The following is a 138,516-nucleotide window of genomic DNA, read 5'->3' on the forward strand; positions in this document are numbered from 1 at the left end:
GCAAGCACCTTCACGCCACATTATTCCGTAATTTAATGTTTTATACTAAAAAAAATTATTAAATAAACAGTTTAAATTTAATTGAGTGTTTTATTGAAGTCTATCCTTTAAAAAACTGAACCATCATATACGATTGAGCGACGGCACGCAACATAACAATTAAATCTACAAAATGTAAAAATGTTCAATAAAAGTAATTAAAATTACATGTTACTATTATTTACAAGATTAAATACTTACCAGAGGTACAACATTTTTCTCAATTAATATTTAAATTATTTTCTATTGTTTCATTTATTAAGGTTTCTAGTGTTAATAATTTTTTCGATACATAATTGTCAAGAGAATCTTTTCAATTTTCAATTTTTTTTCTTTTGTTAGCTTTAATTCAAAGTTTTATGGCACCATCCCATTACATCCAATACAAATGGTATACGAAGTATGATTCGAAACCCTTTTATCATTAAAATCAATGAGGTACCTGATAATAACCAGGAAGATTTGATAGAGTTACAAAACGATCGAAACTGTAAGGATACATTTGAATCTGGCATGAATATCGAAGAGTTTTGGTGTAAAAAGCGATTGCGTACCCTAAACTTCGAGAAATCACATTAAGATATTTAGTCATGTTTTCGACATCTTATTTGTGTGAATAAGGATTTTCTGGACTACTCTACATTAAAAATAAACAGAAAAATCGGTTGGACCCCACTAAAGACTTGCGTGTAGCTTTGATCAGTATCAACCCAAGAATATCTGTTAGTGAACGAAATGCAAGCACAAAAATCGCATTAAATTGTTTTTATGATTTTTGTAATTTACCTTAAATAACTATAATAATGTAATGTAAATTTTTTTAGAATATAAGTTTGTATTAAATTTTTAATTATTTTTAACTTTAATAAAAAAAAATCAATTATAAGCATTATTAAAAGCCTCTTATAAAGAAATTATAAATTCTTGTTAATGAGCAAAAAAAAAGGTCTTCCTAGTTTACGTAGAATTGAGATGGTCCGCGACCTATTAAATATTGTCGAAGTGGTCCGTGGTGGTAAAAAGGTTGGGAAACACTGCTCTAGGATCATTTAACGAGGCCCTCACAACCTCTTTCTTTTCTATCGCTCATAACAAATGCAAAGCTCTCATTTTTACTAGACGCTGATTTAATCACTGCCCAGACATAATAATTAACAACATTATAATTCCATTCGTCACTAATTACACCTACTTAGGCTTAAATCTAGATTTCAAGCTCAGATGGTCGCCACACCTTAATGACCTTACCAAATTTAGCGCACACTGGTCTAACTTTCTTAGATCTGTGGCAAACGCTTGGTGGGAATCTCATCCTACTTCTTTATTAATCATTTATACATCGGTAATTCGATCTAAACTAGATTACGGTAGCTTTTTTTTTTGGCTCATCTGCCCAATCTCATTGTTCCAAACTCAATAAATTACAAATTTCATTTATCAGATCCATCCTTGGTGCCCTTAAATTAACTGCATCTCCCGTTCTTGAAGTCGAAGCAGTCTGTCAACCTCTAAATATTAGGTCTAAATGGCTAGCTGGCAAGTTTCTCCTCAAAAACTTGTCAAAACATTATCCCAATATGTATAATACTTTCATAGATATATTTTTTGTTTGACGCTATGTAAGCATATCCGTTCCAGTCCTCGTCTCCGTCGCACATTTCTTAATGCCATTTCGTAATTACATTCTCAACTCTAATAGTTTTCTCCTCTATAAAACCAACTTTTCTTCTCTACTGCTTTCCCCTAAAATTTATCACAACAAAAATTTCCTTAGTCATTCAATAGACTTTCTCAAAACCTCTTCCCCTATCTTTGTTAATGGTATTTTCCAAGACTACTCGTATATTCAGAAAACGTTTCCACTCTTCATATTAATATACACTGACGGTTCGGTTTCACCGACATCTGCTGGTTATTCTTTCTTTATTCCAGATTTACTCATCTCTTTCACAAACAATCTTCTACCAACACAGCATCATTCTATACAGCAGAATGCTTTGCTATTATCGAATCACTCAAACTCATCTACAATCCAACAAAATCCTAATTGCTACTGATTCTCTCTCTTGCCTACAATCTCTCTCGTCTAATGTATTCAAATCACTACCTAACTCTCTAATCCTTCAAATTAGAATTTATTTATCCTCTTTTAATGAAATGGGATTTGAAATCCAATTTCTTTGGATTCCAGGGCACACAGGTATTATTGATAATGAAACTGCTGATTCTTTAGTTAAAAATACATCGTTAATCCAACTTCCACCCTTCAATCTCTATTCCCTGGTCTGACTTTTGTCCTAAACTCTAAACTTATGTCTACCGTCTTTGGTTCGACTTTTAAAATAGTCTTCCACAACATTTTGTCACTTAGTATAGATTTCTAAATCCCACTATTCCTTCCAAGCCATGGTTTCATAATTTAAAATTATCCCGCAAAATAATTATTTCATTTTCCCATCTTCACTTCGGTCACACTCTTCTCCCTTCAAATGCCTTTAAATTATCGCTTAACGACTCACCTCTCTGTATTTTTGCTCACGCTCCAATTATTTGCAATATTAATCATATCCGCTTCCACTGTCCTACCTTGTCAGCGGAGCGCTTACTTCTTTTTTCAGTGCTTCACTCCCTTAACATTCCCCTCGATTATCACCACATACTTTCTTCTAAATCTCCCCTGACCATCATTTCAACAATATCTTTTATTTTAAATTCCGGGCTATTTATATAAACCCGAGTTATATTTAATTGTCGAGACTAATTGTTAACGCAAAGTTTCAATATAAAAAAAATAAAAAAAAAAATAGTAGATTGATTTCCAAATCCTGTGAAGAAAATGAACTAAACATTAAATCACTTTTACTTCGCTCAGAATTACGTTGGCTTTCTAGAGGAAAATGCCTGTTCAAAATATTTCAACTTCGTCATGAAGTCTTAAAATTTTTTAACAACAAAAATTCCGATTTGAAAAAATATTTTTGTGACAGTAAAAGGTTAATAAGGTTGGCATATTTAGTAGATATTTTTACCATGCTTAATAATTTAAATTTGTTAATGCAAGGTAAACATTTTGACATTTTTGGCCAATCAAAAAAAATTGCTTCGTTCAAAAAAAAAAAAAAAAATTATTATTTACAAATACAAAGTAGAAAAGGGAAATATTGATATGTTTTTTGTACTTAGTGAGTTTCTAGAAGACGACTCATTGAATGTCATTGATAACAAAACAATTATTTCATTGCATTTAAATCAAATACAAATTGTATTAAGTAGTTATTTTCCAAAAGATATTCGTGACGATTTCCAATGGATTGAAAATCCTTTCACTATTTCTATTGAAGAGTTGAATTTCAATACGCTTCTTAAAATAGATTATCAAACTTTCTTGTTATAAATTGTATGAAAATAAATTAAATAATGAAGCTTTTATACATTTTTGGTGTACAGTATATAATGAATATCCAGAACTTTCAACTAATGCGATAAAAAAAAACTATTACTTTTCTCTATCACTTATTTATGCGAAAAAGGAGTTGGCCAATATTCAGGGCCGGCACTACTTTTTGCAAGGCTCTAAGCAAAACTTATTTTACCAATAACGATAGTCACCTGTAGACCTGTAGGCCGTAATTAAATACGATAATATGTAATCAGACTCGGTGACAGCTGCATGCCATATCGGGTAATAACTAAATTTAAAAAATATATAAATTTATTTATTTCTTAAATTCATTTTAGAAATGCAATAAGATAAATTTTCTAGGTATCCCGGTTTTCATACCGTGCGGCGTGCCATACGGGTCGTCGTTGGTACATTCTTGATATATATTATATACTATATAATATTATATAATAAAATATTGTTTTGTTATATGCCAATGGATTTCTCAAGAAATTGCACTTGCCAGCTGATCCACGCGTTTCGTGTTTTATTTTATGAGATTTCCATACAAAATATTTTTAAATTTAAATTTTAAGCGCGAGGCCCTTGATGGCGAGAGGCACTAGACAAATGCCCCGTTTTGCCTCCCCTTAACGCTGGCCCTGCCAATATTAAAAAAAACAAAGAAATAGATTAGATATCACACATGACATGCGCATCAGTTTATCTGAAATTTTATCCTAGTGGGAAATATGCAAAATATGCAGAATCACCAGTCACTAAAATCAGCAATAAATTATGCAATTTTCATATTATAGGTACTAATTTTTTGTGTTTTTTAATAATTTTTTCATAATTTATTTTATTATTCAGTATTGTATATTATAAAAATTCAACAATAAAATTCATTATAATAAAAATATTATTTATGTCATACTTGATTTTTTTTAACAGGGGGTCGCGTACCCAATAAAGATTAAATTTATGGGTCGCCATTAAAAAAGTTTGGGAAACACTGCTGTAGACTGTCTATTACGGTGTAGAAAAGAATATTCTATACGTCGTGTGGTCTAGTCATTTTCCCCATAAAACCTAAGTCGTTTGCAACGTTCTGTAATATACATTAGATACAGTGACGCTGCTAGTTTTCGAGGCCCTGGGAAAAATAAATGTTGGGTCTTATAATTTATATTAATAAAATATTTTATGTTCAGTTAAATTAGAACTGCGGGGCATTAATTATAATTTAAAGCGTGGGGCCCTGGGCAACTGCCCCTATTGCCCACTTCCTCGCGCCATCCCTGATTAGATATGTTCACAGAAAAAGATAACGTTTAAATGAACGTCCGTTCATGAATAAGAAATTAGAATAAATTATTTAAAACCTAAGAAGACTTAAGTTTCTTATATATGTAGCTAGTTCCGGCCCTAGGGGGGGGGGCAAGCGGTGCAACTGCACCGGGCCCCGCGCTTATATGGGGCCACAGGAGTATATTTATGGAGGGACTAAGGGGTCATCAGCCCCCCTCCCCGAAATCCAGGAATTGTTTATTAAGTCTGCTTATTATGTCCTGTCAGATGTAAATCGTAAAAGTTCAATATAATTTTATGAAGAATTATTAGTAACAACGAACAAGTTATAATATAAAGGGTCTGACGATTATGATCGTAGCGATTATACCATTGAGATCGATACATTGTGCTTAATTTTGACGTACGGTACTGCTGCATTATCGTAATTTCGATTTCTTTTACCTAGAATTGATTCACTGATATACACGTGTTGTGGCGTCTCAATCACCGTACAATTTTTACACGAACCCCTATGAGCTAAAAAATTTCCGAGAAGTGACAGCGACGACCGATAACACTATCACGGTGATCGGTTTACGTCGTATAGTTGTTACTTATTTTCGCTATTATAGGTAAATTTTGTATAATCATTTTCTAACTTTTGTTTTTAATAGGCTGAATTGGGGAATTTCAGTTGGAGAAAATACCACAGCCTCCCTCAAAAAAAAAAAAATATCTAAATACACCATTGGGGCCCCACAATTTATATATTACGATTATTACTTTATTTGTAAATAAAAATAATATAGTTCCAGTACGCAAATCGCCACCCGCGTGGTCGTGTGGTCTTCTCAGTAATCAGGTTGTTATCGATGAAAATTAATATGTTACCAATTACGCATAGCTTTGAAGTATTATACGCGGATGCACTTGTAAAATTGTTTATCGTCGACGACAGTTCGAAATACAGTTATAGTATATATTTAGTTATATAATAATACGAAAAAACATAGATTTATATAAACAATAAATTAATATATTTGTATGGGGCCCTGCAAAATTTTGCACCGGGCCCCGAAAACCGTGCACTGGTTGTACAGATTACACCACCGACATTACAACGGCCAGCTATCACCAGGACCAATACATAAATACATCGGCTGTAGAGCGTCGTTTTTCGAATCATCATTGTTTATAATTGCAGCCGATACGTTGCGCATTTTTTGTACAATTTCTATTTTTTGCGTGTGCCATTCAAATTTGTATTGAAGAAAAATTAGTTTCACCCCCTTCCCCATGACCACAAATCAAATACGCCCTTGCGCAAGTTGAGCACTGTTTATACTAATTTAGTTTATAAGTGGTACTAATGAAATTAAATACTTCTATACTGTCTCACAATATAAGTAGGTACTAGATACCTGTATGGGCCAGGCCTTAAAATTTAAATCCCGGTCGAACCGGGCTTTTTTAAACAAAACATAAACCCCGGGTCGGGCTTTTAAATGTTTACATTTTTAAATTAAATTACATTTTAGTGATTAAACATTTATTAGGGCCGAACCAGATTATGAAAAATATCTTTGAGGCTTTAGGCCTGTTTCACAGCCGAACGTTCATAACTGGCGTTTTTCAACTTATTTAGTTTAAGTGCATACGCGGCAATAGCAAAAATCCATACGTTCCCTCGATAGTTCAACGAGTTTAAACTTAAATTATGTACTCTTAATTCGAAAACGTCCTGGACGATACGCGCGGCTGTGAAACGGGTTTTCTACGTCAGCATAATATCCGAACTGGGCCAGGTCTAACATTTTTAGTCCGTGCAGACTAAAATATAGTGTGGATAATTATATCGGTCGTCCGACCAAGATAAGATTATATAAGTATGTAGTATATTTATGATGATTCGAAAAATAACGTTCATATACATACATAATAATAAATACAATTTAAAATAATTATCATCAATATTATAAAAATTTGAAAATTTAAGTTTAAAAATTAATAAAATTAACAAGATTCTTGAAAATCTATACACATGCAATTATATGCATGATGTTCAAAATATGTAAATGCAAATGCAAAAAAATGGTTCTATTTAATCGAAAATAGGCCATACCATGTACAAACTAATTAATTTGGACTTAAGAAAAAAACATGAAAATACATATAAATCCTAGCCCTAGTTATCACTTATCACTTTACTAGTGTAAAAACTAAAAATTAAAGAGAATCTCCCCACATTCCATTATATTTCATTAACATAAAAGTATTTATTCAAGAATATTGAATTATAACACTGTGGGTCCATTGTTCATGAAAACTATATAGGTACTTAAACGATTTTGTAACATTCTTTTTTTTACATTTTTTATGTTTTTTTCTTATTCTGTGTATGAACCTATATTTTAAATTTTCCATTTTTTAGTGGTTGATTGTTAGTTCATATTATTCAATGATGTTACAAAATTAGCTAAGTGCAATTTTTTCAACAAAAGTTTAAAAAAAAATTAGCATATGCAGATTAGATAAAACTTGAAGAAACTAACAATATTGTTGCGCTTATGCACTTACAATATTGTTATAATTCACTAAACAATTTGAAAGCTGAGATAATTTACTGTTTGGGAAAAATTGAATAGGATTTCATTGATGATATTAAACATTGATATTATTTAATATTAAAGTATTGATATAAATTAATTCATTAATTTATGATTGAAGATTTAATTTGTGTTCTTAGTAACCATAATTTATAAGTTAACATTTAGTATAGTTTATTGCTTATAAGTAAACTTCTATGTATGTAGTCTTAACTTGTAATAATAATGGTGTAATTGATTATGATTATAATATAAATAGTAAGAGCTAAATTATTATCAAGTAGCCTAATTATAACTTTAAAAATTAATTAAGTTCTAATCTAAATATATAATTTTTTGAGTTAAATTATACTCGAATTTGATTTATTTTTCAAAAACAAAATAAATTTTTTTTTCCTTTGACCTTCAGAAATACCTCTTACCTATAAGTCAGATAAGACATAATATCGGTACTCATATAAATACCAAAATACCTACATTAGAAATGATAATCCAATAAATGATAATATACATAAAAACTATATCATTATTATAATAAAAAAAAAAAATACTTATATTTGACATTCTATAATAGTATAATATAATGTAATTAAGTATACTGTATAATTTCAATACAAATGATAAAAAGCAATAAATAAATCAGTACTTAACTATCTAGTGAACTGTCAAGTGTTTTAGTGATAATTATAAAAATATTATTAACTTCAATTTGGGAAAGTCTTATTAAAAATAATTGAAATTATCAGCATATTAAAAACATGTTGATATTACAAAAATATTAAATTTTTTAATTAATTAATTATTTCTGATAACAACTGAGTAGTTTTAATATTGTGACTACAGTTTGTCAATAGTATAAATACTTGATGATTAGATTGTAATTACTATTATAATAATTGTAATTTCACAATGAAACTATTAGGTACCATTGTCCGTCTGACCCACCCGGGTACCTGGTAATCACTGGGGACTCTTTAGATTTATTCTTAAAATAGAGGCCCAACCAGGGATGGAACAGTAGTTAGAGACATGGGCGCCCTGAAGGAGTGGCAAGACAGGGCATTAGGGCATTTTTCCCCTTGGAAAAAATTAATTGAACAGTTAATAACAAGGTTTGCAATTGAACAACTGCAAAGACTTCAGTTTTTATTTAATAACAACTAGAGTGTGTATAATTCTGGCATATTTTATTGTTTGCTAAGAATATATTTTTTAATATACTTTTTGGTGTTTGATTTAATTATGCCCTCCCCCCATTGATAAATTTCCTGTGGATGCCCATGGTTAGAGTACTGTGGGTCAGGCTCTTTCAAGAGACCACTTATTAGAGCTGAAAATAGATTATTAATGTATTGTAATCATATTATGATAAATTGTAATCACATATTTGTTTTTTAAGTTTATTTATAATTATCATTGTAAATATTTATCTTATTTTATAAAATCTTATATGGGGTCTGGCATAGAGATGTTTTATTCTACTATACAATTAAACCAGTAACATCATACTAAAATTTAAGATAGCAGCTATCATCAAAAATCAAAATTATAGATTTAGTTAATACTAAAAAGTAAATTATCTTGTGCCAGTAACCACTAGCCACTACTTTATATTTTATGATTGTGGTTCAAATGTTCATACAAGTTCAACAAGTCAACTCAAGCTATATAATTTGAATATCATAGCTGAATTGAATTTCTTAGGTTTAAAGCAGCTTTGCAATTGATGCCCCTCAAAAATATCACTATTAAAGCAAATTGGGATAAAGGTCTTAGGGTTATTGATGATGAAATGGCACAATAGTGTTATTTAAACATAAAATATTTATAGTCTTATCTTATAAAGATGGGGAAAATATATTCTTTACTCTTTGGGAAAATCACATTGTTTTGATACCTTTAACAGAAATAAAATTGTATTATGTTCAATAATTCCAAGATGCCATATACTAACTGACAAAAAATAATGGCAAATAAGTCATAGCTCACAGAACAATAATCAATACTTGAGATTCACACTAGAACGTTATTTGGGCCATTTACTAGACTTATTTAAACTGTGACTCAGTTAGAGAGACACAAATCTTGTTCTTTTACTACTTATATTGCAGTTTTATAATAATAATTATAATAAATTCAATAAATTAATTGATTTTATAAGCTTTACCAAAATTTAATAATAAGAGTAGGAAACATTATGAATTATTTTCAAGGCTAATTTTAAGAAATTTAGTCATAATATTTTTAATATAATTAAATAGCATTTATATACATAAACAAATTGAATGATTAAAATACATTAATAAAACAATTAAGAATTTCTTTAAAATACATAATTCACACTGTTATTTACAATAATAATTTCTAAATGTAGTTATCATATATATATATATATATATATATATATATATGATAAAGATAAATATTAATTATATTTTTAAATTGAATAATTGAATACAAATAATTATTTTATTTCAACTAATATTGTATATATAAAATCATAATACTTAAAATACAAAAAGGTAATATAGAATAATCCACTAGGAATTTAAAGTTAATTTTACTATTATTAAATGTAAACTAAGAGATCAGTTAATATTTGGAAACTTGAGTAACATAGACATTTATAGCCATGGGTACCATGCAGGATCCATACGACACAAATTGTCAACTGATGAAGCTGCACTTACTATTGTGCTTACTTTATTATCAGTACCATCAAAATTTGCCAAACTATTTAGTCTATGCATTATAGAATTAACTGCTTTAGTAACCATACTGATGATAATATCACCAGATATTTCATCTCTATCATTCGAAAGTTCATCTTCTAATTTCTGTAAAATATTTTAAAATTGTTATACACATAAATAAAAATACATAAAAAATTATATTGTCTTACTTTTTTGTAAGATGTGATCATTTCATCTCTTAGTATTGCTCTAAGAATAGCTTGAACTTTATTATTGGGTTGATTAAAACATCGAGCTGTAGCCATTATACTAGCAGTAAGAGGACCAGTTTTACCAATATCAGTCATTAATTCAACAAAATTGGGTGTAAGTCTAAAAGGAACTGGACGATTGGAAACTAATTCACCTGAAATGGATATTAAATTAATTTTATTAAACAGAATATCTTCTTCTTCTCCCTCGCTTTTCTCCCAACTATTTGCAATCAGCTTTCTTTGTCTCATTTTCTACATCCCCTACGCATGTACCAACAGCCCATATATCATTCTCAATCATATTCAACCATCTCTTTTTTGGTCTTCCTCTCTTCTTCCTTTCCCTTCGATGTTCATTTTTATAACTACTCTTACTGCTTTTGTTTCCTTTCTCCTCATCACATGTCCAAACTATCTTGGTTTCTTTTCTCTTATCTAGTGCAATATCAACGTTACACCAATACTACTTTTCACATATCTGTTCCTTCTATTGTAACATTATATTTTCACTTGTCACTGCACTCACCCATTTATTTATGCATTCTCATTTCCGCGCAACACTCATACTCTGTTCTATTTTCCTATCAACTGCCTAACACTCTGAACCATATAGCATAGTTGGTCTCACTACAATTTATCTTTCAGTCTTATTGGAATTCTCTTATTATATAAAAAACGCCTGATGTTTCTCTCAATTTCATCCAATCTTAATCCTATGTTTTATATTCATGCCAAAGGAAAATATAAATAAACAGAATATAATAAGTCAAAATTACCTTTTTTATCATCAACATCAAATTTAAAATATGAAGCATTCAGTAAACCAGAATCTTGATGTATATACATCATATCTGGATTAAGTCGAGTAAGATGTAACACATATTCAGCCAAACACGATAAGGATAATTGAAGAGTTAGCTAAATATATTTTTATAAAATCATAATATAAATATACAGAAAAATAACTAAAAATTAAAATACATAAAACATAATTATTTTTAAGATATATATTGTTCTCACCATTTTTCTAAATGTCCAATAATCTGTAGGTGAAGCATATGTAAGAGTTGCCCAATTTTTTAATGTATCACTAGGACAATAATTTTTTTGTATTTCTAAAAATACATCCAAAAGCATTTGAATATTTGCTTGAGTTCCTTGATTCTAAAAAAATAAATAAGTCGTTTTATAATTATTATTTTGAATGAACTATTATCAATTACTTGAATATTAGCTAAACGTTGGTAGTAATGCTCTATACAATCATCATATGGTTGAGATATACTCATTGACTTGAAAATATCAAGCAATGATAAAGATGAAGGATTATCTTCTACGAGTCGTTGTTGAGGGGATACAGCAACAACTCTGGGTACTGTATAATATAAAAACCTACGGGAAGTTTCCTATAGAAATAAATAAAAATATACTTCTTTAATAAAATATATTTTTTACTTATTAAATAATTAATTAGTATACTTTTTGCTTTGTCAAGTAATGATTTAACATCCTTAATAGCTGTAGAACTCGTTCTTCACGTCTAGTATCACCTAAACCAGCATCATGCATTACCAAATAAGAATACAATTTACCATTATGACCACGCATAACTAATCTTCTGGCTGATGTGTTATGTTTTTCCACTATTTGAACTCTTGGCATAAAACGAGCAATTTTTACATAGTAATGTGAATGCTAAAACAATTATTATTTTATTAATTATTATATTATGATTATTTTTGTATTGAATAATAAATTTAAAATAAACTATTAAGAACATAGATCAGTTGTGCCTAGAATAAATTTTAGTAGAACTCAAATATATCAATAGCATTCAGTAATCTAATTGGGTGAGCTTTTATTATTACTTGAAATTACTTATTGTTATAGTGTAAACAAATAACACTAAATACAAGCATATGATATGGGATAGTAAAACAAAATCACTCTTGATATTTAGTCTCTTTAACATTATTATTTATTACTAAGGAACTGTGTATAAATATAATTTTTCACTAAATAATGAATTGGTTATCCTGCCCCCTGATCATATCAGGATATAAGATAATTTACATAATACAACAACCAAACTAATATTATATTATTATAACTTTAACTTTTCTTTAATGTTATAATAGAAAATATAAAATCATGTATTTTAATATTTTATTCCACAATAAACTATTTTAACAAATAAAGCAATCATTAATATTTCATTAAATCTGTAATAATGATACCATTTAATCTATATGAAACAATTTACTTAATAATTTGCATGCATTGTATCAACGAGGTACGGTTTTTTTTCTTTTTTGTATTAAACATAATTTAATTTATACTCTTAAATTAAAATATTGTACCTTCGGAAGTAAAAATTCTCCTGGAATTTCAATTTCAGCAGTTTGAAGACTGAAATTACTAAGGAATCTACATTTTTCTTCAATTAAAAAAGATCTGTAAAAGGAAAGTAATTAAAAATTCACAAATTGCATTTTTTTTTTTTTTTACAAATATTACTTTGGTAAAAGCCTAATTTTAGTTTCTAATATTTTTATCCATTTTTTCATTTTTGAAATCATATTATGCAATTTCATTGCTCCAGGTAGAGTAAAATCAAAATCAATAGAAAACTGTTGTTTCATTTTTTGAAAAACTGGATCTTGTATGGTTGTTTGAGCTCGTTTAGCTAAGCTCTCAGATCCTGAACCTGGAAATGATCCTTTAGTTGATATAGCGGCACTATTAGCAGCCATATTACTTGCTAACAATTCTGAAAATTAATTGTATATTGTATAAAATGGAGATACATATTATATTTCATGTATACATTTTTTTCAAATATCATTACCTATTCCAATTCCAAAGGTTGACACCAATTTTTTAATGAAATTCAATGTGTGAGGTGTTATTTGGGCATCTGCAACTGAACCTCGACTGTCAAAAGCAATGTTATAACATTTTGCTAACCCAAGACGAAGTTGTCTCAATACTTCTTCATACCAATTTTCTCTGAACCAAACCATCTAAAATGTATGCATACAATTTATGTTTTAGGAGGCTGAAGGGCAACTTTTATGTGTAATCATGTTTACTTTTACTTTTTTTAATAATAATATAAAATTTACTTATTTTATAAACGATATAGATTATAAATAAAAATAATTACAAACAAAAGTTTATTTATTAAAAGACTAATAAAATAATTTTTCTTTTAATGTAATATGAGGTATACAATATCAATATTAGTTCATTAAATAGTTTATAATCAATACTTTACCTGATCCACTATGCCTTCTAAAGTTAATACAATTGTTGGATGAACTTCACGTTGTTGATGCATTACTTTAGAAAAACGAACCATTGCTGGTGTTGCACGTAAAGAAGAATCAGTTAATCCTGTACTTTGTGTAGATGTAGAATCTGTAAATAACTCTATTAGTTTTCTACAATTAAATATTATTAATTATTACTTTGTGTAGTATCATTAGTTTGGGATTGCTTATTGGCTGCAGCTAATAATTCAGAATTTTTACAGCGCTCTCTGTATTCAATCTTATGAGTGAAATATAGTGTTCTGGTAGGAAAATACACGGCTTGTGGATATAATCTTCCAACCTAAGAGTTATATCAATTATAAATTATAATATGTTTATTTTTTTAATTTGAATATTCAATACTTGTATCAATAAATTTTGTAATAAAGAACCACCATCGCTTGCCAATGTAGTTAATAATTGCGGTACCCAAGGTAACCATAATGCAGGTGGAACTCCATTGAAATGAGTATCAACAGTACTCAGCAATGAATATTCTTTATCGTCATAAGTTAATAACCACAAAACTTTCGCTAAATATTTTCGGTATTTCGACTCGTTTTGTTGACGGCAAGCTTGAAGGAAACATATTATTGCAGCAACACCGGTTTGCATTGTCTGATTTGGATAACTTTTAGTAAAGTATTCTTCCATATATTCTCCCCAAAGAGCCCAAGCTTTCACCATAGAATCATGTAACTGAACAGCTGCTGAAAAAGCTTTGTGTGCTTCTTCAGATTTACCTTTATTGTTAATAAAATAAAATATAGGTTAAAACAATCATATTAATATTATATACTACATATTATACATAAATTAATAATATACCAATTTGTCCAAGTAGCATTCCCTTTAATGCATAAAACTCAGCAGTCATTTCACTTTGAAAAAATTTTAAATTTGTCCTTTCAATAGCTTCTAAGCACTAAAATAACAAACAATTAATAATACATTATTCATATTATGAGCTTACTTAGTATTAGAGTAATAGTTACATCTTGTATTTCATGTTTATTAGATGATATAGATGCCATTTGCATGTAACATTTTACTTGTTGCCTAATTTTATGAAAACAATCAACCACAGGTACATTAGGAATCGTATACAAACGAGATAATGTTTGAAGACAAACTCCAGTTAAATTGTGTTTACGACTAACTTTTCCAAAGTGAATTATAGCCTAAATTAAAATAAAATGATTTATCGGAACTTATAATAATTAATATGATATGATATGCGCATACTTGAGCAGAAGCATGAACACCTAATACAGCATTAGTAGATTGTTCAGGCCGTGAACAATATTCGATAACAAATTGATAATGATGTTGTCTCCATACGAATACATCACTCCAATGACTTAAGTCATCAGCTACAACTGGTAAACGATTTTTCCAGGTTTTTAAGATAGCTTTCATATTATGTAATGAGTTATTTGTATCTTTTTCTTGCAAACCTTGATGAATCTGAGCAGCCTCTGACAATTCCATTATCTAAAAAAATAAAAATAGGAGATATTTTTCTTAGTATTTTTGTATGATAATTATATAATATTCAAGGATCAACAGTTTATATTTAATATTCATAGTAAAATTGTTTTTAAATTGCTTTATTTAGTATCAATATTATATTTTGTAAGACTTGTGACAAAATTAGATTTTGAACAATAACAAAAAAAAAAATAGAATTTTCATGGAGACCACATATGTTCAGTTTTAACTGTCAATTATAATTGGTATCCTTTGTGTCCATACTAGTAATGGGTCGAACTGTTCGAATCTCGAACTGAACCGAACTATCAAGCATCTTTTACTGTTCGAAAATCGAACTTGAAAATATTTGTCGAACCAGATTTACTGTTCACGATAGTTTGAAAACCAAATATTTGTACAATTCTTCAAAAGTTATTTTTAAAATTTTTTTTATAAAAATTGATAATGATTATTTAGAAATAATTAGACTATTGGCGATAGAAAGTGATAATCTTTAAAGGGCACGTTATGCATTATTCATAATAATGTTATATTTCCAATCGCATGTTACACATGTCACACATTTCCCCACTGTGCGCCCCTTAAATTTATAATACTTTAAACGCCTTAGGGCACTAGTCCCATTTGGTCTTTTTGGGACGGCTATGGTTAAGAATGATCAGTGAAAAGTGACAGTTAAAGCTGATCGTGTATAACCAGCATTACTAAATCAACCATCTTTAGACATATAAACAGATCTATTCATCCTCTTTCATTCGGAAACGTATTATTTTTACGAGAGCAATGGTACGTCAATTTCAAGTTTAAATGACCAATACAGCAATATCATTCATTCATCTTTGTATCCCATCCGACGGTAGAGCTTCACTCAAGGTTTTGAAAAATGAATACAAGATTTTTCATACAATTTTCATGGTAGCAAAAAAAAAGTATTAGAAAATTTAATTTTAACGAATATTAAAATATACGATATTATTAGTTATTTGGGTGTTTTTCTATAAAATATATTAATCGTTGCGATTCAATACATTTTAAATTTAAATTAATAAATTTACTAAGTATTTATATATATTAGCATTTTGAATACATTTCATAGTTTCATTTTGAAAACAAGTGTAATTTTGAATATACATCTTAATTAATATTTTCTTTGATACTAGTATTATTTTATTTATTTTTAAAACTATTATCTCATTCGCAATTGTAACAATTTATTATTTACGCATTATAATTGTAATTTTATATTTTACAGTTTATATTTTGTTACGAAATCCGTCAAATCTATATTATGTGAATTATAGCTATTATATTATCCAAAATAGGCAGAAAATTGATTGATAAATAAAATATAAATACCTACCATAAGATGTGGATAATAATCAAGAATAGAAAGTCAACAATTATTTAAAAATAAAATACAAATTATCATTTCCGGACTAGATATTATATATTTTAAGTATTGGTATCAGCATTGGTTTTATAATATACTATTATAAGTATATTATAAAATCAATGGTATCAATGACGTATTTATATGCATGCACTATAAACACAATATATTTTGTTATTAATTATGAAGAAAAATGGTTTAAAATTTCAGAAATTATGTTTTAGTAATTTAATACAATTTTAGCATACCTACCTACCTAATTAATATATATTTTAATTATTTAGGGCGGCAATTTTTCACGGCCCAAGACGGGAAACATTTAAATACGCTCTTGATTGGTATGATATGGTACATGATGTAGATTATTTACATTGTGGTGATTGTTTAATGCAAAGATTCCCAACCAGGGTGCTGCGGCACCCTAGGGTACCGCGAACTTAAATTTAGGATGCCGCAAAAATATTTGAAATATATATTTATTTTTAAACGCCTTTATGAAAAATATAGCACTGTGAGTAATAAAACAGATTATATTCTATGTTTGTAGTATAAAACCTATTGTGTACAATTAATTTGATAAATACAATATAATTTAATTTTCATACTGATTCGATTGCTATAGATTTGATGTGAACTGTTTTAAAGTTGTTTACGGTGAAATACTTGTGACTTTATCTTATCTTTATTGTTTATTAATGCTAAATAAAACCGAAGTTACTAAATATAAATTTAAATATATGATATATTACTATTGCGTATTCAGTATAAACTATAGAGTATAGGGCATAGACTATAGGGTGCCTCCAAATTTTTAGAAAATAATAAAGGGTGCTGTGAGTCAAAAAAGGTTGGGAACCTCTAGTTTAATGTGAAACATAATTGTATAATTTAATATTTACACTTACAAGTCCGTAAATATAATTAGAGCCTTGAAAATTAATTATTACTGTTGTCTACTATCTATAATGTTCAGAGAACAATAATGGATTACAGATAGTGAATGTATAATCTAACATGGAATAATTTATATTTTATTATGTGACATGGTAAATATTTTAAACATTGATATAAAAATGGGAGGGGGGGGGGTTCAGCAAATTTATGTATATTTAATCTTATCACTATCATTTTGACTACTATTAGTATTGATCTTGGTATTTTTAAATCTGGTTGATATTAGTTTTTTTGACTCAGATAATAAAAAATAATAATAATAATAATAACAATTTAGGAACTAATATAGGAACATAAATATTAGAATATTTACTGTCCAATCAATTAGGTATACTAAAAATAGTTTTATTATAAAAACTTGCACAATATATTATGACATTGTGCTAATAAATGTATACAATGGGATACTAAGAACATGTATATTTCAGTGCATTTAAAAGAAATGAAAATGAACAAAACGTTTCATAAATTGTAAAATACTACCATGACGACTAGAATAAAAACGACTAAAAACCCCTTAGTCGAGCCAATATAAAATACATATTATTTTATATAATACAAATCTGTCATGAAATCATAGAAGCACCAGAACACAGTTTATATATAATGGACTAATGGGCGTAGCACTCGTGCATGAAAGAATGTTCGTACATGTTAGGCATACATGGCACGGTGATGTATAATAATCTGAAGTATATAGCATAAATAACATAATTGAGGTTATGTTTATAGATTATTTAAACGTATTTTTTCTTATCTTACATTTTTGTATAACTGATAAGTTTCAAGTGTTAGTGAAATTAAGTTGACAATAAATACTTTATTCCGCAATACTCAGTCAACCAGTTCGTTTAATAAGTAATTAATCTGACAGACGGTTTTTTCAAAAGCTAACAGTAACAAATTATGTTCAATAAATGACTATAAATAATAAATTAAAAGATAAAATGAAAATAATTTTAATATATATGAAAAGAAAAGTATTATTATATTGGATATTAAGATTTTGTTTAATCAGTATTATATTAGTAATTGGAATTATAGCATATATTATTTTATTTCCAACAATCATTGACATAAGCTCAAATGATATTCCAAATTATTTAGTCAAGACTAGTGCAGATGAATATACACTCCTAGGTAAAAGTTCATGTTCAATAGCTGAAATTAATGATGAAAAAAGACTAATAAATGTACAAAAAGTGGTGAGTAACAAACAATTAGATAATTTTAAGCAAAATATATCATTAGGAGGAGAATGGATGCCAACAAATTGTATTTCTCAACATCATACTGCAATCATAGTATGTTATCGTAATCGAACTGAGCAACTTCAAACCTTTTTATATCATATGCATTCATTTTTACAAAAACAAAATTTACACTACCAAATATATGTAATAGAACAAACATTTAATGCTGAATTTAATCGTGGAAAATTATTCAATGTTGGCTACCGAGAAGTTACAATGCGTTCTTTTGCAGGATGTTTTATTTTTCATGATGTTGATTTAATCCCAGAAAATATAAATAATATATATGGTTGTTCTAGTTGTCCAAGACATATGAGTACTAGTATAAATGTTTTCAATTATAAATTACCTTATTACACTATATTTGGTGGTGCTATTGCAATGACCATGCAACAATTTCATGACATCAATGGTTTTTCAAATATGTTTTATGGATGGGGAGGCGAAGATGATGATATGTTTAACAGAGTTTATCATAGTGGTTATAGAATTTGTCGATATCCACCATATATATCAAGGTATACAATGTTAACACATGATAAAGAGACACCAAATGAAAATAGAATGAAATATTTGAGAAATGGTCCAAAACGATTTAAAACTGATGGAGTTAATTCTGTTACTTATAACTTGATCAAATATGAGCAATTACCATTATATACAAGAATATTAGTTAATATTTAAACAAAATTAAGTAGTACTGAAATTTAAAAGATCAACCAAATGGAAGAAATCACTGAAGAGCCAAGACATCACCAAAAGTTAATGTAAGAGTTGTTACCATATTAGGCATACATTTTGATATTAAAAACATATTTTAAATTTAATTTACTACTTTGTTTATTTGCCTAATTCAAATAATTGTTCCTGTGTTAACTATACTCTAAGTTATTTTCTATTTATACAAAATCTTAATTATTTTATGAAGAACAATCTATTTTATGAATTGTATATATAAATCCTAAATTAATTGCAAATTAAGTGAGAATAGTGTCATTTTATAATCAGGGTGAGATTAAAATTATAAATACTGCTGGTATAATTAGGTATTTATATTTAAATTTGTAATTTGCATTGTAAATTATAATCAGAATTTAGCATTTATTATTTCCCAACTTTGTGTAAATATTTATATATATAATAAAAAATTTATTTAATTTTAAATTTGATTAGTATCATCTATCATCAAAATTGAGATGATTATTATTTAGAAAAAAAAAGGTTTTTCTTTAATTTCTCAATGAAAATTCTTATTGAGATATATATATTGAGTTATTTTGTTATAATTAATTTTCCATATCATACCTGTTGAGAAGCTTGAAGATATGGCAAATGTATATGTGAAACAATATGTGGTAATCTCCTCCATTCTCTAATTACGTGTATACTAGCCATTTCTACATTTCGAGTAACATATGGTAAATTTGGTTCATCAGGATGACAAATCGCTAAAAATCCTCTGTATAAATACATCTATTAAAAAAATACATGTTAATAATACTAATTATTGATACTTATACTTGTACATTAGGTTAAAGATTGTACAGTTGAATTTTTTTATACCTTCCATAAAAATTCTTTAGGACATGTATTATCAACACAACTTAATGCTTCACTCATAACATGCCAATCGGGTATACGCCAAGCACTATCTAGTATTAAAAATGGATTTAGATGGCCATTAAGTTTTGAGTATTCAAGTAAAATGTCCCACTGATTGAGTTCTTTTGAACATCTATGAAATAAAAAATGTACAGAAATTAATAGATTTTACAGTTCTGGAGATTATATATTCACCTTATCCATTGCGATTCCCATAAACGAGCTTCACTTAGAATCATGACTGATGCAGGTGAACTGGAAAATTCACTTTGATATTTTTCAATTAAAGCCTCATATGTAGATAATGCCTGTTCAAATAATCCTTGTTGTTCTAATGCAAGAGCAACTTTGGTCTCACGATATTGAGCATGTTTTTGCCATAAACCAGCCCACATATCTTCTTCTTTAAGTTGTTTATACATTTCTGCTAATGTATCAATCACATCCTAAAAATTGATATTTTTAGAAAACCCAAAATTAAAGAATTAAAATATATTTTAAAAACATACTCTCTGAGGAGATATTTCAGGTTCAAATTCATAACAATCTTGTTTAGACACTTCAAAATTATTATCGATCATCATTTTTTCTAATGACAAAGTAACACGATGCCATAAATTATGAGATTTACCAATATACAACATGACACTTGGCTTAAAATGGATTCTTGGTTGACATTGAAATAATGCTTCAAAGAATGTTGAAATAACACTCGGATGAACATCTCTCTGAACAACATGTATACCACTTACAATAAATTGGTTTATTTCAGGCAACAATATCTAAAAACAACATATTTATTATTGTAACAAAATCAATTAAATTATAAAATAACTATAATTTATAATTATTATGAATATTTACAGTCTTTTGTGTTGAATTTAATGATTCCCATATAGCAGGAAACAAAACAAGCCATATTTTTTCAGCTAAATTTGAATCCATATGACAAAGTTGAGCAATGGCTGAACAAATGTTTCCAAGTTTCATTGTTTTAAGATTATCCATAAATTTGATGTGTCTGGTAATTAATGGTTCCAATTTACCACCCTCAACAACTTCAATATTATCAGTTACCATTTGATCAGTATCCATTGCATATTCTGATTTAACTGTAATATCTTCATTAATATTCAGGATTTCTTCCTTGAATGAAGAATCACAATTATTAACTAATTCTCTAATTGTTGGTAATTTTGATGATGTGGAGGAACTTGAATCTTTTAGAGTTACTGGTAAATCTATAAATATATAAAAATAATTAGTAAATATTTTTATTTTTTGTTTTTTTTGCTAAAAAAATATTTGGTCTAACTACAGAACTTGAGAGAGACATAATGAAGAGACTAGTATAGATGAATTGTTTTTATACATTTTTTACAGCTATCTATCTATGTTAGTAGGTATTTAATGCATATAATATTGTGCATTGCTCGAGAAAAACTAAATCACCGTTGTGTAAAAATTGATCAGCCACTTTCCCACCGAAGAAAATAGTTACGACACTGCAATATATATGTATATTTAAAAAATCCATTCTGAGTGAAGGAAGGCAGGTGAATCTAAAGGCTTGAGTTTACATTACCATATTAGAATATATACTAAATAATTTCATTATCAGGTTGGTTAAAGCATCAATTTTATAAAAAATAAAATTGTATTTTATGTATACTATTTGAATTTTAAATTCATTCATTTAATATTAACACTTAACATTATAACTGTAATGTAAAATAATACTAATTTAAAAAGTATCCAATTAATATTTCAAATCCCTACCGATCCCTAAAAATTTGATCAACATACAATATAAAACCTATTAAAAATTTAAAATATTTATAAATGATTATAAAAAGACTTAAAAAAAAGTCAAAATCATTTGAAAATCATGCAATCTAGAAAATGGTGATATTAACATTCAAGTCTCTACGATTATGATTTTTTGTGTTATGACAAACATTTTATAGATTTGATTAAAAACCGTAAATGTTGTTACTATTTTTGTAATATATCATCAGTTATTTTAAATTATTTGGAAAATTCAAAAGATAATCTTATGAAAGTACCAACTAGACAAAGGTTGTTAATCCCTCCTTTTGATGATTGAAACAATCCATCTGGTTAGTTAAAACCGTGTAGACAGAGACAAAATATAAACAAATATGGTAAAAATGGTGACTAAAACATTTCTTACTTCACTTAAAATCTAAGAGTCATACAGTTAAATTTATAAAATATATAAAATGATGAAATACATTAGAAATTCTTACTTGGGTCAACTGTCGCTAATATTAATTCTATGCATTGTTTTATCCAGTAATGTGTCATCATTGGCTCCCAGTTTTGGGAACTCACTATGTACAATAAACGTTCTGGTAATCTAGTATTAATTTGTTGGTTAAATAAAGTGAAAAATTTTTCACGAACAGCTGGTTGCGAACATCGCAATCCACTTAAGAATGCTGCTTCTAATTTATGCCCAAGTTCTGAATTACGTAGCTCTTCATCCCTGAATTAAGAATTTAAATTTTAATTGCTGTATTATTTTATTAAATTTGTATTTACAATTATTGTGACATGATCATCTTTACTTTAAGTAAGAAACAATAAGCTAATAAAAAAAAAAATTACCTATAAATATGTATAATAGTATCTAAATATTGAGCATTTAGATCGGGAAACTTTTTTTCAATATGCTGCATGATTTTTACTAGCAGTATTGATTTTTCACGTAAATTAGGTCCATCATTTGAAGTAGTACGCATCCATTCTTCTAACATCTAAAATGTTTAAGAGTGTAAGATTTAATTTTTTAATTTCATAAAGTAAATAGATCACTTAATACTTAAAATTGAATGATAAAAATATTTTAATAAATATAAAAAAAAAAAAAATTAAAAAAATATGCAACATTAAAATATGAGTTTTATAGAAAATGGAGAACATATTATATCAGAAAAATCGTAAAATTTTGTTCAATTCAATTTTATTAAAAATGCTTTCAGAAAATAATACAGAAATTATTTTTATCAATAGTGCAGAAATCAATTATAAAGTTAGAAAGATATTAAGAAAACCATTACAGCTGTAATAAACAATAAATTAAATAAACTATAGAAGGATGATTCCTTAAATAAAAATAACAAAAAAATACTTAGTGAAATAATTTTACTTTCACACACAATATGACTTTTTTTTTTTAGAGCTTTTATGAAATATTTAGCTCGACAATTACAAATTATACACCTTAATCTAGTATAGGAGATCTACATATTATCTAGTAGTACAAACATGATATAATAAAACAAAATTTAAGAATATAATAAAAGATAGAAAAATGTATACAATAAATTAGCAAAAAACAATTATATGTTAAAGCCAGCATTCTGAATAAATGAGATAATTAAATTTACAGCCAATTCAGATTTAGGGTTGAGGATGGAGAAGAGGTCAAGTTGAATTTTTAAAGAATTAAAAGAGGAAAATAGATTAATACGTTGTGAGACGAGTGATGGACAGTCAAAAAGTAGATTTGAAAGGTCACAAATGCTTTCCTCCATATGCAACATGCAAAGAGAAAAATCGTTTAAGTTAAGTTTAAAAGCGTGAGAAGGTAAGAAGTAATGACCTATGCGTAACCGGTTGAACTTGACAATAGAAGTTCTGGGTAAAGTTAAATTATTCAACAATTGAAACTATCGAAACAAGGAATAAAAGAAAAATAAGGACTTATAAAATTAGAGGACATTTTAGCTAAAGAATCAGAGTACTTGTTGTCATTGATTCCCACATGGTTGGGAACCCAGAGAAACTGAATATTAAAGTTTGATTGGCTGAGGCTAAAAAGAATAGATTTAATACGAAGGACTAAAGAAGAAATGTGAGAAGTAAAAGAGAAGGTTATTGAGTGATTAAAGAACGGACAATGCATCTGAAGCGATTAAAAACCTTTTATTTGAGAAGGTCGAGATCATATTTAGTGCTTCTATAATCGCGAAGCACTCTGCCGTAAAATAAGAGGAAGAATAAGGTAGATTACTAGTAAAAGAAATGTTTAATTTGGGAATATAAAAGGAGTAGCTAGCCGACAAAGGTGAAACGGAACCATCAGTATAAACCATCGTAAAATCATGAAAATTACTTTCAATAAAATCCGCAAAAAGATCATTTATTACCGAAGGAGAGAAGGATTTTAAATCTTAAGTGGAGAAGCCTGGGAAAAGGTTGGCTACGTGTACCGTCGTGGAATGCAGAAGGGCTTCATAGCTTATCTCATACACGGGATGTTTCGTATGAGTTATAATATATTGATGGAAGGGGGAAATGGAATTTGCAGTCAAAGAAAAAATGGGAAGAAATTTAGAGACATAATGCCAAGTTAAATATAATGAATAGTAGGTATCAAAAATAGCACAGTTAGCGAGGGATAAAGATTTAAGAAGAAACTTACCTGCGACCCATCAACTCCTAATGTTAAAAGGAGAGCACAAAGATTCAACCTCTATTTCTGATAGGGGAGTTGATCTAACGTAACCCATGATATTCCTTATACAAGAGGTTTGAACTTTGTTTAATTTTTTCCAATTTGAGCACGATGCAGAACCAAAAAGAAAACATCTATAATCCAGTTTGGATCGTATAATGGATTTTTAAATCAATAAAAGAGCAGTAGGATGAGAACCCCACTATGTACCGGTAACTGCTCTAAGGAAATTAGTCCAACGAGAACCAAAAGAGACGAGTGAAGTAATATGAGGTAACCATCTCAACTTTGTGTCAAAAATAATACCTAAATAGGTAGCATGGACAGAAAAAGATATACGCATACCGTTAAGATAAATGTTAGGAGGATCTAAATATCTGCGTCTGGTAAAGATTACAGACTTACATTTATCATAGGCGACTGAAAAAGATAATTCGTTGAAAATATTATTTAATTCTAAAAGCACCTGATTTAGGGATACTATGGCCAAATCTAGAAATTTATTAAAAGAAAAAACAACGATATCGTCTGCATAAATAAGACATTTGTAGCCGAGAACGGATAGGTGATTAGCAACGAAACTAATATAAATATTAAATAATATCGGACTGAGATAACTACCCTGAGGAAGACTGGAGAAAGTAGTACGTGAACATTTATTGCCAAAAAGAGAAGTGAAAGAAAGAAATCTATGTGAGAACAAAGAAAAAATGATATTGAAAAAGGAGAGGGGAATATTCTGGGAGAAAAGTTTGGAGACTAAGGTAGGGATATTGACTGAGTCATACGCGCCGCGAATATTTACGAAGGTGGCGACTAAGAATTCCTTATCATTAAATGAGTGGTAAGTATTACTAATAAATGTCGAAAGACACTCCATAGTACCCATACCTTTCCTAAAAGCAAATAAGTTGGATGGTAAGATTGAATTGTACTCTACCCACCAGTCAAGTCGAGTTTTGAGTACGTATTCGATTTGGGAATAGGAATAACCTTATAAAATCTCTAAGATTGTGGAACTAGACCAGTTGATATAATATTATTCAATACTTTAAGAAGAAAAAGAAGAGCGCAAGAAGGTAAATGATTCAGCATTAAAGGAGAGATTTAATCGTGACCTTGAGCTGGTGAACGCCTTGAAAAAATAGTATCGTTTAGTTGCGATAATGTGAATGGATTAGTTAGAACTTGAGGAAACGGAACCTGAGGATAGAAGAGAGGGAGGGCTTCAACGGCAGTAGGGACATAACAAGGAGCAAATTTCGAGCAAAAATCGTGAAACCAGTCATCATTAATAGAATGACGAGATAGAGAAACACATGTTTTATAACATTTTGCAGTCGACCAGAGAACGTGGACTGGGGTAGTGGAGCTCAAACCAGAACAAAATCTTGTTCAGGCCTCTCTTTTGGCATTTTTCAAAATATGTGTTGTGGCTGCACAACAACTCTGATATTTAAAAAGGTCACTGATCTAACCGAATCGGCGAAACGTCTTAAATAATTGAGACCTATTTTTAACCGCCTCCGTGCATGAAGAATTCCACCAAAACGGAGAGGAAAGATACTTTTTGTAATTGCTTTTCCTTATAGGAATCTTTGGCCACGTTGTCAACAATATTTGTAAAAGTAGAATAAAAATTATCAGGAGAAATATCTATAGGTAAGGAGGAGATTGAGTTAGGGAAAAAGAAGGCCAGTCAGATTTATTGAAGTCGAGAGAATTCCGAGAGTCAGCCCTAACAGTTGGATTATCGCCGGTTATGTTTGAATTACGGAGATTAATTTGGTTAGCCATAGAGATCAGAATAGGAATATGGTCAGTACCATGTGACTCGTCGAGAGTGGACCAAGAAACAGTCCAGATGAGGTCAGGCGAACAAAAAGACAAGCCAATGGCGGAATCCGAAAACCCCGGTCGCTTTATATGAGTGAGACTACCATTATTAAGTATACAAAGCCCGAGGAAACAAATATTATCATACATGATATTACCGTGGCGGGAAAACGAATGATGCCCCAGGCAGGATGGAAGGCGTTAAAATCGTCACCAAGGATAGAATTACTTCGAACTAGTCTAAAAATAGAGACCCAAACAATGGGAGGAATATTAGAATCACTAGGGATGTAACAAGACCAAATTTCTGTAGGCAAAGACAAATTAGGTAAAAAACCTCAGCACCGACAATATCTATTCTAAAGTTGGAAAAAGTTTTGCGGGTGTTTCCATCAATCGAGATAAACCTCGACCTCAGAGAGTTATGAACTAAAACTGCTGCGCCACCATAGCCATCTTGACGATCAGATCTAAGGAAAGAAAAGTCAGGGATATTAAATAAGCGAGTCGGTAATAACCATGTCTCCGAAAGGAGAGCTATAGAGCATTTGTTGTAGGAAAGTAAATATTGTAAAGTGGGAAGACGAGCTATCAAACTTCTAACATTCCACTGAAGAATATTAGTGGTATTGACTGGATTTAAAGCACTATTGATGGTTGCCAGAGTATAAAGATAAACTATTTATTGCTCGGATTGGAAATGAGGAGTAGTGAATGAAGAAAGGATTCGATTAAGGATTGGAGAGTGGAGGGGGAAAAAGGAGAGGAAAGCGTAGGTGAATTTATAAGAGCATCTGCTAAAATATTAGATAAAGTATGAATCCAAAATAAATCGTTACTCTTATTACTATCGATCTGTCCCTGCTCTATACATTGCTTTAAATAACTACCATTGGGAGAGGAATAATACGTCGAACAGGGAGAAAGAAGGGAATCGATTTTTGAGAGAAGAAATGCGAACTTTAGGCTTAAGTTTCTTAGAGTTAAAGAAATTATGATTTTCATTTATAGGTAGGTTCAGAAAGTCCTCTGATTGAGAATAGAATTTAGTTGACATATAATTAGAAATAGGAGGCTGACTATTAACTTTATCAGAATATTTAAAAACCGAAGTGTAACAATTATTCTTCTTAAATATTAATGCATCTTGATACGAGATATTTTCACTAGCCATTTTAAATTCTTTCTGTGCTAACCATTCTTGACAACTACGATCTGTAGCCACATGGGGCCTTTAACAATATTAACAAGAAGGATCGGAAGTTTGAGTGGTGGGACACTTGGCGATAGAATGCTTGGTGATACTACAATGGCTGCATCTAGGATCACTGCGATAATATTTTTGAGTACGCCCAAATCGTAAACAACGATTACATTGTACCGGGGAGCGAACACTCGAGTTAACTTCAAATAACATATTGAACACCAATATTTGTTGAGGCAATTTGGAGGTTACAAACTTATATTCGACAATGCGCGTGGGTACCATAACACCGTCCTTGTTGACTGAAATACGTCTACAGCTTTCGATTGGAAAAGGCGAACCGTACGCCTTCCCGAAACTCGCATTCAGAAATATCGTTATCGAGTTTGATCACACCAAAAGAATACAAGACACTTGTAGGAATAGAGGCTACAAACCCATATTCGCTAAGAGACGCAGATTTTAAACATGAATTAGCATTAATAATTGAATCAAAGGTAATCTTGATTGTATTAAAGCCAGCGGGTTTAATATTATTAATGCCGATAAAATTAGTGGAGAACAATTTGGCCGCCTTTACTGGATGCCAGCGACCCAGGTTTTTATTTACATTAATACATTCGACGAGAATCGAAATAGAACCGTGATAGTCTGATGGAAAGGTGCGTTGATTATTCTGTAACATGTTTTGAATAATATTGGAAATAATAGAATCCATATCAGTAGAAATATTAGTGGAAGAAAGATTATTTTACGATACGGTGAAGTTTAAATTGCTGGTCATATCTGATGACGTACCGGTTGTAGATAAAGAATTGTCGTAATTGAAAGCAGAATTAGACGTAACTAAAATTGGTGTATTATCCACGATATGTTGGAACTCAGGAGAAGGCGGATTAGACGTAGAATTATTAACTTACGGGCATTTTTCCTACTAATTGCAGTCGTGAAGTCAGCGTCAGGTCCACGGGATGATATTTTAGGAGTTTTCATTTTTGATGGTGCAGGTAATTTATCCGCGCGTGAACCGCCGCCCGAAGACACTAACAATCAACAGGTTTGAAGTACACCGTGATATCGATAACAAAAAATACGACTGTACACTATGACTGCTGAGCCGATACTAACAATATGACTTATTTGGGATATTTTTTTAATTTTGGCGATTTGCAACATACTAATGACGGGTTTTTTATTACCTTTATGGTTTAAAGTAATCTATTTTATTAATAGTAAACCTACTTCAGGATCCTAACAAACGGTATGGAAATGTTTATATTAAATAGTTAATTAACTGATTAAAAATAGACATAATACGATACAAAACTTATTTTTAAAGTTACTTTAAAAAAAACTTGCACTTTGATTCTAAATGTATTAATTTGTTTAATTGCTTCAATTCTTATTTAATTTGATAATTTTGAATTATACCTTTTCTAATATTAGAACATTAAAGAATAATACAAGGGTAAATACTTACTAAATGCTAAATTACTAAATGCTTACTTTTAAAATTGTTTTCATAATTCTTGCATCATTAGTTTTTTCAATCAATCCAACAAGGATGGTTCCAATGAATGTCTTTCGAGTTTCAATATGCATATTGCCAACTCTATTTTTCATTAAATCTAGACTTTGAATAACTAGTTCACTTATTCCCATTGAAGATTCTGTATTTGTAGATTGTGGCTGTTCACGACATACTTTTTGCAATACATGAACAAAACGAGAAGACAAATTATCGATAAAAGCTGCATTATTGGCACTGGCTGCTTTTAACATAATGACACATGTCAAAAAACGATTATAATTTTGTGATATATTTTTTTCAAAATTATTTAAACTTTCATCAATTAACTGAAATATACAAATAATTGTTAATTTTTTACTACTAGATAATGTATAATTCAATAGCATACCACATTTATTAAAATATATAATTCTTCGAGTTCATTGAGGTATGGTTTAATCATAGGAAAAGTAAAAATTAAACGTGTAAGAAATGTATGAGCCATCCTTCCAATCTAAAATAACAATTTCATAATGATTTATATTATTATTATTATTATTATTTTATTTGTTGATAAAAATATTTTAATTACCTTCATATTTGTAGTACTTATACATTCATACAAAGATTTTTGAAGTGGTTTAATAGTATTTAAAAGTTGATCTTTTGGTAAAGTAGTTAAAAAAAATGCTAAAAGATCAAATGCTGATGCAATATTTGCAACAGCAATAGCAGTGGCAGGATTATTACCAGCGGGTTCTAAATTTGATACAGTACAAAATACTTTTTCCATCCAAGCTAATTTTAACATATCAATGCATCTTGACATTATAGCTTCTGATTTTAAAGCAGTTCTTAATAATGCAACACAACGCTTTGATAAGAGTTCTGCCATACCTCCAGCAATGCCATCATTTACCTAAAATTACAATATATAAATAAGTGTTTTATAAGTAACATATGCAATAAAATAATTTAAAAACAGACCTGGCAAGCAATTTTGGCTAGAAAATTGAAAACAACACCAAAATCGTTTTTATTAATAGGTTTATCTTTGTCTATATCATCTGATTGTATAGGAACTGATGGTTCAAGTTTAATTTTTTTTACAATTTCTTCAGTGAAATTCTAAAAAATATACAATTTTTGAATAAAATTAGAATACAACTAGTTATAAAATTAATAAAAGTGTATTTATTAAATATATAGCATTCATTTGAAATTTAAAAATGAATGTATATATATATTGTAGTTTATACCAGTGGTTTTCAACCAGTATGCCGTAAGTGCCCTTGAAATATGCTATGATAATTCTATAAATTGTTTTATAAGTACGTATTTATCAGTATTATTATCAATATTATTTATTGTAAGTATGCCTGTCGCAGAAATTTCGATTGATCAATCGTATTAATGTATTTCATAATAATTAACCCTCCCTCTAATAAGAGTAGATTGTAAACAATGTAAGTATGTATGTATATATATACACATCTATAAAAGAATATATATATATATACATATATAAAAATATATACATACACATATAAAATACAGTTCACATATTATATGGATTGGTGTGCCGCAAACATTTTGTTGGAGATGAAGTGTGCTGCATTGTTAAAAGTTGTTGAACATTGGTTTATATTAATAATAGTAAAATAGTTATATGTAAATTTATTTAACAAAATATTTTATTTTTTATAGTTAATACTTGTGCAAAAATAATTTATGAAGATGTAGGGAGTAGAATAATATAAAATATGAATGATAAAAATATTATTTAATTAAAAAAAAGAATATAATTAAAGAATGAAATAAAAATACTATAAAATTCAAACAAAATAAATTATGATTTGTGATGTAGGAAAATTAAAGCAGTAAATAATTTAAAAAATTATAAAAAAGAATAGTAAGATACTGAAACATTATATATAATTATGAATGAACAAATATATCTAAATATTGTAAACTTAAAAAAGTATCTCAAACACTTCAAAAATATGTACTATGCATTATCATAATAATTTACCTCTGTTGCGTTTTCATCTCTAATTCGTTGTAATTCCCATTTTATAATAACTTCAGCCATTTCTACAGCTAATTTTTTATGTTCAAATGTAGCTGAAGACATAAAACCTAATCTTTGCATTGCATTTAACATATGCTGAATTAGTCTATGTCTAATTGGGTAATATACCTAAAAACAATTATTAGATATTTATTAAAATATAATATGAAAATTCTTTTTTTTTTTAGGTATGAATTATTAAAAACTTATATTTATTCAATACTTTAAAACATAGAGTATGTAATGAATAATTTAAATAATTAGAAAAAATTGTATCTTAACATAAATTTTTTTAAAATTTTACGAGTTTGCAAAATAAATTGTTTTATTATATTGAAAATCATTATTAGATGTATTAGTTATTTAATCACTTATAATCTAAAATTATTATAATAAACTAAAAATTACATTGTAATGTCTGACCACCAAGTGCAATACATGAAATAATTGTTGCATTAAATGTGCTTCTTCAACAATAATTTTTTTAGTACATTGACATAATAATTTATTTCCATTGTTCATACGAATAGATAATGCTGGTGTTATTAAATCTAAAGCTTGTCGAACAACATTTCTTACTTCAACATGATATGCTTTAAGTAGTTCATGAAATACTATAAAATTCACAATTATTTATGAGTAATATTTGTTTTTAAATTATAATTTTTTCAAATACCTTGTAAAATGATTCGACTGTTAACATGATATGAAGCAACTATGTATGACAATAACAAATGACCACTGTATCGAGCTGTTGGATCAACACAAGTCTTTTCTAATAAACATGGCCAAGCATAACTCATTACTCGTTTTAAATTTTCACATAGTCCATCTGGACTAAATGTACTATCTTTATTAACAGGGAAATCATTGACTAACATACATCCAAGTTGCAATAGATGTATACGTATACTATCTTCACCAATTTCTTGTGGAACTTCATGAACAATTAACTAAAGATAATTATATTAATTTTAATTTTTAACTTAAATGTGTAAAATATTTTAAATATTTTAGTATTGTTAGATTTAATTTAATACCTGATATATATATGATGTAACTATATTTCCAGCTGAATCTGATGGATCAGATGTACCATAAATTAAAATTTGTTGTTCATTCTTTTCATAACTAGCCGAAACAGATGGTAGAATAATATACTGCAAGATTTTGGATTTAAAATGATTACTCATATTATTATCTTGAAATATTTCTACAAAACGAAAGAATGCTAAACGTTTCCACCGAGGAGAAAATGTTTTTGCAACTATATCTTCTAAATAGACACGCAAAAACTAAAAATATAAAAGTGATTTAGATAATTAAACCTGCACTTCATAATACTATAAACATTTTTACTGTTTGGAAATAAAAATTAATTTTTGTATTGACTTACCTGAAAATCAGATATGAATCTAAAACAGAATGCCTTTATTAAATGAAATAGTAAATCTACTTGATTGGGATTATGAATAAAATACTGAAGTAACACTTTTGCCAACATTTTTGGTTCATTCCAGTGAGAAAATTCAAGATACCCAGGGTTCAAGAAATGTTCCTTAAATAAATATATTATTATATTATTTTAATTTAATATAATAGTAATTAACTTTACCTGATAATTATCAGATGCCCAAAGTTCAGATAATGATATAATTAGATCTGTTTGGTTAGAAATCCATTTTTTATCTAATCTTACAATAGCATGGATAATTTTTACAGTTTCATATTCAATGATTTTAGTAGGATCTAAACAAATTTAATAAATAACTTTTTCTTAGATAAGGATAGTTAAGAAATAGATTCATGATTATAGTTATTGGGTAGATGTTACCTGAATGAGAAGATGTAATTAATTCATTAAGTCTTCGTCCACTGCCCTGAAGAGCTTCTCGAATTGTTTGGCATTTGTCATTGGTTATCATCATATGTAAATATTTAATCCAATTAGGTTCCTATAAACAACAAGATTATTCAATATAATTATTTATTTGTACTGAAATAATAATAATACATTTCAATGTCTTAAATATTTGAGAAACAAATAACTGACCTTTATATGATTATCTTGAAGAAACAGTTGTACAATTTGAGTTGGATATTTAAGTAAGCATCCCAAAAGTGGTGTGTGAAATGGAGACAATATGCTTACTTGAAGGTTTTTTTCACTATCCAAGACTAGCCTACAAAGTGACTCTATGTGCCTATAATTGGCAACAGGTAATTGTCTGTACATTTCGATAATAATAACCATTATTGATTCATAGTTTCCAGTCTTAGAAATACCTAATTAAAATTTACACAATTTGGTTAAAGTCTCAACAATTATTTTTATGAAAAAAGACTAAGAATACAAAACTTTGTAGCAAAATATTTTTTATTTATAAGTTACCTTTTTTCATTTGAATTAAAACTTCAAACATTTTTTTCATTATTTCCATCAAATGGGTGCAAAACATATCACTAAAACTAGTAGGAAATAGTTGAACCAAGTACCATAAACGTCTTGTACCACTTAATGTTAAGTTTCTATAGTCCCCTAAATCACCTAATTGTTTTTTCATTAGTTCATGTACCTAAATAAATAATTTAAGTTAATACAATATAAACAAAAAAATCATTACTAATTATTACAATTATCAAACTCATTATATTCAATTTAATATATTTGGTAAAATTTAATTAATTTATATAATACATTTATGTATTTAATAGTTAAGCAATTTCTAATAAAATGCTCTAATTTAATACAAATTGAATTTTAATATTTATAATAAATTTTAACTTTATTTAATTTGTTCTGAATAAATAATTAATAATTGGCATATATTTTCGAGAATTAGCACTTTTTATTTGCTTACCATTGGCATATCAATTTGTGAAGTTGAAACAAATTTCCTCAAACATTGAAATGCTGTTTCTTGTAGATCTGGATTATTTTTGTCTAAAGCACCATATAAAGCATGAAATATTCTACTTTTTACTTCTGGTTGAGGAATATAATAACATGCAGCAAGAGCTCTCATCCCAGCTTGACGTAATAATAACATTTGTCCTGGGTTCATTGTTTTGTATCCAGGTAATTTGGACATGGCTGAATCACTGGCTTCACATAAATTTGATACTTCATGATAAAATAAGTTGTGTTCTTTTATATTTAAATCTGAAGGAGAAAAGTTTATATATAAAATCATTTACACATACTTATTTAACATATACAAAACAGATTTGTAATAAAATAGAACTAAGATTTTATAGTATTTACTAATTCTTATAGGATAACGACAAAAATAGTAGAATGAGCTACAAATTTGTTGTATACACAAGAGATTCAAAATACAAAATTGTATGTAATAAATAGCAAAAATATACATAGTAATTATACATTACCAAAGATGTACTTTATATTCACAATTCTTTATTTCATTGGTTAATTTTTAAAACTATTAAATTAAAAATAAAATTATTTATCATTATTTAATAGTTGTCTTATTAATATTATTTAAGTACAAAAACAATTTATTTTCGGTGAGTTTCTATTCCAAGATAATTATATGCAATTTATTGTTTATGTGAAAAAAATTGATTTGTATTTATATTTTGAATCTTAATTAAAATTCTAAAATCTACAATGTAATCTAATTTTTGAACATAATTTATAATATATATGTATTAATTGGTATCATACTTAAAATATTGAACTAATGGATGATTGATAATTTACGAGTATTATCTATAGTTAAGTTTAATAGAAATTGTGAAACTAAAAATTTAATAAGAACAAATAAATATTACCAATTGTAAATAATCGAGGCAACAAAGAAGTACAAAATGTGTTTCCTTCCATCATTCCAATTTGAGCTTTAAATCCCTGATGACGTAACAAATGCTTTCTCAAAGGTATAATTTCTGACAAACCTTCTTTATGAGGTTCCATTACTTGAGTTACCGTAATGCCTTGCGCTGATGCTATCACACCCAATAAATGTGTGGACTATACAGAGAAAAGTAAATAAAATAACTAAGAATTTATATTACTATTATATATGCAATACATACATGATTTCTAAGCAAATCATTAGGGCTTGTAACTTGACGAATGAGTTCATATGTTACTTCGTGTATAGCTTTTTTCTGTAAAGCTTGAAGCTGAGAACCTGAGTTTTGATCTAATGGGGATGAAGCTTTTCTCAACATATTTTCTAAATTTTTTTTTGCTTCATCTAAAACACCATTTGAAACCTACAAGGAAACAACAAAGAATAATGTTTAATTAAATACGGAATGTGTATAAACTATATATCTTATATAACATACATCTCCAGATAAATCCATGATGACAAAAAGCTGAGCCTTTACAAATAAATATAAATGTTCAAAAACCCATTGAGAAGACATACTACTATAAAAAAATTGTATGGCATAACATCCTCCAAATTTAGTATACCAAGCACGATCATAGCATAAAGCACATAACTTATCAACCATGTATTCCATATATGGTAATTGGCAGGCCTATAAAATGTCCTAGTATAAAATAATTTCAAATAATCACAAAAAATAATAATATTATTATACTCTTTCTTTGGATCCCATAATAATTGTTGCTGTATTCAAAATAATAGTTAGTGCCAGTCTTGCAGGTTTTAAGAGTTCTTTTTCTTGATAGCTCATAACAGTTGCCATTGAATCAATCAATACAAGTGGATCCATACCAAAGGAACACTTTTCATTTTTTTCACTATTTACTAATGGTCCAGCTTGTTGAGAAACAGCTACCATAGTATAACGCATGACAACATCTAGCAGTGTTCCAAGAGCTGTGTCTCTAAGTTCTTTAACAGCGGCACTAACAAAAATGCCTATCAAAAATAAATAAATCAACTATAATTGTAATACCAGTCAAAATGCATTATTGAATTAAAATAAAAAATAACAATAAAATATTTACCATTCAAGGCCATAACGTAGGTGTTTCTTACAACTGGATCAGGATATTTGTAAACAGTTGATTGAAAGTTAGATATTTTACCTTCTTTGAAACTGTAATATTACAATTTAATAATTAAATAAACTTTAATAAAATTATCTAAAATCATTAATATTATTTCCTTACCTAGGATGAGAAAAAAATTTCATCAATACTGATTTATCATCATCTGATAAAACAGATGCTGCTAGAAATGATTTAATTACTTCCCAACATTTTTTACGATAATAAGGATCAGTTGACGACTTTAGTGATTCTGCAGCGGTTTCAATTGCCTATACAAATAAATAAATTATAAATAAATTAATTCTTCAATTTTTTAATACTTATACTAACCATATCAACATTAAATGTAACTGGTTCGGTATGTTCAATAAATTTAATGATAATAGCAGGTTTTTTGGATTGCCTATGCATTGAATAATCAAGCCGTTGAGGTTCAGTCATCATCTTACGATTACCACCACCAAATTTACCTAGAACTCTAAAAAACAAAAAATACATTTAATACATTTATGGAAAAATTATTGCTTGATAAAAATATATTTTCATTTTAAATTTGCCTTTTTCTTGAATTTATAATTTTAAACTGGTCGTACTTTACAAATATAATAATACTCCTAGATAAGAATTTTTTATTTATATATTTATTTAAATATTAATTTACAAGCATTAACTATTTACTAATTTTTTATTTTTATTATTTTATTATATAATAATAGATACAAAAAAATATATCTTAATAAATAACTATTTATTCATATAAGTTAATAAAATCTGTTATTAACTAACAATAAATTAAAAATTATAATTTATTTTAAAATTAATTTCATTTCCCACTGTAAATTCCCAAATAAATAACTTTAATTACACATTACCTAAATGCAACAGGATAAACATTGTCATTTGTGTTGTGTAATGATCGCCACAAAGCTTGCATTAAGTCTGCCCTTACTGGTTGAATATGTTCATAAAGAAAATCAGTTTGTAGATTATCAACACATAATTCTAATGTTCTAAGACCCTGTAAAATAAATAATAATGAATAATAATGTTTTTCATTACAATTAAAAAAAATAAATAAATAAAAAAAAATTAAAAAAAATATTTCTAAAATTTAGATATTAAATATATTAACCTGAATAATTAATGATGGAGAACCATTTAAGGCTGAAACTAATGGATCCATAAGAAGAGGCAAATGGGGCAAAAGTGAACTTAAACGAACAGGTACAGTAAGACATAATTCCACAAATAAATCTTTCATATCTTGTTTATGTAAACCAGATTGAAGACTATTTAAGCTTTTTAATAAATTTGGTAAAAGAGGTAAAAACTCTTGATAAAGAACTCCATGTGCTCCTCCTCCAATGCAACGAAACAATGGACGTAAAAGTAAAAAATAATAATATGGATCCTTGGCAGTTAAAGCTAGTTTCATTGAGCTGGAAATTATTTATATATTAAATACAAATTTTATTCATACCATTAAATCAAAATATTTTCTATGACTTACCTATTTACAATTTGATTAAGGTATGGTTGAAGTGTTTGTTCACTTTCAATTGAATATTGATTAACGGTATCAAAAACTTGTTTAAAAAGTTTCAAATACAAATTACTTCGTTCAACATTTCCGCTACCCATGTCTTCCATTTTACTAATTAAATGTTCTAATAACAATGTTGCAAAAATTGAAGATGTATCTGATGTATTGAGGCTATTATTCAAAAGTGATTCACTAATATACATTAGAGCATGATTTTTTTCTACTCGTTCAACGAAATATGCAATAGTAGTAGAAAATATTTCTTTGAATGTAGTAGGAGGTAAAAGAGAAAACTAAAAAAAAAAAAAAACATATATAAATGTATTAGTTGATAATAAATATAAAATAATACTTACAATCCCACTCAAATGATCCATTGCTTCCTTTTCTTCTTTTGATCGTGGTCTTAAAACATTTGCATTTGTATTTTGATTATTTAATGGATTTACCATATGTACATCCATTGCTTGTAAAGACCATTTAACTAGACCTAAATAAACTTTGACAAGTTGTGGTTTTACTGGTAATTTTGGCGTATTTCCAGAATCATCATCTTTATTAGTCTGAAATATAAAATTAATTATTTAATAGTACATGCAAATGAACTACCATGAAATACAACCCAGATTAACTGCATTCATTCTTCTGAAAATGTGTATGTATCAAAATTAAAGGCATAAGTAATAAATAATTAGTAAGGTGCACAAGCAGTATATTGTATGTAAGTTAAGGATGAAAAATAATGTTAGTTAAAAAATGCTACTCCACAGTACATGAAGCTTGGGAAAACATATTTGCAAGTAAGTTAACTTTCCTAGCCAAAAATTTTAGATCAAGACTAAGATAATGAAGAAAATAGTAATATATAAGCTTTCTTGAGCAGACTACATCAATTTCAAATCACACTAATATTAAGGCAATATTGTAAATAGGCTGTAAATGAAAAAGAATTTGAATGTCTAAGTGATAGTGACATAGCATCTCATTATAGTAAAACATGTAATACATCTACCTCACATGTTGATTCAAAAAAAACAAAGATAGTAATAATGACAACAGTTTGAGTGTTTAAAAAAAATGCAAACTAGGTAAGTACAGTTGGTGTTCTCCTGAACTTTGACAATCAAAAATTGTTGACTTCCATAATGTCATGAATTACAAAAAATTACAAGTGATGTAAAAAAAATATTTTCAAACCGTAAAAAAATTGATTGATTACTTCATACTTTAAAAGCTTGGATAATTTTAAAATAGGACAAAAGGTATGTACTTACAAAAATGTAAATACAAATGCAACATAGGCAAAAAAAAATAATAAAAAATATTTATCAAATATAGTCTTGATTAACCGTGGTTTTCATTTATCCATGTATCCTCCCAACCATTACACTGGATAATCAGGCTCTACTATAATAAAATATTTATTAATGTAATACAGATTTTAATTTTTATAATTCAAGAATTATTGTCATTTGACATTACAGCTCAATGTCTAGCAAAACAATCTTAAACAAAAAATATTATGAAGTACCTACTATATAAGTATTGTTTAAATAATAAAAAAAGAGGTAATAATGAAATATTTCTGGTTTTTCAATATTAAAATTATTAATCTAAACTTTGGCAATTATGCCTCTTAACTAATAATCATAACAATAGGTTTGAAGTGGGGCAACTAGTTTTTAGAACATAGCTTTGTTGAAAAAAACTTAGATAACCCATTTGGAAGCTTAAAATGCCTGCCAATGCTAAACCACAACACATATCAGTGACTTCAGCTAACTAGTGTGCCACACTATACTTTTACATTTCTAAAGGATTTTATCTATTTCTAAAAAAAAATTGCTAATTCAGGGCTTAAAACTGTTCCTAATAAAGTTGGTAACCGGTTTTCGTTTAATTTCTTTATTATGGTAACAGTTTCTTTAAGGATATTTCAAAAACTATAATAACCGTTAATCGTTTAAAAGCCGATGATAAGGTTTTTTGGGAATCGGTTATCGGTTAAAACCGGTTTTTAAAAATCATATTTTTCAATTTTTTAATCATATTTTTAAAACCGTTTATTTAGGCGATCCGTGGGTTGATAATATAACTTTTATTATTACAAAATCAAAAACTTAGTGTGCTTTAATTTGGTCGATTTCACTCAATTTCAATATTTATTTTTTCAAACTGCTTTAAAGTTTAAAATATATTATGATCAAGATAATGATAATCAAAAAACTAAATTGCATAAAAAATTTTTATTGTTATAATTTTCTTATTTATAACGGTAAAAAAACGAAATTAAATATAATAATATTCTAAAATAACACTAAGATTGATACATTGCCACAGAACTTTTTGGTTATATTGTATATAATACAGTAGGTACCCCAAAGAATGGATGAGCAGATATTAAAACGACCGTGTTAAAATATCATAAATACTAAATGGACTCTATTATTATATTACTCTATTCCACCAACTATTTCGTAATAGGAATCAGCGCACCACGACGACGACGACGTTTATGACGGTATTTATAATGTATAGTTATACCTATATATATATATATATATGATATTCACAACAGATAAGCAATACTCGACGGTCATTAATTGGGGCTATTTAGGACTAATTAATTATAAAAAAGATTTAAAAATAGCTGGAAAATTAAATTAAACTATAATAGTATAATATAATCATGACATAATTCAAGTATTAATACCACGAAAAAAACCGTTAATTATTTTGGTCGGGAATAGGTCTTGATTATAAAAACAGAATTGAAAATACGAGGTAATCGCTTTGGTGTTAATATTTAGATATTTACCTTGATTACCGATAACCAATAATAGCTTCTAGCATTCCAAAACTAAAAGCGGTTATCGGTTTTCGTCACAAACCGGTTACCAGTTTAAGCCCTGGTTTAATTACTCTTAATTAAATACTTAAATTAATTTTAGAACATTTTTTTTTTAACAGCCTAAATAAAAATTACAAATTATTTCTGGTGGAAAATATGAATATATTAAAGGCAGTTTTTAATTATAAAATTAACGTGATAAATGGGAATGACTAGGATGTCCATCATTAAATATTGAGATCTCCCTGTTGATGATATTAAATTTTTTCAGAGTATATAAAATTAAATTAATTTAAAAATAATAAATAATAATAAAAATAAAATAATAATAATCAAAATTATAGAATTAATTATGATTCAACTAGAAATATGAATTAGATAAGTAAAGCTAAATTGTATTAGTTTTTATGGTTCATATACAGATTTTTTTGTGGTACTTATATATTTGTGAACATATTAATCAATCTGAATTGACTGAGACAGAGAAATTAAAGAACTAAAACTAGTCAATAAATGAGAACATAAACATGTTAATAAGCAAAAAATTTCCATGGCCAAGGGTCTTACAAAATCATACAATAAACACTTTAAAGGAAAGATTTATTTAATATAAAAACTGAAAAAAAAGATTACATGATACATTTTTAGTTCAATAAATTAGTTATGACCGAATTCAATGATAGTTTGATAGTTAATTGTAATTAAAAACTCACATTTTAACATAAACAAAACAAATGTTTTTCTTGGTTATTTAAAATCAAACATTAAAACAAAAACATACTACTAAATGTTTAAATAATATAATATTAATATACCTTAATTGTCGCTATTCCCCAAGCAGCAGTTTTTATACCACAAATAATCACTTTGACCAATGTCCTGCATTCTGGTAAAGAAAATAAAGCTGTTGGTGATGAAGGAAATATATATTTAGTCTTTTCTTGTAATTTTTTTTTAGCCGGACTTTCTGTTAACTCCTTGTGTTCTTTTTTCACGTTATCATCGATATTTTCACTTTCATTGATGTCAAGAATTTGCAACGAGTCAGATAGCATTGTCTTATTAGCACTAAAGTAGTAAATTATATTTCAAACTCAAAATATAGAAGCATTAGATTGAATTCAACTTACTTTTTGGAATTTATAGCTGGTATATATAATTTAGAAACCACTTTAAGTTTCAATACATAAACCTGAAGAATACGTATTAACAGATCAAAACTAACAGTTTCTCCTTGAGTACATTTTAAATTTGGAACATCTTCTCCATTTCTCTGTCTTATACAGTCTACTAAATTCATTAGCATTTTACAGCACATTAATTGAATACTGAAATAATATAATTTAGATTATTTTTATTATATTTCAATAAAAAAATTATATTATTTTTTTTTTATAACCTAGGAGTTAAACTATGATCATGAACATTAATTGCAAATAAATTAATCGCCTTGACAATTGTCGGAAGTGTTAGATGAACACGGACATGATGAATAAGATCAGCTATTGTACTATATGCTAATGGTTTTAAATTTTCAGTAGTAGTCCATCCCCTGCCAAGAAGTGTATTTTCATCAAGTAGTTTGTCCATATATGGAATAAATTCTAAAAAAAAAAAAATAAAAAAAAAATAAAATATTAAAATGATTACTAAAATAGTATTACTTATTCGTAGTTCTGTATTAAGAATATGCCTTGATGCAATTAAAAGTTCTTTTCTAAGATGAGTAACTTCCATAGGACAAGATTCTAACATTCCAATCATTCCCTCAACTAATTGTGTAGAATGTACAATTACTATATCTGTAAATGGCTTAATAACAAATGCTAGATAAGACAAAACTTTTATTTGAGCCGATATCAATTCAACCAAAATTTCTTTGTTATAGTTTGGATGTGATCTATTACAATTAAAAATATATTAAATAAAGTTTGCTAAAATCCATGAGGTTGAATTTGTTACTTATAATGGATTGATGGCTGCAAAGGTATAATCCGTATAATGGTTGGAATATATTCACTAAGTTCTCTTTTAACATTATCTTTATAAAGTTGATAAATAAGTACTATTGCTATTGGTAATTCTTGCAATATTTTTAATGATGAAATGCTTCGTGGAACTACATTATACTGAAACATACAATAAAATTATAATGGTAAATTAAAAAAAAGCAAATAATTAATTTTTCAATTATTTCAAATTCAAATAAATAATGACTAAATAAAAGATATCAAAGCGATTATGAAACAATGCATTCATTTTTCTTACATTTTAATAAGAATATTAAAGAATTTAAATTAAATATTAAATTTACCGTTTCAACATTATTTTCAGAAGTTTCGCAGTTGATGACAATAGTTGAATATGTATTATCTAAAATTTCACTTATGTCAACAGTTGACAAGTCATTTATTCGTAGTTTTTGTTGAGTCCTCATACTAAATATTTTGTCCATATTGTCAGGTATATCCCAATAAATTTTCTTAGTATGTTGCAGAAATTTACTAATCTATTGATATTATACACAATAACATTTTTTTATATATTATGATAAATAATATTTATAACTTACTTCAGCATTATAGGGAGGTCTAAAATTTTTTTGTAACTCAACAATAATACGTATGCATGAAATTCCATTTTGTTCATTGTCAGTTTCAATTAGTTTCATACATAGTGTTACAAGCCGGTCAACATAAGGTTTTAGAAATTCATTACAGGGTAGTCTATATATCATTTCTAGTACCAATTTCCGTACTTGCTATAATATAATTTATACCAAATTCGTCAAAATAATTATAATAGTAAAATGTTTTATTTTTATTTTTATAATTGGTTTAGATTTCCAGCAAAATTAAATTTTTATATTTAATGTAAGGCGAATTAAATTAAGTTTTGAATGTAATTTACTACGGTGATTTGAATATTGTACATAAAAATATTTTAAAATATAGTATATTAGATATTACATTTTAAAAATTTTAAAAAAGATGTGTTTTTACTCTTAATACAATTATAAAATAAAATAACATTTATTAAGTTAAACCTGTAAAAATATAAGTTCCTATAAATTCTTGCAAGACACAGTTATAATTTTTTTCTCTTTTAGGTAAAATAGTATTTTTTAAAATATAAATTATAATATAAATAGTGATTTAAGATAATTTAAATTAAAGTTAAATGTATATTTATGATTAAAAATCATACTTTTTTCAAACTTTTTTTTACAAACCAACTCTTATATATAATTCAGATTTTTATAATAAACAGAAAACTATTTGTATTATAATATTATTATTACAATGTAAAAATAGTTTTTCAAGTTTTATTCAAATGTTCTAAATTTATAATGAATAATATTTGTCAATATTTCTCATAGATTAAAGTTTTATTAGCAACAATACTCAATGCTACAAACATTTCTCAAGAAAAATATATATTTGTCTCTTTTAACACCATCTTAAATGGTAATGCATATTGTTAAACTGCAAACTAAGAAGTTATAAAATAATTTTAAAAATTATACAGATTTCATATTTCACTGTTCCACTAAAAATTAAGTTTGTTCTTTGATTTTATTTATAAATAAATATTCAATGAATATTATCATAGTCTTTGTCTTTTAGACTTCTGTAGCTAAAAAGACAAATAACAAACTTTCTAAAAGTTTATTTGTAGCACATACATTTTTGGATAAATAATAAATTAAAATATGATAAAAGATACCAAATAATTTTACTTTTCTCTTTGAGAAATTTCCATGGAAATAGTATTTGCAAACAAATATTAATATCTCTACAAATTAAAATAACAATTAATAGTTATAAAATATTAGTTTTAAACTTACAAAAATATGATACTCAGCTATGAAATATGGCTCACCATCTACTAAAATTCGAATAAAATGTTTGATCATATGTTCTAAAAACATTGGATATTGAGGTGAATTCACAATCATCTAAAAATCACAAAGAATGAACAAAGATAAATTTATATTACGAAAAACTAATAACATATAATTGATTTTTTTTATAACACAAAATTTGATTAAATTAGTATAATATCTTCTAGTACAATTTAATAGATGGTTCTAAAATAAATTGTATTTTATTGTTTCCTTTAATCGTAAAATAAATTATTAAATAAAAATAAGAAAGTAAGGTTAAACTATATATATTACTATGAAAATAATTACTATATTTATGTAATTTTATAGTTTTAAACTTATTATACTAAATTTATTTTCGTTTAGATAAAAAAATTGAAATATTACTAAGTACTAATCATTTTTACAGTATATTCGGACAAAATATTAGTATTTTCTATAATTTCTTAAATAACTTATAATATTGAATTTATTACACATATTATGTATTATGTTGTAAAACAGTTTTGTATAATAAAATATACTGTTTTATAATCATAATTAACAGTTTTAAATACCTTAATACACAAAGTTGAAATACTTTTCGGAAAAAGGAATACCTCCTTTAGTTATGGTAATATTTCATTGAAAATTAACATTATCACAAGTACAATTTTAAATAGCCTAAAAGCAATATTTTAATCATACATAAAGATAGTTTTACCTCAAAGTTTTCATTTAAAGTTTGAACAATTTTCAATTTGAGTTCATCTTCAACATTAGAATCAGTTAACATTGTAATATCTGAGCGATACTTGTCCATAAAAGTTACATGATCTAACATTATTTCACTTTTTATAACTGCCATTATATTTATTTTTAATTTATTAAGTTCACAATTTTTAGAAAGAGAGTTATGAAATCAACTTCATAATATCATAATAATAGTTCCAACTTAATTAACTTATTTGTAACTTAAGTTACAACCTAATTAATTTAATAAACATATTAATTAAATAAAAAAAGTACATATTAGGGATAGTTCAAAAAACAATTGTTTCATTTTCCTCATGTTAATAATGATTCTTATATGATATGAACGTATACATTTATTCACATTTTTAAGAATCTATTTTCAAACAAATTTATTATCAATTTCTAAATAGCGGAAAAATTTAAACATTAACCTCAAATTGTAATTTATCTCAAAGAAGATATAAGAGTTATCAAAGCCACCACAGTCATGTGATGTTACCACATAATAGATATAAACTGTTCTGTGACATTACCAATAGTTCTATTATTTTATAACCATGATTAAAGAATAGTCATTGTTGATTCATCTTAATTGTATAAAAAATAGGCATCTGTCTCGATCATAGACCTATTAAATAATATTAACTTATTATATATAATACTAACTTAATTAGTTAATAGTTAGGATTGCCATAAATTTATAAGGCAAAACCGGGACAATACAAACACATTATTGAGTAATATACTTTTTATATAACTTTGAATATATCGAGAGGACCAGTGGCATATACAAGGGGAAGGACAGTCAGATTCCCCCTAGGCCTTTTTTCAAATGTTATAAAATAATGTTCTTAGTATGAGGGCGTTAGAAACGTAAAAAAAATAACGATTTTTTTGCAAATGATCCTTCTACATACAAAAGTTATGTATATGCCACTGAAGAGGACCATTGTCATGTCCCACGTACTTAGATAACAATAATACCACAATCACCTTGCATTATATATGGGTATGCAAGAGTATATAATGATACATATAATAAATAAACTCTTATATATTAAACCATATCTATCAAATGTCATCTTCTTCTTCTGGCTTTTATAACTCTCCAAGAGTTTCCGCCGCCATCACCAAATCACTCCACTTATCACGATCTTGCACAATCTCCCTCCAATCCTGCACTCCAAGATCTTCCAAATCCTTTTCTACAACATCCAACCATCTCTTCCGAGGACGACCCCGTGGCCTTTTTCCTTCTGGTTTCCAATTCAGTACCATTTTGGTTACTGCATCAGAATTCCGCCTCATGACATGTCCTAGCCATTGTATCCTTTGTCTCTTTATGAAACCATTTATTGATACTATTTTTAATTCCTCCTTCAATTATTGGTTGAACTTCCTACGCCACTGACCTGTCCTTGGGTCTTTAACCGGGCCACATATCTTTCGCCATATTTTGTTTTCAAAAGTCTTTAGTCGTCGTTCTGTAATACTTGTAGTAGTCCATACTTCACAACCATATGTTAGTATCTGTCTTATGATTGATGTATATAGTCTTATTTTTGTTCGTTTTGAAAATAATTTAGACTTAAAAAACTTCAGCAAGGCGAAAAAACGCTCTCTCTGCTTTTGTTATTCTCGACCCGATCTCATAGGACCAATCATTTTTAGTATTAAGTAATGTACCTAGATACTGAAATTGTTCGACTTTTTCATATGGTAACGTCTCTAAAACATCAAGCAATGTTTCCATGTTTATCAAATGTCATACACCACGCAAAGTTAAGCAAGGAAATAAATGATTATTGATTATTAACTACATCCACATTTCACACGGATGTGATCTAACGAGGAAACATTATTCAAGTAATCACATCTGTGAGTTACATTAAACTACACACATAATCACATTATACACACACACTCAGAATCAATAAGGAAATATCATATTTTTATTATTTTCATACACACACACACACTTGCATATATCAGGTATAAAAGGGACCCGAAAACAAGGGCAAATCAAACGAGTTCTGGCTATACGACACTAAACATCTTCACGCTAGTGTATGTCACGGTTTGGACTTAGAAATATAAAAAAGCGTTGACTAGATTACTAGAAACTGAAATTAATAATCAAACGGTTGGCATGCAACACCATTAATGACCGGCTATATAATATTTAAAAATATTTTTATAAAAGGAAATAAATTATATATTTATATGTGTAAATTACAAATTATATTTTTATTATATTTTATCAATCGATTACCATTAAAAATGTACTTTGAGATAAAATGGTCGAAATTAAAAATTAAACAGTACAACATTTTCTCTAAACGACTAACCCGGGACATATGGACTTCCCGAAAACATTTTTTAGGACACCGGAACACGAAGTCCAAAACCAGTGACAATCATGGTTTTCCGGGACGTATGGCAACCCTATTAATAGGTTTATGATCTTGATAATTTCTGTACCTTCCAAACAATTTACTTATGACTTGTGAACTTATTCTTTCTTTTGGGGATGGTAGACCCGGAAATCCCCCCCTGTATATATTTATATTTACACAAATTAATTAATTTACTTATATTTAACCATATATAATACTAACTTATACTTGGTTTAAGCTTAAGTATTTGATATAAAAGGTCTAAAAAAAAAAAAGTTAATTTAAATATAAATTCCCTACATAAACATATAGATCATTATATGTCTATAGTGAGCTATGAACTATTGTTCCGATGCACTTGTTTCACACTATACTTCTTCTAAATGTGGAACAAACATAATATTGAACAAAAGACCATCGGAACAAAATGTAATGATCCTATTTATGGTTCTCTGAATTGATAAAAGTTTTTTATCACATATTTAAAAATGTATAATGTAATCTGTAGTATTGTATTGATTTGAATTTGATGGGTTGATAGTGCTAATACTCGGCGATTATGTGTTCGTCATATTGCAGCTACTTAAAATTATGATTTTCAGTTACTGTTCCAGTTCCCATTTATAATATTTTACTTTAAGCTAATTAATTGCAAACTGACAATTTAACTGTAAACAAATTACAACTTATTTTGAAGGGTATACATTTTTCAACTCAACAAGTTTTAAATTTAAGATGTCTTCCATAACAAATAGAATGTGGAGAAATACTGTATGTATGTGGGAGTTGAGCAAAATAAAAACTGTTCCTACATTCAGTCGACTATGTACAACTGCATCTATTTCTGAACAGCAAGAAGATAAATTATTAACCAAGGAAAAAGCTCGTACTTTAGTAATGAATTTGACAAACGAAGAAAGAGAAAATTTGGCGTGGTGTTTAAATCATTTAGAATCTGAAGAAATCAAAGCAGAATATCGAGGTTCAGTACTCATGTAGGCTTTGAAAATGTTTTTAATCTTTCTTTTTTATTCAACACTTATTCTTATTTAATTTCTATGTATATAGATTGAAGCTGAAAATAGACAATACAATCTTTTGTCTTGTAAACTTGATAAATTATATCCTGTTAAAATGTATTGTGAATCAAAGTAATTATTACCTACCATTTAGGTCAATTAGCTGGATTTCGATGGCGTTCAAAATTTGGGCGTCCTAGCAAAGTACCTGGACTTGGAGATGTAGACCCAACAGGTTCTTACTGTCCGTTACCTGAAGAATGGATATTAAAAAAATACGGTACGCATTACCTACTTACATGAAATATATATTTAATATTAATTATTTGTTCTTATTTTAATAATAAATTTAAATAATTTACTTTTCTTATATATTTTAAATATTATTTTGTGCTTACTATGGATAGAAGAAACTAATAATGGTAACATTTTTAAGATTATTTTTGCATTACCTATTATTAAAACTATTTCTTTCATAAATTGAAGTATTTATGTATGTTATTTTTTTAATTAGCGGAAACTGTACCAGAACCAACTAGAGCACAATTATTCAGAGGTATGCAATATATATTTATTGTAAAATAAATAGTATTTTTTATTCTTAATTATTTTTGACAGTTGGATTACAAAACGCTATTCCTTTCATCATGTTTGGATTTTTGGACAATTCTGTGATGTTGATATGTGTATGAATATTAGTCTATACATCTTTGTCGGCAGCTTTAACTATATAGTTTATAAATTTAGGGTGAATCAATTGAAAGGACAGTCGGTGCTGTAATTACAATATCAACAATGGCTGCAGCTGCAATAGGCAATACGTTTTCTGATATTCTGGGAATTGGTTCTTCTTATTATGTGGAACAACTGGTGATAAGACTTGGTTTAAAGCCTCCCAATCTTACTCCTATTCAGTTGGATATGACTTGCAGTAGACGAGCTGCTAATTTAGTAAGATTAAAAATTTAACATAATATAGGTATTAATTGAACAAATTATGAATAGATAATAAGTTTTTCCTTTTAATACTAGTAATAACTAAAGTAAGTTCAATAATTAATAATTATACCTCTCTAGTTTATTTTTAAAATTTTAAATAATAGTTACTACATAGTTATGAAAGTTTTAATTGATATTTATGGATAAATTATAATATTTTCTTTGCGTATTGAAATAGATATATTTTACTGTTTTTTGTTTTCAAAATCAAATAGACAAACCACACAAATAATTTTTTATTTATAATTAAATATTTACATATACTTATACAGATTAAAAAAATTATTTTTCCTTCTATTATTCAATTAAATTTATTGGACCAAATCAAAAATATTTATTTAAAAATATTCATGCTTTGGTTAGATTTATATGTATAGTTTTCATAAAATGTATAAATACATGGTACACAACATTAAGTAAACTAAGTTCCTTGAGAATTTTTATTATTTGATAGGCAAATATTTAACTGCCCCTATGTCAATAATAATTCTTAATAACATTTTGTGATCCATCTTGTACTATTTGAACAATTCAGTTTTCATGAAATTTCTTTGTCGACTTCATTCATAAATTTTCTTTATTTCATTCTTAAAATATAATTGCACTTATTTTATACTTGTAGAAACCTATAATTACAACTAATAAAGTTAAAGTACAATAAACAACAATTACTGAAAAAATGTAGTAACAATTTTATAAATATAACATTTTCAGATTAATTTTTGACAAGTATATACTACTAGCATATACATTAATAGACAAAGCTAAAACTGTGGGTCTAACAGTAAATGAAGAAAAAACCAAGATTATGGAATAATTGGGAAACGACCATGAAATATTTGCAGTGGAAGGACTGGTTTTTGAAAAAGTAGACCACTTTAAATACCTTGGAGCTATCATCAAGAGTAACAATGACTGGAGCGTAGAGATAGTATACTGCATACACAAAGCGGAAAAGGCTTATTATGTATTATTAAAGTTTTTCAAATTTAAATTATTTTCAAGAAGGATGAAATTGAGACTTTATATGGCTGTTGTTAGACCAACGCTGACGTATAGCTGCGAGATGTAGATGATAACAGTGACAATGGAGATAAGGTTACTCACTTTCGAGAATAAGGTATTGAGAAAGATTTGTGATGTGTTATATGATGACGAATTGGGTTGCTAGTAAAGAAGGACAAACGCCAAAATCCGAGAAATTACATAAAGCACAAAAATAACCAATTATATAAAGGCACATTGATTGCAATGGTTCGGACATGCTATGCGAAGGGATGAAGCAAAGGCTGTGAGGGCAACTATAGAATACCAACTTAGTGGGAAAAGACTGAGGAGTAGACCAAGGAAGCGATGGTTTGACGGGGTAAGCCAGGATCTAAGATCACTAGACGTAGAAGACTGGGAAAAAATTATAAAGGATAGGGAAAGATGGAAGGCTTTAAATGTGGCGGCGAAGACTCTTGAAGAGTTATAAAGCCAAGAAGAAGATATACTACTAGCAGCTAGTTTCAATAACATTTGTGTTAAAGGATTTTTATTATATTTCTATGTCAATGTATCTTAGTTAATTCATTAGTAATGAGTATTAACTTAAAAAATGTTATTACTAGGGTTCGGAAGTTGATACATTTTGTATTTTTATTTTAAATTTTTTAGAAAATGCTATCCTGGCCACAAATGTATTTCATTAGCATGTGAATTCAAATAACTAATTTTTATTTTGCATTTTTTGGTATTTGTTACTTTTTAAGTCATTTTTTGATATTTTTAGATAATTTTTCCACATTTTTAGTCATTTTTACTTTTTTCACACTAGTTTATTTCTTATTGTTTCTTATCGACCATTATGCCGATAACTAAAGACTTATCCGATTTTATCTTGATTACAATCGTCGTTGTCGTATTATAGTAAATAGTATTATACCTAAATTTTATTATTTTTTCCTAATATTCAATTATATTGAAATTATATACGATAATATCCGATTTTATCTCATCGATTAGGTCCGGCGCACATTGAGACGCAGGCGACGCAGGGCAGCGCAGCGTAGTTTTCTGTAATCTATTAGAACGTACTAGCGCATATTGGGAGGTAGAGCAGGACAGAGCAGTGCTGTGCCTGTGTCGACCTGCGTCACGCAGTGTCCGCGACACAGATTACTGCACACGTGCCGTGCAGTTTTGGAAATTACGATATTACATAATTTTAAACTTAACTAAACTAAACTTGTTAATTAAGTCAAGCTTTTTTAATAATTACAATGGAAGAAACTCTAATAGAAGCCGTCAGATATTACAATGTATTATATGACACTAGTCATGCCGATTATGTGAAGGGCAAGTTGAAAAATTGTTTGTCAGAAAATTCCGATGACAAATTAAATTCACCGTGACTGTCTTTTCTTCATAAAATTACATTTCCACGTTTTTTTTCTTTGCTTAACGAATACAACAAAATTAATTCATCAAATTCGTCATCGGAATTTGATTCAGAACTTAAATTTATTAAATTTTCGGCCATCATACTATCGCTCATGCTGGTAACTGGACAACAACTGTTAGTGAAACGTCAGAACTGCGTGGTAATAAGCGCTCACTTATGTAGCGCAGTTTTTCCTGCGCTGCGATGCGTCGCCTGTGTCTCAATGTGCGCCGGGCCTTACAGTCATCGCATCATTGTCATGTTCTAGTGAATAATACCTATTATATCTAAACTTAATTATTTTTTCGTAATATTTTCGAAATTGCGAAAATTAAAACGTCAATTGGTGTTCGTCTGCGTTTCCCAATCACTTAAGTGGACGCGGAGAGAAGTTTTTCCAAATATAAATATTTATAAATAGATAATCGTCATTGATTTACTTTTGATAACATCAAATACGCTCAATTGTACAATACAATGATTTTGATTTTTGAGTAATTTGTAAGCTTTGATAAATCTATAAAACAAATGTTTGTCATTTTTTTTATTTCATATTTTAAGGACATTGGTTGTCATTTTTATGTCATATTTTGAGTAATTTGTTTTGATAAATTTATATAGAATGTTATAGTAAAATAAAATATTTAAAAAAATGTACTTTTATTAATTTAAAACAAATATTTGTATTTAGGTCATTTTTTAAGTACATTTTCTAATTGTTAATGAAACAAGACGAATAGTTGATAATACTTATATAATAATTTTTAAATCCTATAATTTATTACTTGTTTGTAAAAAAAATTCTTCCACATTAAAACCACTTTTAAATTACTCATTCAACATACAAGAATATATTGTCTAAAATTTAAATATGGTTGTAGAATGGTAAACACGGTAGAGCGCATACGACAAGATAGCCTTATTTATTTAAAATCAAAAACATATTCTTTTTCATTAAGTTAAAATATGTATATGTATGTTTAAATGTATAAATACCCTTTAGTTATATTTATTTAATTATCACTCAATTAACTAATTGATTTTATATTAATCATATTTAATTTTAGGGGAGAACGCTTGGAGTAACACTAGGTTGCTTCCTGGGAATGTTTCCATTGCTATTCAAAAAAGACGTCGACGAAGAATCTGAAGACGAAGATAATAAATAAAAAGTTAATTTAATTAAAAAAAAATATTAATACGCACACTTTAATAGTAATTTTGACTGATTTCTTAAAATGATTGCACTATTGTAGTAAAATATTACTTAGTATTAAAAGAGCATATTTCATAGGAACACTAAAGCAATTATCTCTACTTTAAAATGTATTTGGATTGTCCTACTATCTCTAAATTGTTGAGTATGTTTAAAATAAAATATTTTCGACAATAATATAAAAGCAATCATATTCAATGTTCCTTTTAGACAAGTCTTTTGGGTATTCTTGCCTAGTATAAAAATTATATTTTAGGAATTTTCTATCATCGGAATGCATTATATATTATATTCTGAACAAAGTAAAGAATGTTTTTATTTAATAACTTATTTGTATCTTAGTATTGTAATAATTTAGGTGCTATAATTTCTATGCTTAATTAGTTAATTCTATTTAAGGTTAACCATTTATTTTTATCATAATTATTATTTATTTTTTATTTAATAACTAACCAGAATATTATTTATTTATTACTATTATGTTATTTTATTTCATAATTAAAATTGTATAAGTGTATGTCTGTATTATTCAAATTATATTAAATTGTAGTTTTCAAATAAGAATAAAATTAATAATTAAAATAAACATTACATTTTACAATAAAAAAATATTAGATCATAACAATGTATTACTTAACTGAAAGTTGAGATGTTTGAACAAAATTAACCAAAAAATTTATACAGGATGAATGATAATAGTTCAACATGTATTCAATAGAATCTGTACTACAATCACACTTGCATAAGTAACATGGTATGATTTCCTTGGTTAAGTTCAAAACCTAGATGTTTTTTAAATAGTTGTAAACATTTTATTTTGTATTTATAAAGCATTTAATTTACCTCTGAAATGTTAATAGATTCATCAATAAAATAATTGAAATATGTTTCCAATTTTGACAAAATATTAGTAAAATTATCTTCTAATGATGGACAATTACAGTTTTGAAGTATTCTTTTGCAGACTTGGCTGATCAAATTTAATTCTAAAAAATGTTATACAATAATTTAATTCTTAAGTAAATAATAAATATATACCATATACATACGTTTTAAGTATTTAACTCCTTTATCATGATTTATAATTTCCATCAGTATTTTTTCATTTTGTATACATGAAAATGTAGAAAACCCTTGTTGCAGGAATTCCAAACATTTATTTATGCATTGTATCTATAAATACAGAATATAAATGAATAAAAATGAAGATTTATGATGTGACAAATAATATTAAAATCTGTAAAATACAAATTTTTTAATATCATCCAAACATATGTTTTATACTTTAGTATTCCATAGTTTAAGTATTAATATGTCATAATAATACACACTTGTACATTTTTCCAATCTACTTCAATTTCTGACTTATTATTTGAAACTTCTTCAACACATAAGAAATCACCAAATTCGTCATCATACATTTCATAATTCTGAACATTATTCTCAATTTTTTTAATTGGTTTTACTTTCATATCATCATAATTTTCATGTAATATATGTTTATCGTCATCATCATTTTCTGCTGCCAAAGTCCGAAATACTTCATACTTATCATGAATATTATCATTGTAATTAATCAAATGTTGTTGGTTTCCTAAAGTATTTGATACAATGTTTGTTGATGGTACATTTAACAATTCAGAATCTTGTTCAATACTCTTAGAGCTTTCTTTAAAAGATAATGTGCCAAAAGCTGATTGAAAATCAGTAAAATCATGATTATTCTTACTATCAATGTTTGTAAATTGAGCACACTGGAAATCTGAAAACTCATCATCAATTGTTTCAAAACTGTCATCAACTAGTGCTAAATCTAAAGATTTTGGTTCTTGGTTAGCAGTTAATGGTGGTATGATTTTAGACATTTGGCTTTTTGGTTTTATAAATGTTACTGCCAAAGGGTCATAATCTTCAGTGGGAAAAACTTTAATATTTGATTCTTGAAAGCATTTAGTATATACATGTTGTTCATTACTTATTTTTTGTACCTTATTTAATTTATTGTTTACTTGTGGTTTGTGTTCAACAATAGGTTTTACAGTTGTTGAATAATGTTTTTTCTCTACTAAGGTATAATTTAATTGTGGAATTATTGGTTTATGAATATGTTGCAACAATGATATATTAGATACTGAATATCCATTCTGAAATATAAAATAAGAATAAATCTTTCAAAAAAGTTATTAATGTATATATAAAATTACCTGAACCAGTGTGATCAAAGCCAAAATTACATAAAGTTCTTGTTGTGATAATGATCCTTCAATACCAATGTTGGCCATTGACCATAATCTACCAAGAATATCAACAGGTAGACCACTAGTCATCAATAATTGCGAAACTAAATTAGTATCACATGTTCTATCTCGTTTATCAGATTTTACATACTGCCATATCTGCTCATATAATGGGTGTACAAAACCAGACTTTGGTATCATCCATTTTGGCAAATTCTTAAATAAATATATTACAATAAGACAAATTAATACAATTACTAGAATTAAGATTTTAGTTTAGGAAACATTATAAAAATATTTTAATTGAATTAATTTGTATTTATATATAAAATATAAATGTAATAAAATTACACAAAAAATAATTCAGCGGTTTTCAACTCATGGATCGTGGTTATCGCGTAACTGAACCATTTACCGTCATGACTAATGTCTACATTTCTTGTTAAAATAATACTACATATTTTTATTATATAATAATATTTCTAGTTATAGTAATATTAATAAAACTATACAACACAAACGCCAAAATTGCACTAAGAAACTCGATGGGATTTACGACAACCTATATATATATATATATATATATATATATATACAAGCAAACTTTTTCTACTTTAATTTTTATAAAAAAATAAATAAGAAACAAATAATTACTATTACACCTAGACCACCTAAGAATTATGAGAGATTTTACCAATAGGCGACTTCCTCAATTCCTCAATTCATGTTATAAACCAAAATACCTTATACATGTCCATTCCATTGGCTTATAGTAAAAATTAATGTGTATAAATTATCTTTAAAACTAATAAAAAAATTAAAAAATGTAGGAATAAACTAAATGTTAAGAGTGATTTAAAGCTGTGCAGTTTTGATCCAGACATTGACTCTATTATAGAGGGACAAGTAATATCAAAAATATCATTAAATTGTTTAACTTTAAATGAATTAGGTTTAATATTTTTTTTCTTGATATATGATTGTTTTATAATAATTGTTGTAGTAATAACTGACATAATATTTTCACATTATATACCAAGTATTCACCAATTTAGGGAACATTGAATTTCTCCACCGAATTATTTTGGAATAAATCAATTTTTTTTGTGCAAGCTAGGTTTATATAAATACAAATTTTCAGATAAATTTCAAATTTTTAATCTTCTCGGTATGCGCAATGCAACTTATTTTTTTTAAATAGCAACCGGTATTTTTGATACCAAATTCGGATAGACTGAATTTTTTTAAGTCAGTTTGACCAATTAACCATGGCTCTAATATCAAAATTGACTGAAGGAGAGCCATTTAAATTTTAATAAATAATACATTTTTAGAATTCATTATAAAATGCATAAAACCATGTAATCAATTTTAATTAAATAATTGTATATTGATATTATGTTAATCTTGTTTATAAAACGTATAAAAAAAATACATACAAATATTCAAAAAGTAACCAATAATGAATAATTATAAATGGTTCTATGCATTTTATAACGAATTGTAAAAATGTGTTATTTATTAAAAGTTAAATGGCTATCATTCAGTCAATTTTAGTTTTAGAATTATGGTTAATTGGTCAAAATGACTTAAAAAAATTCAGTCTATCCGAATTTAGTATCAAAATACCGGTTGCTATTCAAAAAAAATAAGTTGCATTGCGCAAACGCGTACTGAGAGAGTTAAAAATTTGAAATTTATCTGAAAATATGTATTTATATACCACTAGCTTTTAAAAAAAATTTGATTTATTCCAACATAATCCGGCCGAGAAATTCGGTGTTCCCTAAATTGGTGAACACATGGTATACATAGCTATAAGTGGGTCTCCAAGTTTTTTTTTTTTTTACGAAATTGGTAGTTAACACCACAATAGAAGTTGAAAACCGCTGGAATAATCCATACAGATTATGTAATTTAATGTAATGATCCTAAATTTAATTCAGTATACATAGATAAACAATACAATTATTAGTACTATTAGTAGGTGCATCAATAATATTAATACAATTATTATATAGTAGCTAATTGTTCACAATTAAATATAAAAAAAAAAATTCCAATACACTAGTTCAGCGATTCCCAAACTTTTACTACACTACCACAGAACCATTGGAAAATAGTTTGTGTTTCGTAGAACCCTAATGTCTCAAATTTCAACTTATGCCCAAATTTTCAATTATTTATAGAAAAATCAATTATCCAAAAAAATGATTCAAAGATGGTTTATTAATATTGTTTATTAAAATTTTTACTCTGAATATTCATATATTTTTTGCGGAACCCTTGAGATTGTCCCATGTAACTGCAAGGTTCCACAGAACACATTTTGGGAATCGCTGCTCTAGTTGATTTTTTAACTCCAATTATTATTACCGAATATAATTGATGATCTTTGTTAATAACAAATGTATCTTGTTGAGATATTATATTTTTAATCATAGAATCTGCATCAATTCTCTAAAAATTATAATAATTACATTATTGTTAATTTTTTTTTTATTAAAGAAAATAACATTAATAAAAAGTCATTATATAATTAATTTTGTGTTTATCTAATTAATGATAATATATAATCCTGCATTTTCTAAAATAAACCAATACACAAAACATTAAGTTACTTGTAATAAAATAAAAATATTGTATAACTAATAAATTTAAATAAAATTTAAAAAAAAAACACTTACTTTATCATTAGTTATGGTTTTACTTGAAGAAGTAAAGTTTTTTTCAAATGTATCCATTCAGTACTTATCAATTTGTAAACACACTACATTTGACAAATTTCTTAATAATGTTAATAATTATGTTATGTTCAATAATTACAAATTTAGTTTTTCATAATTTCACAGTTTTGAATTAAATACATTTTTTTAAATTGTATTTACCTGTTTACCAACTAATTTGTTTGGATCAATATTCTGTAGTGAAAGCTACATGGCCGTGATAAACTAAATAAACCTGTGAAACTCAATAAATTCAACACCTATGTGATAATAATTGATAACAAAAATGTTTTAGATAATATAACAAACACAACGGCTGCATATGAACTGAGTACCAATATAACCTTTTTATGACTAATTGAGTCCATGTTTTAATACTAAGGCCCTCCGCACACGGTAAAACTGTTTTACAACGAGTATCTCAAATCAGTTGCGTGAGCGATTGTTGTGCAATTAGTTTGCAATTAATTTATGTATTTACTCCGCACACGAGTTCGATCGAATTTCGACCAGTGTACGCAGTTGTATGCGAATTGATGTTCGGAAAAAACGTGCGTTTTTTTAAAGTTTTTCGAAGTTTTTTTATAGTTAAACATTAAACTTTTGCAATATGTCGAGTAGTTCTGATGAAGATGATATAATTGACTACTATCAATACCGTAGAAAACGAAAATTAGTACGAAGGGAATATTGGACCCATCCATATATAGAGAAAAATATGAAATGGTATTATATAATAATTATAATAATAAAATAATAATTTTATTACGTTTTAAGTAATAAATTAATCATTAATTACCATGCAACCACGCAACTGAAACCGAAATTCGACCTGCAAGCACAGTTGCACGCGACCAGTTGGAAATTGATTACAAACCGATTTGGTTTTGGTCGACAAGTGTGCGGTTTCTTATTACGCTAGATAAGCAAAATCGCCAAACGGTTGCTCGCGCAACTGATTTGAGATTCTCGTTGCAAAACAGTTTTACCGTGTGCGGAGGGCCTAAGTTCAGTTTATTTAAAAAAAAAAAAAATTTTCCTTCCTTTTTTACGGACTTAGGACTGAGTGACAACAAATTCTACAGGTATAGTTAAAAATGTTTTTTTCTTTTAATATTTTATATTCTCATCATGTAAGGCAGACGTGCCCAACCTCTTTTAACTTTCGGGCCACATTCAAAATTTATATCTATACTGTGGGCCGTATATACTTCACGGTTTTTTTTTTTTTTTTGTTCATTTCGATCAAATGTACAGTAGATATATTAGGATATTAGGTATATTTATTGTATATTTTATCTGATATATTATTATCTTTGTTCACTTATCGAATTTATGACTCTAATTGTATGTGTTTAAAGCACTGAATATTTCCACGCTAGTTGCTAGTTCGTTTTCGTCATTAGAAACTGAAAGTTCTCTTTTTTGTTTGCAAAAAATAATAAATTAAATTTTAATTATTAAAATGTCTTAAAATAAAAAGCGCAAAATTGATTCCAAATGCTGTGTTTTCAATAATAATTGGAGTCTCAGTTATTTTTTTTATTGAGCTTCGTAATATAGCTATGTGTTTGATATACTATGATACTGTCGCGGTCTTTAAAGAATTTAATATTAAAAAACATTATGAAAGTAAACATCAAAGCAAATACGTCAATTGTAAAGAAACACATTTATCATAATTTTTATATTTATTTGAAGAAGGTATTTAGATATTTCACCAAATAACGTAGAAATAAATGCTTAAATTTATATTTTTAGGGAATCTTAGAATTTCTCTATTAGAAAAATTGAAACAAAATTTCAAAAGTGAACGAGTCGGAAATGTATTTGAAAAACATAACAGAAGTAAGGAGGAGATCATTCGAACAAGTTATGAAGTAGCTAACCTGATATCTCGCAAAAATAAAAGTTTTAGTGATGGTGAATTCGTTAAAAAATGTATCTTAGCAAGTGCAAAAGAAATTATTCCAGAAAAAATGTCTGTATTCAAGAATATAAGTTTGTCTCGAAACACTATTACTAGACGGGTAGAAGACATTGGAGGTGATTTAATGACGCAGTTACAAATAAAATCGAAAACGTTTAAATTTTTTTCCTTAGCTTTGGCCGATTTTTCTTGGGTAATGTAATAAAAGTTGATATCAACTATTCTTCCGGAATATTTCTTGATGCATAAATTGTATTGAATAAATCAACTAACATATCTATGCCATCATCATCAAGCAATTTTAATAATTCGGAAGGTACTTTATCGAGGCCTGCTGCTTTCCTTGGTTTAGCATTCTTTAATATATTTGTTACTTCTTCTTTCATTATATAAAATCCTTCATCCATTTTGATACTACTTTGTTCTGGCCTATTTTGAGAGAATAGTTCTTATACATATTCCATCCATCTTCTAATCTTTCTTTATGTATCTATTATTATACTACCATCATTTTCCCTTATAATGCCAACTTTATTTTTTCTAGTAATACCAGTCATTTCTTTTATTTTCTTGTGTAAGTTAAAGCGATCATTGATTTTAGCGAGCATTTCAATTTCTTGACATTTTTCAACATTGAATTTTTCCTTGGCTTTCCTTATTTCTCTTCTAATTACTATATTAACTTCTTTATATTTTTATTCATTTATATTTTTAAATTTACGCCTTGGTTCCATAAGGTTCAAAATGTTTTCTGTCATCCATCCTTCTTTCTTATTCGCTCAGGCATTAATTCTTCTTTACATTCTTTCAATAAGGTTGATTGAATGTTTCTCCATTTGATGTTAACACTATTGGTATTTAAGTTTTCATATGTAACCTCTAATAGTTTGTTGCTTATATTATCCTTCAATTTTTGTCCTACTTCTTCCTTTTTTAGTTTTGATAGATCCAAGATTTTCTTACGTTGCTTACATTTTACTTTTTTCAACTTAATTTTAAGGAGCCTCGCCACCACGTCTTTTTTTAACAAAATCTACTGTTCCTAATTCTAACGCTACGTGTCGACAATTATCACGATTTTCATTCTGAAAAAATAACGGATTCTCCATAAAATGTACAAGAGAACGATCGAGCCACATTTTTAATTTTTGTCATTTGAATTGCAATAAATATATTGTGTATTATACTTTCATATTACTAATTTGGACTTGTTACATCTTATATTGTCATTGCAGTGAGTGTTACGTCTATTGCAATTGTATCGTAGTAAAATCATTTTTATTTACCTATTTGATATATTGTGTAAAATATGAATATCTGCAATGTTTGGACAGTTAAAAAAGGTAAGATTATTAACTATGAAATAATTTATTGGATCTTTTTGTTACTTTTCTTTATTTTTAAACGTAAATACTTACTATATTTTGATTTAATAATTTTTGCAGAGACACAGAAGAAAATGAGTTATTGTTATATTCGATTCTTGTAAACAATATAGTGTTTTTCCTGTGAATTGGTTAGTCGAACCCGAAGCAAATGACAGAAAGATTTTGTAATTGGCCAAATGGTCGAGTTACAAGCATTGAGTTGAGGGAAGCTGAAGAACCAAATTTTGATTGGAAAATTTTTAAAATAAAGATTAGGTTATCAATGGTTCCAATTTCAAATCTCACTCGCCGAATTCAAGGATATATATTTTTTGCCTTTTTTTTTCGATAATATAATTAGTGTTACAATTGGTAGTTGAATGTATGTTTTAGAATGATGTTTAAAGAATGTTAATTGAAAGACAGCAATGCGGAACATTTACAGTTACATAGACGTTACTTTAACGCAAAATTAACAAAAAATGCAATGTTTCATGTTTCATCGAAACAGCCTGGTAACATTTCTAGGACAAATTATTGCACAGTGGGTATTGTTGAAAATTCAAAAAAAAAAAATACAGAATTTCAAACTTAAATATTTAATTAACTAAATACAATTTTTAAAATGTGCCTCGATCGATCCCTCGTATATGTTGTGGAAAAAAAAGAATGTTTTTTCAGAATACAAATCGAGATAATCGTTGCGGCGTATTGTTTAAATTAAAATCGTATGTTAGAGTGAAAAATAAACATTTTTTTCGCGATCACAATATTACGCTATGACATGTGCGTGCGAGTGCGTGCGAGAGCCCTTCGTACTGCTACCGTGCTGCGTCAAGTTAATGAAGCTATACAACAGGGGCGTATTTAGGGGGGGGTGTTATGGGTGTTAGAACACCCCCCCCCCCCATCGACCGTATTTTATGGTATTTCACCAAATTGCAAACTTACTTACGGTATAATTTAAATAAACGTAAGTATATGTGAAATCATTTTCATTAATATAATAATTTATATGAATACATGGTATTTATGAATGTAATACGTGGGGTGGAAGGTTACATACATAATAAAATGTAAAAATCCCTGATCGCTCGATCTAGCCGATATCATAACCCGTTATCGTATGTTGCTCAGCGGTGAACGGGTAAAATAATATTAAAACGTAACTTTAGTACATGGACTTCTATACTAGTGGTGGGTAGTTACTATTGTATTCGGTACAATGTAACGATTACATTGGTGGAACGAGTAGGAACGAGTACATATATCGTTCCACGTTCGTTCCATCGGTACATTCGGTACAAAGTTTCCAACTACAAAATGGTCCTCTACCGTCACTGTCCGGGTACCGAATACCGATTACCGACGGTGGTCGAATAGTAACGAGTTGTCACGATAATATATTATACGTCTATGTCGTCTCGGTTTACTATTTACTTTACTTGCTGCTGTTGTTGTGTAGTTGTGTTGATATTTGTTGATAATCGTAGGGAGAGGGTGGTGGTGGAGGTGGACAGTGAATGCTATAATTATAGATATAATGCAAAATCATACGAGTACGATTATAACTTTATCGTGTTTTTATTTTTATTAAGAAGTTTAAATAAAATTTGAAGTAAAATTATTTTTAGATTATTGTATACACGGTTGTAGAATTATTTTTATGTAAGCTGTATAATAATCATAGGCATTATGGAGTATTGCTGTGCAGTGGTAGGCACTATATATCAGACGTGCGTGTTTATTGTTTAGATTGTTTAGACCTATTAATTTTTATTCATATTTTCGTAAATATTATAATAATGGACAGAAAAAAAAGCGATGTATGGAATCATTATTCGGTTATTAATAGTGGAATGGCTAAATGTTCGTATTGTTCAAATTCGATGTCTTATAAAGGCGGATCAACTACAAACTTAAGTAAACACTTAAAACGAAAACACATAATTCAATATGAAAGTAGAAAACATCCGCGTATTAATGAAATGATTGAACAAAATGTTGATGAACCAAGTAAGCAAAATACACCCGAAACAAATAATGATCAAAACCAACCTTCTACATCAATCAATGCAATTAATGTCATAAATAAATCTCGTCCCATACAAAAAAGTGTAGATTTCTATTTTATTAACAATAAACCACTTTCTGTTTCAAAACAAAAAACAATTGATGAACAGCTAGGAGTTATGATTTCAAAAGAATTCCAATTTTTCAGTTTAGTTGAAAATGTTGAATTTAAAAAATTCATATATTTATTAAATCTTAGGTATCAGTTACCATCGAGGAAAACTGTTTCGAAATCTATTTTACCACAGTTGTATGAGAAAACAAGAGAAAAAGTTAGAAATAATTTATTAAATGCCAAATATATTTCATTTACAACTGATGGCTGGACTTCCATAAATAATGATAGTTTTATTGCTGTCACTGTACATTTTATCGATCCAGAAGAGTGTGTTTTAAAAACATTTTTACTTGGATGTTTTAACATGGTGGAATCCCACACAGCTGTAAATTTGTCATTATTTTTTAAATAATTGTTTTAAAGACTGGAATATAACAGAAAAAGTAAAAGTTGCTGTGAGTGACAATGCTGCGAATATAACATCAGCAATCGTCATGAATCAAAATTGGCGCCATATTCCCTGTTTAGCGCACACATTAAATCTAATTGCACAATCTGGACTAAGTGAAATGCAAAACGTTCACAAAAAAGTAAAAAACATCGTTGAATATTTTAAACGAAGTACAAAAGCAAATTTAAAACTTAAAAATGCACAAAAACAAATAGGATACCCGGAATTAAAGTTAATTCAAGACGTTTGTACGCGGTGAAACTCCACGTATGACATGTTTCAACGGTGTATCGATAATAAAGAACCTCTTATGAGTACAATTGCAATAATAGGTAATATGGATAATTTAGTACACGAAGACTTTGAACTAATAAAACACTACTGTGCGATATTTAAACCGTTTAAAGAAGTTACTATCGAACTAAGTAGTGAAAAAGGCATTTCGATTTCAAAAGTGTTAATTTTAATAAAAGCATTACATTTACATATAAAAAATAAAGAAAAAGAACCAAATTTACCAAATGCTATACATTTGATGCTTTCTAAAATAGTAATAAAAGCCAATGCTAAATTTGAAAATATCGAAAACCAGCCTGTTTTAACAGAAGCAACTATTTTAGACCCACGGTTTAAAAAAAAAGCATTTAATAATCAGTATTCATATCAAAAAACATACGAAAAGATAGTACAAAAAGTTGCAACAATTATTCGTTTAAATCAAAGTCCAGTAGAAAATGAAGAAAATAAGAAAACCATACCGACCGATCGTGGAAACGAAACTTTTGAAATTTGGCAACAGTTTGACTCTCAGGTACATACATTATACATTGATATGATGTATAATGTATACATCATTGATATTTTGATATTTAAGTGATTTATAAAATTAGTTTATGATTTTTAGGTGTCTACTTCAACTTCAGTCAACACACCAACATCTGAGGCTATTGTGGAGTTGGATAGATATTTGAATGAACCTATACTGGACCGAAAATTAGATCCTCTTAAATGGTGGAATGACAGAAAAAAAATCTATCCAAATTTATTTGATTTGATGTTATTGCGTTTGTGTGTACCATCAACATCAGTTCCAAGTGAAAGGGCCTTTTCAAAAGCTGGCTACACCATTTCCGAAAGACGTAATAGATTGTCAACAAAAAACACGGAAATGTTGATATTTTTAAACAGTAATTATCAAATACTATTATTTAATTTTTAATTTTTATCCATTTTAGGCTTAGGCAAGTAACTAAGTTAATTTTAGAAGTTTGAGTTTATTTATTTTATTGTTATTATTTTTTTTTCTAGGGTAAAGTGAAGTGATTTTTTTTTTTGTATTTTTATAATTATTTTTGCTGAAAATAAATATGTTTATTATTTATGTGGTTTGTTTTTTTTGAATCTATAGTTTATTTAATATAATTGTAGCGATTGGAAAAATATTAAAACGATGATAATTTTTGATTAAGCATTTCAAATGTATATTAATATATTGATTCATAATATTGTAAACAATGTTTACAAAAACATAGTGTTTCTGATACAAATTTAATTATTAAAAAGTTAATTTTTCCCTAATATAGTAAAATAGTGTTGTATAATAGGCCTACGAGCTACGAAGCATATTCGTTCATAAATATTAAATATCCATTTCAAGAATGAGTAAACATTTGAATATATGTATTTTTATCGTTCCGCGAGGAACTATACGAATGTGAGTACAAGTGTAACTAAAGAAAGAATGTACCGATTGTACCGATGTAACGAGTGTTTTGAAATCGGTACTTCATTGTAACTGTACCGATTGGAATGATTCCACGAAAGGAACGATAATTCCCACCACTATTCTATACTAACTTGATTAACTACTCACCGAATTTATCATCGATAATGTTGAAATCTGGCGGAAGTGCTCTTATCATACATCCACCACGTTTTTGGTCGACAAAAAAATAAATACTTACTGATTACTATTCTTACTATCTCTTCAATAAGTAAAATTTAAATAAATGAGAAGACATAAAAGTTAAATATAATTAAGAGAAAACAAACAAATACTGTATTTTTCACGAAATAAATATTTTTAACATAATAGTTTAAAATTAAAACATACAGTACCTATCACAAATTATAAAATACAACTAATTTGGTTAATTGATGTCGTTTATTAACAATATTTGAAGTTTTTGCTTTAGCAATATGATGTAATTGTATTTATAAATATTTTTACAGATTAATATTACTTATTACTAAACATAATCTAAGATTTTGTAAAAAGAAATTATTGGAACACGTCATATTTTGTAGAATATTGAAATTATAACAATCATTCTTGGCTGAGATTATTACTTTTACAGATAAACCAGATAGAAGTAAAATAGCAGGTCAGTTTGATTAACAAATTCCCAATGTATTTATGTAATTTAAAAACACTATTAGAACTCTTTAATAACCATCCTCTATTTTTTTACATTAATTATTATGGAATAAAAATATTTATGCCTATAGTTTAGTTCACTTTATGTAATAAAGAATATTATCTTTCAGTAGCGTAGCCAGGATTTTAAAATGGAGGGGTGGAAGGGGCCAAACTCAAAATACTAAAAAAAACATAATCAACAATTAACTATAAGTTTATAAATATAGTTATTTTTATATTAAATTTATCGTATTTAATATATTTTATTTCATTATAATTACATTTAAATTTATTAGTTTAATCATTTTGACTAATCTAATGTTTATCTAACAATAAAAGTCGTTGATGAGATTTTGAAAAAAAAAAAAATGTTTTCATTATTTATTTCTACCAAAAATCAAAACAAACAATTGGTTGTAATTAACGCAAGCTTCTATTTTTGTTCATATCAGTTTTCTTTTGAATTGAGGGCCCCAAATTACGAAGGCCTCGGTGCGTCGCACCTACTGCACCACTGCTACACCGCTATGTAACACGATTATTGATTAATAATTTAACGATAAAACAATAAGTGTTAGTATACAACTTACCAAGTCAATAATATTATCGATTTCATTTTTGACTTTTTCAACATAATCCTTGTGGCCTTTAATTAAAACTTTTCTAGAATTGGAATTATCTTGTGGAAATGTAACAGTAACTCCATTATGTTTTCCACATATCTGGTTTATTACTTCAGCGTGATGGGCAACAAAATGATGATATTTTGGAGGAACGTTCATAGTGACTTAAATTATGTTTTTCTATAAAATTTTAATGCATTACGATATTATAATTATTATTATTATTGTATTATAATTCTCGTATACCTATTATTTAAATAAATTAAAACGTAATAAATGTTCAATTATTTTTTATGTAATAAGTGTTAGTCATAGATTTTTTTATGACTAATAATTCCAATAACTATAAATAAAAATATATGTATAGTAAATACTAACCAAGTCTTTAACAATTTCTTCAATCTTATGTTTCGCCTCTTCAACATTAATTTTGTCACCTTTTATGATGACAGCACTATTACTAGAAGCTATTATCGGAAATGTTATTGACACTCCATTGCAATCATTAGTAATTCGATTGATAATTTCACCACGTCTTGCAATAATTATGATACTTTTGAACAATATTTACTACAGCTCGAATAATATTTTCCTAAATCAAAATAAAAATTGTTAATGGTTAACTTATTTAGTTGTATTTAGGTAAATCAGTGATTATTTTAATTGTTTATCTTAAGTTATTTCATTTTATATGACTTATATATCAATAGTTCATTATTGTAAAGAAAACTATGAACAATTATGTAAATATAATTTCAATACAATTTCAATAAAAAATAGAGAGGTTAGATTAATACACGTGCATTTATATTGAATTATACATACCAAAACTTTAGCATGGTCTAAAAGTCTTTGTTTAGAAAGAGCAGCATCTGCTTTGCTATCACTGATCACAACTTTATCTCCAGCACCAAGATTAGGAAATTCAATTTTAACATCGTCACATTCTTTTTCCAATTTGTGTAAACATTCTTTTTGATTGACCACTAAAGTGCCATGATATTTTTCATTGATTTCTACATGTTCTTCGATGACATTACCAATATCGGTTATCATAACTTCAAATTTTGCTTTTGCTTTATTAACATTCTCTTTTTTACCAACAATAGTTATATTTTCATTAGTGGAATCAGTTTCAGACGGGAAAATTATTCTTGTATTCGTTAAATATCTGATCTGGAATCCAAGTATAAAATCATAAATGAACACATTGTACTCTTATACTAAATTATTTTAACAACAGACCTTTTTAACATTGACTCCATTTGTTCCAATTAAATATTTGTAAAACTTCGGATTTACTTTTAAATCATACACATATTTATGAACTTCATCAACCATTGTCTGAATTTGTGTAATAAAATTTTTAACATCATCTTCAGGTCCTTTAATAACTATAGTCTATGAATTACATTTAAGCTTTAAAATAACTGTTTACTATTTTTTTCATAGATTTTAGCATTTGGAAAATTTTCTTGAAAATTGACTTATTGTATTAGGGAAGGGGAAGCAGTTTCTTCTCTTGAAACAATCGTCTCTTGCTCAAAGAGAGAAACTGCCAGAGGCCAGGTTCGAATTGATGTCCAAGCGTATATCACGCATATAATAACTCATACAATTGGTTAAATTGTTATTTTAATTTATAAGTTTAATAAATAAGTATAGTCTTACATTATCTTCTTTATCAGTTGGTAAATTCAATGTCACATTACTACCATAATCTTCTTTTATAGATTTAATGAATTTATTACCAAGATTTACAATGACATTTCTAACATTAACATTTCTCAACACCATTTCATTTGTTATTATATCTCCCTAAAAATACATGATTGATAAATTAATAATAAAATTGAAAAATAAATAATCTTTATAAAAAACCAACTATTTCATTTTGTATTTCCTTAATCATATTATAAGCGATTACAACTTTTCTTTTATTTCCCATGACTTTAATAACATTACTATTGTCTCCTTCACGTAGTAAAAAAAATCTCGTATCAGTCTCTTCTCTAATCTAGAATATTAAATTATATAAATAACAATATTTCTAAAGGTCGAATCACAAAAATTAATAAATAATAATTATCTTTTTAATAAATACTGCTTTCTTTCGAGCACTAAGTTTGTGAAATTGTTTAAAAATAGGAATTTCCAACATAGTTGGTTTCATCCAATACTTCGGCCAATTCAGCTAATGATTTAAATGCTTTACTTACATCATCGTTCAAACCTCGTATTTTAACTAAATTATTTCTAGCCTTGACTAAAATATCGAACCAAATATTATTTATTAACGGTCAAAATACATAAAAGCAAACATATTAATGCTATTAATACTATAAATTACCTGGACTGGGGAATACAATTTGAACATTAAATATTTTCTGAAGTTCTCGAGCTTTTTCACCTTTAACTCCAATTATCGCTCCGTGGTGACGTTGATCAATTGTTATTTCTTTTTTAATTTTACTTTTCAACTTCAATATAATTTCCTCCAATTCCTAACAAAAATTTTGATTATTACAAAATTACGAAAAAAACTATTTGATGGAAATTTGTTAAAATACACGATTTCGTTAATACAAAATACTTGTAAATTTTTTTCTAAAAAAAAAAAAACTATAACAGAAATCTTTTAAAAACTTTTAAACCTATAATATTAAAATTAAAAGTTCATTGAATTTGTATAGAGTTATATCAAAATTCAATATTAAAATCCTCATTAATTTATTTTTAACTATAAAAGTATAATAAAAATTATCGACATTTATATTTAGAAAACATGAAATTTTCAAATATTTATTAAAAGATTTAATTTTAATTTAATTAAAACCGACCTAGCATCGAGTGATTTTCACTTGTTCCCGGAGATGAAGAACTGGCTAGCGACACAGCGTTTTGATGACGACGACGAGCTCCGGGCGTGCGTCACTCAGTGGCTGAGATCGCAGGCGGCGGATTTCTATGACGAAGGAATTTCGAAGCTTGTCCACCGCTACGATAAGTGCCTTAATTTGTTTGGTGACTATGTAGAAAAGTAGCATTTTAGTCACTCTTTCAGATGTATATAATAAAATATTATTCCTGTACCTAGTTTTTGTTTTATTACAAAACGTTCCCTAGTTTCTGAATAGCCCTCGTATGAACACAATATTATTATTTAAGTCGAGAAAAGATAATCAAAATTAATCTTATATTAAGTAAACCATATAATTTTTTTCCTAAAAAATAAATTTTTTGGTAACCACTAATCAGATAAAACATTTGTTTCTATTACTAATATAAAATATTTAAAAACAATATATAAAATCAATATTTTAAAAGATAATGAATATTAAATTAAAGGGTATTGTTAATAACTCTTGTTTATATTGTTATATTTTTCTACAGTAACTGTATTTATCTAAACTGTAGCTTTTGTTTGTAAACATTTGAAGAGTTATTTAATTCCTTATCTTCAGTTGTTACTAATTTTAATGTACGATTTAAATAGATTTAATATAAAAATATCTTTTATTTGTTTACTCTCTGCCACAATTAGCTAAAAATAATAAAAGAATAATATTTTTTTACAAAGGAAGTATTGATATTAAATGTTATGGGATGTAAATAATTGCTGATATCTAAAATTTGTTAGATCATTGAAGTGGGGTAATAGCCTCCCCCCTTAAATTATGTTCCTGAATGATATGTGTTATTACAGCTATTTTCATACTACACATCTCAGTCTCTTAGGACATACGATAAGTGTACTATATTATACATAGGCTGTTGACGTAGTCAACCAGCGTCGGTGGCGGTGGTAATGCCTTAATATTTACGCCAATACTTCTCAGACAAGCTTTCAGTACACTACTCGCTCACCAGTTGTTAATTTTACATTGGATTTCTATTCTCCGCTAAAATACATATTTTAACTAATGAATTCTATACATTTTTTGTTAAAATGTATTTATTCAATATGTAGCTATTTAGTTAAGTAAGAAACTATTAGAAAAAATCTTTCTACACAAAAATCGAACAGTTATAATTCAAATACAACGTGTAAGTAATACGAATATAATATCAAACATAGGTTAATTTATTAAATTATAATAATTTTAATAGGTACCACAAAAATTCCTAATAATTTTAGGATTATTTTTATTCACTAAAATTAATTTTTTTATGTTTCTTTAGTTTTTTTTAGTATTATATATGTATATAAGTAATAATTAGTATGATATTAAATTATGAATATTTAAAAATGTTCTGTAGGTAAAAGAATTAATAATTTTAGTTTAATTACCTAAACTAATCAAAACGAAAAAAAAAATTAATTTATCTTTTAATATTGCTAAATCTTAAATTAAACAATTTATATATAGTCAAAGTATTGATTAAATTACATAAAAAAGTAGGTGAACATCGTTAAGATAGAGGGCGTCATTTAAGGGGATCAGTTGATCAGAGTGTGCATAAATACATTTACTGTAAAAATATGCATTGATACGTATAAAATCTTCAAATATTAATTGGTCGTATAATTTAAATTATATTAAGTGTGTCAAAATATGTTAAAATATGCGTCGAAAATATAAAATAAATTTTTTTTAATTTAATTTATATATTTTATAAAACAGATTTATGTCACATAAAATTAAAAACAAAGCTTTCAAAATGTGTAACTTTATTTAGTTCTGTGCCCTAAAAATATGTATGAATGTATGATAAATTGATAATAATTTTTGTTGTAATGATTATAATCATCAATTGGAAAATAAAACAATTTGTTTTAACAAAATAACAAAAAACTAGTTTTTCTAAGTTTCTAGAAAAAAAACTCCAAGGAATTTATTTACCGAGCTTATAACTGTTAACAAATATTATTTACAATAATGTATAATATTTATGAATAATATTTCTGTATAAATATTATTTTTTTTACATGTTAGTTGTGTTCCTTAACCTAGATATTTTTATTTTTAATAATGTGTAAAATAAAAATATAACAATAATAAATTGTTTAGTAAACATTGCAGTTTTTATTTTATTAAAATAAGTCAACACTTAGCACTCGAAAATTAGTTAATACATTACAATATTTTATAAAACCTTACAGATCAAAGATGTTTGAATTATTGAACCATTAGATAATTGATTATTAGCTGGAAGTAATTCTTTTTTATTATAGACAACTTTATATAAACATATATAAGAAAAGCGTTTACGTAAGGAAAACAGTCAACGATTACTATAACACTGAAATAATGAACTACGAAAAATAATTTTGTTTGTATTATTTATATATTATATTATATATATTCTTTGTAGTACATAATGAATAAGTATAACTAGATATTTTTTCTTAAAAATAAAATTTTCATTTTAATATTGAAATAGTTGAATAATTTGCTTAAAACAGTATTACGGTATATCCTAAGTCTTATTATAAGAAGATAACTTAAGTACTTTTACTATAAGAAATGTTACAATTTTATATTATATATATATTATTTTAAATTTTTATACTATGAAAGTCAAAAAATTATGTGATATGGTTCATAAACTGTTTTGAATATTTATTAATGGTATCTGAATAAAACACTGATCATATTTATTCTAGAAAATACTACGACAATATGAGTATATTCATTTTCATATATTGTAAGCTACCTAATTTGAAGACTATAAGTTAGTTACTTATTTAATACAAATTCTCTATTCCGAAATATTTGGTATGTTAGTATAGGTATTGATTTCAGAAAATATTATATAATATACTCTAAAGTCAATGGTATAGATCAGCGTTTCTTAAACTTTTTTATCCGTGGAACCATTTTTGATGTCTAAATTTATCGTGGAATTCCTACTTTTTTTTTGGCTTTTTAGCTTTTTTTTTAAGATTATTTGTAAATAAATTATAATCATATAATAATATTATGTTAAAGGTATTTAATTCAAAAAATATGTTAAAATAAAAATAAAAATAATAATAGTTGTATGAGTATATAATAATACTTAAATAATAATTACTTTAGTTAGACTAAATATAAATTTAGATTATTCCATATGGCTTATACATAGTTATTTAATATACAAAGATTTTTTTTTTCTATCGTCCAAACATTTTTTCACCGTTACTCATAGGCGCAATTTTGGGGGAGCTTGGGTGTGCTCAACACCCCAATTTTCAAAATTAGCAGCCCCAAATGTGCTAATGTTCATTTACATTTAAATACTTATTACTCATTATGTATAGAAAAACATAATAGTTTTTGAGTTTTTTTGTATAAATATATACATTTTTATACATTACGAAAATATTTTGCAATACGAAAAAAAAATATCTTTGGTATAAGGTAAAAGTTTCAAGTTTCTAGCCACATAACTTTTGGAATTATGACTAAATAACTGAAATTTGAAATGTGAAAGTCTTATTTACAGCGTATTTTTACCATTTCAGGATAGTTTTTTCCTCACGTCTAGAAAAACTATTAAGATTTAAAAAAATGACCTATCTAATTTACCACCGTATGCCAATTTAAAATCCAAAAAAGGTTCTAAAAAAACTTTTGGACCAGTATTTCTATCCGAAAAACTGTTTAATAAATAAAATACAAATATATTATAAAACCATAATATCCTTCGCTTCAGTCAGAATCTAAAAGTTATCATGTGATAAAACATTTGTGTTTACAGACAGGTAATTCGTTATACGCACAATAAAAATATAAAATCAACGTGAACAATTTAAATTTAGAAATATTCATATATTTACCAAATATTTTAGTAACTGTTGAATTGTATGGTTTGCGGGTGTCTATAATCATTAAGGAACATGAAAAAGATAGAAGGGCTTCAGCACCTCCAGTTTTTTCATTGAAATTGCGCCCCTGCCGTTACTAATCTTTAGTTGGAAATTTTAAAGTAATTTTCTTCAAAATTCTTGAAAAATTACTTAAGCTTCGTGGAACCCTAAAGTGATCTTCGCGGAACACCAGGGTTCCGCCGTACACAGTTTAAGAAACGCTGGTATAGATAATAATTATATATTGTAAAATTGAATTGTATATATTTGACTATAATTTATAATCTTACGAAAAATAATTATTATTTAGGTAGTAGATTATATTATTATTACATTTTAATTTTTATATTTTTTCATAAGACATTCAAGTTTGATATCATGAATGAAAAAAGAAAGTTTAAACGGAAGGAAAACACAAATGAATTAATAAAAATCATTTTATACATGGTTTTTATGACAACATTTTTCATGATATACTATTGTGAAAATAATAACGATAAAAATGAAAAATCATTGATTGATAACTATCATTCATATTATAACGAAGACATCATATCAGCACCTGCAAATGGTAATTTAATTTGATAATAATAATGTTTATAATTATTATTATAAATGTATACATGCTCACGTGACCGGATTGTTTATAGAAATTTGAAGCTCGTTTGATCTAAAATTAATTTGGTAGGTATATATATATATATACCTACCAAATTATATATTATATAAATATATTTTATGGCTTTATGAGCATCAATCATTAAACAAATAAAATAAAAATTTAATAAAAAAAAATAAAGATGTAAAAAACATATATAGAATTGTTATAATGCATCAAGGCCGTATCTGGTGGGGGTCCAGGGTGTCTGGACCCATACCCCCGAAATTTTTTCAATATTTTACGAATCTTTAAAATAATTTATTATTATTAATACCAACATAAATATTTTCAGTCAAAAATGACTTAAGCTCCAATTAATCATTGACTGCTTTTAATTTTATATCATAATATCATATGAAAATATGATATTAATTTTAATAAAAGAAAATTAAATCTTTTTCTGTCTTATTTTTAACCAAATATCAAAAGTCAAATTCTAAATTCAATAAAATTAAAATATACATGTTCTGGACCCCTCCCTAAAAAAATGTCTAGATACGGCCTTGTAATGCATTATAGTTGTGACTAGTAGTATTAATTTGGTAGGTATGTCTTTTATTAATATATATATTAATGAATCCAATACATTTGTTTATGTAATTTTGCGTAAATTATATATTAAATACATATTTACAAAACAAATATCTTAAATAATTTTTAAATAAAGATGATAAGGTGTTGTAGGCAAGTATCAGCAATAATATTTAAATTTTTTTATGCGATTTATGCAGTTTTTCTAATACAGTAGCTCGCTCTTATTATTCTGTGAAATGAAACCATTTCTGGGAAGTATTTTAGATGGTATCATTATTATAAAACCAATTATTCCCTCTGCTTTATTCATAATCTAAAATGTATTCGTTTAAATATAATATTTTTAGATAAATTCGAAAAAAGTAATACTATTTTGTTTGCTACAAGATATTTTTTCTTCTTTATGCAAACAGTTTGTAAAAAGTAATTTTGCGCTATACTAAAACAATACATTTTATTTTAAAGCCTTGAACATTTTATATCAGACTAATTCACCTAAATATTTTTATTCGTATACTTAAAAATGAAAATTAATTTTTCCCTTTTTTTCATATTTCTTTAAGATATGGCCGATTTTTTCATAAAAATGGAATCAATTTTTTTTTTAGTTTTTTGAGAAATACAATGGCCTATATTAATTTTTTAGATTATACAGATTTTTGATCAGTAATATTTATCGAGAGAAATTATTTGTCATTGTTTTTAAATTTATAAAAACAAAAATGACCAATTCCAAATCTAAATTTCCTTTTTCTAAGTTTATATGATTTAGGATGTTCTGAACTCTCTACATATTCTGTAACAATAGTGAAACTTTTCGTTCTTTTATATTAAGGACATTTCTAAGCACTTTTTATAATCATCAATATAATTAGGTTTTATTTTATTTTCCTTTCTTAATATGTAAAATAGTTAAATATTATATATCAATATATATCATAACTATTTTAGGTATTTGATTAAAAACAAAAATATTCTCTAAGTATTACTATTTCATTTATACGTACTCCTATATTATCATACTGATAATCAAAATTAAAATGTATGTCCTTTTTTGCAGGCTCAAATATTATAACGGAAATTGATAATAATGTAAAAAAGGGGTTTGTTGTGTGGAATGACTATTGTCGAATACCCAATATAAGTGCCTACGACAAATCAATTCAAAATTTAATTAAAAAAACTGATTTTCCAAAATGTTCTTCTAAATCGCCGTTGACGAGTACAGTTCTAAATGTTAAAACGTGGTCATATACTTTTCAAATTAACCATAATCTTAAATCAATTTCTAATTGTTGTTATTCATCGATCTATAGAACTGAACTGAAATTCAAGAAAAATCAAAAAGATGATGATCGTTACAAGTAATTATCTATCTTAAATAAAATGTTAAAAAAAATGTATTTTTTCATAAATTAAAATGGCTAGTCATTAAGGAAGACGTATTAAAAATATATTACCTTTTTATAGGTTAACCAACGATGTTTGAATACCTTTAAAAATAATTTGGTTAATTATCTTGATACGTAATTATTATGTGATGGCGTATGAACTATAAATGTACACATAAAAGTAAAAAACAAAAATCTAGGTTCACTGTTTTTTTTTAATTGTTTTCTGATAACTTATAAATTTATTATGTATTTATATTTAGCAGTGTAAACAGAATAGGCTATGCAGACTTATATGCGTATAATAAAACGTAAAATTATGAATTTAACTAAAAGAGTAATACAAATATTACATTATTTAAATATAGTATTTATAAGATATCATTACATTTTTCATATAAGTATAATTTTTTAATATATATTGTTGCGTTCCGGATGTTAAACTTGTAGAATGACCATACGATGTTGACAGTAAAGAAATTAACATTTATTTATACTCAAAATACAAAACGTAAGTGTACAATGTTTAAGCGATTGATCCAAATGTACACACCTACATGCGACAGAGATCTTATAGCAATAAACTAATAAGTCATAACGGTCTGATTGTGCACATACGGACTGGGTGAAGGTGTTCCTGGCTCTCTGCAACTAGTTCTGACTGCTGGTGACTAATGACTCCTCTTGTCTTCGTGTCCCTCGGTATTTATGCCATGTTGCTAGGTCATCCTTCCTTGGCATGGGGCTGTCCCGGATATCACGTATCTCCTGTTGTCCTCGATTTCATATTGATTTCATATTTTATAATTCGATAATTCGTGTTCCCGAAAGTAATATCGCGGAGTTTGACAATACATTTTATATTATTATTAATTCAAAATACAACTTATCCTGTACTTATTAATAATGTATTTGCTTTGACATTGTACACTTTTAAGACTAAGGTTACATTATTATACAAGCGTGACACTATAACATTTGGTAAAGATGGCACGTCTTGTAACAATATTATTAATTATTTGAACTGTTTACAAAAACATTTTTAGTACTTATACCTAATAACATAGGTGTGTCCAGACCATTTTTACCGGTCGTGTACAAGACAAATATTACATATACGAATATAATTACAAATATTTTCTCAATTCTTAATATAATTCTAAACGCCGTTTTGTTGAAATCATAAATTTAAAATAGCACTAATAAATAATATTATTAAAGTCTAGTGTCATAATATTGAGTGTCAAATCAGGTGACATAAAAATCAAACTTTATAAAATTATTTCTCATAAACATCATGTTATAAACAAATTTAAAATTACAAATGTAAATGATATATACATCGAAATTATTTTTGTAAATTGTAGAAAACATTATTGGGTAAAATGAATCATTTAACCACAGATTTCATGTAATCTGTGATTCAACCATCTTATCCTTATTATTCCTTATAGTTTTAAATTTATCTTTAGCTAATACTAATACTAAACAAATTATTTTCACAAAATATTTATCTAAGTTATTAAGTTGAAAATACGAGTACACTCGATCAAAAAAGTTTCCATACACATTTAAAAAAAAAATACTTTTGTAAATATTTTGAAAGATCTAATTTTACTAAATTAATTTAACACAGTTATTTTATATTTTAATTAAATAATTTATTTTTTATTCAACATTTGATTATAATAAGTTATACATTGTAATAAACGGATGTTAATTAGAATATTATATATATAATATATAATATATAATTGTAATACGAGTAAGAAATTGTTAAACAAAGCCGACTGTATAATCGAGGGACCGAGCGTTTGAGCCCTGTCATACGCAAATCGTTGCATGGACAGTTTTGGATCAATGGCAAGCAAGCCCGGCCGCTGTCGGCTTAAGCGTAATTACAAGCAGTCAGTTGATGTTTTTCCAGTAGAATTCCTCAGAAATCCGTAAATTTTGTATTTTTTTGTCATCCATTGTTATACATTGTTATAATATAGTATAGTAGTTAAACTTAAAGTGTTATTTATCTAATTGAGTTGTATAGACGTATATAACAATATTAGAAATATTTAAATAGAAAATACACATAAGAGTTTTCATACACTTATAATATAATTTATTGATTGAGTCAGTTTTCTTCTTTTAGTTAATGACGATTAGGATCAACTTTAATATGCTTCAGTGGCATGCGTAGGCGAGGGGGGTGATGGGGGATATATCCCTCCCATGGACTTTTTTTTTTTAGCTTTAAACGTTTAAAAACGTATTTAAAAAATACGACGGGGCATTCACGGTTAAATGGATTGGGCGTTAATGATCATACATCAAGACATTCCATTATCTACAGAACAAATATTGATGAATTTAGTCTAAAAGCCAGAAGGATGAATTTCCGCCTTGATTGCATTTTTTTTTTTTTTTTTGTATAATAATAAAGAATAAAGATTAAAAAGAATACATTTTTATTTATGACATCCCCCCCATACCTAATTCTTGCGCACGCCACTGGTATGCTTTAATAACATCGATCAAACGATTATTTATACTATTAAGTTATTTTGAGTGATTTTCGGGTTAATTGAGTACTGTTAAATTTGCATTTTTCAACTGCTGTTATTAATTTCAAACATGTTTTCTAATTTTTATTTTCTTATAATTTTGTCCCAAGAATGTTCAATAGGGTTCATATCAGATGACTGTAGGCGTGTATGTAGTTGTTTAGAAACATTATGTATTCAACTACTCTATAAAAAATTAACACTTCCCTTTCACTCAAAAAAAAATAGTTAGATTATCATAACATACTACTACAAAACATAGGTAAAAAGTTAAAAGAAAATTCTGAGTATGATATAAATTAATTTTAAAGAGTGCTACCGCTTTAATTTTAAATTTTAAATTTACTTACATTTTATTAACAATTATTATACTATATTATTTTTTAAATTAAATTATATATTTATCTAAAAAATATATATATTTAAACAAAGAAAATTTATGACACATGAGATTTATGAGAAATAATTTTATGACACCAAATTTTATAGTACTCGATATAATATCAGTTGACTTTTTAACATTTGAATCACTAGAATCATTTTGTTTTAGCCTATTTTAATAAGTCAAAGGTTATAATTAGTTAAACAACAAAATGTATACTACTTTCTAGTATGATAATTTGTTTTTTTTTGAAACGTAATTAAATTTTAAGTATAAATTAATAAGCATAACGTTTTTTTTTTCTACCAAGAACTTTTAAATATATTTAATTGGTTTTTAAAATTACAAAAAGAGTTATGATAAATTCACGAATCACGACTGTAAATTGTTTTCAATTGAGTAATTTGCTAGAAAATATTTTTAATATGAATGAGTCATATATTATGACATTTAATTTATTGTTTCTATAGGTACTATGAATTGAACTACGTAAACTACTACGTAAACATTACAGTTTGCAGGATAGGTATAATGTATAATATATTAACAAAACATTTATATATATATATATTTATTATTTTTTAAATCATTATCATAATCGTGTTACACAACTAAAAAATAAATCTTAATCATTAGCATACTGCTCTAATGTTGTAACTGCATTCAATATCCTAAAAGAAGATCTGTCTTCATAGTACAGGCCTTATGTCTACACTTAACCTAACTACATAGTGTAGGCATTTATAAGTATCAGTCTTGAACGTAATTACAGATTTTGTTGACTGTTGATTATGAATGTCAAGATAATTTTTTATTTTCTTAACGAAATATTTCAACTATTCATTTTAATCAATTCAGAATCACGTTTTTAGAGTTGAATCTATATGTCATCCCATCAAAGATTCAGAATTGATTCCAAAGTCTGTGGAATATATGCTAGTAGTATGTGAATTGAGACCAAATGGCAACAAGTCAAGATCAACCGTTTACAAAGATATCCATGCAATGGTAATCGATAAAGGTCAAAAGCGATTCAGAAATGCAGATATTACAGATAAACCTAGCATATTGATTATATCCATTGATTCTTTATCTCGATTGAATCTTATACGATCTATGCCTTTAACATATCATTTGTTGGAAAAACATGGATTTATATCTCTTGAGGGTTATACCAAAGTCGCCGACAATACTTTTCCCAATGTAGTGCCAATTTTTACGGGTATGTCCGTATCGCAAATGACTAAAAGATGTTGGAAGAATCCCAAAGATGAAATGGACGGTTGCCCGTTTCTGTGGAAAAATTTTAAAGAACGAGGTAAATATATATTAATTTATTATACGTTTTATTTGATATTAATAAACATTGGTATAAATTAAAATTTCATTAAATACCTACAGAAAATATTTAACCACGTTATTTTAAATGATAATTTAGGGATAATTTCTATTCGACCGTTATAGAACATAATTCCGCGCTTCTACTTTGGCGATTCGTTAAGATTAATTAAACATTGTTTTCATTATATAAGTAGACTACAACCTTCATTAATACTTTAAGCATTATAATAAACTAACACACTTCAAAAAGTTAAATTAGAGTTCTGTGATAATACCAAGATCCAAGATATTTGTTATGTGTTAAAGAAATAAAAAAATTATATAATATATTATATATTGTTATCTGGTTGATTATTTATCATCTTATGACTGTTGATTTTTATATTATTTTGTTTTTTCGTTGTACCGTTAACTAAATAATTTATGAACAGAAAAACAAAATTATTGCATTAAGTTGTACGGTTAACAATTACCATCATAGTATACCAAAAACTTAATGAGACCTAACTGTAAGTTCAAGGGCGTAATTGAGTTGAGGCCATGGGGGGAAGCGAAACTAATTTTTCTTCAATACAAACTTAAAAATAATTTACAGTTCATTACAGGGGCGTACCTAAGGGGGTGTCGGGTCCGGACCCCCATTGAAATTTCTACATACTTAATGGTTTAATAGTAAATAGTACATAGTGTATTTTAATCTCCCATTATCTTCAATATAAAAAGTTTATAGATTATATAATATACCTATAAAGTATAAACCATGTTTAATTTACATTGATTTTTTTATATTATTTATTATTGTTAATTAAATAATGTATTTTTTTATAACATTTTACTACCAACTAAAAATTGATTTCAAATTATAGTACCTAACTATTATAGTCAATCTTTGTGAAGAATATGTTTGATGTGTGTATAACTATTGTGACTATTACTATAGTTATTAATAGCAATTTGTTGGTAATGAATTAAACTATAATTATAATTAGAGAGCAGATAATATAAAAATTTTGGACCCACCCTAAAAAATTCCTGGGTACCCCCTGGTTCATTACCTACAGCTCATATTCCTGTTGTTCATTCAAGTGAATAAATAAAAATATACAAGTACCAAATTGAATTAAATATTTATATAATAAATATATTTAAAATCTACTTCATATAAAATAAGTATTATAATAACAACAAAAATAGTTCTTATATTAAAATTGTACCTTCAATCTGAATCCTGTATAAAAAAAACTACAAATAATTATAGTAGTGTCGTATACGCCACGTAAAGGCATGACGTATAGCAACACAAAAAAGTGTATCTGTCGGTTGTTGGACACTCTAACCGTTAAACAAGCACGTAAATAAAAACCTTTATAATTGGCCCGGACGACTACCTCATTAAGTGACAAAGAATACAATCTAGCACTGCTTAATAGGATAGTCGAATACAGGTTTATTAAAATGCTTACTTTCCTTTAGTAGCTCTAAAGTTATTTTACACTCGAAACAACTGACAAAGAATAAGATCTAGCACTGGATATTTCGAGCGTAAGATAACCTTTACCTAACTATATTGTACTCTCCCCTCAAACTGACAAAGAATAAGATCTAACACTGGATTGAGTTTTGAAATACAATATAGTTTTAATACCTTTTTTGTAAATGTACCAACTTTCTCATATACTCGCACAAGTACGTAATGTAAAAAAATTATTAAATACGAACACCTTTTAAAATTATATTTAAAACCTTTTAATTTAAAACAATGAAAAATATTTATTAATACAAAAAAACAAAAGAATGACCGATTACTTCACTTGTTAAACGGGCAGCATTCTGTTTTCCACATCGATGACAGTAGAACGAACGAACATCACGTCTTGCGGGGGGAGTTTTATTCTATTGCAATCTATCTGGTCAGCATTTCGTGAAGGTGGTGTGTGTACGCGTATGTGTATATGCATGTGTATGTGTGCGTTTGCTGACAATATATTAATTTTATGTTTATAATAATAATTAAATTAAATTAGATGTTAGGTGATAATACAACAGTAGTAATAGTACCTATTAATTCATTTTTAAAAACGTTAAAAAACAATTAAGATAGGTAATTTAACAAATATCTAAGTAGAAGCATAAGGTTGGTAATTAGTTAAATAATAAATTTAAAATTTCCTTTTTTTCATTTTGGCAAATTTGTTAATTTTTTTATCAATGGATACAATAATTTTTTTATGCACATGCAGCAAAGTCTAACCTATTAGTCTATGCTGGCCTATTCTTGATTTTAACCATGTTTTCAATTTACAAAAATATATTTTTAGCCAATATTTGCAAGTTAAAGAATATGGAAACAAATATTGACAGTTATAATGATTATTATTTGGGTTAGGGGCTTCTAACTCTATAAAATACACAAATAGGCATGCATTTGTGCACAAAAAAATGACTAAATACCTATACACAACAGAAAGTACCAGATATTACGTTGTTAAAAAAAAAATATGCGAGTAAAATTATTAAGGACTTAGCTCTATTCATTCCACAACCAAAAATGTTATGATATAATAAGATAAACAAAAATTGATACCCGTGACTAAATTGATATATTATTGAATTTATTATTATATTATAGTGATAGACTAATAATTTATATTCCTAATTATTTATACATTACATTTTTTAAATAAATCAATGTATTATATTCAAAAAAAAATACGAGCCGTGGGGGCGAATGCCCCCTTCGCTCCCTCCCTTAAAAACGCCCTTGTGTAGGTTACCATAGTGTTACACAGTGATGCAATTATCGGGATTGTTGGGTATGGAATTCACAGGGGCCCCCGGTTTTGGAGGGCTCCGAGATCTCTTCTGATATTACCTTTATTTCTTACGATATTCCTACTATAGTCTGTTATACACACATAAATTATTGTATAAATCACATAAATCAAATTATTTGTTTTATTATAATAAAAATAAATAATAATAATAATAATAATAATAAAAATAAACAAGGACCCTAGTCATTATCGTACATTGTCATGTATAAATACACGTTACTGTAACAGCAAAGAAATGTAGGATAACTCCGCGATGACGCGTGTTTTCTGCAGGTTATGTCACAGCGTACGTGGAAGACGAACCAAGCATAGGCACGTATAATTTCGGTAAGTACGGTTTCCGGAATTCGCCGACGGACTACTACACGAGACCTTACATGCTGGCGGCCGAGCAACTTTTGCCGGTGGTCAAATACGACGGCATGACCTTCTGCATGGGCCCGCGGTCAGCTGCGGAACGGGTGTACGAGTACGCCGAGGACTTTGTCCGTTTGCATAGCGATCACGGGTACTTCGCCGTGTTCTGGCTGAACACGTTCAGCCACAACGACGTGAACGCGCCGTCAACTATGGACCGACGGACGGCCGACATGTTGTCTCGGTTGCTAGACGGCCGGTTGCTGAACAACGCCGTGGCCGTGGTGCTCAGCGACCACGGGCTCCGGTTCGGCAAGATACGAGCGACGCACGTCGGCTGGCTGGAGGATCGGATGCCAGCGTTTTACTTCCGACTGCCGCCCGGGTACGCGGCCGCGCGCCCCAACTATCGCGCAACGATGGCCGCCAACAAGAACCGATTGACGTCGCCATTCGATCTACACCTGACGCTCAAACAGTTGATGTCGGACGATCGCGCCGTAGCCGACGGTTGCCCTACGTGCCGCAGCCTGTTTCAGCTGGCGGACGCCAACAGGTTAGGTCCACGTGCATGTTATATAAATATATATACCGTACGTCAGGAATGGGCAACTTAAATTTACTAGAGGATCAATTTTTAGAAAGTTAAAATTCAGCGAGCCAGAGTATAAAAAAAAAGAAAAAAAAAGGTCATTCAAAATATGAATTTAAATTAGCATTTATTTAAACGGAAATAATAAGTACAACACACACGACAGCACGAAACGAATTATACGAAGAAACTGATATAGTTAAATAGTTCGGTACAAACAGTTGTGGTTGAAAGCTATATTTATACATATATATGACATTTAGACATTTAACGATGTTTAATACCAGATAACAATTATTAAATCGATAACTTAGAGAATAAAATTTAAAATTGTATGATGTAATTTTCAAATATAGCACGGGCCAGATAAAAAAGACTCGTGGGCCGTATCCGGCCCGCAGGCCGCCAGTTGTCCACCCCTGCCGTACGCGATATTCTTACCAACCGCGAGTACATAGGAAACACAAACCATGTCCGACGGTCGCATTACCGGCATTTTGTAAATATTTCTATACAAAAAGTTCCACAATCCAATAATCTTAGAATTTCGAAAGAAAACATTTAAAAACAATTTTTCATCTGTCCGTTGTACACTCCGAGTAATGCTAATCGAAATGTGACGCACATCATGAACTATAGAATAAAAAGATAGTTATATTTAATTGGGTTTGCGGATGTGTCACGTTTTTGCGAACGTGCACGAAGCACAACACAGGTACCGTTTTAGGACCTATCGTTGGTGATCCCCATCAATCACGTCACGTTTATTATTGATCAATGCATTTTTTAACTAATTAACTTGGCGACACAAATGTCGCCCAGTGATTATACTCTGTCGACAATATTTTGAAAGATTGGGCAAAATAATGCGAAACAAACGTGCAATACTGTAATCGTACCATGGTATTACATTGAATATTTTGAGAAAAACATTTTTTGACGCCCAGTGAAAATTCCTTATGAAATGCACTGTTATTGACAGTGTACGGATAATTTCTTCACTTGGTAACACACCCCAGTACACATGTACTTGAATTGACTTCTTAAAAACCGTGCGCCGACTTTCGGACGTGTCACGCGACCAGGACGAGGTTATTGATCGCTCGGTTTTTTCCCTCTAGGTCATGTGAACAAGCGGGTATCGCACCGCATTGGTGCCCATGTAACGAGTACGAAACGCTGGATCCGGCCAGCAAAACCGCCATGGACGGCGGCAAGTACGTGGTGCGGCAGCTGAACAAGCTGCTGTCCAAGTACAAGAAGTCCGTGAGCGACGGATACGTATGCTCGCCCTTGTCGCTCAGCAGAACGGTGTCGGCTCGGAGCAGGATGAATCGGGAGTCCAGCCGCCGCGAGTACCTGTTCGTCGTGGAAACGTTGCCGGGCTGGAGCATGTTCGAAGTAACAGTCCACCGGGAAGGCAACGGCAGCGGTCACGAGTTCAGCGATCTCGACGACATAAGTCGCATCAACATGTACGGGTTCCAGAGCCATTGCACGGACGATTGGAGACTAAAAAAGCATTGTTTCTGTGTAAAAGTCGAACGAAAACCCCACGGTTAGCGAGCACAGCCGTCACGGAATCCTGCGACGGATCCGGGATCCCAACGACATAATACGCTATCGCGTGCATTTCATTCGCATTGTGGACACGCGCTTTCCACTCGTGATTCGTCGTGTATAGAAAATATAATTTATCGTTCTCTTATTCGTGTACCTAATTATTTAACTAAACAGTAGGTAAATAAATTGTATAATTGTATATTTAATTATAGTTAATATTTTACTATAATGTGCCCTCCTACATACGGTAAGACTGACACTGAATTTGGGTGCACGATATTTTTTCTCACCAGTAATATTACATAATCGTACAATAATAATAATAATAATTTCTTTTTTTTCATGTACATAATGTATATAATATATGCCAATTAAATGTGATTAATATGTGTATTGTGTGCAATAAACATAAAAATTTTAAACACATATTACTGTGATTAAAAAAAATTACTTTTTACAAGTGAACAATTGCGTCGTCAATGTTATGTCTTGCTAATATTTACCATTTCAGTTATCTCAATTTCGTACATATTAATATTGATAACAAATGGCGGATGTCCTCTTGATAATGTTGAACGACAATATTAGTTTTCAGAGTATAACTATATACAACACAATTTACGAAGTACAATAATTACTTTTTAAACAACATTTAAGTCAGTATATTTTCAAATGTAATACTAATTTTTATATTTTAATATTAACAATAGTCAAATAAACCAGATAATTCTGCTACCTTGTTTATTCGCCTTGCCGTTTAAAAACCGAATAGTCTAAGCAAATTAAATTTCAATAAATTAAGTAACAAAATCGCATTATTTCTTCAACCCTTTTTATATTAATTGGAAGTTGGAAATTTGGAACACGATTGAAAATTATACGGTTATGTCATCATTATAATGCTAGAGCTGCTCAAGGTTCGTGTTTTAAAGACTGGACCAGACTGATACATTTTAACTAAGACCAACACCAGACCGGACCGATAAAATAAAATATGAATTCATTTAGAATGTAATAGAAAATATCGAGACCGTATCGACTTTTAAAAATAAGACCGAATGTCGTAAAATGTTCAAAATAATATATTTAACCATATAATTATAAAATTGTCTACAAGGTATATTGTATGCATTCGGAAATAATACAGATGTCATGTAAGACAATTCACAATCCTTAACTTGAATTATATTTCTGGATCTATATTCTATAATAAGTAAATATTATGTTACTATAAAACTATACAGAAACGCGAGAGCTATTTTGGTGTCCCTAAATATTATAAACTGACTTAAAATAACATATATATAATTTTTGGATTCTCATTGATGTAAAATACTACATAACGTTTTATACATTTTATTTTTATTGAAGTAGGTAGTATCAGTGGCATACCAATGGAAGGAGTTGGGCGTTTAATCACCGATGAAAATTATGTGTATAATGATTTTCATTATAGAATTGGAATATTATATATAGGTTATTAGCATTTATATCAAAATATAATTATTTCGTATATCGGTAGATGACAATAATAAAAACAATTTCAAATTTATCATCACCAAGTTACATTATAAAAAACGTTATTTATTATTATTAGGTGACATAAATATTAAATGTATGAAATAAAAAACAGTTAAATTTTGATAGTCGTTATAATTCCATATAATAGCCATTCGTTATCTATATATCATTAAGATGGTTTTATTAACTCAGGATTGCAAGAAAGTATTGGAGAAGTTAACTTTTGGTGACAACACATGATTAAAATGGACAATATTCCCGAAAACGCTTATCATTTTGAAAACATTTTTCCTGTACTAAAAAAAATGTTTCAAATTCTTATGACTGTCTGGAACAATTTCTACACCAGAAAGAAATTTTTCAACAATTCTTCAACATATCTGCGAAATACTATAGAAAAAATCCCGTTTAAATTGATTGGCATTGTTAAATATTCATCATGAAATTGAAGTTAGTCTAGAATTTGTAATTGATAATTTAGAAAAACAATCAAGGTGATTAAATTTTTAATTGTAATTTTTGTTAAAAATTAATTAATAATTTTTTTTTGTAGATAACAAAATTACAGCTATGGAGAATGTCTTTTCTTTTAGTTTTTTTTATTAAAAGTTTAATATCAATTTAATTTTTAATTTTAAATATTATGTTTTTTATGTTATTATCAGGGCTCGGAAGTTATAGCACTAAAAATGATATTTTTTAACTCTAAAATATGCGCTATAAATAGTACGAAAAATCAAAAAATATGCATTTAACTTGAAAAAATTATATTTTTATTAGAAAAAAAAAATAAATGTAATTTTACAAATTTTGGAGCTTATAGACACAGTCTGAACTGGTTGTATTATAAACTGTTAACAAAAATTTTAAATTACTTAAATGTATTTGTAAAAATGTACTTATTATTAAATTATTTAATATACATATAAATTAGCAAAATAGAAATAAAACCTTTAAATATGCAAAAAAAAATAACAATATTAAATTTTGTATATGATCAGTGTCGGATTTACGTATAAGCTACACAAGCTATAGCTTAGGGCCCCCCGCTGTCTTGAGGGCCCCAAAAAATTGTCCAAGTTAGCATTTGTTATATTCTAAATATGGGGCCCCAACACCAAAAAAAAAAAAAAAAAAATAATAAAAATATTCAAACAAAGAGGATCAACACGGAGAAATATTTCAAGTATTGAATAATACATATTATTATTATTAGATAGTAAACTAGTTACTTGGAAATTAATATTATGTTTCGCTATATTGTTATAGATGTGTAAAGCGATAATGTGTATTAGAACCGTAGAAATAAACATTTATTTTCGTATTGTTTATCAGTGATTGTTTTTATTCCATTGGATTTTATTTATAGCCGTAAATACTCTTATGAGATATGAGTGTATAACCCTCTCTTTACATCGAACGCAATAGTTGATGGTATAGATAAAATATTTTGTAGGTTTTTATTATAAATAAAACGATTTAGATTTTATCTATTGTTAAAGCTATAGGAATAGCTATAGGAATACGATTATTACGACTTAATTTTCCTTTACACTCCGTGTAGTGTTACCTGAAAAAATGCGTGAGTACAATTTTATAAGTATTTATTTTACTAATTAGTAGGGCCGACAATTATATTTTCTAAAAACCTATAAAATATGTATGCAGTTAGACCCTAAAAATTATCAAAATATGTTCTAAAAAAATACAATAATTAATTGTAAATTTTAATGTTTTATTTTTTAATTAAATGATTTAGTTATTTACGTATTAATATTATACCCATGATTTATAAAGATGTATAGTATTATCTTCATTTGAAAACCAAACAATTTTTTTTTGATAAATAATAATTAAAAAAAAAAAAACAACAACACAATATAATTAAATTATAAACAGTTTATTTTTTACCCGATGTTATAGCATTGAACTAATTAATGATTTTGATATATTTTCAAACAGCATTGAATTTCAATTGTCCGTTAAAAAATTTTTGTAGCATGAAAATGAGCGTTCTACATCAATAGATTAATCAGTATGAATTAAAAATGCAAAAAATCCTAGCACAATCTAAATCTAATTTTCATATGACTAAGCTTATAAACATTAGAAAGTATTATAAAGGTATCTGTATCTAATATTATTGTTGTTTATATTATTATGATATAATAATAATACAAAATTAAACACGTTTCGTCCGATTTGAGCGACAAAATTCATTGCACATCAGAAGCTATGACCGCTTACTATCTCGTCGCCTTCTATTTTTATGTGCGATTCATAATGACGCACAGGATGCAGCGTTGAATAGGCGTTTAGCATATAGATATCCATAAACACGTAATCCGTATAATAAAACCGCGAGTAGGTACCTCCGTAACAATATTATAAAAAACTATGAAAATAATTTTAATAATAATTAAAAATATATTTAATTGTTAATTTGCTAATGTATAATATACCATTTTATACTAAAATATGTATCTATTTATATTGTAAATATATTTGTACTATAAATTGTTCATTACTGTAGGAAGTTCGACCGCACCATCGCACATTTGCATGAGTCGCCACTGCTTATAGCTATAATAAATATTTAGCCAAAGTTTGCAAGATGTCAACCAGAATATATAAAAGTGGAGCTCAAAAGAGAAAAAAGAAACAGAGAGCTGAAGAAGAGCTTAGAAAGTTAACACAATTAGAAAGTTTTTTAACAAAGACAGATAAGGAGCCTAATGAACCAAAAGTCTCTACTAGAATGACTCAGTCACAGGATATTCATCCTATTCCTAATACAGAACCTGGTACATCTAGTCATAAAGAATCTACTTCAACGAATGAAGCAACAAATATTAGATTTATAAACCTGAAAGTAGTACAACCACAAAAGATTCAACATCAAAAAACAAAGAGAATGATGTAAGACTAAGGGGTGATTTAAATAAAGATGAAATTGCATACTGGGTAGAAAAAGGTCCATCAGAATGTCAGCACTAAAATTGCTCATTTGAAAAATCAAAAAAGACTTTTATAAACCAAGATAGATATTGCTCAAAAAGCTTGTTCTATCCCAAACGAGCTAATGGTGAAAAATATTTCAGAGAATGGTTATTATATTTACCAGTAATTGGTCACGTCTACTGTTTCGTGGGTAAACTCTTTTTAAATTCTTCTATACCATTATCATCAGATGGATTTTTTGATTGGCGCAACACATATTTAATTCAAAGCTATTAAAACTCCGTAGATCATAGAAAAGCTTCGGTAACATAGCTTACAAGAAAACGTGGTTCAACAATTGACTGCAAACTAGAAGAACAGATAAACAATAAACGGCAGTACTGGAAAAATGTTCTTGAACGAATTGTGGCAGTCATAATTAATATGGCAGAGCGTGGTTTACCTTTCAGAGGAGATAAGGAAAAATTTGGTTCTTTCAACAATGGCAATTTCCTTGGATTACTCGAACTTCTAGCAAAATTTGATCCTTTTCTAGCAAGTCATATTAAAGAATTTGGGAATAAAGGATCAGGTGTCACATCTTATCTTTCTAAAACAATATGTGATGAGTTTATTCATATTATGGCACATAAAGTAAGAGATTCAATCTTGGATGATTTAAGAACTGCAGGGTACTTCAGTTTATCTGTAGATTCTACTCCAGACTGGTCCCGTATTGATCAGCTTACTGTTATTGTGAGGTACGTTTCACCAAACGATGGACTTCCAATCGAACGTTTTCTAACATTCCTAGAAATGGGAAATCACACAGGAGAAAGCATGGCTAAGATGGTGCACAACTACCTAATAAATGAGTGCAAAATCGATTTTAGTAAGTGTCGAGGCCAGTCATATGATAATTCTGCCAATATGTCAGGAAAATACAAGGGTATGCAAGAAATAATATTGAAGATTCACTAGTATGCTATGTATATTCCATGTGCTGGTCATTCCTTGAATCTTGTTGGTAGGTCAGTATCCATTTAATATAAATTGCTCTTTTTATGCATTGTACTAAAAGTGCGAATGTTTGCTACTTTTTGTAACCTTATTAAACTAAGTCGTATTATTTTATCTCTGTCCAGCTACGTAACACTCAGATTGTTGTTCCTTATTTGAAGGCCGTCGCCCGACGGTCCGATTATTCTAATCACCCCACGCAAATATGCTATAGCGATAGCTAAAATGCCAACAACTTCAAACAAAAACAATAATTCCAATACGATACCACAGGTCAATAAAAACACAAATCGAAAACTCAATACAACTTCAAATTTAAATACTAAAAATATCAGTATTTCTTCATCGAATACCGCGTCAAGTAATAATTGGATGAGACAAAAATAAATAAATCACTCAAACTCTTCATAAACTAACTCTGAACCACCTCTATCTCCCCAAGAGCGACAGCATAAAAATAAAAAACTTTTTTCGTTAAAAAATCACTTCGAAGTATTCAGTAAAATGAAACAATCAGTCGACCCTCTCACAGAAGACTTTCCGAACTTAGCTTTCGAACCAGAAATTAGTGCAATAATTAAACCCCCACCACCCATTTTTATTAATGGCGTGGACAATTTCTGAACTAAGTAAATAACTTTTTTAATTTTAAGCATTTTATACATTTTTTTTGGTCATTCGCCTTATTGACTCATTCGGTAAATGGATTCGAATGGTCAGGTTCCAAAGTGGGTTTAATAAGCGGCGACTACTGTATTTCAATTGATCGTTAGCTGATAATGATTTGACCTTGACGTGAGAGTTATTGCTAATGTAAAAATTCCAATTAAAAATTAGTTAAATAATATTTGACCAAACCGAGACTGTAGCGTGATCAAACCGTTGCATTACCTACAGTGTGAATAGTGCCTAAACCAAATTTTCAACCATCCACAATGACATGCGTATGAAAATAATCGGAGAGGAATCGATAGTTTATTATAAATGATTCTTTTCACGCCTAGCTGGCTACGAAAACCCATTTATTCAAAATTGAATATCCTAATATTGCCCAAAAATTCTCAACGTTGACTAAAAAGGAGATTGTGTAGAGACCTTCTGCTCTAAAAGCCTATAAGTGTTTCCCCCCTTCCTGTTCTCATTTAAATCCTCTTTCTCTATCAAGTAATTCAATAGATAAAAATATTTTTAATCTATACTGAAGTTAAGTGTCACTAATTGATGACTGCTTATTCCCAAATTTACCTGTTTTATATTATTACACACATCACTTATAATTATTATGCTTTTTGTATAGATTGTATATTTCTCATTAAAATAAAAAAAAATAAAAAAATAATTAATATTTTCTTTTGTCATATTCTAGTTGGAAATAAATCATTATTATTATATTTTTTAAATACAGTTTTTACTCGATGTGATCAACAGTCTTTTTTTTCTTGCATATCGACATTTTCCTTCGTGAAACAATTCTGGGTACATCACTGGGTAGTATTATATACATCTTCATTCTTCTGTTAATACGTGATGAGTCTCTTCACACACACACACACACACACACACACACACATATTATACGCAAAATATATAATTATACTATTTATAAAATATATATACATAAATAAACTCAATTTGTAATTTTAAAATAAATGCAGCTTTTACAAGGAAAATATAAAAAGTATGAATTTTGTTAAGGCTCATTGTAATGTTTGACGCCGTGTCAATTATGGAAGTACCAAATAATTAGTAATACATAAATTATTGTGTAATGACTGTAACTTTTATTATTAAAAGGAAAACAATTTTTAATTACATATTAATAATGTATTGCCTTAACACGTGTTCTCAAGAGAGTGGTGACGGTAAAACGCAATACACTTGAAAAAATGTTTCTCATCAATAGTCTCAAATATCAAAGACGTTATACATCACACTCATGAATCGCAAATCTATAAGCAATAATTTTGTTTACACACAAAATAAAAAACTGTATTAATTCATTATTATTTTATTTTTGTATACGCAGTGTAGGTTGTATTAATACACAATAAAATAAAATGCTGTACACGTTAAAAAATTACCTAAATATAATTTACTTGTGTGAAAATACTCATTAATGTAGTCGTTAAAATACGTTAAAAATGTCTTATTCCGTATTTCATGACTCTCCCATTAATGGCTCCATTTTTTTTTTCATGTGCTTTATTTATACGTTTGAAAATATTTACTCCATTTATAAGTAATTTATAGCATAAGATATTATCATGGAAATATTAACAAGAAACAAGCCAGTTTTTTATTTGTTCGACGAGAATAGCCAGTTGAAATTATTTTTACATTACTTATGAGGTATGCAGCATAAATTTGTATAAAAGTTCAAATAAATATCTTGAAATATCACTTAAAAATGCAATTAACAAACGTTTTATAAGGCTCTCTAAAATTTAAACCTAAGAGCATGAAAAGTCTTAAAATGCGTTTAAAATTAACTCAAAAAGTGTCTTAGTGATTAGAGATGAACTGATGGCAAATATGCTAAATAATAATTACATTTTTCCAATTATGTATTATACTCGTATGTATTACAATTTTTAATATAAATTCCATTTTTTAGAAAAATAGATTTTATATTCTTACGAAACTTTATTATTATAACAACATAGTTAGTTTTCAAAATTATAACTTATAAGCATCCGCAAACGTGAAGAAACTTCTCTGGAAATGTAAATAATTATATTTAAACGTGATGTAAAATAAAAAAGTAAATTATAGGCAAATAATTAATATCATGTTAGAATTAATCATAGTTCATTGTCTACACATTTTTCTTTCTTTTAATTTTCAATTAAATACTTACTAATGCATGTAAAATTTAAATAACATTCCAAGGTTATGGACACAAGCTACATGCGCATTGTATGTTTGTTTACATTTATGTTCATCAATATTGTTGTCATTATATTAGTAAAAATTAATTCAATTTTAATTTTCTTTTCCTTATTTATGCAAGCCAAAATTTGTTTTTTTTCCTATTCTCGTGAACCATTCTTTACCTATATATTTGTACATTACTGACTGAATTATCCGGCCTTGCCCGGAAAAATAACTTTGACAAAAGTAACTAGTATTTACAAATGAAAAAGGAATTTTTGTGAAGTTTTTAGGTCTATTACCTATATTTTTAATTAAATTATTATTAGTTTAAAAATTCAAGTTTGGCAGTTTATCCTTTATTATGTTAGTTGTCTTAGTTTATATGAATTTTACACTACACAAACTATAAATTCTTTGACTTGCTCAAAATGAAGTTTCTATGATTTATATTTAAAATATTATATAAATACCCAATATACCAAATAGGTGTATAACCCAGAATACTTAATAAAAAGTTGTGAATACTGTACGTATATCATATGATTGTCTAGAAATATCTATAGTGTCACTATTAATTATAGCATTGGTTCTCACAGTGGCGTATTTTAAATTTTTTCTGGGGGGGTCCACAGTTTATACATAACTAATATAAACTATATATTATATTGTAATAGTTACATCCTTATGCAGTTTTTGGAGAAAGTTGAACTAAATATATAATGTAATAATAGTATATTCTTATGTAATATTATATATATATACCTATATATTGTATTTAACATTATATATTATAAAGTATTGTTATAAAATAAATTCTAGTTGTCTCGATTTTTTGGCCAACTCTTCTATCACTTCATCAATAGTAATTTCAACTTCCCTGTGAATGTTTAACATAGCCAATTCTGCAAATATGTAAGAATTTTAATTTATTTTTATTTTTTGGAGAGGTTCTGGGAGGGTCCCGTACCCCTGGGTCCCCCCCCCCCCCCCGGAAATACGCCACTGGGTTCTCAACTTTTTAAAGTCCATGCCCTTTTCATATTATTATATAAAATCACATGCCTCTCACTATTACAAGAATGAAGTATAATGATTGTACTCAGTGGCGTAGTTACGGGGAGGGTGTAAGGGGTTTCCACCCCCTCCACAGATTTTTTTTTTAATGATATTTGATTATTATTTATTAATATTTATATATTATAGTAAAATATTTTGATTTTACTATGATTAGGTATATATTAAAAATTGAATAACAAAATAATTTTCATTAATACGGGACATCATAACACTATTTTAAATGTAATATTATTATATATGATCTCGTTTTAAGATATACTACGAACACTTAAAAACTTACTCTTAAACACCCCCCCCCCCCCCCCCCAGAAAAGAATTGTATCTACGCTACTGATTGTACTAATCATTTAAATTAACAACATTTAATTTAATTTTACCGAATTTATTTCTTTCAAATTTCAAATTTTTAAAACTAAGTGTATTATAGTTAATTTTAAACTTATTGCTTTTAAATAAATTAATGAGAGGGTTGGCACTATTCAGCTTTAATTATCTTTTTATTATTTGGTGACAACTTTAATAGTGCCTATAAATAAATTATAATGTGCGTAATAGAAAATAATGTGCTTATTCAATAAAGCCCTATAAAATATTAACAATTGGCAATAACTTTTTCATATTTTATGGTTTTAAAACAATGTTCACGCCTTGAAATGTTTTCATACCTCCAAAGTTGAGAACCATTGAATTATAGTGTTTACATTTTAGATTCTATGTAAAATAAGGATCATATAGTTGTTTTTAAATTTTTGTTCCTTGAGGTCCACAGAATTTCGACCAGCAAGATTGTTGCTTCATCAACATTTTTCAACAATTATATATTTCTCTTATCATATTATCAATTAATCAATACCAGGAATAAAAAACAAAAATTCCATATTAAATAAAACGTTATCCAATCAAATCATCATGTGTCACATTTAAATGGTCAAGTACAGGTAATAATATAAATGAGTGCAAATGTAGAACATTTTAAAAAAAAATCCTGCTATAAATCAAATTAATACAATATTTTATTTATGTAATAATAATTATAATAATAATACAATGCATATTATGATAATAATAATAATAATAATAGTTAACAATAAAATAAACATTTTATTAACAATTTATTATTTAATATACATATTATATAGTAATAATGTATAATATTTAATGCAACTACAAGGAGTGCAAAAATGAATTAAAACATGAAAAAAAAATAAAAAGTTTAAATAAAATTGAACAAATGTCCAAATGTTTATTTTAAAATAATTCATAACTGTCAACTATATTGTTACAAATTGGGATTTCACAACCGAATTTTGATTTAGATCCAAAACAAAAATAATAGAATGTGCAGTTTAAAAATTATCACAAACATTAACAATTATTACCGTTATCAATAATATATTATTTTGGGAGCTAATGTAAATAAAAACATAATTTATTAATACTGTGAGCTAATTATATAAATAGTTAAAGTCATTGTTACAATTCCAAGTGTTATTAAAAAAATTAACACTTATAATAAAAAGGTGTTTTTGATGAATGTAAACAAATTCAAATTTCTCTCAAAAAATTGACAAAAATTTAAACACCTATAAATGATCATCCAACGATCTCCAAACAGTCTCCACTAATTAATTTTATTAGCCAATGGCCACTAATACTTTATGTCATTGATTCTCAGACCAAAGGTTCAATGTGGATGTTCCAAATGTATCTGGTGGTGTTGGAAAATTATTCACTTCGGTTTGGTCTTGCTTTAATACACCATTGGTGGTATATGAGAGTCGAATTCTCATTCTTAATTGGCTCTAAAGATAAGGTAAAATAAACAATCAAATTTTCATAAATAAAAGTTTCCATTCAAATGAATATAGCAAATTAATAAACTAAAAAATATATGGAATATATTTTCTTAACTATTAAGCAGTTGGGAATAAGCACTGAAATTATAAGTTTAATATAGTTTTATATTAGTATACTATTAATAATTTATAAAATATATGAATAAAGCATAGAGTTATAAAATAAAACTTGTAAATAATGTTCACATAAAATTAATCTTCAATTAATAACATTGAACATAAATGTGAATAAGTTTTTTTTTTTTTTAACTATAATTTAAGATATTATTTAAAATAGAATCATATATTTTTTAAATTATTTTATTTATATTATATATATTTATATAAAACAAAATTACTGAGATAATTTAATATTCAAATAAAACAAATATAAATTAATGGTACTTAAACTAAAACATTGAACATCTTATAATGTAATTAAGTGAAATATAAGAAAACTTACTTTAGACACATTTGATACTCGCATCAATTGAGTCAAAAACGAACCAGGTTCAATTGAATTTGATGATGGAGGTAACATTTGTAATTGGAAAGTCTAAGTGATAAAAAAATGAATGATTAGTAAATATATTAAAATATAAATAAAAGTTGTTATGAATAAAATATTAATACTTTAGTACTAATAAATAACTAAATTTTTTTTCATTTTTTAAACCTACGATCTGTACATTTATAACTATTATTAATTAGTAAACAAACTTATTTCTAGATAAAGGATACTTTTGCAAAAATGTTAAGTATGATTTTTTTATTTAATGTAATTAATTTATAAATAATATAATAAATTCAAACAAAAATATAATTTAGAATAAAGAAAATTATAATTAACGTATATTTGAACATGGCCTGCATTTAGAAAAAATTTATTTACGAAAATAAAATTATATAAAGCATAACACATTAACTGCAGCAATAATTAATAGTATATTATAACATATCAACATATGAAACTTGGCCCAAATTTAATTTAAGTATTTAGATAACTGTAGTATTTTTAACAACTATAATCTTAAAGTAGCTTACTTTAGGAACAGCTGCTTGAAAAAGAAATTCATTAATGGTAAATGATCCATTATTGTAAGCAGTCATGTTCACAGTATTTGAATCAATATTCATCTGATCTCTTTCAACTAATAATGTAATGAGTAAATTATTTTGGTCATAAGCAGTTACAGTGCCAGGGCTCTTCACTTTATTGGTATTAACTATTGATGATTCACCTACAAACAAAACATTTTATTTAAATTTAGTGTGTACAAATATTTAATTTCACATGTAATTGTAAATTTAAGATTTATTTTTAACTTACCTAAACATAATGAGTCAAGTAAATTATTATTTGTATTAATACTTGATCCATTAGTAGAACTAATTTCTGGTGTAAGATTGTTCAATGGTTGCATGGGCTGATTACTTAAATCTAAACCACCTTAATAACATAAAGATAAAAGAATTGAATTATCTACATAAAAAAAAAAATAATCATATTATATAACTTACCTAAGAGATCCAACAAATCTTGAGTATCACTAGTAGTTGCAGGTGTTACTGAATTTTGATTTGAAATCAACTCGGTTTCACCATTTGAACCTTCTAGCAGTACTAACAATGCATTCTAAAATAAAAAAGTATTTAACAATTATTGTTTAGTCTTAATTTAAAAATCTTAATTATAAACTTACAGAATCATTGGTCTCAGTGTTTGACACATCTGTGACAAGTAAATCATTAGGTGATGGAATGTTTTCAATAGTTTCATTCCATTGTGACCTCTGAGTTCTATTCGATTCCATGGCAGGCATTCTTTCTAAAAGACCATCTCGCATTGGATCATATCTGTTGAATAACTGATTATATTCAATTCCACGTTGTTGCAAATCAGTATGCATATGTGTAGTAAAAGATGCTACCATTTCATGAATTTTACTGAAAAATTTAATTTTTAATTGATATGTATAATAATTTTTTTTTATTATTAAGAGCAACTTATTTTTTAATTCATAGTTAAAATATGGATTTGGTAATACTTACTCTACATTGACTTTAATACGTGTGCTTAGTTTCATAAGTGAATTTAATGTATATTGTTTTGAAACTATATTGTTTTGAGGACTCCACATTAATTTATGATATACTCGAAGAATATCTTCTTCTGACACCTATGTAATATTAAAACAATAATTTAACTACTTCAAGTATACATTTATATTATACTGCAAGTCTAAAATACTTAATATATGAAAATCTTACAGTAACAGCATGTTCATCGGACTGTTGTAATAACATATCACCAAATTCTCCAATTGTCCAAGTTGATACTTGAATTAATGGCTGTTTATCACTTGTGTCTTTTTCCAATTCTATCCATAGTTTTGAAGCCATGTATCCACCATGTTGAGCACCAGATTCAGATACTAACTGTATTGTACTAGAGACAACATCATCTCTAACATAATTACCAGCCTGTTATAGAATCAAACTTTAATTATTAAAAAAAAATCTTCTAAAATATTTATTTTAAATGCTTACTGCCACAAGAACTTTAATTAAAGTATCTAAATGCCATCGAGTATTTGGAGCAAATTTTTCAGCAGCCAATACTATACTAGAAGAACACTGAGCTTTAAATTCAGGTTCAGATGTTTCCAAAAATGCAAGTAATTCTTTAGTCATGGTCAAAACATTATGGGAGTTGATTAGAGCTATGCTTAACTCTAGTGCTCTTCTTCTTATGGACACATCTGGATCTTGCTGTAAAATACATACATCATATTAGAAATCATATAATAAAATTAATTTTATATATTATACAACATACTCTCAGGCACTCAATTATAGTAGTTCTGTGTCTTTGGACAGCAGTCATATCTAAGTTAATAGTTTTTAACAATGTGTTCAAAGCAACATATCTGATATTTTTATCAGTGTTTAATAAAAATCTACCCAAAATATTAATGGCTAGTACTCTGAGCCCAGATTCAGATTTAATGTCCATAATTGATAACACAGTTTCATATAAAATTGTGTTTCCAACATTTTTATTAGTTTCAGTTGTTGTTGCTACTTGTGCAAGAACATCATTCATAGTTTCAGAAGCTTCTGGATCTTTTCTACCAAGTATTTTAAGCAGTCTTAATATTTTTACCTATAATAAAATTATGGTTTAAGAAACTTGGATCTGAATAAAATATTTAAGAAAAAATTGGTTTATTATGGTACTTACTTGTAAGAAAGGGTCACTCACTCCAGAAACATCGTGTTCGGGTGAATAGCCAGCTAGTATTAAATTTTTTAAAATTCTTACTAAGTTTGGAACCACCTTAAAAATTACATTATATATTAAGCAAGTCTATATAATATTATTAAAGTCTAATATATTAAAAATAAATACAGCAATATAAATATACCTTTTTAAAATGTTGTAAAGTATCAATACTTCGTTCACACATTTCAGTTATTAATGTAACACCAGTAATAAGAACACCATGATTTTTCTCTGAAAGCATTGACCTAGTGGCTGGCAAAAATATCTCCATTAGTTCTGGGACTTTGAGTACAATTCTATATGCACATAATGCAGCCTTTTTTCTAATGTATGTATTTGGGGATTTCATTAAACGTTCTACTTCAGTTGCAAGATCCCTAGCCATTTCAGGAGATGCAATAGCACCAAGAGTGCATAATGCTAACCCTACAACGAATTGAGTACAACTGTTCAGGTCACTAAAAATAAATAAATAAATAAACATTAATAACTAAAACATCATACAAAAAATACTTTATTATTCATAATACTTTTTTAAACAGTTTGTAATAAGAAGATGTACATCTTGTCGTTCATCCAATAATAACATGGCACCCAAATAACCTATTCGTTTATCGGTAAATCTTGGTGATGCTATTAGTTTCAGACATTCTAACTGACCAAAATGTGCTGGGTATCTACAATATATTATAATTATAAAATTATTTTTTCAATGAGTACAATAAAATAAATTTAGTTATGAAAAATATTAGATTATGAGATTATAATAATAATATTAAGATAATAAAAATAAATTATAGCTATTTAATTGTATAAAAAATGTAGAAACATATATTTATTTTAGGTCTTATTTGAGTTAGGTACTTTGATAAAGTAAGAGTATTTTTTTATTAATGTACTACTATTATGCATAGATTTATATAAATTTAAGGTATTATGTTAAAAGTAAATGTATAACAACACTTACCCAAGCATATGAATATACAATAATTTTGCAATATTTCGACATCTCCAAACACTATCTTCATCTCGAAATGAAGTTCTTATATCAGCACATTCTTTATTAATAACAGCTCTTTCTTCTGCTGCAGTACGTGCTGCTCTTATTTGTCTGATTAAATCTCTTAACCGCATAGGAGTTGGCATACGAACTAAAAAATAAAAATTAATTAACAATACCTATATAATAAAGTAGGGATACATTATTAAAAGTAAAAATGTATATTAACCTTTTTCAACAGCTTCATTAAAAACTTGTCTTATATTAGCAATATTAAATGCTGGATAGAATCTGTGGAAAACACAAAAAAAGTAAAAGAATTTCTATAAATGCTACTAGAGGTATGTATGATTATGGAACACAGAAAAACACAAACCCAGGGTCAGAAGAGTTGTTCATTTTGAAACCGTGAAGTATCTAATTGGTAAGTTGAAGTCCTTTAAAAATTGATAAAAAATACTATTAGACATGGTACATCAATGAGCAAAAATAGTATCAACTTTTCATAACATGAATGGAATAACTTCATGGATGGGTATGTGTAAAAGTGAAATAGTACCTATTAAATGCGCGCCTTGTCGTCCAAAAAAAGATTTCAGTACCTCAGTTCAGAAATGTATCGCTATTATATGTGATACAAAACAGTAACAAACATCTGCATATCTGTTCGAACGACGAATATTAAATTACAGAAAACGAGTGTTATAAGATTCTAATTTCATAAAATCGTCTCACACCGGTAGGTTTGATCAAAACATAAAATAAGAAATTCCAAACTGCCTATTAACGTTATGTAGGCCACACCAGAAGGAGTCTCTAGCAATGATAACACACAGGCGGTCGTGTTAGCTTCGCTTCAGGCGTGTTCTGTACCAACGAACGTACGAGGTGTGTGTGTGTGTGTGTGTTGTATGTGTGTACGAGAACAATTTTTATTATGTTATATAATAATAAACGTACCGAGCAATACATACATAACTGTTATAATATTCACCTTTCGACGACGACTATTCGTGTCCTTTCGTCCTTCTTGGATAGCGTCGTAAGCACAAGAGATACGACGGCGAACAACGCGACAGCGGCGGCGCCCTTATCTATCGTCGTTTTTCTGCATTCGTGTCATAAAACATTCGTTCGCCGATAGCCCGCGTGTAGTAAATTCTACACGCGCAAGCATGCGTACGTAACCGTAGATTGTTTTATTAACACGTTTAACGTGACAGGCAACGGCAGTAGCAGCACATTAACGCGACGGTACAGTCATCGTTAAGGCATTGTTATCGTTGTTGACGCGACGGCGGCGGCGATATTCCATGGGTTTTAATTCGGAAAAATTTATCAAACAGGTGCGACCGTGATACATTTGTTATTCTCTCTCTTTCTCTCTCGCTTACTCTCTCTCTCTCACTCACCCGCTCCCTCTCACTCATCCGCTCCTTCTCACTCACTCTTTCTTTTACGCTCTTACTCTTGCACACACTCGATCCTGTTTCATAGTACACAACAACGCTGCTATCGCGGGCCGTAAAACGGTACGGGCACATAGTATAAGATACGGGTAAGCTTGAGTGTTCCCGCCCCCGCGCGGTACACCGTAAGCGACCACAACCCGGAACGTAGTACACTAGACACGACTGCTACTACCGGTCCGCGCAACAACTACTAATGTTCCAATATACGCCCAATAGTGTAGATGCCGGGTCTAATCTCTGCGACAATAGTAACGAAATCAATGAGTCGGAAAACACTTCATAAAATTGTCGAATAGATGACGTTGTTACAATTATTTACGGCACACTAGACGATTGTCACGAGTCAAAAATGGAAATCGCAATCAGCACTCGACGAACAAACGCCTGGGAATGGACTCTGTTTAGTTACTCGATAAACCGATGTCGAGTCTACGGCACAGATGCGTATCCATTGGAGTAAGCCTGGCAGGTTACGGTCACTTTTGATCCACAACTAAGCATTAGGAATACCCATGGATTATTTGATTTATTGAACGTTTATAATGTTTAAAACATAATGAATTACGAATATCACAAATTTACATTTCCATGATTATGATTTATTTCCTGAGGAGTGCATGGCTGGATATTATTTGTTTCTGTGGAATAAATATTTGTAGAGTCTATTTCCTGTGTTGTAACTTTGGCAGTAGCTTCAGTTTTAAAACAGTTTTCAAAGTGCTGGGCAAAAATTTTGCATTTATCAATGTTTGTTTCGAATTTTGCTAGTCCAACTTTAAGGGGAGGAATAGTGTCTCTTTGTTTTAGTATTCTTTTTGTGGCGGTCCATAGGCTGGCGTTATTTGGATTCAGTTTTGATAGATATGTTTTATAGGATTTAAATCTATAGTTATCCAGTTCCCATTTGACTCTTCGTGTTAATTGGTTTAATCGTTTTTTAATTTCTATTGTTCTCGTTCTTTGCCATATTCTTCTGGCTTTATGTTTTTCTTTTATTAGATGTTGAATGTGGAGCAGTATAGAGGAGTTTTCTCGCAATTTACTTTTTTTTGGATTTTCTGGTGCCAAGGCTGATTTGATTGCATTTTTAATTGATTCTGTTAAGTGTTGTATATTAGTGTCTATTTCTTTGTTATTTTGATGGGATCTGTTTAAAATAAGGTTTTTGTTGAGATTTTCTCTGAAAATGTCCCAGTATATTGGCCGGTTTATTAATTTTGGGGTTTGAGGAATTAATTCCATTTGTTCGTACAAAGTGGTGATGACTGGAACGTGATCCGAATCTAGTTCATTCGCAACTTGGTGATATAACTGTGCTGTGAGATTTGAGACTAGAGCGATGTCTAATATATCTGGTTGTCTACCTGTTCTTTGGAAAGTGGGTTTGGGGGGTGGTGATATTAAAATTCTTAATTCAGATGTGAATTGGAAAGCTTATTACCATTTGGGTTTGTTTTTAGGCAGCCCCATATTTCATTTTTGGAGTTTAGATCTCCTAAGAGTATGGTTGGGTTTTCTTTGAAAAGTACATTTATGTCATCTCTTTGAATTTTTTTGTTTGGAGGATTGTAGGCGGATATTATTTTAATTTCAAATTTAATTGTTGAAACCATTATGGAAATTGCTTCCATATTGATCAGTTCGGGATTGGTTAGTTGGTGATGTTTAATAGTTCTTTTTATTAGGATTGCTACTCCACCTGAAGAGTGGATGGTGTCTCTATCCTTTCTGTAAATATTATAGCCGTTGATCTTGAATGTTTCAGTGTTTTTGAGCTGAGTTTCTGTTATTCATGCTATGTCTATCTTGTGACGGAATAGAAATTCCATAAGTGAAGATTTTTTGGATTTAATGCCATTAGCATTCTAGTTAACGAGTTTGATTTCTTTTAGATTAATGGATGTCATTTAAACCGGATAAAGATAGATTGTTTGAAATTGAGTTGAAGATGGAACTAATGATGGACTGTATGTTATGTAGAATGTTTTCGATAAATTGGGTTATTGTTTTTTGGAGTTTTTCGTTAAGCGATTCAGAGTATGTATGTTCCTCATTTTTTCTAGTATTTTGGGTAGGATTTGTATTTCCTTTGAGTATATTTGCGTAGGAGTTTAGATTTATTGTATTTTTTGTGAAATTATTGGCGATTCCATTGATTGTTGAGTCTTTTGGTGGATCATTTTCAGTTAATTGAGGTACTTTGATGTTGTTCATTTTTTTATTTTTTATTTTTTTAAAATAGGTGCAACCCTTATAATTTGCCGGGTGAGTTCCGTTACAATTTACACAGTTAGGTGGAATTTCTGATGTTTTATTACAGTTTGAATAATGATGTGAGAGATTACATTTCACACACCGTGGTTGGAGTTTACAGGACTTGTGTAAGTGTCCGAATCTTTGGCAATTTGTACATTGTGAAGGATCTTTCAGTTTCCGACGTGGTTCAGTTATAATTATGCAATTTAGAAGCTTTTTGAGTTTAAAAATTTCTTGTGATTTATGATGATTAGCCAGTTGAACTGCCATTAGTGGGGTTGGGGTTTTATCTTTATTGGTAAGTCTGGTTACTGATTTTACTAGATATTCTAGGATTTTTAATTCTTCCATTACTTCAAATTCTGTTATTGACAATGGTAAATTTCTTATGATTGCGGAGATATCTTTCTCGGTTTTCAATCTATAGGTATAATATTCATACTTTTTTTCGTCTAGATATTTGGTTAGAGTACGGAAGTCATCTACAGTTTCTAAGGTCACTTTTATTCTGTCATATTTAGATGTGGCGATAAATTCATTACTAATGATTTTCGATATTTCGTTGCGAAAATGAGAATATTGTGTTATATTTAATATGAATAGTGGAGGAATTTTGAGAGTATCATCATTCATTTGGGAATGTATTGAGTGATTGTTTTGATTATCAGTTTGTGTGATAAGAAGTGTATCGTCGTTGAAGGTAAACATTTCTTGATCATTGGTATTAGTGTTATCTAGTATGGAATATCGATTTGGTGTGGTAAATGAATTTTTGGTTGGCGAGTCGTATATTTTTGACGTTCTTCTGGGAGATCTAAATTCATCGTCGGAGTTGGGAGTTGTGTGACACTCAAGGTCAACGTTGTCTTCGTTTTTTTTCATTTTTTTTATGATGATTGGTGGGACTCTGCGCTCACTATTTGATTGTGCGTGTATAGTTTTATGTTTTGTTGAATTTGATGTAGAGCTCATTTTAAACGGTATATAACTGTGTGGCTATTAGTGAAATGGGCGATAGCGATAGCGGGCTTATCGCCCGTAGGCGCGGGTATTAGTTCTCGATACAGTATTTATGTTGGTGGACTTTGTATTTAGATATAAAAGGTATACATACCAAATAGTGATTTCACGTCGTAATTGCTATTTTACTCACAGCTATCGAGAGCTAATAAATACGACCGCTACGGTGTCTGGACACGAACTGTACGCACATTTAAAACATTAATATTAAAAATAATGAAGAATTTAAATAAGGATACACTCAGGGGTGGATCTAAGGGATTGGGGGTGGTTTTTTAGGAGATTAGCTGACCCAATGTTAAAATTTGTTGACAAAATTTCCCTCTTGAAGACTTCTTATATATTTTAAGTGTGATACTATAAGTTGTAGTTAATCCTAGACTGAAGCAAATATTCCAGTTGAAACCTTCCAAATGATACAAATGGTTTAATTGTTTAGTACAGTATAACATATTTATACTTGACAGTGGCGTAACTGGAGGCCTCCAGACCAAGCGTTACGGACGGGGGGGGCACGATAATTTAGGGCCTTTGGTTAAAGTAAATTTAATACCCATGAAAAAAAAAGTGAATAATTGCTTTTTTTCAAATTAAATTAGTGTTAATCTATATTTATAATAATCTATTATACGAAATATATTCAGACCAGAGCGCTAAAGAAATGGAAGATACAATACTGAAGTCTTTTGAAGTAAACAATATACAAATAAATAAATTTAGGATATGACGAAGCAAGCGTAATGAGTGGCATATAAAATGGCTTGCAAAAACAAATTTGTGAAAGAGAATCGAATGTTCATTGTATCGCCCACAATTTAAATTTAGTACAGAAAGATGCAATTTGTGTTCAACCGGTTCAGATATTTTTTGATAATATACAATTTTATACATTTTTTAGTTCAAGTATAAAAAGGTGGGATCTTCTTTTAAATGTAAATTTAATACAAATAAAATTTGAAGCAATCATGATTGCAGAAAAATGTGGCATAAATACATCGTTTTTGAAAAAAGGAACAGACAATCAAAAATTTTTTTGACGAACTTTGTACTGACCAACAATTAACTGATCCCGAAAATAATTTCAAAATCAATGTATTTTACATATATATAAACATTACAATTTCACAACTTCGTACACATTTTATGTGTATGAATAATATTATGAATATGTTTAAATTTATTTTTTCCAAAAATTTAGCATTATACTCAGATACAAAACTGGTCCATTTTGCTAAAATTATAGTGGAACGGTATTCAAATAATTTGTCTATATCATTTGTACTGCAAATACTTTTATTCAGAAGGGTGCTATTTAAAAATACGAGAGAAGTTTCTAGCCTTAAAGAATTAGCTGAACTATTGATTGTTCAAAATAATTGCATGTTACCAAGTGTTCCGGAAGTAGTCATCATTTTAAAATTATTTCTTATTATACTAGTAACATCAGATACAGCAGAACGTTTTTTCTCTAAACTAAAACTAATTAAGAGTTATTAAAAAAAGCCCTATGGCATTACAACGTTTATCAGATATAAGTGTATTGAGTATTGAAAACGAGAGAATGCACAGTTTAGACCAGTGCTGGCCCGACGGTTTTCGGGGCCCGGTGCAGAATTTTGCGGGGCCCCATACAAATATATTAATTTATTAATCTATCTATCTATCTAAACTATATATAAAATTGTAAGGGTTTTTCTTAGACCGTGCTAACCGAGAAAACTACTGAACCGATTTGGCTGAAATTTTTTATGGCTGAAACTCGACACTCTGCTGAAGGTTTTAGTACCACTTTTGTCAGGAAAAAAGTTCATAAAAAATTAAAAACAATTGTAGAAGAGTCGCTTGTTAGCGGCTTTGTAAACGGGCCGCGGGTTTACAGCTACCTGCAACTTGACCTTTGTATAGTGTTTGATATCTAACAGGTCATTAAATGATTTAATTATTATTATTATTATTTTATTATTATTTTTATTTATTTTCATCAATAGTACACGCACGTCCAAAAACATTTTGAACACAGAGGTCAATATAATGCACCTACCATCGATGAAGTAGCTGTATTATTAGTTAATGAAGATAAAGGTCCCAGAGATATAGTTCTGCACGATCGGAGTGGACACTTGAGTCGAGTTTCTGAATTGAATAGACCACTGCAATATCCATTGATGTACTCGTATACTAGAGGCGAAGACGGTTATCACATTAATATTTTACAGAAAAATAACCAAAATCGAACAAAAACTGTCTCCTGCATGCAATTTTATTCTTATAGGTTTATGGTTAGAGAAACAAGCCTAAATCATCTACATTATTACAAAACATTATTCAGCCAATTCGCCGTAGATATGATGGTAAAAATGATTTCTGAAAGACTACACTTTATTCGTAACCATTAAAAACAACTACGTGCGGATGATTATGTTCACCTCCGAGATGCTGTTAACAATGATGTAAATATTAATGCTAATAACGTGGGGCAACAAGTAATTCTTCCTTCCTCTTTTACTGGCTCCCCACGTTACATGCATGAAAAAAATCAGAATGCCATGACTTATGTTCGTAAATTTGGCCGTCCAGATTTATTTATTACTTTTACATGCAACCACGAATGGGTTAAATAAAAAATGAATTATTTCAAGACCAAAAGTCGTTTGATAGACACGATATAATCTCTAGAGTTTTTCATCTCAAACTAAAAAAGTTTATGCATGTATTAAAAAATAAATATATTTTCGGTGATGTAAATTGTTATGTTTACAGTGTTGAATGGCAAAAACGAGGTTTGCCACACTGCCATATTCTTTTATGGTTACAAACGAAAATTCAGCCAGATGAAATTGATAAAATTATTTCTGCCGAAATACCAAACAAAGACAAAGATCCTATACTTTATGAAATAGTATGCAAGAATATGATTCATGGCCCATGCGGCGAGTTAAATATTAGATCGCAATGTATGAATAATGGAAAATGTAGTAAGAAATATCATCACAAATCGGTCAAGGATACTCAAACTGGAGTTGATGGTTATCCGACGGAGATCACCAGATTATGGAGGTTGTACTGCAATATTAAAAGTTCGTGGTCAAACAGAAATCGTGGTTGACAGCCATTGGGTTGTACTGTATTGTCCAGTGCTATCTGGGTGCTTTAATGCGCATATTAACGTAGAATACTGTCATTCGGTTAAAGCGATAAAATACATATGTAAATATATTAATAAAGGATCAGATAGAGCTACTTTTTCTGTTAATCGTGAAAACGATGAGATTACAAATTATTTGAATGGTCGATACATATATACTTCTGAAGCGTTTTGGAGAATTTTCAATTTTGAAATCCATGATAGAGATCTGACAGTTCAGCACTTGGCTGTTCATCTAGAAAATGGACAACGTGTTTTCTTTAATGCTAATAATCTTCATCAAGTTATTGAAAATCCAAGAAAAACGACACTAACTGCATTTTTTGAACTGTGTTCACATGATGATTTTGCGAAAACACTGTTCTATCATAAAGTTCCTTCTTATTATACCTGGGATGATAGCAAAGGCTGGTTAAAGAGAAGACGGGGAAAAGATGTTCCAGGTTGGCCAGGAATAAAAATGGACACTACCATTGGTAAAATTTACACGATTCACCCAAATCAAAGTGAGTGCTTCCATTTAAGATTGTTACTAAATTATGTACAAGGTCCTACTTCATTTGAAAGTTTGAAGTCATTCACGCGACTTTTAAAGCTACCTGTTTTGCTCTTGGGCTTTTAGAAAATGACGAGCAATGGAAAAATGCTCTAGCGGAGGCAACTCTTTCAGAAAGTCCTTCAAAATTAAGAGAATTATTCGCAATAATCATAGTTTTCTGCCAACCATCTGAACCTCAATCATTGTGGGAACAGTTCAGAAATGATTTTTGTGAAGATATTCTTCATACAGAGCGCACTCGATTAAATGACTTGCAATTTACTTTTTTTGATGAAATATTTAATAGAGGTTTGATTGAAATAGAAGATAAAGTTGTTTGTCAGTCTGAAAAATATTTAACTGAATTTGGAATGAACTCACCTTGACATTTATTTGTAATTTTTTAAATTTTAGAAGAAATACTTATTTTACATTAAATAATATTGTAAAATAACATTTCATATATATATATATATTTAATTATTTTGATAGTTCAAAATGCGGATTAACCAATAATTATCTAGAAATGAATGGATTGGCTTCGACAATCAATTTTGACGATATCATTACTGAGTTCACTGAGCACAAAATCAGCAAAAAAAAATTTCAACTTAAAAAAATATTAATAGTTTTCAGACATTTTTTTTTATAAATTAAAAACATAAAAATTAATTAATTCATGCATTTACTTTTTCTTTATTGCCGAAACGCCAGCGCCGAAAATATCTATCACCGAAAAGTCCCATTCCCTACATTAATGTTAATGTTATTACTTAAATCAGTAACTTAACGAACTAATGAGACACAGTCATTTGTATTGTCGGACTTACCACGAACAATTAACTTTTTCCAAAGAAAATATACATATTTAAACAACTTTGCTTTTCTTAACACATCGGTCGATCTTCCTTGTTAGATTATTAGTTCTACAAAATCAATTTTAAAATCTCTTTCACAACTCAAAAACATAAAACTTTAAATATCACTACCCTTTTAAACTGAGACACTTCCCACTGTGCAATGAATTGTTGTATAAATGTTCCTTCGTCATGCCACTAAGTTCAAAAATTGGTTTCAAAAGTAATAATACTACGATTTAAAAATGGATCAATAACCGTAGATAATATACTGAGTTAAATAAACATAATAGGTTACAAAAAATCTAATTTTTAGCCACTATCCTCTAATTAAAGGTTTAATTACAAAAACTAATGCTAAATGTGGGTTCAATAGCTTTTAGAACATATACCTAGGTATATGTTTTAAAAGCTATTGAAACTAGTGTTAATAATTATAGAATTCTTATGAATGAGCAAATATAATATATCCAAGGATGTAATGGATGGTATATGCGGGTATGCATCGCATACCTACTTCCCAAATTTCAAAAAGAGATCATACTAAAGAAAAAAAATTGAAGACTGGAAGTATGCGCTGAAAAACGTGCGTATTCTCACTTCACAGAAAATATTTTATGTCAGTAGTAAGTAATCATTTTATTCTATATTATGTCCAACTATCCTAGTAAAAAAAACAAAAAATGGAATTCTATTGTATATAGTAAAAACTTTATACACTTATATTTTTAGAAGCATGTTACAGAATGCTCGTAGATAACATGTTATAATTTCTATGGATCACTTGCGATTGTACATTCATGCAGTAAGATTATGTGTTTTCATGATAATGTTATTGTTATTATAGTTTTCTATAATTAAAATTAAATATTAATTTATAGCTATGTCATCAACAAATACTCAAAATTGTTCCATTTATTCTATCATGTTCGTTGAACTAAATACGCCCGTTAAATGCGATTGATGCAATTTAGTATTTCATACTAAATACACCAGTCTATCAGCGAGCGAAATAAAATATCTCTCTCTAAAAACTCGTAATTTAAAATTCTTTTGTGAATCCTGCAATAATGGATTAAGTGATATTCCAAAATTGAAAATTTGAATAAACCGTTTGCTAAGTGAAGTTAACGAACTCAAAAATCAAAAAAAATAATACAAAAAATATTTCACATTGTTCTGAAGAATTAATGAGATCGGCGAACGTAATATATAAGAGCTTCCGATCTAATATTCCGTCTGTTCCGAAACTCAGCAGATTGGTCAGCCACTAGAATTTAGTGTTCCTAATTTTAGTGTTTCTTCAATCCGGTCGAGGGGAATATTCTGTGATTATAATGGAAAGTGAAAATATGGAAGTTAGTAAGGAAAAGAAAGATTAATAATAAAGAAATATAAATATATTTAAATAATAGAGAATAGAAAAAAATGAATTATTATTTTAATATTAAAAATGTTTACCTTGACTGAATTCCTGTTAAGTCTACAATTACTTTTAAAGTCTGTCATTGTACAAACTCGTAATTAACATGAAGTTAATAATACAGATTTTAGTATTTTTAAGTTGATTTAACAATAACATTTTTTTCTTATCCAAACAAGTATTAATTTCTTGAAGGTGATTTAAAAAAAATATGTAAAGAGATATGTTTTGAAGATTCATTTTGAAGATTTAATTTAAAATTTTCAATTAATATTTTATTCAATTATACTTTATCTTTTTTTAGTTAATTCATAATAATCGACAATTTTGCTTGAATATAATTGATAATTTGTTAACATCATAGCGGTTGATGGCGATCAAACGTATTAACCAACTTGTTACAACGCAATGCCCCAATAAGGTGTTCCTAAACTCCAATCAATCCACGGAAGAATCCGCTAGATTAGTTGATGATTTTCGAAGACACGGATTATTATCATGATAACATGATAACATTTTAGATCATTAAATTTTTTTACGTTAACCCGACTGTTACAATAAAACATTCAATCCAATAAAATTTATGCTAATTAACTTTTTTTAAGAAATTAAATTCTTTATCAATTGTAATATTTATCAATTTGTCGTATCATCAACCATAATTTTAATATATTTAAATAACTGTAAAAAATCGTTTTTTTTTAAATAAATAAAATATTCAATATTTTATGATTTTTCTTGGGAAATAATAGATTTATGAGAAATTATATAAATATGTTTTTTATTAAAAATAAAATATCTATTATATATGTTTTATACATTTTTAAGATAAATGCAATATTTTTTTTGAATATAGTCAAAAAATGACTAAACAACCATTTTTTGCTAATATTCAACCCTCTTGTGGCATGTGAAGGGGTGAGTAAATATGACCAAATTTCATCCGAATTACTTTCTTATAGTAATGAACAGAATTAGGGGGTGAGAAATCAAAAATTCGTATGTTCAAAAATAAGGACCACCCTAATACCGACGTCAGTACTGCGACGTTTCTGTGGTGTTTACCGACGTCAGAACTTCTGTGACGTTTCTATGGTGTACTCGTATACCGACGTCAGTACCTGTGATTTCGGCGCTTTGACGAAGACACTTCGCGTGTTAATTTGCTCCCGTCTAACCTTTCTAGTTTTGGTCGTGTTAGTTCGAGAGTTTCACGCAGCGTCCAAACATTGTGCAGCATAAACCAGGTTGTTGACACTCCAGTTTGTGAGTTGGGTGGAGTCCGAGATTTGACGAAATCTTCTAGTGGTCCTATCCGTCGCACGTGCTTGTCGCTGTCGTGTGGATGAAACCGCACGAACTAGAGCCACGGCAGGTACCAGCCAGTGGCGTATATAGGAATTATTTTCATTACGGGCCAATTCACCCCCACTATAGCTACAACTAGAAAATTTTAGGAAAAGGAGTAGTTTTAATTATGACATAAATGATACAAATATAGGAATTTAATTTTATATTTATTATTAAATGAGATACATAAATAAATTAAGCATTTTTCTACAGTAGGTAGAATTAAAATGTTTTTAACTTAATATTATATAAAATTCATTTTTATATATTTTTAAGTAAAAATATTAACAAATTCTTCAACATTTAGAGGTATGTTACGATGAATCATCATCAACGCAAGGCCCGACAATCTAACGTTGCCTTGTTGATTTCTCAAAAATGTTTTAAGTCGACCTAGTGTTGAACTTCTTTCGACAGATTCAGTAGTAACAGGTATGGTACATAATGCCGGCTACACACGATCAGTTTTAACTGTCACTTTTCACTGAACAGTTTTAACTGTCAGTGAAAACTGACTGTGTGTTGGTTGAAAACTGACATTTATCTCGTTATCAGTTAAAACCGATTGAAATATGATTTCATATACCTATTTTTAAACTGAAATGACGGAACTATTCAGTTAAAAATGTGTGTAAACTGAATGTGTGTAGGTGATTATTATCAATCGTGTTGCAGTTATCTACGCATTTGAATCCGTACACCCGTATATACGTATTTTGTATTTTCATATATCTCTGTGAAACCATGAATAATCAAAAATGTCCCAAAAACCACTCTTTGCGTTTATATGAACATTACTTTTTAAGTAACTTTCTAACTTAACTAGTTAAATTAAATGTATAAGATAGTCTAATCTTACTCATTAGAAAATAAAACTAACTAGTTATTATTATTTTTTTCATTCCAATATTCCAAAAGCTGTTCCTCAATCATGATATTTTGGCATATGCCTATATAAATTATTGTCCCTGTTTGTGCACCATCGCGACAAGCGTCGAGGATTCACTAACACCACCGTCGGCACACCCTCTTTTTTACCCCACCGGTGACGTGCACCCGGTCACCCGGGCCGTCGATCACGGTGGTGTATGCGGAAAAACTGGTTTTCGGTTCTGGACACGTTCGCTTACGGCCGGCCGGCCGATAACTATCGTGCCTGCGCCGCCTTTTTTCCGTGAAGGTTATCTTCCTAAGGTCGATTCCTTTTTGTACGCGATTGTCGTTTTGTCGTGCGTTTGATCCGCCACCGTTGGTTGATCTCGTATGTGTGTCACCGCGTGTAGTGTCAACGCGTCTTTTTTTAGATATTGTCGACCTCGTGGTCACTTTCGCGGCCTTGCGTCCTTACGTCCCGTTTATCGCGTCGGTTGATTGGTGGACAATGGTATTGTGCCATCACCGTGCACGTATTTCACGAACTCGATTTTGTGCTTGTTAGACAGTTCCTTTTCGAGTGCGTTCCCGTACGTTAACCTGTTTTCGGTTCGCGATCACTCTGGTTTCGTTGACGTCCACGTGGTTTTCACCCGTGGTCCTTTTTACAAGCCGGATCGTCGTGCGCGTCGCGTATGCCAGTAGTACCAACTTCGTTCCCGACACAAGCCATCCATCGCCACGATTGTTGTCCGTCGCGGTCTGCCGGTTGGTAGCAGTAATTATTTACGCTGCCATCAGGAATCAGGTGTAGCGATTATCAGTTAGACCCTTATCACCACCACCCCAGATAAGATTGTTTTTATTTATTTATTGTCTGTAAACCTTAATAATAATAAGTTTGGTTTTTGCCCAAGGGCATATTATTAATTCGTCTATCATTTCTTTGGCCTCTTGTTGTCCTTGAACTTCACCATCTCCTCCTCTCACCATATTTCATAAGCTTCTTCAGAGCGCACGTTCGCGAGTGTCGCACGACCGGCTGGCGATAAATATTTTTCAAAGGCTCCGCGACGGTGCGTTCAAACAGTCCCATATATATTATTAATTATTAGTATTTATAATAATGCACGCACAGGAACCACGATTTTTCCGCGTTATCTGTAGAATGTTGATATCTACTAGATATAAATGGTATCTATACGGGTGGCTTGACCAATTAGTTAAGACACGATGCCGAATTTTCGTGGTAGTGTTATCGGTGGTTTACGATTACCCGTTTATTTATATTACTATTTAACTATTATAGTATTACCATTGATTATAAATACTAGTATTTATAATCAATGGTATTACCTATATTTAAGATTTAATAACTATATTATACCACAATATCAGTAATATTTACTGTTGCAATGTGCGATTATTCTAGAATCACGCACACGTGCACCACATATGATGATTTTTTACATTTCGATGCTATAGAAAATCCAGAAACAGATAAACTTCAAAATTTATTTAATGAATATTCAAACTCTTCTCCTGAAATACCATTAATAACATTTTCCGAAGAAATACAAAAATTGTATTTTAAGTATAATACAAGTATTCCCTCGAGTGCTCACGTCTAGAGACTTTTCAGTGCAGGAGGCCAATTATTCGATGAAAGGCGTGGGTCTATGTTTGATGATAACTTTGAAATGTCATTTTTGTTAAAATTTAACAAGTATTTTGAATAAAATTTACTAGAATATAGTTATATAGATTATATTATGTATTCTTATTTAATATTAATATTTTAAGTTGTCATACTATTATATCTTTTTTTTATTTCGTTTCATCTTTTATGTTCTAATAACTGGTAAGTGATATACCAATAATTAATTGAAATTATTACTCACCTAATTAGAACCAGTGGCGTACCGAGGAGGTTTTTATCGGGGGGGGGGGGGGGGGGCAAAGTTAGTATTTTGGCCAACTTAACAATTTGATCCAGGACAACTTTTTATCGTTATTTCACAGAAACCATTTCATCATTACACAGTTGGATGTTTATTATTTTTCATTAAAAAAATTAAACAAGTAATACAAGTTAATAATTTTTTTTATAATTACACCGTCCTGCGACTACTTTGCTGTTTTAACTTTTTGCACTTATATTTATAGATTTTGAAGCGCTGAATTCAAATCTGTAATCAATTTTTCTCTAACACGTCTAGTTTTTCTACAGTTAGAATAATAAATATTGTCTCTTCTGTATAGTCATTAGTCATACAATAATGTGCGATATATTCGTCGAATTATTATTATTATAAACTGAATGTCGTCTACTTTACTGAAATTTTAATCTTATCTTTATTAAATTTTTTATCTTATAGTAGTTCAATTAAATATATTTTTAAACTCACACAATTTATGTTTATTCTCTATAGTTACGTTCATTTTAGTCTTCATAAAATATCCGAGTTGTACCTATATCACCTTTCTTAGAGTTTATTTGTGCGATTTTTGATTTTCAATTTTTTTTAGTATGACGTCTAAACCAATTAAAAGAAGATGTTGTAAAAACAACTCAAATTTATTTTGTTATATATGTGGTGAATATGTTATAATGAAACAACGAAATAACATTACAAATTTTGTTAAAAATGTATACCAAGAATATTTTGGTATTCATTTAGGCGATCAAAATAAATTTTGGGCACCCCATATTGCTTGCCGATCCTGTGTTGAAAGTTTGCGAAATTGAAAACAAGGTAAGCGTTTATCAATGCCTTTTGCAGTACCAATGGTTTGGCGAGAACCAAAAAATCATATTGATGATTGCTATTTTTGTATGGTTAATATTTCCGGTTAGAATAAAAAAAATAAATCGAATATAATTTACCCAAATTTACTTTCTGCTATACGACCAATACCACATGACCCTGAATTACCAGTGCCTGTACCATCCAAAGCTTTCGAAACTATTTTAAACCACGATACTTCTATAGATTCCGCTGGCAATTCTAGTAATAATGACGAAGACTTTCAACTTGACACCACAGATGCTCCACAACTTTTCAATCAATTTGAATTAAATGATTTAGTACGTGACTTAGCTCTTACTAAAGAGGCAGCTGAAATTTTGGGTTCGAGACTCAAAGAAAAAAATTTACTTGCAAAAGCTACTACTTTTTCTTGGTACGGGAATTGTGAAATGGAATTCAAACAATTTTTTTCAAAGGAAGGACCACTTGTATTTTGTAATAATATTTCTGGATTAATTAAACATTTTGGCAAATATTATGATGTGAATGAATGGAGGTTGTTTATAGATTCATCTAAAAGAAGTCTAAAAGGTGTTTTACTTCATAACGGAAACCAGTTAGCGTCTATTCCCATTGCACATTCAGTACATTTAAAAGAAACGTACGAAAACTTACATTTAATGTTAGAAAAAGTTCAATATCCACTACATAAGTGGATTGTTTGTGGTGACTTAAAAGTTTTGGGAATGTTATTAGGTCAACAAGGTGGCTTATATAACCTATAAGGTTATAGTATAGGTTAGTATAGGTTATAGTATAGGTAAATGTTATACTATCTTGTAAAAAAACTAGACGTGATAGAGACAAACTAATTTCAGATTTGAATTTTGCGCATTAAGATCTATAAGGATCAGGTATTATTATACAAACAACAAAAATAACAAAATATTTTGCAGGACGGTGTTATTAATAAAACTATTTTAATGTTTAAGAAAATTGTCAATTATAAATATTTTTCATCATTATCCTTATTGATAATCAATATTCTTCGTTTTTTTAGAGTAGGTAGCCCATAAATGAGGGAATTCTTCAATACATGAATATTTAAAACTATATTTTTCTGTTTGTGGATATACATTCAATTTTAGTTGATGAGGCCCCATCATTAATAAATATTGCCGTTGATTATCAGATATAATTTTTGTTCTTTTTCCTGGATCATGTACAACAGCACTATCAACAACATTTACTTCAGAAAAAATACCAAATTGATTTTCAAGTTGTGCTGTTACTTAATTAGATGTATTTAGTACAGAGTTGAAAATTTTCATAATATTATCTATAGTTTCTTTAACTTCAACTACTATTTTGTATGCATTTAATACTTCAGCTTATTGCAAATTGTGAATAATAGGTTTGTATAGTTTCATATAATCAAAAAAGTACCTGAATTGTCCAGCACAACTCAAAACACTATTAGTTAAATTATTAGTTTCACTATTTTCACAATTGACATTTTTCGATGGAAGATTTTCTAGATTAACCTATAAACCATTTCAAATTTTGCTTATAAATTCTATGTAATCTTCCAAAATGTTTTACTTACTGCACTAAACCATCGGATAGCAAACATCCGCTAACATTATATCATGTATTGATACTAATGTGGCAAAACCGAAACGGAAACCAATATCAATACTTATTCGTATTGATAAGCAGTTTCCTCGGAACAGAGCCCATTTTCAATATCACAGAAATAAGCTTCCTTGTTCACATCCGGCAGAATCCCCATCGACCTTACTCTTATCCTAAATGGCTGCCTATAAATACGGTATCCATTTACCCATACATTTAGAATAGTAGAATGAATTAAACTAGTGTTAACTAATTACTCCGCTTACTGCACCGACGCTCATCTGGTCGTGAAGCCCGCGCGCCTCACATCGCCGCCAGCTCTGAGAGTCAATCTTTATTATTCTCGGGCAGAGCTTAATTACTCTGTCCTCACACTTTCAATTATAAAATACTATCTTATTTGTATTAACCACATATTATATATATTTTATTTTATTCATTATTATACATATCTGTATAACTTTAAACCATCGTGTTTTGTCATTTAAACACCTTCCAACGACTCTACATCACAGACGTGAACCGTTCAAGTATTTATTCGTCAACGGTGTATTGCGTCGTCCTCTTGCAGAACGGCCCACTACATACTGGTCACACGTTAGTCTCTGCCCGCTAAGTGTTTTCACAGTCGTACTCCGGTTTTAACTCTCATCGCTAGGTTTTATTTTTACCGTTGTGTTATTTTAAACATATCAAATATGTTCAAGTGCGTTCAGTGTAACAGAATGTTCTCTAGCAAAGATAATTTAGTTAGACACAATAAAATCCACAAAATGTTCAGTTTACGTGTGAAATATGTTTTAAGACTTTTGCCCGTAAAGATAATTTGGCAAAACACACGAAGAATATGCATGGTATGTATTTTTAATTAAATAAATACGATTATAATAATTATTTCATTTTTTTCAAAAATATTTTAATTAAATATTTAAAAAGCTCATTACATTTAATTTTCATTCGATAAATTTTACAATAGAATTAATAATTATTATTTAATTAAACATTTACAAGTGTATACATATAATTTTATTTTTAAAATGTTTACAATTTTTCAGCTAATATTGTTCGACGTAATGAACATGAAATCGCTCCGGAGATTTTTGTTCCCGACATACCTGCCGGTCCATCAGATGAAATTGTTGATTCCGATGACAAATTGTGTGTGCTGGCTATGGAAGGCGCTGAAAATTTGGTTTTTGCGAAGGTAATATTTTTTATTAAATATAAATCAGATAATTCTAGTTTGAAACAGTTTATATATCTAACGGGGTTATTTTTTCTCTCCGTAGGGCTTGAAAATTGTAAACGGGGAAATTCGAAGGATGTAGGTCAGATAAAGAGAGCCAGGTTAAATTTAGTAGGAAATGCGACTGGTTTTATCAACGTTGGATCATCTTTCAATAATATTATCACTAGGTATTATAAAAAAAAACTTGGAAAATATATTCAATCATTCTATCTTTCTCAGCTCAATAAAATCAGAACTAATCGAAATTTTAAAATCATCATCAAAACCACTCAAATTCAATCTTAAACTAGAAGCCACATATAACAAACCACATGTAGATAATTCGTCCGTGAACAGAGCGTTCAAGACCTCGGCCAGGGCGATTTACGCGGATACGAATGTCGAAGACATAGTCGACCACATGTTCGTAAACATTTTAACCGAAGAAGATACCTATCAGGGCAAAGGCAGTGGATTTTCACTCCAAGCTATTGACGGTGTATTATTAGGTATTTATAAATATATACCTTTGGGCGGATCATCATATTTACCATTACCTTCATACATTGAAAATAAAAAAGCTACCATTAATCCGCAGAACAATGACGAACAGTGCTTCAAGTGGGCTATTCTAGCCAAACATATCACGGGAGAGAAAAAACATAGAATCAATGATAATTATTATATTCACGAATACAAATACAATTTCACAGGTCTGACGTTTCCGACACCGTTGAATGAAATTAAAGTATTCGAAAAAAATAATTCGGCTACATCTGTAAATGTTTACGGACTTGAGAAAAAATTCCAACCGCCTTTGAAATTCCCCACATATAAAGTCTTTCCGCTAAAAGTAGTCAATGAGGAGGAGGAAGAACATTTTGACCTCATATTAATTACAGACAACGAAAGATCGCATTATATATACATTTCAGATTTCTCAAGACTTATTCGCTCTCAAAAAACTATGCATAAAGAGAGTGTTGTTTTTTGTAAACGGTGTTTTACAAGTTTTGATCATAGAGTGAGACATAAATTAAGCGGTCAGGCAGCGTTGGACGAACATTTGAAAATATGTGGATCTCATAAACCCATATTGCCAGCTATGCCTATAGAAGGAACAACTCTAAAATTTGAGGCATGGAGTAAATCGCAAAGACATCCTATTGTAATCTATGCAGACTTCGAGGCATTACTAGTGAAGATTGAAGAGAAAAAAGGTAAAAAGACAACAGAAATTCAAAAACATAAACCGATGAGTTACGGGTTAATAGTAAAAGCAAGTGAAGACGTACCTACGGAACTGTTGGAAGAACTAGATATACAACAATCAGTTATTATACATCGTGGATCTGAGACGCGTGAAGAGGTTGCCAAGCATTGTACAACTTGTACGGTTGGGCAATGTCACAATACATGCCATACGGTGGGTTCAAATGGGTAGAGCCTACGCTAGTTGGTTTGGAAACATTGACAGATACCTCAGATATAGGTAGAGTGTATACATACTGGCATAAAACAACAACATTAATAGTAGGTAAGGGCCATGGTATCATATAAATATATAATTTATATATAATTTTAATATAAATTTAACAATACGCATAAAATGTTTTAATTGAATCTGAAATTTCACTATGGGCCCGGGCCTAAGCCCCCCCCCCCCCCCAATATACGCCACTGGTACTAGCTCTCGCCCGTTGTATAACAGAACATTTTATATTTGTAAATATTATAAATATTGACTTTGTTCCTTTGAGTTTTATATTTTTATCGCGTTCTCGTGTAATTATTATTATTTCATAGAACGTCTGCAGTGCATGTTGATATACATATCTTAATTAATTTATAAAGGTGCCTATTTTTTTCTGTGTTTGTTATTCTAATGTAATTTATTATTATACTTGTCAAAATGCATTAATTATTGTTTGTTCTCAAAACTGTTGAATTATTTGCATTTATTCTATCAAACTAATTGTGACGATTCCTTTTTATAATAAATTTAGTACAGTCTTATATTGACAGTTATCGTATCGACTAAGACTAAAACAATAATATTTATATTGAATCTCGCCCTAAAAATATAAATGAAAAAAAAATTAAAACATTAAAATTAAAATCCGATTACATAAATTTTAAACAAATTATTATTCGATCTTTATATGAATCTTAACCAGCGAGTAAAAACTAATTTACAAGTTCAACATTTAGTCTCGTAACTAAATTTCAATATTATCTGCTCTAGCGTCAGAAATTTATTTAAAAAAGTTACAAGACGCCAGTATAGTTCTATTATTATTACGCTATAGTTGGTAATTTGTTTATAATTTTTGTTGCCTGAAAAATTGAAAGTAGACGAATATATGAATATTATTGTACAAATGAATATTAAATAACGTATACTTACAAAGAGCTCTCAAATTTAAATTTTTTAAAAATAATACTAAAAATTCTTTTTTACTTTTTAAATTTGTACATTTAACACAACTTGAACACTGAACTTAAAACAGATGGTTTTTTATTTAAAAAAATATTATGGAAGACAATGGATATTTAAAATAATACTGTTTTGAACAAAGACACTAAGTATTTAATTGTAAGTAAAAAAAAAAAAAAATTGTTTATAAAGAGCCGAGACGAATGGCGAATATTTAATTAAAGAAAACTAATGAGTTCCTATACTAGAGTTATATTTATTGAACAAAAGTGTCATTTATTTTTCCACAGAATAGTATTCACTTACAAAATACTGAATACAATACGGCAAGTTAATAATACTATATTAGAACAAACGATTATAATTAGACATAAAAGAAATATAATGTCAACTTTTTATAATTAAATAACTAATTATACATTATAATGTTATACAAATACAATACACTCTGGCTTTGACTATTATAAGACCAAGACTTTAAACAACAAATTTTACTCTGAATAACCTTATAGTGATTGTACAGATGTAATTGATAAATGTTGAATATAACTTTTAAAATATCATGGATGCAAAAACTATGTTTATTATCTATATCCATTTTCATATCTCCTAAATAGCTTAATAATTATAAATTAAATATAATTTATCATATGATTAATATTTAATGATTAATATAAATATCAGAGCTTGAAATTTTTTATTTGAATTTTAATTTCAATTTTGATTATTGATTATTTTGATTATTTCTTTAATCTCGATTATGGTTTCAAATATTGTAATTTATTTTTTGCGATATTGTTTTTGAATTCGATTATCGAAATTCAATTTTTTCAATTTCGGTTTCAGAAATCGGTATTTTTTTTTTTCTATTTCGGGTTCACAACAGAATGTTATCCATGACTTATAATAATTTCTTAAATGTTTGTACATCATTAGCATGATAGTGTTGTAGGCTATAGCGACAAGTTACTGATGTAGGTAGTCATAAGCGTGCGCACGGGGTAGTCAGGGTAGGCACTTGATTACTCTGTGAAACTTCCGTCTCTACACCAAAATATTCATAGTTATCATAATAATAAATAATCATATTATGTTCAACCACTTCGAAGCATCCGTAAGCAGTAAATACATGTATAAGAATATTGAAAAAATATAATTATTAAGTTAATTTAAATTACCCTATCCAAATTCATTGTTAATATTAAATGTAAATATGTATGACTACTTTGCCAGTAATTTCTGCGCGCGCTTATGTAGGTAGTATATATTTAAATCCATTTTCTTATTACCTATGTTAAAAGCTTTTGTATAAACTACAATTATTATTAAAATATCTCAAAAATGAAAAAACATAATATGAAAGTGAAGCTAAAATTAAGTAAAATATGGATACATCTATGTGAAATTATTAAAATGTAAAATAAAGTTTTGTATTCATAGACTCAGACATACATAATTTAACGAAATATAAGAACAATGTTTTAAATTATAAGTGGGACAAATATGATGACGCCTTGCAAAACTGCAAAGGTACAGAATAAAACTATTTTAGATTATTTGATTGTATATTATTGGTTAAAAGTATAACTCACGGGTGATAGCCAATGGATTATTATAAATTAATATCTTATCCATAATAATACACTACAAAATGTCTATATATAGTATGTTATACGGAATAAATCGTGTGTATAAAAACCAGGGCTTCAAACCATAATGATTTTTGTGGTTAATGGTTTTAGTTCATCTACTATCTTATTCGGTTTTCAAAACTGATTAATACTGATCATATATTTTATAGTTTTTTAAAACCGGTTAATTTTGTTCTTTTAAAAAAATATATTTTTTTATAACAATTTTATACCTCAGACAATTCATTGTCATAATTATGAAATGATTAATTAGAAAATTCAACTATTGTGAGATATTCTTCATAGTTTATATATTTATAATATATTAATATACAATAAATAATATGATACACATTTTTAAGTTTTTATTACAATATTGAATATACTAACACACATAATGAACAACATAACTGCAATATTTATTATCGAATAAGAAGAAACATAAAAACCATATTAATTCAAAATGTTGAACAAATTTACAAATATTTGATACAATTTAAGATAACACCATCGTCCATTAAAAGCGGTATTGTAACAATAAACAATATGGTTTGTGGTTGTCATTAATCGTGTTTACTTATTACCTAAAGTAGTGTGGGGTTACGACTAATAGTCCCACTTACCAACTGTTCAATTTTTATCTTGTGAATTATTTTATATGTATCTAATAATTTTTACACGTCTTTTGTCAAAAAAAATAGGTTGACCAACTTAACAAAATGTGTAAAAACTAAAACTAAATATTAATTATTTTTCGTAATTAAAAATGTATTTATTACCGTTCGAGAACTAAAAATATTTTTCTAGTTAACTATTTTGTTTTCGTTCTATAAAAAAATTAGTAATAGTGGTTCCATTTTTATTTTCGTTCATACACATTTTTCAATAAAACCGGTTAATAAAAAAAACGGTTTTAACCGGTTTGAAGCCCTGATAAAAACAACGATCACTCATCGAACGCTGATTCCTTATCGTAAATATTCCAAGAAAACAAAATAGATACTTATTATGTATAATTAATATGATTACCAAATATGGCAATGTCTACGAATCGACATAAACAGACCTGTTGCTGTTGAATTTTAAATGAATTTGATTTAAAATCGTTTTAATTATTAAAATGATTTTGATATTGATAGAAAATATCGATTTTAACTTTTTTCAATTTCGATATAAATTTTGAAAATCATTACCAATCATTAACGGTTTTGATATTGATTTTGATTTTCTAAAAGATTTTTAACAATTTTTATCGATATTTGAAATCGATTTCAAGCCCTGTATATATACATGTATATATATAGAGTGGAATCTCGATAACTCGAATCGGTTGGGGACAAAAAAAAATTCGAGTTACCGAAAATATTTTTTTATATATAACACAAAGAGTTCATTTTATAATTTTATTTATTTATATATTTATAGTCGTTGCCAGATAAATTGAGACGGCGGCGGCGGCGCGATAACGGAAAACCAGTGGTCCTCCGTATTTCAATATTATTACTGAAAATATATCAATAAACCAACTATTGTTACAAAAAATATTTTACGATATTAATTTCAAATCATATATTCTGATAATAATTTTTTATTTAAGAACAAAAAGTAGAAATTGTAAAATAATATAATTAATATAAGAATAACACATAATATTAATAATATGATGAAATAATAACAACATCTATATGCATTATTATAAACAAATATTGTTGATACGACTGAAGTGCTTGCGCGGTCAAAACACACCGGGTTAGGTTAGTTGTTTTTAGCAGTGTAGGGCAACCAGAACGGGAGAGAGAACAGAAAATTCTGCAGACAATTTTTTGCACTAAGCCGGGTTCGAACTGGTAACTGCGCGCGTCGTAGCTAACTGTAAGACCTTTGCACCACATTATCAGCGACTAGTTTGGGCTACACTTCATGAAAAGCGCCGCCGCCGCCGCCGTCTCAATTTATCTGGCAACGACTGTACTAATAAATGTATAATGTATGTAGGTATGTATATTGTATTAAAATTTTTAAAAAAGTATAAAGTCATAAATATGTATATGTATAAATTGTATGTTACACTCAAAGAAATACCTTGGGTATAATTAATAAAATAGGCTTGTTAATTATTAACACATTAATTATTATTGAAAATAAAAATATTTTGTTAATATAACAAATTGATTGTTCACTTAAAAATACTTTGACAACTTCAATAAACTTAATTTGTTAATATGTATACAATATTTAACAAACCATTCATATGGAAACTATCAATATTTTATAATTTTAACAAATTGTTTTAGTTATTTTAATGAACCTTTTAGTTAATTCAATTTACCCCGATGTCTGTTTTATTTTGATATTTACTCACTGAACACCATCTCTGGAGCGTTTTTTTCTTTTAAACGTCGATGTTGAATCCCCTTAATAGACATCTCTGTTAAAACAAAAAACATATTCATTGTCTTAATCAATTATTTTTAAAGATTTGTTGTAGAACTATTTATAAGGTTTATAATATTGTGGAACATGGGTTTTTTACATAAATCGTTGATAACCGATGGTCGGGGGAAGTAGCGTATTTATTGTGGGTGGGGGGCCCGGGTCTCGACCCCCCCCAGAAAAAAATTGAAAAAGTCAAAAAAACTTGGTACGTAGGTACCGAGAAAGAGAATATTAATTTTATATTATGGGTTTTTACTTTGATTTAACTTTTGGTTATTTTTGTCGCGTCGTTTGATATTGAAATTAAAATTCCGAGATTAACAAAAAAACAAACTAATAGATGCAATATACCATTAAATACTCCGGAACAATATTATCGAGCATCAATTTTTATTCCTTATCTTTACAAATGTATTACAGAGTTAGAAGAAAGGTTCAATGTTCATCGATCGATTTTATCAGGTTTCGATTCTCTATTTAGGGAAAATGGTCCCATCAAAGATATTATAATTCTTTCAAATAAATATATTGAAGATTTGCAGAATGATGGATCTCAAAATCAAATTATTGAAGCAGAATACAAATTATGACAGAGAAAATTCATACAAACAACAGAGAAACCAAATAATGTTCTAGAGGTTATGGCTATGTGTAACCAGTCAATTTATCCAAACATATTTAAACTTCTTCAAATCTTAGTCACGCTACCTGTTTCCTCTGCAACAAATGAAAGAACATTTTCAAATTTAAAAAGAATAAAAACGTATCTAAGGAATTCCATGTCAGAGGTAAATTATTATAAACTTAAAAAAATATTCTTGTTATTTACAAATTACAATTAACAATTAACACTTTGTTTATTTTTTTGTTTATAGGAAAGATTGCAGTGAATATTTTAAGACATTTTCACTGGGCGACATAAAAAAAATCCACGCAAAATTAATAAAATCAACATTAACCTATCATTTTTTATGCGCCTAAAAAAAAAGAAAGATACAAACCTTGGAAACTCTAACTGTTAGAGTCTAATATACTGTCCAAACCCGTAATATATCAATAAGAACAAATAGCTTGTTAGTTAAATGTATCCTTTTTATTTATAATAATATAAATAATGGTTCATAACATATTTTAAAAGTAAATAATTTAAAAAAAAAAAATAACAAATTTAACTGTCAATATTTTAAAATGAATTATTTTTCACACTTCTTTAAAGAACTTCTTTATAAAGAAATGGTCTTTGTAGGCTCCTTCATCCGGTATTTTAAATCTACGTTCTTTTTTCTGTAAAAATCTAGCTACTAATGGTCTAGGATCAAAGTTTGCTGTACCACCGCTATTTAAAGCAATGTAAAGACGGCTATTAATTGATTCTCTGGAATTAGACTGCTTGTTTGATTTTAAAATGGTATGGCAAGATACAGCGCGTTCAGGCCCACAACTGTGAGGAGTAAGGGATATATATGTCTGCACGAGTTTGGAAAACAAAATGTTTGGTGTACTTATTTTTAAATAATAATAAAGTTTTCCAGTAAAACTGTTATACTGCGTGGTGCTGGGAGATTATCTGTAGCATATAGCCCAATGACTTCATCGCTGAACTGACTCAGGTTAGTTTTGTTAAATAATCCTTCAACATCACATCTTACAGAAGCAATCATTTCTGTACCATTCTGTGCATTTAAGAATAATTTGAGTTAACTGATTATACTTTTTTGTTCACAATCAAGTCGCTGATGGAGAAATTCAATGGAAATTAGGATAATTTCGTTTTTAACACTTAAAACACAACGTTTTGTCGAAACATAAGAATTTCTTACCGTTCGTATTCTTATATTATTGTCGTTGTCATCCTCATATTCTAATTCTACATCACACTGCAAGTTGTGTAAACCTTCTTCTTTTCCACTAGGAAAACAATTAGTTTTAATTATATCCAACGATGCAAGTACTGCCGTTTTCGTAGTTTCTATGTCACATAAAGTGGTCATCGATTTTTGGCCTTCTTTTTGTAATTTTTTAAACTGGTAAAGTATATCCATCATTAATGCAGTATAATACTCTTGATCTCCGCCTTCTTTCCACAGATTTAAAAATCCTTTAGCTACAGATTTTTCAGTTTTATTTCCACTCGTGTTGGTGATTATTGAACTCCAATGTGTTCTTATTGATTTTAAATTATTCCATACTGATTCACTTAATTTTATAAGATGCTGAACGAATCGTACTTCAAAATGTTCTGGAAATCGATAATACTTGTTTTTTGACTGTTTAGAAATTAATTGGAGCTCTTCTATTCGTACTGCTGAGCTTTTGTAAAATGTAGCCACAGCTTTCACATTTGATTTCCAGTTTTTTACTTCCACTATTGATGCTTGTAAATCTCCAAACGCTAAATCAGACCTATGTGCTACGCACCAAATACAAAGTATCTCTTTTTTTCAAATGTTCTTGAAGTCTGACCCAAAGACCACTTTTCTTACCAGTGTTGGCACTCTCACCATCGGTAGTTAATCCAGTCATGTTTTGTGTAGCAGTGTGTTTTAAATTAAGGTTTTTTAAAACGATTATAACCGAATCAAGTAAGCCTTCTGCTCCACGCTTAGAAGAATGGCTTTCTCCGAGAAATATATTTTTCATAGCTTTATTTTTATCAAGGTAACGGGCTGTTATGAACTTATTATCAATCGAATATTTATCAACAGAACCATCAACTTGTAATGTAAAACATTCTGCAATTTTCAATTCGTTTGTAACTAACTCCATGGTAATTTCAGCAACCGTATTTATTTATTTATTTATTTATTTATTTATAATAATTAAACGGACAAAGTCCTTAAACAAATGGTTAGATTACATCTAAATGATTACAATTAAATATAATGTGTGCACTGTACAGTATATAATGTAAATTGAGAAATACAAATTAATATTAATAATAATTACAAATTATTATTTTAAGATACTGAATATATAAAATAAGCAAGAGTATGACAATAGAAAAGTGAACTTAACTAATTAAAATTAAATGTAAAACTATTACCAGCAAACATTAATTGATTAGCAGGACAATTAATTATATATTTTTTGTCAGAATAAACAGGATAAAAAAGTTCAGGATTTCTGGTATTAAAGGAATGAATTTTAAAGTTGATCAAATAAAGTAATTCAGGACAATCAATTAAGCCAGAAATCAGTTTATGTAGAAATTTTGAGAGCAGCTGTAAACGTCTGACTTTAAGGGGCATAAGATCTATGTAGTTAAGAATATTTTCATATGAACCATGTGGTGGCCTATGTATGTTGAATTTAAAAGATATAAATCGCAAAAAGTTATTTTGTACGGATTCAATATTATCATCTTGTTTAGACGTATTGTTTATCCAAATAAGTGGACAATAATCAAAGTTTGAACGAACTAACGAATAATAAAGAATTTTTAAGGCTAAAGGATCAGAAAAATCATTACAAGAACGTTTGATAAAACCTAGGGTACGCATTGCTTTATTTTTAATAAATTCAGTGTGATAAGAAAAATTTAGTTTAAAATCAAATATTATTCCAAGATCCTTAAAAGTAGAGACAAATTCGAGATTAGAATTTGAAATAGAATAATTAAAAATAATTGGGTTCTTGATTAAATTAAAACGCATAACCTTACATTTTTCTATATTTAAAAATAGATCATTACTTTCACACCAATTTTGTAAATTGTTTAAATCTGATTGTAAATCAGTAGCATCTTGATTATCTTTTATTATTTTTAATAGTTTGGTATCATCAGCAAATAAATAAATTTCAGACTTTTTTATAACATCTGGTAAATCATTTATGAAAATGTTAAAAAGGAGAGTTGACAAATGGTCACCTTGGGGAACACCAGATGGAACACTAAATTTAGAAGAGCAGAAATGTTGATATTTAACTATTTGAAAACGGTTAGTTAGAAAGGAGCGAAACCAGGAAAGTAAAGGATCAAAAAATCCAAAAAATTCTAACTTACAGAACAATATTTCAAGATTGACACGATCAAAGGCTTTCGAAAAGTCTGTATAAATAATATCAGTTTGTGAGTTAGAATTAAATGAATTAAGAATTACATTTTTTACTAGGGTTAAATTCGTGCATGATGAACGTTTGGATATAAAGCCATGTTGATTTTTAAAAAGGTATGGTGAACAATATGATGTTAATTTAGAAGAGATTAAATTAGAAAATAGTTTAGGAATTGCTGATAGCTTAGATATAGGTCGATAATTCAATATTGATGAAGGATCACCTTTCTTAAAAACTGGAGAAACAAAAGAAGTTTTCCAGAATTCGGGAAAAATTCCTTTATTAAGAGAGGTATTGAAAATATTAGTTAAAATTGGAGTTAAAATAAATCTACAATTGTACAGAAAAATAGGTGGAATACCATCTGGTCCGCTACTTGATATAAGAGGTAACCTAGAAATCAAATTAAATACCTCTATTTCCGTAAACTTTAATCTATTAAACGAAAAGGCTGAGTTAATAATTTTATCATTTAAGCTATTGTTTCGAAAATTAGTATGAGTAGAATTACAATAGGCCTTAGAAAAATAAGATGCATAAAGGTTCACAATGTCTTGGCCATTATCAGCAGAGACAGAATCAAGATTAACAATTTTTGGTAGAAAATGTATATCTCTTCGATTATTTACGAATTTCCAAAATTCTTTCGGATTATGTTTGATAGAGAGTTGAATTTTAGCTTTGTAATTATAATAATCAAGTTTTGCAAGACTTTTGCATTTAGCTCTCAACTGAGAAAAATGATTGTAATCTATTAAATTTTTATTTTGTTTATAAGCTAAATGAGCAAGTTTTTTTTCTCTTATCAACGATTTAAGGTTATTAGAATACCAAGACGGGAAAGAGCTTTGGAATAAATATTTTATTGGAACAAATTTTTCAACTGCTTTATATATGATTGAATATAATTGATTAATAAGAATATTAATATCAGATGAATTAAAAACCTGATTTGAGATTGAGTTTCCTAAATAGTTAATGATATTAATATAATTACAGTTTTTAAAGTCATAAATTGATTCCGGTACTTGTAGTAGGTCAAATTGATTACAATCTAATGATATATTTAATGCAGGGTGGTGCTTATCAATAGGCAATAATGGGTCAGGATCGTTAAAGACATTAACATGAACATTTGATAATATTAAATCTAAACTGACATTATTATGATTACGAATATAATTATATTGGTTTAAATTAAGTTGAGATAACATACTTATAAAATAAGATTCAATATTTGAAATACAATTAACAGGTAAGGTAATATCAGACCAAATTAACGAAGGTAAATTAAAATCACCTAATACGATTATTTTAGAATTAAGATTATTTTGATAAAGTTCATTAAGAGCAAAAAAAAAATTTTCATACAAAATGATATTCGAACGAGGTGGAATATAAACACAACAAAGTATGTACGTAGTTTTACCTAATTGTAAATGTACAAATAAATGTTCGACACTGTTAATAGATACATTTAAAATTTTACTTTTTAAACTAGAGTCAACAGCGATTAAAACTCCACCACCAACATTACAATTACTATTAGACAAAGACCTATCACATCTATAAATTGTATAATTATTAAATTTCAGCTCAGAATTAGATATATTACCAGAAAGCCAGGTCTCGGAAAATGAAATTATATGGAAGAAAGAAGTATTAATTATAGGAATAAGGTAATCAATTTTAGAGACTAGACTTCTTACATTTTGATAATATATTGATAGTTCAGACTTTTTAGTTAGTTTTTTTGAACCGTAGAAGAAACGATAGATGGACAGCCTTTGATATATTTAATTGTCAAATCTTTTTCACCACTTGAAAGACGATTATTGAGTTGAATACGTAGGTCTTTGAAATGTTGCCGTTGCTTCGGTGTTTTATCACTAGTTATTTTAACATCATTAAACGTTTGATCGGATTTAAGTTTACAGGTAGAACCGAGAATTTTATAAACATCAGAGATAGATGGTAACAAAACTTTTATCGGACGGCAATTATTATTAGGTTTGCCTAAACGTTGAACAATAACAGGTTTAATATCTACACCGAGATTACGTAGTATGAGATTAACAGTCGAAATATCTGAATTATTTTCGCTATTATCGATCGGCTCACGAACATTAAATAAAATAACATTTTTAGATCGAGACTGACGGTCTATGAATTCCGAAAATGCATCATCATTGGAAGATGAATTCAGTTGTTTTGTTTCTAAAGAAACTACTCGGTTTACCAATGAGTCAATGTTATTTCTAAGTATTTTATTTTCTTCCTTTAGCGCAGATAGTTCCGTAAGAACACATGTAAATTTATTATCAAGAACATCAAGTTTCTTACTTTGATTGTTAACCAAATCAAAAAGCTTTGATTGCTCAGCTCGAACATCATCCAAACTACTTAATATACGTTTTAAATCAGTAGAATCAAAATGCTTGTCACTGGACTGTGAGGTAACTGGACTGTTTGAAAAGTCAGACTGTTGAAGGATCTTCATTGATTTGGTACAGTTTTGACACGTCCACAGTTTGTTGGCACTTGTAAGAAAATCTACATCTTCTTTTTTTAAAGAGACACATTCGGGATGAAACAAATGTTTGCAATTATTACAAGTTAAGTTAGATTGACTACGTTTCACAGTTAAAGAACAAATAGGACAAGATACCATTTTATATTACTAGCTGTAACAATATAGCAATAAGAGAACGATAAGAGAACGTGTGCACGCAATGACTGCTGATAGACGACTGTATCTAACATTTCACGATATATAACAGGATTTTTGTAGTGAACTGCAGAAGAGGATTGTTTAAAACAAGCAAATTTAGAATCTAAACCATGTTCTCCATAACTAGCAATTTGAGCATTAGCATGCATTTTCGAAAGTGATCTAGATGGCCAAGAATTAGCAGATAATGTCAATACTTTGCTATCATTATGGACATCGACAGCTAATTCAATTAAATTTTTAATAATTTCTGACTCACGGTTTTTAAGAATTTTCACCCATGGATGTTTATCAGCCTGTGTTAGCCATAGGCGCTGAGTCTCGTCAGCTTTACGAGCGGCATTATGAGCGTCACTATGCAAATGGTCAACAACCCTCATCAATTCTCTTTTACCATCACATCTTATACCATCAGCTATTGGGACATGCCCATTACGAGAAAACTTTATAGCTTCTGAAATTTGCTCAAAGCAAACCATGCATTTTAATCCTGATCGCTTCCCCAATTTAATTTTTTTGAGCATAGAAAATGTTTGCAACAACCAAGTAACATCTAGTTTCGACCTTTTATACCACTCTGTATTTAACTGAGATTCATTTTCTGTCGTATCAAGTGTACTAGACAAAGAATTGGTACTTGTACACGGTATACGATTTTCAATAATTAATTTTCTTTTTTTTTCTATATTTTGATCTTTTTCAAAAAAATAGTCTGTAATACATTTGGCCATTTTAATATTGGGAACTATAACGGATTAAATTGATTTGATATATTGATATCTACAAGGGAAACAAAATAAAAACAATATTACCTATGTATAATATAATATATGTTTGAAGATGACAGCTTAATAAAAATTATTTGATTTTTAAATTGCATAATGTAAACTACAATGTCGAAGGCGATCGTTAAGAAAAACGGGAGAATAAACGTATCTAAATCATTATATGTGTGTTTAATTTAGGGTGATTTTCAGACACGGATAAGCCCATGTAGCATACAATATAAAGAGCCCTATAATTACGAATCGTCCTGATTAGTATTTACTAAATACCAACTCGGGAGACTTCTATTATAAAACATTGATAGGTTATGAAACTACTAGTCAAGTTGTTACTGTACATCGCATTTGCGATGGAATTTATTTTTCAATTTTCATTTGAATTGCCTAGTTTGCAATCCGTTTAAGTTGTTAAATTTTAAACAAATAAATTATTGACTTTGTTAATGTAGTGTATAGTAACTAAAGCTTTAATATAAAATTCTTAAAAAAGTTAAAATTAGATAAGTGTTTTTCAGTTAATACGTATATTCTTTTTCTTACCTTATGATTTTTATCAATCCACTTCGATCTCGATGTTCGACGGATGCCGGAAAAATGCCAGAAAATACCAGAATATTTACGATAAAACAAAATTAAATACTAAGAAATTTGGCTGAAATAAAAATAGACATGTTATTACACACGTCAACGCTGCGATACGGCGCCGCGATAACGTCGTCAAATACCCACAAAACAATATAAATGAAAATAGATAATGAAGCCGATCGCTGGTGTGTATATTCGACAGTATATGGGCAACTTATAGTGATGTTAGCAATTTATAGCATTACGCATAAATATAATTATTCCAAATTTCTAATTATTACTTGATGTGTTATCGTTTTTTTTATATTTCTACCAAAAAATTGTTGTCGTCCAGTTATTAATATTACAATCTACTAGGTGACAAAAAATGTTCACTGGGCGACATTAATGTCGCCCAGTATGTTAGTCAAAATATCCACTGGAAGATTGAACGGTTTAGCGATGTAAATAAAAACTACTCAATAAAACCAGAAGAAGTTATTGAAGAACTGGCGAGGAAAAAAAGACGTTTACCTTTTTTATTATAAAAAACTATTAATTTGTATTTATAAATCATAATAGTAGTGAAATATACATAATTTATTATAAATAATATAGTTATTACATATTTACATCATAACTCGTATGTGTTTTTTTTGTATTATAAACTTATAGGTACTTAATATTTAGACCCTCCCCCCACAACAAATTTGAAAATACGCCACTGGTCGGGGGTCTCGATTCGCGTCAACCGATCCCAATGGCTCAATATTATTTACGTTTTCGACGTTTTCGTATTTCTTAGTTATTTTTCACGTGCTCTCCATGACCGATGTGATTATTTTGTAATTATAATTTTATTAAATTGTTAATTAATGACTATTAATTAATTTTATTATACAAAATATTTAAGGTACGTATAACAATACTGTGTTTAAAAAGTTTATTTTTAAAAATTTAAACTGAGAAATTTAACTATAGATTAGTTTATTCTAGATAGCTGTAGACAGGCACGGTGCTAAGAGGAACTCGGGGCTCTTAGGTATACCAGTTCAAATTTATTTGCTCAATAATAAATATAATTATTTTAATTTATATAATTATTCAGTCATAAAACAATAAAATATGTATTTTATTATTTATTAAATGTGTAAGTGCATTATAGTTTATGTAATTTTCGAAGGATTATATTTTTTTATACAAGGTCCATAAAAAACAATTAAAGAGTATTTTTAAGACATTCATTTTTCATAAGTTCATACAAATTATCTATATAAATACTTACGTATATTCCACAAACATTCTATATATATATATATATATATGTATACATCTATTACGCCGATTGATATTCGAGTTAATACATTTTGCGATTACCTCATTAATACATATATTAATGAAAATTTAATTTTCTCCCATATCTATGGTCGTCGTGCAACATATCAGGCGAAAAAATAACTAATGCCTGTGAGGTATTTTACTCAGCGTTTGGGAAATATTTTTATTCACCCCAACTAAATATTTTTGTTTTTTATGAAGTTACAAAAATAATGTAACACAACAATCATAATACGTGTTTTCTTAATTATCATAAATACACAAAACTCTTAATTTATGACAAAAAAATAAATAGTAAAATAGACATAATTAATTATATAACTAATTAGACCTAAGAACTTTTCAAAATTTGTAGGATTAGTGTAAATATACATATATATAATTTACTATTAGTGTTAATACCAAATATGTAGATAATATAAGTTTGATTTTAATTTTAATTTTTATTTTTTGTACTGTAAAATTGTTATACTGGCGCAATAAATGTATACTATAAAGGTAGTGTCTCAAATTCGGCGCAGTTGATGAATACCGATATTTTCATTAATTGTGAAATACAAAATAAATATATATATTTTATAATACATGTTAAGTTATTGTATTGAACCACAAATAGCTTCGTTAAATACATAGTAGACAATAAAATATAACAATAAAAAACCACGAAAATTATAATTGAGTTTTATATAGTACACATATTTTGCGTGATTAGCGTTGAGTTTTATTATATTATTTATAATAAATTAGTTAAGAATGAAAAAAATTAATTGTTTTAAAAAATATTAAATATTTTAATATCGCTATTAGTATATATAATATAAGCGTGAGCAACACCCGAGTGCATTGTTCTAATCAATATTTTTATCTGAGAAACGCTGTAGTGCCGTGTTGGATTACCACGCTCGACAGGTGCGTGTATGTAATATACCGTATATGCGTTTGCACAGTGCCTCGGCTGTCAGTTAAGCCGGGTTTACATTGGTAGAGTATTTGGTATAGTACGACGGTAGAGTGAGTATTCTACCGTTTCTAGCATAATGTAAACACTCAGGAATAGTATAGGTAGAGTACTAAAGATAGTAATCGGTATAGTAGAGTAGTTAACCACTGTGGTAAAGTACACTCTACTCGCTTTTACCCCCACCACCGTTTTTACTGTACTCTACCACCACTCTACTGGTGTAAACAGTCTAATTTTGGTATAGTAAAAGAAAATATTGTTGATATCGCCTGAACCGGCACGTGTATTCATATTTATTTTTAAACTTTGTATACATTTTTAATTTTGTTTAATGTTTTTAAACCTTATAATATAATATAACTATTCTACATTTCTGATCGTATTGTATTATATCATTTTATTTCATTATAAAAATGGTTTTAATAATTTTTAAAAATGAAGTGGTCTGAAAGTGACACGATAGCGCTGGTGGGTCGTTTACTAACGCAGTTGTAACCACTCGAAGGCATTTCTTTAATAATTTTCGACAATGACGACGACGTACGATATCCATATTTGTTATTTGATATTTTGAAGTTGATCAAACCTAACCGTGACGGCGTGAGTTTACACATCAACTGCACTCTCTTCTACTAAATACTAGCTTCTTGTAAACAGTTAATCTACTAAAATTAGTAGAGTAGAGCGAGTAGGCAAAATAGTAGGCTAGTGTACTCTACCAAATACTCTACCAATGTAAACCCGGCTTTATAGTTGATATTCGTTCGGTCATGACGGCTTATATCACTACTCGATTACTAGTCGTGATCATCTTGCTGACCGCGGCGGGACGCGCGTCCGCAGCCCGCGTGCTCGGCGTGTTCCCGCACCACGGGTACAGCCATCACTCCGTGTTCTTACCTTACCTGAGAGCGCTGGCCGACCGCGGTCACAACGTGCTGGTGATCAGCCATTTCGATTCATCGCACACGGGAATCATGGACATCAGCGTCAAGGGCTCGGCGCCTATGGACAATAACATCACGTTCCCGGACTCGACGACGTTCGGGTTTTTCGCCACGTGGAGGGACGTTTTCGTTATGTACAACATGGCGAAGATTACCGAGGGCATTTTTGAGGTGCCGGCCGTCCGGCAGCTGCTCG

General features: G+C 28.4%; 12 protein-coding genes and 1 pseudogene across 20 annotated transcripts; 9 read left to right on the plus strand and 4 right to left on the minus strand.

Annotated features, from left to right (window-relative positions):
• Positions 1–9,815: 9,815 nt before the first annotated feature.
• On the minus strand, positions 9,816–45,596 carry LOC112693384 (transformation/transcription domain-associated protein). The gene is made up of 56 exons (XM_025568427.1): positions 45,358–45,596; positions 44,616–44,726; positions 43,341–43,529; positions 43,083–43,277; positions 42,731–42,897; positions 42,433–42,668; positions 42,168–42,372; positions 41,899–42,096; positions 41,584–41,836; positions 38,274–38,480; positions 37,885–38,210; positions 37,507–37,813; positions 37,247–37,392; positions 36,705–36,852; positions 36,495–36,643; positions 36,330–36,421; positions 35,957–36,240; positions 35,696–35,893; positions 35,438–35,620; positions 35,174–35,372; positions 34,240–34,541; positions 33,771–33,954; positions 33,432–33,664; positions 33,213–33,333; positions 32,994–33,127; positions 32,775–32,936; positions 32,419–32,673; positions 32,055–32,331; positions 31,787–31,992; positions 31,340–31,507; positions 30,295–30,435; positions 29,900–30,226; positions 29,717–29,821; positions 29,304–29,654; positions 22,906–23,054; positions 22,545–22,783; positions 21,139–21,515; positions 20,784–21,056; positions 20,470–20,720; positions 20,236–20,407; positions 19,978–20,145; positions 14,827–15,075; positions 14,577–14,762; positions 14,410–14,506; positions 13,945–14,324; positions 13,738–13,882; positions 13,545–13,687; positions 13,116–13,290; positions 12,785–13,037; positions 12,628–12,721; positions 11,747–11,962; positions 11,491–11,673; positions 11,288–11,431; positions 11,044–11,185; positions 10,223–10,419; positions 9,816–10,157 (listed from the first exon to the last, which is right to left on the minus strand). Exons 1-56 carry the CDS (start codon positions 45,499–45,501, stop codon positions 9,945–9,947), a joined length of 11,349 nt encoding a protein of 3,782 aa, XP_025424212.1. The 5' UTR covers positions 45,502–45,596; the 3' UTR covers positions 9,816–9,944.
• Positions 18,206–19,499, plus strand: LOC112693394 (beta-1,4-N-acetylgalactosaminyltransferase bre-4-like). The gene has a single exon (XM_025568439.1). It carries the CDS (start codon positions 18,337–18,339, stop codon positions 19,354–19,356), a length of 1,020 nt encoding a protein of 339 aa, XP_025424224.1. The 5' UTR covers positions 18,206–18,336; the 3' UTR covers positions 19,357–19,499.
• A 2,698-nt stretch (positions 45,597–48,294) lies between the features above and the next one.
• On the plus strand, positions 48,295–53,421 carry LOC112692732 (transmembrane protein 65). 2 transcript variants are annotated; one of them, XM_025567507.1, is made up of 7 exons: positions 48,295–48,767; positions 48,959–49,084; positions 49,212–49,226; positions 49,319–49,360; positions 49,423–49,490; positions 49,552–49,755; positions 53,296–53,421. In XM_025567507.1, the coding sequence occupies exons 1-7, from the start codon at positions 48,521–48,523 to the stop codon at positions 53,395–53,397; spliced, it is 804 nt and encodes a 267-aa protein (XP_025423292.1). In that variant the 5' UTR covers positions 48,295–48,520; the 3' UTR covers positions 53,398–53,421. The 2 variants fall into 2 exon arrangements, with proteins under 2 accessions (XP_025423292.1, XP_025423300.1); XM_025567515.1 differs by lacking the exon at positions 49,212–49,226 and having other exon boundaries at positions 48,296–48,767.
• On the minus strand, positions 50,159–58,766 carry LOC112692714 (synergin gamma-like). Of its 4 annotated transcripts, XM_025567476.1 has the most exons (9): positions 58,570–58,761; positions 58,369–58,451; positions 58,058–58,141; positions 55,649–55,897; positions 54,776–55,588; positions 54,494–54,617; positions 54,288–54,430; positions 54,083–54,226; positions 50,159–50,429 (listed from the first exon to the last, which is right to left on the minus strand). In XM_025567476.1, exons 2-9 carry the CDS (start codon positions 58,423–58,425, stop codon positions 50,409–50,411), a joined length of 1,635 nt encoding a protein of 544 aa, XP_025423261.1. In that variant the 5' UTR covers positions 58,426–58,451; positions 58,570–58,761; the 3' UTR covers positions 50,159–50,408. The 4 variants fall into 4 exon arrangements, with proteins under 4 accessions (XP_025423261.1, XP_025423254.1, XP_025423279.1 ...); XM_025567469.1 differs by having other exon boundaries at positions 58,369–58,761; XM_025567494.1 differs by lacking the exon at positions 58,058–58,141 and having other exon boundaries at positions 58,369–58,766.
• Positions 58,767–63,509: 4,743 nt separating this feature from the next.
• Positions 63,510–64,545, plus strand: LOC112693003 (zinc finger BED domain-containing protein 1-like). The gene is made up of 2 exons (XM_025567865.1): positions 63,510–64,191; positions 64,259–64,545. The coding sequence occupies exons 1-2, from the start codon at positions 63,510–63,512 to the stop codon at positions 64,543–64,545; spliced, it is 969 nt and encodes a 322-aa protein (XP_025423650.1).
• On the plus strand, positions 64,536–65,588 carry LOC112693237 (zinc finger BED domain-containing protein 4-like). Its single transcript, XM_025568220.1, has 2 exons — positions 64,536–65,097; positions 65,191–65,588. The coding sequence occupies exons 1-2, from the start codon at positions 64,561–64,563 to the stop codon at positions 65,503–65,505; spliced, it is 852 nt and encodes a 283-aa protein (XP_025424005.1). The 5' UTR covers positions 64,536–64,560; the 3' UTR covers positions 65,506–65,588.
• A 5,491-nt stretch (positions 65,589–71,079) lies between these two features.
• Positions 71,080–86,708, plus strand: LOC112693408. 2 transcript variants are annotated; one of them, XM_025568465.1, is made up of 6 exons: positions 71,080–71,375; positions 74,482–74,692; positions 76,377–76,680; positions 80,520–80,965; positions 84,096–84,735; positions 85,893–86,708. In XM_025568465.1, exons 2-6 carry the CDS (start codon positions 74,500–74,502, stop codon positions 86,332–86,334), a joined length of 2,025 nt encoding a protein of 674 aa, XP_025424250.1. In that variant the 5' UTR covers positions 71,080–71,375; positions 74,482–74,499; the 3' UTR covers positions 86,335–86,708. The 2 variants fall into 2 exon arrangements, with proteins under 2 accessions (XP_025424250.1, XP_025424258.1); XM_025568473.1 differs by lacking the exon at positions 71,080–71,375 and adding an exon at positions 72,454–72,602.
• A 4,531-nt stretch (positions 86,709–91,239) lies between these two features.
• Positions 91,240–91,776, plus strand: LOC112693012 (zinc finger MYM-type protein 1-like). The gene has a single exon (XM_025567879.1). It carries the CDS (start codon positions 91,240–91,242, stop codon positions 91,774–91,776), a length of 537 nt encoding a protein of 178 aa, XP_025423664.1.
• A 5,433-nt stretch (positions 91,777–97,209) lies between these two features.
• LOC112693253 (AP-1 complex subunit gamma-1) lies at positions 97,210–103,420 on the minus strand. Of its 4 annotated transcripts, none has more exons than XM_025568241.1 (17): positions 102,882–103,420; positions 102,264–102,324; positions 102,117–102,178; positions 101,855–102,038; positions 101,418–101,564; positions 101,030–101,345; positions 100,846–100,941; positions 100,441–100,767; positions 100,152–100,373; positions 99,873–100,085; positions 99,654–99,781; positions 99,305–99,548; positions 99,123–99,237; positions 98,932–99,051; positions 98,646–98,842; positions 98,065–98,157; positions 97,210–97,568 (listed from the first exon to the last, which is right to left on the minus strand). In XM_025568241.1, exons 2-17 carry the CDS (start codon positions 102,284–102,286, stop codon positions 97,428–97,430), a joined length of 2,628 nt encoding a protein of 875 aa, XP_025424026.1. In that variant the 5' UTR covers positions 102,287–102,324; positions 102,882–103,420; the 3' UTR covers positions 97,210–97,427. The 4 variants fall into 4 exon arrangements, with proteins under 4 accessions (XP_025424026.1, XP_025424046.1, XP_025424033.1 ...); XM_025568261.1 differs by having other exon boundaries at positions 102,862–103,420; XM_025568248.1 differs by having other exon boundaries at positions 102,848–103,420.
• A 15,690-nt stretch (positions 103,421–119,110) lies between these two features.
• On the plus strand, positions 119,111–122,301 carry LOC112693745. Its single transcript, XM_025568943.1, has 3 exons — positions 119,111–120,060; positions 120,262–120,410; positions 120,496–122,301. The coding sequence occupies exon 3, from the start codon at positions 120,571–120,573 to the stop codon at positions 121,876–121,878; it is 1,308 nt and encodes a 435-aa protein (XP_025424728.1). The 5' UTR covers positions 119,111–120,060; positions 120,262–120,410; positions 120,496–120,570; the 3' UTR covers positions 121,879–122,301.
• A 4,921-nt stretch (positions 122,302–127,222) lies between these two features.
• Positions 127,223–127,997, plus strand: LOC112693765 (annotated as a pseudogene).
• A 3,929-nt stretch (positions 127,998–131,926) lies between these two features.
• LOC112693755 lies at positions 131,927–135,585 on the minus strand. Its single transcript, XM_025568950.1, has 2 exons — positions 135,051–135,585; positions 131,927–134,505 (listed from the first exon to the last, which is right to left on the minus strand). The coding sequence occupies exon 2, from the start codon at positions 134,454–134,456 to the stop codon at positions 133,638–133,640; it is 819 nt and encodes a 272-aa protein (XP_025424735.1). The 5' UTR covers positions 134,457–134,505; positions 135,051–135,585; the 3' UTR covers positions 131,927–133,637.
• A 1,752-nt stretch (positions 135,586–137,337) lies between these two features.
• LOC112693025 lies at positions 137,338–138,515 on the plus strand (the record flags this gene model as incomplete). Its single annotated transcript, XM_025567903.1, has 2 exons — positions 137,338–137,374; positions 138,121–138,515. A coding segment is annotated over exon 2 (372 nt), but the record flags the coding sequence as incomplete, so codon positions are not given.
• Between the last annotated feature and the right edge of the window lies 1 nt (position 138,516).

Source organism: Sipha flava, unplaced genomic scaffold (genome assembly GCF_003268045.1).
Source record: "Sipha flava isolate LNK unplaced genomic scaffold, YSA_version1 117_pilon_pilon, whole genome shotgun sequence".
In the NCBI taxonomy this organism is placed as follows: domain Eukaryota; kingdom Metazoa; phylum Arthropoda; class Insecta; order Hemiptera; family Aphididae; genus Sipha; species Sipha flava.

Coding starts and splice junctions, on each gene's coding strand:
- LOC112693237 (XM_025568220.1), top strand. CDS start 64,561: ATGTTTCAACGGTGTATCGATAATAAAGAACCTCTTATGAGTACAATT. Junction 65,098..65,190: donor GGCAACAGTTTGACTCTCAG/GTACATACATTA, acceptor TATGATTTTTAG/GTGTCTACTTCAACTTCAGT.
- LOC112693012 (XM_025567879.1), top strand. CDS start 91,240: ATGGCAGAGCGTGGTTTACCTTTCAGAGGAGATAAGGAAAAATTTGGT.
- LOC112693755 (XM_025568950.1), bottom strand. CDS start 134,456: ATGGCCAAATGTATTACAGACTATTTTTTTGAAAAAGATCAAAATATA.
- LOC112693384 (XM_025568427.1), bottom strand. CDS start 45,501: ATGGCAGTTATAAAAAGTGAAATAATGTTAGATCATGTAACTTTTATG. Junction 13,291..13,544: donor TAGAAGGCATAGTGGATCAG/GTAAAGTATTGA, acceptor CATACATTTTAG/ATGGTTTGGTTCAGAGAAAA. Junction 10,158..10,222: donor TGATCACATCTTACAAAAAA/GTAAGACAATAT, acceptor AATATTTTACAG/AAATTAGAAGATGAACTTTC.
- LOC112693003 (XM_025567865.1), top strand. CDS start 63,510: ATGGACAGAAAAAAAAGCGATGTATGGAATCATTATTCGGTTATTAAT. Junction 64,192..64,258: donor AAAAACATTTTTACTTGGAT/GTTTTAACATGG, acceptor ATTGTTTTAAAG/ACTGGAATATAACAGAAAAA.
- LOC112693394 (XM_025568439.1), top strand. CDS start 18,337: ATGACTATAAATAATAAATTAAAAGATAAAATGAAAATAATTTTAATA.
- LOC112693408 (XM_025568465.1), top strand. CDS start 74,500: ATGAATGAAAAAAGAAAGTTTAAACGGAAGGAAAACACAAATGAATTA. Junction 74,693..76,376: donor CATATCAGCACCTGCAAATG/GTAATTTAATTT, acceptor CCTTTTTTGCAG/GCTCAAATATTATAACGGAA. Junction 80,966..84,095: donor GAAAAATTTTAAAGAACGAG/GTAAATATATAT, acceptor TGTTTTCTGCAG/GTTATGTCACAGCGTACGTG.
- LOC112693745 (XM_025568943.1), top strand. CDS start 120,571: ATGCGACTGGTTTTATCAACGTTGGATCATCTTTCAATAATATTATCA.
- LOC112693253 (XM_025568241.1), bottom strand. CDS start 102,286: ATGAACAACTCTTCTGACCCTGG. Junction 100,768..100,845: donor TGAGTGACCCTTTCTTACAA/GTAAGTACCATA, acceptor ATTTTATTATAG/GTAAAAATATTAAGACTGCT. Junction 99,549..99,653: donor CGTATTAAAGTCAATGTAGA/GTAAGTATTACC, acceptor TAAATTTTTCAG/TAAAATTCATGAAATGGTAG.
- LOC112692714 (XM_025567476.1), bottom strand. CDS start 58,425: ATGGATACATTTGAAAAAAACTTTACTTCTTCAAGTAAAACCATAACT. Junction 55,589..55,648: donor CTTTGATCACACTGGTTCAG/GTAATTTTATAT, acceptor TTTATATTTCAG/AATGGATATTCAGTATCTAA. Junction 50,430..54,082: donor TTCAAACATCTCAACTTTCA/GTTAAGTAATAC, acceptor TTGTAATTATAG/GTTTCTACAAGTATAAAATA.
- LOC112692732 (XM_025567507.1), top strand. CDS start 48,521: ATGTCTTCCATAACAAATAGAATGTGGAGAAATACTGTATGTATGTGG. Junction 49,361..49,422: donor TAGAGCACAATTATTCAGAG/GTATGCAATATA, acceptor TATTTTTGACAG/TTGGATTACAAAACGCTATT. Junction 49,491..49,551: donor ATTCTGTGATGTTGATATGT/GTATGAATATTA, acceptor TTATAAATTTAG/GGTGAATCAATTGAAAGGAC.